Here is a 144,179-nt window from a genome sequence, read left to right as displayed (position 1 = left end):
GTAAATGACTTCTTAGGGCGCAACTGCAAGGGTCATATGCCGCCGGACATCAAGGTAAAAGATGTAGAAAAAAAGTGCATATTCAAAGTAAGGTTAATACCCGTTAGGAGAAATAAAACACAGAAAATATCAAAAGAGTAGTTTATAATATATCAATTACTTATGAAAGCGGAAGGAGGCCCGCCTCCTGAAGAAAACCAAAAACATCAGTATAATAGTTAGAGGCTCCACCAAGCATCGAGGACAGACAGTAGACATCATCTGCCTCCTTATGCCAATGGAGGAATCTCTGAAGTAGGTTCCCCAGACTCGGACACTCGACCAGCAAATGGCGGACAGTAAGGGTAACAAGGCAATCATCGCAGTACGGTTGAATCTCACAACTCATCAGGAACCCATGTGGAAGTCAAGAGTGCCCAGTGCGAAGCCTAGCAATAGCCACCTCCAATCGCCAAGGCATGGAGGGGAGAAGTCTTGGCACAACCACTCTCTGAAAGATTTCTTTTAGTTTATTATGAGCAACACCATCCCAGTGTGTCTGCCAAAACGTACAAATTGTACTGCAAGTAAGCAGGAAGCAGGCAGTCGGTAGTCGGTTGGGGGCTGTTGAGAAGATGCAGCTTTACCTAATGTATCTGCCCTCTTGTTGCCCACCACACCAACATGTGAGGGAACCCAACAGATGTCCATATGACGGCCACGATGGTCAAGAAGAAAAAGCCCTTTGAAGATTGATAAAACCAATGGATGGGATATATTAAAAGACTCCAGTGCAGAAAGAGCAATACAGGAGTCACTAAAAAAAAAAAAAAAAGAGCGGGGGAGAGTAAAAATGATTTTGAGAGAATATAAAATCGCAGTCAGTTCCACTGTATATACTGAAGAAATTTCAGGAAGGCTACTGCCTCTACTAAAGGAAGAGAAGACAACACAAAAACCTACTCCAGTATCAGTCATAGACCCGTCCGTATAGACGAAGACATAACCCTCATGAGTGGAGTCTTGTTCTAAAAAGAGAGAGAGGGATACCTGATAAGGAAGTGAGCCCTTTTTACTGACAACGTACCTACAAAATGTCATAAGAGGGAGTAGTCAAATACCCACCCTTGGGATCGGATGAGGACAAATTGCCAGTCTCAGAACAGAAAGGGCTAACATAACAGACCGGACCCTGTAACGAAAGGGCTTCAGCAAACTAGGACGGGTTTCATAAACAGAAGATAGAGAATCTTGAGAGATGATGGAACAAGAAATTGAGTCCAGAATGTGGTGAAGACAATACCGACACATCATCATCAATGACTGGCATGCAAATCCAAGGGGAGTACACCAGCATCTACCAACAAACTTGAAATCGGGGATGATCTGAATGTCCCTATTACCAGATGTACACCAGCATGAAGCACAGAACTTAATAACTGGTGATGGGCATCTGTTGCAGAGGAGTACATCTCACACCCATATTCAACTTTAGGAAGAATAAGCGACCTATGCAAGAGGAGGAGGGTCTGATGATAAGCACTTCAAGATGTATGAGCCAAAATTCTCAAAAGACTCAAAGCTTTTAAGACAAGCTGCTCTAACAGAACGAATATGAGGAACCCAGGTTAGTCGTCTATCAAACAGAAGACCCAGATATCATGTCTCTTCCACACAGGATATTCTCCGACCATAGAGATGCAAGTCAGGGTCTGGGTGAACTCCCTGAAGATGAAAAAAATGCATAGCCACTGTCTTTGTTAAAGAAAAACAGAAACCTAGAAACCCTGCCCTGTCAGAATTCTGTTAAGAGCCCGGTGGAACTTCCTCCCTATCTGAGACATTTTAGATGCGGTGAAGAAAATTAAGAGGTCAACAACATATAATGAGTCTCGCATACAATCAGGAAGTACACTGATTATGCTGTTGACGGCCACAGCAAAGAAAATAACACTAAGGATACCCCCTTGCAGTACTCCATCTTCCAGTGCACGGCCATTAGCAAGCACTCTCCCACTCGGACCCTTAAATAACGATTAGATAAAAACTGCTGAATAATAATAAGCAAGCGCCCACTAAGACCAAATTACTGAAGACCAATTAAATTGCCATGATGCCAGGCAGTGTGATATGCCTTCTCCAGATTGAAAAAGACTGTGGCCTGGTGTTGGTTAGTGGAGAAAGCCTCACACAAAGAAAAATCCAAGGACACTTGTGCATCAGAAGTAGATCGCAATTTTTGAAAACCATACTGGGCAGGCGATAAGAAGTCACTTCTCCCCAAAAACCACACAAGCCTAATACTGATCATCTTTTCCAGAACTATTCATATGGATGAAGTCAGAGAAATGGGTAGATAATTCATCACCTGTAGGTGGTCCTTACCTGGTTTAGGGATGGCGATAACCACAGCAACACTCCCAACAACCCAGAAACTCCTCAGAACACCAGGTCTTAATAAATAATGAAGGCAAGAACAAAAAGGACTCATTAGATAGGTGAGGATATCATCACAACCAGGAGAGGAATCATGGCACTGCGACAAAGTCGCCTGGAGTTCAGAAACAGAGAATGGAACATTGTTGGACTCTCCCTCAGAAGGACAAAACTGAGACCACGAGACTCTGGGCACCTACGGTGGCAATCTGAAGGCATATCTGTATCCTTCTGTGACACACTGGCAAAATGATCGACAAGAAACTCTGCAACAGTGAAAGGACCAACCACAGTTCCACGTGCTGCAGATAAAACAGGAGGGGAGGGAACAGTAAATATTCCTGAAATTTTCTTTACCAGGTTGCAAACCAGAGTGATGGAAATCCTTAAACTGATGGAGGAAACACAGCCCTCCCAGGATGAACGCCTGACCTCCTTTGACTCATTAACTGCTCTATACAGCCTGGACTGTTGCAAGTGCGACTGCTTAGTACAGCCCTGGCTGCGCAGGTGAATTTCGAATATAGTGCCATGGTGACCAAGGCCGACCCATGCATGTTTCAGCCTTCAAAACCGAAACCGAAACCGAAACCGAATAAGAAAACGAAAACCATACATTTCAATAGGGAATGAAACACCTTGATGTTCATCCATGGCTTTACCAAGGTAAATATTGAGCTAATATTTCATTACTATATACTTTGGCATGTGTTTGCTCAATTCCTAAGACAAAATTTGGCCATTGGGAAATTTCATTTTTACCCCTATGTCTGCGCATCACGGACACCTCCAAAAAATCGCCATGCACAGTTAACGGGTTAAAACCTGCTTCATATGAGCTCGTGCCCTCTGATACGCCATCAAATACTGAGGATCCCCACCGTGACGATGAAGTCGAGAGAAAGTGACTCGTGTTGCTTTCACTGTGGAACTGCACTCAAAGTTCCACCAAGGAACAGGATATTTAGAAAATTGACCCCTCATTCTTGGAACAGATATAAGGGCTGCTGAGTGCAACACGTCAGTGAAAAATGACACTGCCTCAATAAGACAGCCAAACTCATTGACGGAAAGGGAAGTGGAACTTAATTCCCTGAAATGTGGCCAGCCAGCCTCATCCAGAAGCCAGCGAGGAAGACGTGGCTGAGGTCAATCTACACTAGCAGTTAAGAGTAAGGGAAAATACTCGCTGCCATAAAAGTCTTGCAACACATCCCAGTTATAATCTAAAACAGCATCAGCTGAGCATAAGGACAAATCTACTGCAGTAAAAGTTCCAGTCTGGCCTTGGAAATAAGTCATTATATCAGAGATGAAAATGCTCAAGCCCTCATCTTCCACTAAAGAGGCCAGCATGACAACCCGAGAGTTGGCTGCACTGTTTCTCCATAGTGGATGGTGATCATTCACATCTCCTAGTAGGAGAAAGAGACAAGGAAGGCCACGAATAAGGCGTTCCAGATCCGCGCTTCAACAGTAGCCCTAGGAGGAAGATAAAGACTGCAAACTGTATACTGCCAATGTAAAAACATCCAGAATGGAGATGTCCAGGTGACTGTATGGAATATCCTGTCGAGGGAAGATAGCAGCATCTCCATGACGACCTTGGCCCGGCACAGGTTCAGAATAAAAGGCATGGTAGCCAGAAGGACCAGCAGAAACAGCTTCACCTACCATGGTCTCCTGGATGCACATGCACAGAGAAGTAAATTGAGAAATAAGATGGCACAGTTCCTCATAGTTAGCACCTAAACCACGACAGCTACACTGGATGATAGAACCCACAGTGGAGGGATGATGATTAAGTGCAGAACTGTACACCCGACAAGCGAGCGGGTTTGGATTGACACTTAGGAAAGCCCTTCGGGGGAGCCTGCTCAGCACCAGAAACCCCCACCCTCTGTCAAACATCCGAAGGCAAACGTGAGGACGAGAAATTAAGGTTTACAACTCTCCTTCTTGGAGTGGGCATTCCAGTTTGTTTGGAAAGCGGCTTGGGGGCCACCTTTGGAGATGCAGGATGGCCAGTGCCCCCACCAGAAGTCTCAAAAGTGGAAGTAGAGTTCACAGGACTTGAATCATTTGAGGAGGCCATTCTATGCTTCAGATCTGAAGCACCAACGAGCTGTCCAAACACATCCCCAGATGGGGACCGGACCAGAGGTGAACCATCAGCTTCAGCTGTCACCTGACTAGATTCCTCAGCCTGCTGGGCAGAGGAAACAGGAGAAGTGCCGACACAAGGTTCGACAGCAGAGACCTTAGGTGGCCAGATTTCATGCTCAGAGGACTCTGACGAACAATGGTGATGTGTGCCAGTTACAGATGAAGCCTCAGGAATACTGGGTAAGACGGGAGAAGGAGTCCGGTGAATGTGGACTTCTGCCACCACCACAGAAGTGTGCAAGCCGTCAGCCACCATAATGGGGGAGGAAACAGTCGGAGTAGTGGTCGGGCAAACATCATTCTCACAAACAGAACTAACCATGGGTACAGCATGCTGCAAACCAAGAGTTGAAGGAGTGGGTACTGATGGTAGGTTACTAAATGGGGTGAAGAGTTTTTATGTAAATAGTAGAGTGTGTGTATGAATGGGAAATGCTGTGAGCGATTGGCTTCCTGTGAGAGTGGGGCTGCGACAGGGATGTGTGATGTCGCCTTGGTTGTTTAATATTTATATGGATGGCCTTGTAAGGGAGGTGAATGCAAGAGTTTTAGGTGGAGGTCTGAGTCTGGTGAATGTTGATGGTGAAGAGTGGAATCTGAAGCAGCTGCTGTTTGCAGATGATACTGCACTGGTGGCTGATTCAAAGGAGACAATGAGACAGCTGGTAGAGGAGTTTGGAAGGGTTGTGAAAGGAGGAAATTGAAAGTAAATGAAAATAAGAGTAAACTGGTGAAGTGTACTAGGTTGGTAGATGGTAGGGGGATGAATATAGTTTTGAAGGGTGAGTTGCTTGAGGAGGTAGAGTGTTTTAAATATTTACTGTCACATGTTGCTGTGGATAGAAGAATAGATGCAGAAGTGAAGTTTAGAACGAATGAAGTAGGAAAGGTGCTAGGAGGAATGAAAAAGGTGTTTAGATGTCGTTCGCTTAGAATAGATGTAAAGAGAAGGCTGTATGATGGTGTTGTGGTACAGACTGCGTTATATCGGGCTGAAACATGGAATGTGGGTGTAGCAGAGAGGAAAAATTTGAATGTAATGGAGATGAGGTGTCTGAGGAGTATGTGTGGAGTGATGGGTATGGATCAAGTGCGAAATGATGAAGTGCAAAGGAGAACTGGAGTTGTTTGGGAGATGGCTAATAGAGTTGAGCTGAGGGTGCTGTGATGGTTTGGCCATATGGAGAGCATGGATAATGAGCAATTGGTGAAAAAGATAACTAGATCTGGTATGAGAGGTGTAAGGCTGAGAGGGAGACCACGAATAGGATGGATGGACAGTGTGAAGAGAGCGCTGGATGTGAGAGGGATGTCTATTGAGCAAACAAGAGTGGCTGTGCATGACAGAAATAAATGGAGAGAAATTGTGAATGAATAAATGATGATGCAGCCCTGAGGGGATATTCTCCCGCATTTGGTCTGATCAGCTAGTCAGGTCAGGTGCGGGTTAGGGGATGGGTTTATTATGATGTGGTAGGGGTAAACCAGCTCTGCTGTCGGGCCCTGCTGCGGATGGCAGTGATTGCACTGCACAGTTGACCTTTGTGGGGTGTGATGCGGTGAGGATCTGTCCCTTCTCTCCTTTGGGGCTAAGATGCGAATGAATGTGTTTGAATGGATGAAATGGGGAGTGTGCCGTCCTGTCTCGGGTACCTCCTTCTCCTTGAGGGAAGCAGCCTAGGTATATATATACGGACTTGGTAATATAGGGTACTATGAGTTAGTCCATATACAAGTGCTTGTGGGCCCTTCAGGCCTCTCGTACTTGCTTCTGTGGAGGGCTCTCGCTTTTATGTGCTGTTCTAGTGTAACAATGTCACTTGGATTTTTTGCAGCTAACCAATTGATCGTGTTATTTGCAGCTTAAGGAATGGAATCTAGATTTATTTTAGTTCTAACTCTGGGCGAAAAATTCTGCAGAGATCCTATGCCGGGCTTCGGGAGCAGCGTTTTTTTTGGTCAAAATGTGATCACTCATTAAATATAGTAAAAGTTTTTCAATCGTGATGGAACCAAGTTTTATCTCATCAGCGAATTTTTTGCTATTTTTGTGCCAATTTTGGTGTGATTTGAATGTGTAGTTTCGGCTGCCCAAAATACACACACACGCAAACAGACACACGGCTATGCTATAGTATATTAGATATATGAACTCGGCATTTTTGGACAGTATAGGTTTGTCCTATATATACTGGACGGCACAGAACTGGTTAAGTGGTACTTGTAACTTTGGTAATGGTATATCCCCTGACTCTAAAAGGTAAATAACTTTAGACCATACTGGGTTCTGTCTTTGTGCCTATGAGATTTTTTCATTCTTGGGGATTGTTTCCTCATTGTTCGGGGAATGACTCCCGTAGACTAATCACTGTGATATTCGTTGATGGATTTCGTGATAAGGCATCTGCTGCCAAATTTACCATTCCTGTTATGTTGTGAATATTTACATTGTAATTCTGGACTGCACATTTCCATCGTGCTTTTCTCCTAGAGAGGAGTTTTTCTTGAAACATGCCAAAGAAAGCCTTATGATCAGTACAGAGGTGAATTTCGTAACCATATATTAGATAACGAACTTTTTGTAGTGCAAATATTACTGCTGGAGCTAAGTCTGTGCTAGAATCTTTTTTTTTTTTTCTGCTCTTTGTGTTTGTCTTCTGGCAAATGAAATTGGCTGGTATTTTTGACATTTATCTCCTTCCATCAGTACAGCAACTAAGCCTTTAAGAGGGGAATCTGTACAAATTATTAATGGTTCATTTAAGTTTGGATATGTCAAGCAAGGTGCACATGTATGTTTATCTTTGAAATTGTTAAATGCGAATTTTTGCTCCTTTCCCCACTGCAATACAGCTTGTTTTTGCCAGTAAGTGGAATAATGGCTCGGCTATATTGGCAAATCTTTGTATAAAAGAAAAAATCCTACTAGTCCTAAAAATTGTCGTACTTCATCCACATTTGTTGGTTTAGGGAAATCACTATTTTTATTTTTTCGTCTGACGTGTGGATACCTTCTCCATTAAGCCTATGGCTAAGAAATTAAATCTTTAAAGCAAAATTTACATTTAGCTTAATTTTTAATCCAGCATTGGCTACCTTGTTTAGAAGCTGGTCTATTTTCTGTAAACTCTCATCTGTTGTTTTTGTTGCAATTATAATGTTAGCCAGATAAACAAAAATGCCATCACCTACTATGCCTGATAAAACAATATTCAGTAATCATTGGAAGGTGCCTGGAGCTGTACAAAGCCCCATTGGCATCCTTCGGTACTGAAAATGACTTTTGTAGAAAATGATGTGATGTTTGGTAATACCCAGTGAGTAAGTCGACCGTTGAAAAGACATTTAACAACGGGATGGGGAAACGTTCTGGAGTGATTTCATGATTTAGTTTGTGATAATCAATGGCTGTCTGTATTTCCCCGTTTTGCTTTGATACAAAGAAAAGTGGTGCTTTCCATGGGGACACTGAAGGTTCAGTGATATTCAAAGTTAACACTTCATCTACATATTGTCTAGCTAATGCACACTGCAAATGTGCAACTCTATACGCTGGCATGTAAATAGGTTGGGTGTCTTGCCTTACATAAATCTGGTGTTGTATTAAATTGGTAGGCTACAACCTAAGTTTTCACTGGGTAGTGCGACTGTCTGTCAATGTTTCTCGTAAGTTATTCTGTATCTCAAAATATTCTGAGTGAATCAAATGATCTTTTATGCTTTCTCTGTCTGACGATTTTACTTTGCTTGATGCTCCCAACTACTGTCACTTCACGTATAGGAGCTTGATAAGTAGTCAGATTGCATATACAAGTTTCCTTTTTGCTCTGCACATCCCCATTCGTCAGATTCATTAGGAAGGTATTAAATTCTCCTCTGCTATTTATGATTTATCCAACATGAAGCATTTTCCATTGAGAGTCTTTTTACTTTACAAGATTCTTCTAATATAATAACATTACTGTTCTGCAACTTACTCTTAACCCGTCATGTCTCGAGGTTTTCCGCACCTCCGACATCCCCCAGTCGCGAGGTATTATCGAAAAAATTTTTTTTGGCTAAAACCTTCACTTTTGGTGAGAAACATCGAAAATTCATAGAGAAATCACTCACCTGAGGTTTAAAATACCCAATCCAGGTAGGAGTTCCTCCTTACCTGACTGGGTTTTTTAACAGGCTGGCACCAAAGAAAACGAGTTCTATGGGAGGGTAACTATTTTATCCACTCATAAACGGTATTTATTTATTTACTTGGTACGAATGTATATGTAGTATGAGAGTATATTGGTTTTCAAGCAGTAATAAAGGCATTATAAGCATTGTTTCACTCACTAACGAATCACCATACCTGACCTTTTTTTGCCACATTACCTGATCATTATTTCTGGCTGTTTCTTCTTCTAATGCTATATAAACATTGTCCTCCACATTGTCATCGATTGGGGAATCACTCTGGCCCTGAATATCTTTACTAGCCAGGTCACTGGTAACAGGTCCTTTGCCAAGACAATGGCATGAGGGGGGGGAGGGGGGAGGTTATGCGGTGTAAGGCATTGTCCCTGCTTGGCATCTTGTAGAGGAATAAAGGAAGGTGTCCCGTGTATACATACGAAAAATCATGCGCGAAAATTGAAAATAGTGCAAATTAGGGGCCTTGCAATTGCACGACGTACTGGTATGTCGCCGGGACTGGCAAATGCAAATCGTTGCAACGTACCCATACGTCGACGGGACGGGGCGGGTTAATTGTGACTTTCATTGATTTTCGTGGTAAATTTGTGTTGCAGTTAATGCTAGCTGGGTGAGTGAGTGAGTCATGGTTGGGTTGTGGGTACATGGGTGGGTGACATGACCTTGGAGAGATGTGATAGCCTGGGACTGAGTGACCGTTTAGTATGGCATATTGTTATGTCCCCAATCCACCATGCCACAGGCTCCAACAGCAGTGATACAGTATAGGAATGACATTGCCCAGTGACTTGTTCTTCCTATTTTCAGCATTTCGGTGTGCAACAAGACCAGCTGAAGCATTGTAAATAAACACTGGCTTCTTAAGTTGACTGTCTTAATGTTCCAAATCATTACACTTTATGACTTCCAACTTCACTATTTTCACAAGCACCGAAGATATACAAACTGCAATAACACTTCACTGTTTGCAAACAACACTGCACTATTTTCACAAGTACCGAAAATATTCAAAATATGCTAACAGCACTGAACTGACACATAATTACACTCAAATTGAACTGAAAACCTACTGAACTTGCTCTAGTCTCATTCCCATCCTTATATAAGCTTCCTATACAGTATTCTAGAGTGAGTTACACTTTTCCACATTTCTCGTGCATTCCTGAAGGGGGCAATGGTTACAACAGTTATCAACTCGGAGACATCCATAACATGCCAGAGTCTTCGTACAGTGAATAACACTCTAAATTATTTAACCCCTTAACCCTGGGCTTGTGGGTCGGACGCTCACCATCCCAACCTGGGATAATCAGCGGTTTTTGCCCCGTTTTCACAAATTTGCCTCCCCCCCAAAAAAAAAAAACTATAATACTTAACCTAGAGTCAAACACGAAACAGGAGATGAAAGCAGAAACCTTTGGCTATGCCATGACGTTATCAATAAACTGATAGGTAGGTAATCAACAATGGGGGTAGGAGGGGAAAACAAGCAACCAAAATCATCACTTCTCCTGCCTGGACGTACCATGCTCCTCATGATTCTTCCTTATTCCTTGTTTACAGTGAATTCAGACAAATAAGCAAAAACCTATCTATCTATATCTATATACCTAGGCTGCTTCCCCCAAGGAAAGGGAGGTAGCCCCATTTACTCATCCATGCAAACACAGTCATTCGCATCTTAGCCCCAAAGGGGAGAAGGGACAGATCCTCACCGCATCACACCACACAAGGCTCAACTGCGCAGTGCAATCAGTGACATCTGCAGCAGGGCCCAACAGCAGAGCTGGTTTACCCCTCCCACATCATAATAGACCCTTCCCCTTACCGGCACATGACCTGATTAGCTGATCAGACCAAATGCGGGAGAATATCCCCTCAGGACTGCGTCATCTTTTTATTCATTCACAATTTCTCTTCATTTATTTCTGTCACGCACAGCCACTCTTGCTTGCTCAACAGACATCCCTCTCGCATCCAGCGCTCTCTAAACACTGCCCATCCATCCTATTCATGGTCTCCCTCTCAGCCTTACACCTCTCACATCAGATCTAGTTATCTTTTTCACCAGTCGCTCATTATCCATTCTCTCCATATGCCCAACCCATCGCAACACCCTCAGCTCAACTCTGTCAGCCATCTCCTGAACAACTCCAGTTCTCCTTCGCACTTCATCATTTCGCACTTGATCCATACGCGTCACTCCAAACATACTCCTCAGACACCTCATCTCCATTACATTCAAACTTTTCCTCTGTTACACCCATATTCCATGTTTCAGCCCCATATAACGCAGTCAGTACCACAACACCCTCATACAGCCTTCTCTTTTCATCCATTCTAAGCGAACGACATCTAAACACCTTTTTCATTCATCCCAGCACCTTACCTACTTTATTTATTCTAAACATCACTTCTGCATCTATTCATCCATCCACAGCAACATGTGACCCTAAATATTTAAAACACTCTACCTCCTCAAGCAACTCACCATTCAAAACTATATTCGTCCCCCTACCATCTACCAACGTAGTACACTTCATTACTTTACTCTTATTCTCATTTACTTTCAGTTTCCTCCATTTACACACTCTTCCAAACTCCTCTTCCAACTGTCTCAATCTCTCCTCTGAATCAGCCACCAGTGCAGTATCATCTGCAAACAGCAGCTGCTTCAGATTCCACTCTCCACCATCAACATTCACCAGACTCAGACCTCCACCTAAAACTCTTGCATTCACCTCCCTTACAACTCCATCCATATAAATATTAAACAACCAAGGCGACATCACACATCCCTGTCGCAGCCCCACTCTCACGGAAAACCAATCACTCACAGCATTTCCCACTCTTACACACGCTCTACTATTTACACAAAAATTTTTTACCCCTTTTAGTAACCTACCATCAAGTCAATACAATCTTACAACAGTCCACAAAGCCTCCCTATCAATTCTATTGTACGCTTTCTCTAAATCCATGAATGCCCAAAACACATCCTTGCCTTTTGCTAAATACTTTTCACACACTTGTCTCACAGCGAACACCTGATCCACGCATCACCTCCCTCTCCTAAAGCCACACTGCTCATCACCAATCACTCCCTCTGTACCCTCTCAAACTCTCATAATTAACACTCTACCATACACCTTACCTACAACACTCAACAGACTTCTACCCCTAAAGCTAGTACATTCATACTTATCACCCTTGCCTTTATACAATGGGACCACAGAAGCACTTGCCAAGTCAATTGGCACCATACCTTTCACTAAGCACACATTCAACAATCTTACTAAGTAGCCAACAATAGTCACTCCATCACCCTTCAGGCATTCCACAGCACACCCATCCATAATTGCAGCTTTCCCTGTTTTCATCTCCTTTACTGCCTTCTCCACTTCCTCCTTCGTGATCAAAGAATCATTGAACTCTTCCAACACATTTATTCCTTGCACCCTTCCATCTGCCACAATCTCAGCCACCCTTTCCTCCTCTACATTTAATAATCTTTCAAAATACTCTGCCCATCTCTTCCTTACTGCATCCATCTCAATTAACATCCTTCCATCCTCTGCTTTTACTCGCTCTTCCTTGCTAGACTCTCCCTTTCGCACCCTTTTAACCTCCTTCCAGAACATTTTCTTTTTCTGGTGAAAATTTTCAGTCAGCCGCCTACCCCACCTCTCCTCTGCTGCCACTTTAGCATCATGCACAGCCCTTCTCGCCCTATTCCTCTTTTCCTTATACCTCTCATATAACACCTCATCCTTCCTTTGCAGCCACACTTCATATGCACGTCTCTTCTCAGCCACAGCCATGCATACTTCCTTGCATCACCATTCACTTCCTTTCTTATACCACCACCCACCCGTCTAACACCACACACCTCCTCTGCATGCCCCATCACAGCACTCTGAAACAACTGCCATTCCTCCTCCACACTGCCATTTTCCTGATCTTTCACTGCATTCGGCTCATCTTTCAATTTCTTCTGATACTCTATAATTTTTTCTCTTTTATCCGACTCACTCATTTTCAAAACCTCCCTGCCACACCTAACCCTCTCAGCTCTCACCCATCACTTACCTACGCTTAACTTTCCCTCCACCAGGTAGTGGTCAGACATACCTCCACCCTCCCCTCTCAGAACTCTCACATCCAACAATCTTCCTATCATATTCCTAGACACAACCACATAGTCCATCAATGCTTTATCCACAACCATTCCACCCTCCTGTCTCACCCATGTATACTTATAAATATCTTTCTTCTCGGACAGCTTATTTCCAATCACAATCTCTCGCTCAACACACATCCCTATCATTCGTTCCCCATTTTCATTTTCTCCAGGCACACCATGCATACCAGCTACACCTTCAAATGCTACATTTCCCACTCTAGCATTCAGATCTCCCATCATTACCACTTTCACGTTCGCTCCAAAACTCTGCAGACACTCATCAACATCATTCCAGAAAGACTCCCTCTCTTCTTCATCCCTTTCACTACCAGGCCCATATGCATTCACAAACGTCCACAACTCACGTTTAAATTTCGCTTTCACCCACATCAGTCTCGATGACACCTCCTTCCATTCAATCACACACTGCTGTACTTCCGGACTCACTAACAAGGCCACACCTTCTCTTGCCCTTCCTCTATCAACACCTGACAATCTTCCATTCACACTTCCAAACATAGACTCACCCTTCCCTTTCATCTTCGTTTCACTCAAAGCTAACACATCGAACTTTCTTCTCACAAATATACTGTATATATATATATATATATATATATATATATATATATATATATATATATATATATATATATATATATATATATATATATATATATATATTGTTACATCTGCAGTTCCAACACTGCCACAGGCTCCAACAGCAGTAGCACAGTATTGGAAGGACGTTGCCCAGTGAGTTGTTCTTCCTATGGTCAGCATTTAGGTGTACAGTACACAAGATAAGCTGAGGCGGAAAAAAAAAAAAAAAAAAACTGGCTATGTGGTAATTCACAGATTATGAATTAACGTAATCTTTTTCCATTCACTGGTGTTTCGGATCATCCTCCTAAACTGTTGCTTGGCTATGTATAATGGCTGTTCACACCTTGCTGTTGTTTCTTGCTGAATAAAGCCTTACATTCAAGAGGCTAGATAAGTTTCTTATTTCACCACAAATTATTCAGCCAAAATTTTTTATCACGTGTGAACATTGCCAGTGATGGAGAAGTTTTTAAGACCAGATCGTTTTGAAGGCTCTCGAGAGACAACGCCTGCAGAGTGGAATCATTGGTTTTGCACCTTTAACAATTTCTTGGGTAGTTTTAGTAGCGACTCTGATCCTAACAGGCTTAAGCTACTTGTCAGTCACGTCTCACCTTCAGTTTTCAACCACATCTCCGACTGCAAGACTTATGATGAAGCCATCGACGTACTGAAGACTATGTACGTGAAGCCTACAAATGAAATCTTCGTGAGGCATCAGTTATCCACCAGAAAGCAGACAAGTGATGAATCTGTCAACCAGTTTCTCCACTCCTTCAAGTTGTTGTCAAAAGATTGTCAGTTATCCACCAGAAAACAGGCAAGTGATGAATCTGTCAACCAGTTTCTCCACTCCTTCAAGTTGTCAAAAGATTATGGATTTAAAGCTGTGAAGGCCGACACGTACTGGACACGCATGAGGCTATCCGTGACGCTTTTATATCTGGTCTTGGTTCTCCTGTTATACGCCAACGTCTATTGGAGAAAGACACTCTCACTCTACATGAAGCTGTGCAGCTTGCGCGAAGCTTGGATTCGGCTCAACGGAATGCAGAAATGTAGAGTTGCAAGCAGATGACTCGAGGCCACCTAGTCCACCAACATGTTGGTGTTTTATCCGGCAACAGTGGTAGCTGTAAACTTGGCCGAGATTCAGTCAGCTGTCCGGGCAAAACAAACCCAATGATAATTTGTCATTGTGCAGTTCTAACTGGTCTCCAATCAATATCATGCAAGTAAACGTATTATACTGATAATGATTAACGTGTCATCCACGTGGTAGATATATTTATAAGCATAGTATTACAACACTGGCATCCAAATAGTGCTGTGTTCATTCATGTGAGACGCACGGGTGTCGGTAGTGATTTGTTCGACTATCTTCGTGAACCAAACAACCTTTACCAGTTTTCAAGAGATATGCCGTTGGGTTATCGGCTTCCCCGCAACCTAGCATTATCATCACAAAAAACACCGTCATATCAGTCATCCCTCACCGTTAACCTCACTTTCGTCGACCTCTGACTCCAAAGCAGGTGGGACAGTTAAAGGTTCACACCACAGTGGGCGGAACAAGGGGAGGGGGGTGTGCGAGTGATATGGAGGGTGGTGGGTGAGGAAGGGTGGGAAGAGGTGGGACGTGTGATGGGAGGGGGGTGAGGGGGCAAGTGGTTGGCAGCGGTATTTAACGTATATGAGATTAGAGGTTGTAATAGGTTTGTTTTGACAGAGAAAACCAATGTTTCTTTAATATTCGAGTGATAAAGTCGAACGATTACTCTCTATAAATGTGTATCATCATGAACGGGTCAACTAGTTCTACCCCTCATACGTGACGTCACGTGGTGCCTACGTCACAAACCAAGGTGGCGATGGAGCTGCACTCTCGCGATACCTGTGCGTCTCACATGAATGAACACAGCACTATTTGAATGCCAGTGTTGTAATACTATGGTTATAAATATATCTACCACGTGTATGACACGTTAATCATTATCAGTATAATACGTTTACTTGCATGATATTGATTGGAGACCAGTTAGAACAGCACATTGGCAAATTATCACTGGGTTTGTTTCGCCAGGACAGCAGACTGAATCTCGGTCAAGTTCACAGCTACCATTGTTGCCAGATAAAATACCAACATCTTGGTGGACTAGGTGGCCTCGAGTCATCTGCTCGCAACTGTACGTCACTCCTGTCAACCATGGGATCTCTTCCTCCGCCACCGAGAGGACTCACACTGTTGTTTCTACATCTTGTGTTAGATCCGAGCATGAGGATACTGCAACACTACAACCAACCATGGATATATATATGTCTGCTGTTGTCACCAGGGCTGTATGTTACTTCTGTGGCAACTCTAACCACCCTCGACCTTACTGTCCAGCTCGAAAGGTATTTTGCAGTAAGTGCGACAAGGGGGGACACGTCACTAAGGTGTGTAAATCACGAGTGACGGCTAAACAGTGCAACAGTGCTTTAACGGCTGTTTTGGCAGCCGCTTCATCGCAAGCAACCCGAAGATCTGAAAATATGTCTTCTAGCAACCCTACTAGCTTCCCTAAGCCTTCAACTGCCACTACTGACTCTGCCGTTCTGCCTGGATTTTCGACTGCCACAGCTGCTACATGTGATGCTTCCAAAGGTGCTCCTGAGGCTGCCCCTACTTCTGCATCTCATAATGTGGTTGATCCTCCTCATCATGCCACTACAGATGTAATGGTGAATAATGTTAATATGACTGCACTTGTTGACAGTGGTAGTACATCTAGTTTCTTGCATCCCAGTGTCACTAAACAATTAGGTATACATGTAGCAACCTCCCACGAAAATATTATCTTGGCTTCTTCAGATGTCAACTAATTTGGGACATTGTTTAGTAGACTTGAAGGTATGGAGCAATAATTACCCCCTGTTTAAATTTTCTGTTCTTCCTCAGTAATGTGCTAAAGTAATTTTAGGCCAAGATTTCATGGAGATGCACAAATCCTTGGAATTTGACTTGCATGGGCCAAGGCCGAAACTTACGGTATGTGGAGTTGCTACCTTGTCTATTGACCCTCCTTCTCTATGTCGTAACTTAACTGCCGACTATAAACCTATTTCTATCCCCACTCGCAGGTTCAGTAAGTCTGATGAAGCGTTTATCAGAGAGGAAGGTAGGGCTTTACTAAAAGATGGAGTAACTGAAGAGTCAGTCCCCATGGCGAGCCCAAGTCTTGGTAACTAAGGATGAAAGACATAAGTGTCGCATGGTTGTAGATTACTCCAGGACCATTAATCACTTTACACAGCTTGATGCTTACCCCTTTCCTTACATTCTCGAGTTGGTACACTCCCTTGCTAAGCACAAAGTGTTCAACAAACTAGACCTGAAGAGTGCCTATTACCAAATCCCTCTCAGGGACGACGAAAAATTATACACAGCTTTTCAAGCTGATGGAAAACTATATCACTATAATAGGGTCCCTTTTGGTTTGGCTAACTCTATTGCTGTCTTTCAACATGTGATTAATTCCATTATATCTGACAATATCCTTGAATCTACTTATGCATCCATTGATGATGTCTTAATCTGTGGATCTCAACAAGAGGATCATGACCGTAATCTTGACAATTTCAGGAATGTTGCTTCAAAGTATAATCTTACCTTGAATGAGGATAAATATCAGTATGGCCTAAAGGAAATAAATTATATTGGTTGCCTTATTTCAGGTGAATCTCTTAGTTCTGATCCTGAACACCTTAGACTTCTCATGGAATTGCCTGTCCCCTGTGATACTGCCTCCATGAAACGTACTCTCGGTCTCCTGTCATACTACTCTCAGTGGATCCCTAACTATTCAAAACTTAATCAACCTCTCTTGAGCTCTCAGACATTCCCTTTGAATATCATAGCGGTGCAGAGCTTCAAAAACATGAAAACAAGTAATTTGCAACTCTGGCTGCGTATGATGAGAATTTGCCCTTGCAAGTTGAAACTGACGCTTCTGCTACCTCTGTGGCTGCTACAGTGTTGCCACACTTTTTGGTGGGAATTATCGTACCGGCTCTTCAAAATTATCGTTTTTTCGTTGGCATTATCGTACACTATTAAAATCATTTTTATGGTGTTTAATAATCTGAAGTATTTTAAGATTGTCGCCGATACCTTGGTGTATTTACTGAAAACTTACCCATTACAATTATCTTCATCAATATCGTAATTTTGTAAGATACTGGTGTTGACTTTGGTGTATATTTATCACTTTATTTTGTATCAGAATTAGGGCATACCATGAAAATCTCATAATTATAGTAATATAATCATATCCATTACAAAAAATAATGTTACAAGAAATGCCCTTTGTGCCACTCTAGAAAATCAATCTTACTAGCAGCAGAATGCGGTCCATAGAACTTTAATAGATAACTCTTAGAAATGTGCTTCCTCTTGCAGATGATAACTCATCAAGACCATAGGAGAAGTATTTTCAGTGATCACCATTACATTAGCCCTTAAGATCACTCATCTGTCAAACTGTGGAACAATTGTACATGATTAGCTATGCGTGCCACAAAATTTACTACCATGCTAGATTTCAACCCAGAATTATCGTGCAAACCGTACAATAAAAGAAATTATCGTACGTGTGGCAACACTGGGCTGCTACACTATCTCAGTTAGGGAAACCTGTGGCTTTCTTTTCTAGGAATTTAACACCTTCTGAAAGGATTCAACCAGCAATAGAGAGGGAGGCTACTTCCATTACTGAAGCAGTGCGCAAGTGGAGATTGTTTCTCATTGGCAGAAGGTTCACCATAGTAACTGATGAACAGGCTGTGTCTTTCATGTTCAGTATGAAACACTCGCCTAAAATAAATAATGATAATATAATGATATGGTGCTTAGAACTCTCGGAGTACCTGTTTGACATTCATTACCGTCCTGGTCCTGACAATGTTCTCTGTGACACTCTGTGTCGTGCCTGTTTCATTGCTTCTGTCTCTTCACCCGCTGCTCTTGAGGATATACATGCCTCACTTTGCCATCTAGGAATCACTAGATTGTACCACTTCATAAAGACAAAGAATTTACCTTATTCTTTAGATGATGTGAAGAGGGTATGTTCCCAGTGTGCTGTATGTTCCGAGTTGAAACCTTAATTCTTTAAGCCACCTAAAGCTACTCTTTCATGCTATGCACCCTCATGATAGAATTTCAGTTGATTTCATTGGTCCTAAGGCTTCTTCTACTCGTAATATGTATCTCTTAGTAGCCATTGATGAATATTCTAGATTTCCATTTGCCTTTCCATGTCCAGACATGACTTCTCAAAGCGTAATATCATGTTTTCAAAAATTATTCTCTTTATTCGGGTGCCCTTCCTCGATCCACTCAAACCAGGGGCCTCAATTCATGTGTATAGAAGTTTGTAATTTTCTGATGAAGCATGGAGTTGTTTTGACACATTCTACCCCTTATCACCCCCAGGGGAATGCACAGTGTGAGAGGGAAAATGGAACCATATAGAAAACTGTGCAATTAGCCCTAAAAACTCATAAACTTAACGACTCTCAATGGGAGCTTGTACTAGATCATTTACTTCATTCTCTTAGGTCACTCCTTTGCACAGCTACTAATCAGACTCCCCATGATAGATTGTTCTCTTTCCCCAAGAAATCGTATAATGGTTATTCTCTTCCATCATGGCTGACTTCTCCTGTACAGGTATTTCTACGCAAATATGTCTGTAACTCTAAACCTGACCCACTGGTAGAGCCCGTTGATCTCATAAGCGCCACTCCTCACTACACCAAGATTCGTTACCATGACGAGAGGGAATCCACAGTCTCCACAAGTGACCTTCCACCATCCCCCAAGGACCTGAGTTCTCTCTTGTCACCAGAGACCCCTCCTGCCGACATAATAGCGGATCTTGGCACTGGTGACTCCCGCACCTCCTCACCTGTCGCTCATCAACCAGAGCATAGTGAACCTGACACTCCTGAAGTGAACCTTCCCGAAGAACAGCAGACTCTTCGTCGCTCGACTAGGATTAGGTAACCTGTAGATAGGTTAAACTAATAATGAAGTAATAGGTTTGAGAATTGTATTTAATAAACCAGTAGATGGGATAACGTATTTAAGTACTAGGTTTCTATTGATTATATTGTAAGATTTTATATACTTAATTCCATGCTAAATTTTATTGAACAAAGGATGAATCTGGTAATTCATAGATTATGAATTAACGTTTTCTTGTTCCATTCACTGGTGTTTCGGATCATCCTCCGAAACTGTTGTTTGGCTGTGTATATTGGCTGAGGGTCAGTTAGTTACTGGCTATCTCTCTGTTCACACCTTGCTGTTGTTTCTTGCCGAATAAACCCTTACGTTCAAGAGGCTAGAAAAGTTTCTTATTTCACCACAGGCTTCCTAAAGTTCACTGTCTTTATTTTCCAGTTAATTCCACTTACTGCCTTCCAACTTCACCACTATTATCACAAGCACTGGAGCTATACACAATGCTTGACAACACTTCATTGTTTTTCACAAGCACCAATAATATACACACTCCACTGACACTGCATTATACTCAAACTAAACTAAAAACCGAATGAACTTGAAATATTCTCTTCCTCATCCTTACATAAGCTTGCAATTGTTCGAGAATGATCTACTTCTCCACACTTCTGGTGTGTTCCTGGGAAAGAGAGAGCACAGTTACCAACTCGGAGACAAACCAAAACATACCATTTTTATTTACATTACATAACACTCTAAATCATTTACCAGACAAACTAAATTTCAGTTACATAATTTAACAAGTAATCATATAAATAAAACAATATAGAGAAAAATAACATAAAATTAATGCATAACCTACGAAATAACTATGCTCACAAACAGCAGGCAAACTGGCAACTCTGACTCATACCGGAGCTAGCTACCATAAACATCGGAAAACATTGACATGCTTATCAAGCACCTAACTGGCAAATCCCGCTTCATAACACTACCCCTCCCTAGTTCTTTGTCATCCCAACAAAACTACACAGTATATACAAACATAAACCTTAATCCTCATGATACATCTAACTATACACAAAATAATCCTTCAACATAACAGGTCTTATTCTGTGCCACTTCCAAAGACGTCCTTGCTCCTCCACACAGTCCACTCCTCCTGGAAGGTCTTGGTCCTCTTCTGGATGCACTTCTTCTCCTGGGAAACTGTCACCATCCTCTTGCACTTCAGCTCCTATGCCTTCTTCAACATCCTCGGCTGCAGGAGAGCACGATTCTTCGGAGACTCCCCAGCAGTACTGTCCTGGCCCATGGTACTGCCATAGATGTTTCACGTGAACCACCTTTGGGCGAGACTTCCTGCCTCCCCGAATCTTATATGTTACGTCTGATAGGCGGTCCAACACAGTGTAAGGCCAGTCCCATGGTCTCTGCAGCTTAGGTGACTGTCCCATGTTTCACTGAGGATTGTATAACCAAACTTGGTCACCATCCCTGAAGCTCACCTCACTTCCCTTGGCATCATACTTGCACTTCATCACCTCTCCTGAAAACTTAAGGTTCCTCGCACTTGATGATGTACCTTAGCCAGTCTTTCCTGAAGATGCTTCGCATAGGTGCAGGAGTCTGTAGGCAGCTCTTCACCAGGTGATCTTCCCATTAACAAGTCAACGGGTGAACGTTTCATTTACTCAGGACTTATCTTGGAAAGATCATATTACATCACTTGTAAAATCAACTTCCAAGAGATTACGTGTGCTAAGCCGACTCTGTTCCTTCTTTTCCCCTGCACAATTGTTGACTCTATACTGGGTTTTTTTCTGCCCCTGTGTGGAGTACAACTCTCATGTGTGGGGAGGATCCCCACATACAGCTCTTCTCAATAGGGTGGAGTCAAAGGCTTTTTGTCTCCTTTACTCTTCTCCTCTTACTGACTCCCTTCAACCTCTGTCTCCTCGCTGCACTGTTGCATCTTTATCTCTTTTCTGACGCTACTTCAGTGGTCACTGCTTCTCTGAACTGTCTGCATGCATTCCTCCACCTCTACAAGGGCGCTTAGCAGTCATCTAGCAGCAAACTCTATTCCCTTTTCTATCCAACTCTCTAATGCAAGAGTTATCCGTTACTCCCAGTCCTTCAATTATGCAACAGGTCAACTCTGGAACTGTCTCCCTCTTTCTGTATTTCCTACTTCCTATGATCTCCAGTCTTTCAAAAGCAGCGTGTCCAGACATCTTGAAATGATCGGATTTTGAATCAGGCTCTCTCTTGTATTTTGTTTTTCTCTTGGAAGGAACAATAACTGTGGGCTTGCGGCCTCTGGTTCCTTCTTCCTCACATTTAAAAAAAAAAAAAAGTAACTCATGGCCCAACATCAGTTTTGCAGGGGTGTAGCTTGTAGACTCATGGAATGCAGACCGATATGCCACCAGCAATACAGGTAATTTCTGGTCCCATTCTGTTTGCCCATCAATGCAGTACATGGCCAGTTCTTGTCCCAGGGTCCAATTGAATTTCTCCACCACCCAATCTGACTGTGGCCTTAGTGAGATCGGCCTGGTGTTCTTGATCCCCAGTAACTTGCAGCATTCACAGAACACAGCAGACTCGAAGTTTCTACCCTGGTCTGAATATAGCTCTTGTGGCATCCCAAAACGACAGAAGAACTGGTGAACCAACAACTGAGCAACAGGAGCAGCCTCTTGATCGGGGATGGCGTAGGCTTCTGGTCACTTTGTGAAATAGTTCATGGCAACACATATATACCGGTTTCCTCTTTCAGTGAGTGGTAGAGGTCCAGCAATGTCCACTGCAACTCTTTCCATCGGTGCACCCACTTGATACAGCTGGAGAGGGGTGCAACCACAATTTTAGGTCCCTTCTTGGCACAACACACATCACTGACCCAAAACCCCTCTTCAACATCCTTCCACATGCCAATCCAGTAGAACCTCTGTCACAGCCGGCTTAGAGTTTTCTTCACTCCCAGGTTCCCACTAGTGATTTGGTTATGGGACTCATCCAAGATCTCAGACGTCATCTTCTTTGGAACCACCAGTTGCCAATACTTGCTGAGGCCGTCGAGTGTCTCCTATTGATGCTCCAGTAGTCCGTTGTTCAAACTAAGACGGTCTCACTGACTACAGTAGCTATTGGTCGTGGGGCTTAAACTGGAAACTTCTTTCCAAGATGATCACAGTGTACTCCGCTTCAGCCAGTCTAGCACTGGTCGTAAATTTGCATCCTCCATCTGAATCTTCTTCAGGTCTTCTGCATCTGACGCTGACCCTGTCACAACTGTACAGGGACATTTCTTGCCAAGATTCCCATTCCTTCTGCACTTGCTGTCCGTTCTTCTGTCTTCTCTCACACTATTCATCAAGGCTCTCCTGCATTTCTACAATGGTGCGGCTTCTTGGGAAAATTGCTGGTTTTTGCCTCTCATCACCAGCCTTCACTAATTTACCCTCATCCTTCTCAATTTCCACCATCACTAACTCAAGAGTTGCCATTGATCGCCAGCTAGTTCAATATGGAAGTCGGGCTACTCATGCAGAGACCACAGAAATCACATACCTTTAAAATCTCTCCCGTGATATTTAATGATATACCATACGTATGTTCTTCATGACATTATTCTTTAGTAGTTATACTAATTTCCTAGATATGCTTTAATGCGATAAATGCATGAAAATGTTACTATAGCCACGGTGAAAGCATACCGGGTGTGACATCATTCATCACATATTTACAAGTCTCTAGCTGCACATTTTGTTTGAAACCCATATAATTTAGCTTTCTAAAAGAACAATGCTTCATCTCCAAAATGCTGAAGAATATCTACAAAGCTTTTCATATGAAAATTATACAATGTTTAAAGCCGAAATCGTGCAGAGAAGAGACCGCAGGCCAAAATCCAATGATGCCGAGAGCTCCAAAATACCGTACAAAAACTCAAAACAACACACCCTGAACAGAGTATGCCTCTAGACTTCAGGAAATACTTCAATTTAGGCACTGTCCATTTTCCTCTGCAACGGTTTTCCATGATCTTTGTACAGCAGGGCAGTAGACACATGTGAGTTTTTTATTGTTTATAATCGTAACGTACGATCTTCAGCCATGTCGTGCTAATATTTCTTAATGAAGAATCATTACATGTTTCTCATAACACTGTTTATTTTGTTTTGATTGACACATACATGAAATGAATGTAAAATAAAGCTTATCGATATTTAAGGACGGAAAGAATAATAACCGTCCCCAAACCGAGATGGTAGACTCACCCCACCATTTCTTTATTTTCCTTGACTATAATACAGCCTTTCTTCCTTGTAGCAGTGACTAAAATAATGTTGTTATAATTTCTCCCTTCCTTTTAATAACACAGAGGGCACATAAAATAAACGGAGTTTAGTAGACCGACTTTGATGTCGAAAATTAAATAGTCTGGTGAAAAGTGGCAGTTTTTCCTTGGTTGGTGACATCAGGAATTGGACATTCGTAGCTGAAGTGTCCCACCTCACCACATGTCCAACACCCATTTGTTACCAATCATCGGTTTCCTTGAACTGTTCCATTCTTGCTTCTTCGTCGATTTGTAACAATCCACCTTCTTGAGTCCCTCTTCCCACAGAACCAGCAACCTCCTCTGATCTCCTCCTGTTCTATCTTCCACCTGTTGCAGTCCACTTTCTGATGTCCTGGCTTTTCACAGTACCAGCACCTTCCTTCAAAATGTTCCACTTCCCATACCTGCACCTTTCTTGCCTTGTTTCCTGCACTATGACCTGTTTGAAAAGTGACTGTACTGGACCTGACATAGGACTCACTCTAGAGCCCTGGCTAGTGCTTCTTGCATGCTTCTTGATTGTGCCTGCTTCATTTGCACTTTAACCCGAGACGTCCCATCGACGTATGGGTATGTTGCAACATTTTGCATTTGCCAGTCCCATCGACGTACTGGTACGTTTTGCAATTGCAAGGTCCATAATTTGCACTATTTTCAATTTTCGCTCGTTATTTTTTGTACATATACACGGGACACCTTCCTCTATTCCTCTACAAAATGCCAAGCAGGGACAATGCCTTACACCGCATCACCTCCCCCCCCCCCGCACGCCATTGTCTGGGCAATTCACCTGTTACCAGTGACCTGGCCAATAAAGACATTCAGGGCCAGAGTGATTCTCCAATCGATGACAATGTGGAGGACAAAGTTTACATAGCTTTAGAGGAAGAAACAGTTAGAAATGATGATCAGGTAATGTGGCAAAAGAAGGTCAAGAATGGTGATGAGTTAGTGAGTGAAACAATGCTTAGAATGCCTATATTACTGTTTGAAAACCAATATACTCTTATACTACATATAAATTCGTACAAAATGAATAAATAAATACCATTTAGGAGTGGTGTGGAATAGTTATCCTCCACAGAACTCGTTTTCTTTGCAGCCAGCCTGATAGAAAACCCTGTAAGGTAAGGAGGTACTTCTACCTGTATCAAGTATTTTAAACCTCAGTTGAGTGATTTCTCTATGAATTTTCAATGTTTCTCACCAAAAGCGGAGGTTTTAGCAAAAAAAAAAAAAAAAAAAAAAAAATCCAAAAATGGTCGTCACTGGGGGGTGTTTGAGGTGAGAAAGTGGTCGGGACGTGACAGGTTAAGCTCTGCATTGTCAAGAGCATCAATGAACTGGTCCCTCTGAAGAATAGTCAACAGGTTAGGCACTGCTCCAGGGCATGCCTTGTATGCCATACACTCCAGGTTATGAGCAAGCTGCTGTAGGGATTCTTCTCGAGCCAGTATATGGCTCTGAAATCTTCCTCTGTAAACCTCAGTCTGGTACATGGTCCCATATCTGCACTCCAGCACTTCTACAAGGGACTGATAACTGTTCCTCTCCATCACTGACATCTGGCCCAGAATTTCCATTGCAGCACTCTTACGTCTAGTATAAGCTGCACTGCCCTCTGCCTATCATCCCAACAATTCTGATCCACAAGTAACTCAAACTGTGCATGGTAAGCTTCCCAAGATACTCTACTATCATATTCCTGAGGTTTCTTTTTAACTGGACCCCCATTATACCCATGCACTTCACTGGTTTGGGGCCTAAAAACTGGGGCATCAAGATTAAGGCCAGGACTTAAATCTCCTAGATTCTGATTATTCAACCCTGTATTGCTACCTTTAGATGCTTGGGATCCGTCAAGATTCACCATACGCTGTCCAATCCTTTCATATGATCCTTGTAGAATAACCTGAGGCTCGGCAGTGCAACAGTTCTCTACAGCCTCCATTTTCTCACTAAGTAGCTTCACATGGCTGACTACATGCATCAACTGGCTGTTGACATGCCGTCTGCACTCCATCACTCTTTCCTCACTAATTGTCTTCATCTGGTCGTCTACATGCTGTTTACACTCCATCACTTTATTGCTTACCTCATACTTCTGCTGCTTTAGCTTGGCATCAAATTCCTTCTTAAGCTGTTGCTGTTCTTCCTTCATTTACCCCATGAATGCATCTAGCTGTCCTTGCACCCTCAGTTGTACTTCCCCCTCTTGCTCCCGTAATGCCTCTTGAAGTTGTTCATATCATTCTTTCTGTTCTTCACATTGAGCCTCTAGTTGTTCAATCTGTGCTTGCAGTTGGACACTTGGTGCATGTAATTGGACACTTAGTGCTTTTAACTGTTCTTTGAATTCTTTATTTTGTGCCTGTAATTATACTTTTTGTTCTTCACTCTGTGCCTTCAGTTGTACACTCTGTGCCTGTAATAGCTTCACAATTGTCGCCAGGGACTTTTCCTCCTTCTACCTAGCTCGATACCTTGTTTGCACACCTCCTGCTTCCATGTCAAAAGTTAGACTCATCTGCAGCACTGAAATTATCCACACTCATGACACTAGTGTTATGTCTGCATTCCCCACACTGCCACAGGCTCTAGCAGCAGTAGCACAGTATGGGAAGGACGTTGCCCAGTGAGTTGTTCTTCCTATGGTCAGCCTTTAGGTGTACAGTACGCAAGATCAGCTGAGGCAAAAATAAATACTTGCTTCTTAAAGTTTACTGTCTTTATTTTCCAAATAATTCCACTTAATGCTTTCCAACTCCACTATTTTCACAAGCACAGCAGCTATACACACCTTATTAGCTGTAATTACACTTAATGCTTGACAACACTTCACTATTTTTCACAAGCACCAATGATGTACAAACTTCAATAACACTTCACTGTTTGCCTTTGTTTTCACAAGTACCGAAAATATATACACTTCACTGACACTGCACTACACACAAACTGAACTGAAAACCGATTGAACTTGAAATATTCTCTTCCTCATCCTTATTTAAGCTTGCATTGTATGAGAATGATCTACTTCTCCACACTTCTGGTGTATTCTAGGGAGAGAGAGAGAGAGAGTAGAATTACCAACTCGGAGATAAGCAAAATATGCCAGTTTTCTTACATTACATAACACTAAATCATTTACCAGACAAACTTAATATCAGTTAAATAATTTAACAAGCTATCAGATAAATAAAACATTACAGAGAAAAATAACACAAATTTAATGCATAACTTACAAAATAACTATGCTCACAAATGGCAGGCAAACTGGCAACTCTGGCTCATACTGGAGCTACCTACCGTAAACATCGGTTAACATCTAGATGCTTATGGCAATACCGCTTCTTATATATATATATATATATATATATATATATATATATATATATATATATATATATATATATTTGGGGGTGGCGGTAGCTTCAGTCGGTAGAGAGATGGTGTGCAGTCCCACCGGACCCAGGTTCAAATCCCCGCTAGGGCAGGGAACAGTTTAAGGATTTTAACTTAGTAAAGACAGGCTTTACTTATCTACTAGAAGGCCCACCGACGTGACGTAAATATACCCTCGCTAACACCAATACACCAGTCCTGTATGAGACAGACCTCTCATGTATTCAATATGGACGGTGGGTGTTAGCACCGAAGAGGTGGCATGTGGAGGTGTATGGTATATAGGAGGACTACTGGGCCTTGGAAGCAGGTTGTGAAGCCTTTGCCCAGAGTTGGACACATTATATATATATATATATATATATATATATATATATATATATATATATATATATATATATATATATTATATATACACCATTCTATCTTACTTTTCTGTGCTGTGTACCTGCTTTATAAACTTGCGAATATATATCAGACACATTCTGATAACAATTTATTTTCTAAGAAATACCAAGTCTCTATCTGGTTTTTCACTTATTATCTATACACACAATCACTGTCCGGTATTAGTACTTGAGGACTGTGTGGTACTCCACTAAGCACAGGTAGATACAGAGTAGCAATGTAATATATGACTTACACAAACCATGTTCTAGTAAACACACAACACCTACAACCTTCCTCACTCCTCCAGTTCTCTCTCTCTCTCTCTCTCTCTCCTGCCAGAGGAGTAACCCTCGGAAAACCATAGGAATTTGCACTTTGTATATTTATTTCTTGGTCTCAGAATCGATTTAAGTATTAATGGATTAAGACAGGACTCTCTACTATACCAGTGATCCATTGTTATATCACTGTAAACGATAAATCAGCAAAACAAGGGATTACATCAGCGTTTGTTTATATTTTCGACATCAGGCAAATCTTGCTGTTATTGTCCAACGTTTTTTTTCCCTTTCTACTTGCACTTATTTTTACAGTGAAATATCTCTCCCGTTTCTTTACAGGCAAGATATATTTGTATTTTCATATGTTGTGAGTTCTCAGGAGATTATAAATTTGTTTGTGTAATGTATGACCGTGTTGTGACTTTATTGTTATATTTCAGATTGTAGTATAATTTTATCTCTCCTTCCCAGGTAATGGTTAGCTTTCCTTTCTCTGTAATTGATTGCTGATAAATAATCTGCAGGTACATTGCTAATCAGTAAGGTAGTCATTCCTGTATAGTTTTAACCCGCCCCATCCCGACCACTTTTCCATCACTGACCCCCCCAGTCCCGACCATTTTTGGAAAAAAAAATTTTTTGGCTCAAACCTCCGCTTTTAGTGAGAGACATCGAAAAATCATAGAGAAATCGCTCACCTGAGGTTTAAAATACTCGATTCAGGTAACAGTACCTCCTCACCTTACTGTGTTTTCTATCAGGCTGGCTCCAAAGAAAACGAGTTCTATGGGAATGTAACCATTCCACACCACTCATAAACGGTATTTATTTATTTATTTGGTACGAATATATATGTAGTACGAGAGTATATTGGTTTTCACACAGTAATATAGGCAATATAAGCATTGTTTCACTCATGAAACACATTAACATACCTGACCTTTTTTGGCGACATTACCTGATCATCATTTCTGACTGTTTCTTCCTATAATGCTATGTAAAGTTTGTCCTCCACATTGTCATTGATTGGGGAATCAATCTGGCCCTGAATTTCGTACCGTGGCATGACATGGCTTTACTGGCCAGGTCACTGGTAACAGGTGAATTGCTGAGACAATGGCATGCAGGGGGGGGGGAGGTCATGCTGGATAAGGCATTGTCCCTGCCTGGCATCTTGTAGAGGAAGGTGTCCCGTGTATATGTACCAAAAATCACTCGCGAAAATTGAAAATTGTGCATATTAGGGACCTTGCAATTGATTCGCGTTTAAGTATGTGAACGGGATAGGCAGTGACAAAACGTGTGGACGTTAAATCACGTCCACGGGACGCTGCGGATTAAACAGCAAGACCTCCACCAGTGAAACCTTCACCTGTAACAGTTTCATACATTGAAAATGTTTTACTAGCAGATTTTATAAAACTAACTTATTATTGGTCCAGGTGCTAATCAGCAACATTTGATTCTGTTTCTCTTATAAATTTCACAGTAACTTTGAATTTCAGAATGCCGCGGAACATCATTTGCATAGCCTGCTCCAGTAGTTTCCTGGATTCTTTTATATGGACTGTTCCTTTGTTTGCAGGATGTGCAAACTACGTCAGAGCTTAGAAGACAAGCTGACCGAGGCTATAAACAAAATTAACAGCCTGACCCATAAAGTTGATGTGCTGGAGGAGTTAATTGAAAGTAACATTGGACACACTGTGGATAATAGCCCCACTGCTTGGCCAACCGCTGTCCAGGTTGACCATCCTCCTCCTGCTGTAGTTACTTCTCCCCCATCGTACAGAATGAGTTCCAGCCAGTGCTTTTGTGAGAAAAAGGAGCATCATTCCAGTAACCACATACAACAATTTTCAGATTATCACAAAAGTAGAGGAAGAGCCCCACGAGGCACGGGTCATTGGGGACTCCATCATCCGTGGTTAGTCGGTGGAATTTTGCAGCAGGGCACCATCTAAACAAAAGCGTTTTTGTATTGCAGGTGTAGGAGTAGATGACGTAACAGAGGCTGTGGATGACATTTTTGAGAATGCGGAAAATGACAGCCTTGTTATCATTTATACAGGTACCAGTGATGTCATGCGAACCCAATCAGATGACCTGATGGAGAAGCACAGAAAGATGATCCAACGCTGCAAGGAGAAAAACATATTTTAATTTCAGGCAAACTCCCAAGGATTAATGCAGGAAATGCCTTCTTCAGTAGAGCATTTATTGTAAATAACAGAGTCAAGTCACTTTGCTTACAGGAAGGAGTTGAGTTCATCAACACTTGGAACCAAATTTACAGGCAAACACTATTTGTGAATGATGGACTGCACTTGAATGCCATTGATTCTGCCTTTCTCGGTCTTTTGCATAATGATGCCGTAAGTTTTTTCTGGAGAAAAAACAAGCATCAGGGAAGGCAAACATAGATGTCATACAATCCGATAAATCAATAAGCAATGGAATCTGCCAACATTGGAAAAGAAAATACATTAAAGCTAGTCTTGTAAATGTATGTAGTCTGCATAGTAAATTTTCTGATTTAGAGGCCCTTGTCTTTACCGAAGATTATGATGTAATTGGTATAACAGAATCGTTTTTAGATACGGAGCAGAGAGATTTTCTAGCACAGTTTATTTTACCAGGTTATCACATTTTCAGCAGTGATGAGAAGAATTGAGTAGGGTGCAGTGTGTTGTTATATATTAAATCAGAATTTCATCTAGTCGAAATTGCCAAGCCATGTATTGAAAACATTGACACTATTTATATTTAGGTTAGAAATGAATCATGTCATAAAATCACTCTTGGGTTAATTTATCGTCCACCTAGCCGGCCACTCAACATCGATAATGAAATCTTCAATCAAACTGCCGAAATATCTTGTATGCAAAGCACCGTAATATCTGGTGATTTTAATTTACCAGTTCCAAAATGGGGAGAAGCCCTATCCTCACACACAGGGTTAGACCTGTATAGAAACTTGCAGGAAAGTTCTCTGTATCAATTTGTAAATTATCTGATAAGTGGATCTAACATCCTATATTTTGTCTTAGCCACATCAGAAGATGTAGTGAGTAATGTTACTGTAGAAGAATTTAACACAAGTTATCACTGCATAGATACATTTAACATTAAATTCAGTGAAGACAGTGCTAATTGCAAGAAAGTGCCTGACTTCAAGAGAGCAAATTTTAAGAAATTAAAGGCAATTGTAGCTGCAGGTGAATGGCATCCCACTGTCGAAAATTTTAATATCAATGATGCACGGAAATTGTTTTTTACAGAATCTCTCAACATTGCAGTCAGGTTATGCATTCCAATGCGCAACAGAAGGCCTGACAAAAATTATAAACCCAAATGGTGGAACTTTGACATTAAACATTGTCTGGAAGCAAAAAACCTTGCACATAAAAATTATAATATCAAAAACTGTCAAAGTCATAAAAATGAATACAATGCCCTTTGACGAAAAGCCAAGAAATTAATTTAATGAAGTAAGAAAAACCTTGAGGTACATATTGCAAGTATCAGTAAATCAAAAACCAAAGAATTTTTCATTTACATAAGAAGCAAAAAGGTAATAACTCCAACAATCGGTCCCTTAATCACACATATAGGAGAGCACACTGATGATGAAACTATGATGGTGAATATTCTTAATACTTCCTTCGTTTAGGTATTTACAACTTAAAATGTACAAACGATTCCTGCTGTTTCCCCCATTCCTATAGAAGAGGGCATCATAATCATTGATACTACAGCTAGTGATCACAACATACTTCTTGCAATAAACTAAATAAAAGAGAATAAAACACAAAGACTGGACAAAATATCTCCATGTGTATTGAAGGAACTATAGAATGAAATATCAAGTTTTTATCTGAACTTTTTAACTTATCACTTAACCCTCCTCAGGTAGACCTCTGTCCACCCTTTCGCCTCAGGTAGACCTGGGTCTCCCAGACCCAGGTCAGAAACAAGGTCAGAAAACACACTTTTGGTTTATTTATGACAGATCCAAACATGGTATGATATTCTTCAATGTATATGGAATACAGCCATGTAAATAAACTTAATTTTTTAATTCATTATATATTTTTACAAATTAGAAAAAAAAATAAAATAAGGTCCATTTTTAAAAATTCATGGAAAAAATGCAAACAAAATCTGATTGTAACTTTGTGTGGTGCAACTGGCAGTAGCATCATGGAGCTTCATTGTGTGATGTTGGGATGCCTGAAGCTGCGACCTTACTTACACTCAGGGAACAAAAAAAAGCACACAGAAAAGGTAGACGTGGGTCTCGCAGACCTCCCCCCGTACACTGGAAACGGAGAAGAGCTCGAAATTGCCCTTTCACCCCTTATATGGGTACAACAAGTCAGGCAGCTATTGGGGGGTACAGGGTTCTCGGGTGTTTAGAAGGTAGTTTACCAAACAAACTGGGGGGGCGGATCTCAGAGACCCTGCTGTAGCTGAGCAGGGTTAAGAGCAATAAGGTGCCATCTGAATGGAAGCTTGCTAATGTAACCCCAATATTCAAAAATGGCAACAGAGCCAAACCAGAAAACTACCGCCCAATTAGTTTTACGTCGGCGGTTTGCAAATTGCTTGAAATTATTATCAGACAGAAGTTTGTGAAACCCTTAGAAACAAACAATCTCATAAAAGATTCGCAACATCATTTTCGTAATAACTGCTCTTGCCTTACGAATCTGCTGGACTTTTTCAGTGATATACTGGACATGTACGTCGAGACTAAATCTGTTGATGTGGTCAACCTCGATTTTCAAAAGGCTTTTGTGAAAGTTCCACACAAAAGACCCCTTCAGAAGCTTAAGGAACATGGTTTCAGCAGCAGTGTTCTCGGTTGGGTAGAAGATTGGCTCACCCGATGAAAGCAAAGAGTTATAATACATGGAAGAGAGTCAGACTGTATAAACATTACAAGTGGAGTGCTGCAGGGTTCAGTGTTAGGTCCTATTCTTTTCTTAATATGTGTAAATGATATTGATGAAGGATTGTGTTGTAAGATTTCAAAATTTGCTGGTGATACTAAGATAGGTAACAGAGCAGATGCAGCACTGCAAAGGCGGGCAATTCAGTGAGATCTTGATCAACTGTTTAACTGGGCCCAAGTCTGGGAAATGGATTTCAGTATAAATAAATGCAAAGAGCTAAACATTGGCAGCAAAAAAGTAAGAGCTAGATATAGCTTGATAGGGTAAACCATGAATAAGGCTTAGGAGTTATAATAACAAACAATAAATACAGTATATATATATATATATATATATATATATATATATATATATATATATATATATATATATATATATATATATATATATATATATATATAAGAGAGTATGGATCAGTGGTCTCCAGGATTGTGTGGGTAGGATTGAAAATTGGACTACAAATGTGGGCGATTCTGTGCGTGTATGCACCAACGCAAGATCGTGCAAGCAGAGTGAGGGAAGAATTCTGGACAAATGTGGAAGCATGCATGGAAAAGTTTGAAAGGAATAAGAAAGTATTTTTTACTGGAGATATGAATGGTAAAGTAGGGAATGTGAAGCTGGATAGAGTAGTTGGTGAGTGGGGTGTGCCTGCGGAGATGGATGAAAATGGCAGTGCTTTAGTGGACATTTGTGCCGGGAGGTGGTTGATGATAGCTAATACTCTCTTCAGGCACAAAATCATCCACAGGTATACATGGCGAGTGATGAGAAGGGTGGGTGGTGAACTGCATGAATGGAAGACAATGACTGATTATGTGTGTGCATGGATGAAACGATGAGAAGGTCTGTCATGGATGCAAGAGTATATAGATGTTGGGGAAGTGGACTTTCGGACCACCGCTTGGTGGTGGTCAGAATTAAAGTCCAAATAAAATGGAGAAATAGAAGGGAAGGACAGGAGTAAGTAGTACATACAAGGAGAGTGGAAAAGTTACAAGATGGTGGAAAAAAGGCAGAATATTGGAGGCAAGTGGAGGAGCAATTGGGTAAATATAGACTGGAGCAAATGGGAGACGTGGAATGTGTGTGCAAGATATTCACAAAAGAAATCTGTGCAGCATATGAGGTGGTTTGTGAGGTGAAGAGAAGACCAAATGGGTGCAGGGAACAGCATGGTGGACTGAAGTTGTAAGAGAGGCTGTGGCACAAAAGAAGAAATCATATAGTGAGTGGATGAGAAACAGAGGCATGGAAGAAGTTGAGAGGCAGAAGAGAGAGTTATATGTAGGGAGGAAGAGAGAGGTGAAAAGATTAGTAAGAGTAAGAAGAGAGCGGATGAGCAATTTAGAAGGAAATTGACTGTAAAGTGGAGGGAATGTAAGAAAATGTTCTGGAAATAGGTAAAGTTAGACAGAGTGCAAAAGAAGTTAGCTGGGGAGTGAAAGGTAAAAATGGTATATTCCTAGTTGAGAAGAGAGAAAAAGTGAGCAGATGGAGAGAACACTTTAAAGAACTGTTAAACATAGAAAATGAAAGTAATGGAAGTATAAGTGGCTGGGGAATGGCTGCGAGAAGGAGGGATGTGAGAAGAGAGGAAGAAATCAGTAGGATGGAAGTTGTGGAAGCAATGAAGAAAGTTAACATAGGGAAAGCCACAGGAATTGACGGTGTGTGTGGTGAAATGCTGAAGTACAGGGGAGAGATAGTAGCAGAATGGATATGGAAAGTGTGGAGATAGGCCTGGGAGGAAGGTAAAGTCCAGGAGGATTGGAAGTAAAGGTATAATTATTCCCCTGTACAAAGGAAAAGGGGAAAAAGAAGTGTGTGGTAATCATAGGGGCATTTGTCTTCTTAGTGTAACAGGAAGCGTATATGGTAGGATACTTATTGACAGAGTTAGGGAAATTACAGAGGAATTAGTTGGAGAAGAACAGAAAGGTTTTAGGAAAGGAAGAGGTTGTGTAGATCAAATTGTCATTCTTAGATATTTAGTGGAAAAATTTCTAGAGAAGAGAAAGAAGTTGTATGTGGCCTTCATGGATTTGGAGAAAGCATATGACAGGGTGGATGGACAAGGATTATGGAAAGTATTAAGAATATATGGAATAAATGGGAAGTTGTTGAATGCTGTGAAGAGTATGTATGAGGGTGCTAAGGCTGCAGTGCATGTGGATAGTGACCTGAGTGAATTTTTCTATTTGAAGGTTGGATTGAAACAAGGATGTGTCAAGTCTCCATGGCTGTTCAGTCTGTATATGGATGGGGTTATAAAAGAGATACAAGGTAGGGCAGTGGATGTTGGAATGGCCCTAGTGAGAGAGGGCAGTGTTTGGAAAATCCCTGTACTATTGTTTGCAGATGATACTGTGTTGTTAAATGAAGACGAATGGGAGCTGCAAGGCTTTGTGAATGAGTTTGGGAGAGTGTGTAAGAAACGGAATCTAAAGGTGAATCCAGAGAAGAGTAAAGTAATGGTATTCGAGAGAAATGAAGTCAGTGAATGTACAGTGTGACTGGATGAGGAGGAAATGGAAAATATGAGTGCGTTTAAGTACTCGGGTAGTGTGATGAGTAAGGATGGAAGTTCAGAGGATGAAGTGTTTGAGAGGGTACGGCAGGGAAGAATGGTTAGTGATTCCTTGAAAGTAGTGATAAGAAATAGGGAAGTGAGCATGGAAGTGAAAAAGCTACTGCGTGACAGTATTGTGATACCAACTCTAACGTATGGAAGTGATGCTTGGACCTTGCTAGAGGGACAGAAGTCAAGAGTGAGAGCAGTGGAAATGAGTTATTTGAGAGGAGCATGGGGAGTCACATGGAGAGACAGACTGACAAATGACGAAGTGAAGGAGCATTGTGGTGTACAGTAGTTGTGGATCTGATAGGAATCGTTAGGAGAAACACATTGAGGTGGTCTGACCACGTGGAGAGGATGGAGAGCGAGAAACTGACGAGGAGAGTGTATGTGAGTGAGGTGGAGAGGGGGGAGAGGGAGGGAGAGGCCAAGGATGAGATGGAGGAATGGAGTGGAGAGGTATATGTGAAAGGGGGGTTTGAGCTGGGAGCAGGTCAATGAAATGGCGGGGGACAGGGCGATGTGGAGGCAATTTGTTTGTGGTCACCCCTTACAGTATTAAGGCGTCTGGCAAAAGATAGATAGATAGATGGATTTGAAATCAAGCAAACAATGTACAGAAGCTTTGAAAAAAGCCAATAATTGATTGGATTCATAGGCAGAGTATTTGAATATAAATCCGATAATATCGACCTCACTTTGTATAATTTGTTAGTATGCCTGCATTTGGAGTATTGCGTTCAGTTTTGGTCACCGTATTATAAAAAGGATATGGAAAACTTGAAAGAGTGCAGCGAAGGATGACAAAGATCCTACCTACATTAAGAAATAAACCATACGAGGAACGTTTAGAAGTACTGAATCTCTTTACCCTAACTAAACGGAGGATACGAGGAGATTTAATTCAAGTATTCAAAATATTCAAATGACATGATTTCATGGCTGTTCATAAATACCTCACAGTTGATCACTGGAATTATACTTGAGGCAATGGGCATAAAATAATTGACAAACGATTCCAGTAGCATGAAGCAAAACATTTCATCTTCAATAGAATTATAAATCTATGGAGTAAACTGCCCTCCAATGTAGTAAATTGTAATACAGTACTAACCTTTAAAGATCGCCTGGATAAGTATTTCTCGTCTAACGCCCAACTTAATATGTTTACTCCAGAATAAAACACTTGTGTATGTACATTTTTAAAATTATGTTTTAAAAGTCTGGATCAATTTATTCAATGCAACTATAGTATATGCACAGACTAGGATACGCACAGATAGCCCTGAGTTAACGGTCACTACTCATACTTTCAACCTGTGATGGGCTGTGGATCACTGAGGGTCCCTGTTAGTTAAGTGACCGCTTTCGGTATTTTTTTAATGTACCAGGGGTCACTGCTTCAGGAGCTGACATGTGTGCTTGTCCCACATGGGAAAGTTCCTAGTCTCAGTGGAATCAACGGAGCAGGGGCCTGATTGACTGTTGCCTACCTTAATAGCGCCAGGCAGGGCTGCCGCACCACCCCTGAACATCCACACTGTGCACTGTGCAGTTTCCATGCTGTGTCCGCAGACGCACCGTTAAATCAACGTACCCATACATAGTGTCATGAATTGGTTATTTATTTATTTGATAATTCATTTTACTTTACTACTTTCTCTTTCAGGTTTTTCATACTGGTACAGTAGCTTATAAATAATGTATTATAGAAAATAGTTTTTCCTTTTCAGTCTTTCCTATGAAATTTCCATGTCAGTTTTTCCATGCTGCATTGTGGTTTTTCTCACTTTTTCTTGCCAGTTTTTACTGGAGGGTTTGAAGGTGGGGGTAGCCTTCTTACTTTACTATCCTTATCCTTCAGCATGTAGAGTTAGATCTCATAGTCACAGTCTGCTCGGTAACAAACAGCCTCAAAAGGACCATAAGGTCTGTTCCTGTTTGCTTTCCTTTGTACTCTCTCTCTCTCTCTCTCTCTCTCTCTCTCTCTCTCTGTCTTACACACACACACACACACACACACACACACACACACACACACACACACACACACACACACACCTGTGCTGGGATTGGAAATCCCTTTCCCCTTGTGACCTCCTTTTCCTTACCCAACATTCCTTCCCTCTCCCTAAGGACTTCCTACTTGTTTCTCTCCTTCCTTATGCCGAGATCTGTAATCCCTTGCCCCTGGACCTCACCTTCCTTACCCTACCTGCCCCACTACCCCCCACATATATATATATATATATATATATATATATATATATATATATATATATATATATATATATATATATATATCATCATCATCATCATCAGCCATAGCTAGTCCACTGCTGAACAAAGGCCTCCCCCAACCTTTTCCACGAATTCCTTGACTCTGCCAATCTTCGCCACGTTTTGCCTGCAAATTTCTCTATCTCCTCTCTCCATCTCTTGTCTGGCCTTTTTCTGCTACGCTTACACTCTCTTGGTGTCCAGTCAGTAAGCCTCTTGCTCCACCGGCCATCCCTTATTCTTGCTATATGGCCTGCCCACCTCCATTTCTGTTCCTTTATAACCCCCATAATATCTTTGACTTTTGTCTGCTCTCTCACCCAAGTTAATCTTTTCCTGTCTCTTAAACATATTCCCAACACTGACCTTTCCATTGCTCTCTGAGAATGGATTAATTTGTTTTCCATTGATTTTGTCAGTTTCCAGGTCTCACAACCATACGTCATAGCTGGAATTATGCAGTCGTTATATACTTTTCGTTTCATACAAACTGGCAAGCTACTTTTCATAATGTCTCTATGTTTACCGAAAGCTTTCCATCCAATTGTAATGCTTTTTTTTATTTCATTATCATGATCTTTCGTTAATTTTAGTACTTGTCCCAAGTAGTTGTACTCCTCAACTTCTTCAAGAATTTGATCGCTTATTCTGATGACGCTCTTTGCTGTTTGTGGATTAAACATTACTTTTGTTTTACTTCGGTTTATCTTCAGTCCTTCTTTCAGACTTTCTCTGTTCAGGTCATTTAACATTCCTTGCAATGCCTCCGCTGTTTCTGAGATTAGGGCAGTGTCATCTGCAAATCTTAAATGGTTTAGCTTTTCTCCATCAATGTTCACTCCTTTGTTTTCCCAGTCTAGCTTTCTGAAAATACTTTCTAGGCATGCTGTAAATAATTTTGGTGAAATTGTATCTCCCTGACGCATGCCCTTCTCAATCTTAATTTTTTCTTAGTCCTTATGTAATTTAACTGTAGCAGTTCCTTCTTTATACATGTTTTCGAGCAGGTTTACAGTGTTCTCATTCACTCCTTGTTCTCACAATGAATTTATAGTTGCTATGTGCTCCACTGAGTCGAAAGCCTTTTCGTAATCAACAAAACCTAAGCACAGTGGTTTATTATATTATATAGTTTTGCTAGTTAGCTGGTTCATTGTATGTAGATGATCAATGGTCGAATACCCTCTTCGGAATCCTGCCTGTTCACGAGGTTGGTTTTCCTCCAAAATTGTTGTTATTCTGTTCGTAAGGACTTTAGTGAAGAGTTTGTAAATGACTGATAATAAGCTAATTGGTCGATAGTTACTAAGATCTTTTGAGTCACCTTTTTTGTAGAGTAAAATAACTATTGCATTACACCAAGTTTTGGGAATTTTCTTCTGTTTTATGCAGTGGGTAAATAAGTGAGCAAGTCTATTTTGTACTTCTACTCCGGCATCCAAAAGTAAATCTGTTACTATTCCATCTTCTCCCGGAGCCTTCCCTCTTTTCATATTTTTAAGACAAATATTTACTTCGTCTGGTGTTATCTCAGGTAGTTCACTTGTGTCAACTGAAAAGTTAGCTATTGGTACTATTGTCTTTGATGCATACAGTTCTCTGTAAAATTCTTCAACTCTCTTCACCATCTTATCTCTGCATTTAATGATTTCACCATTTTTTTTCTTTCAGTGATGTCTTTTGTTGTTTTCCTAGTCTCATTTTGCTTCGGACCTGTTTCAGACTTTTTCCTTTTTTAATGTTTTTTTTTTTTTTCTGATCCATGTTTCTTTTTCTTTTTTCTTCTCTTTGTCTTTTCTTGATAAGCTTATTTAATTCTGCTCATTCTATTTTGTCTTTCTTTGTCTTTACTTTCCTTTCCTTTCGTTCTTTCATAAGCTCGAGTGTCTTTTCTGAGTACTTCTTGGCTTTGGTTGTATTAGGTTTTCCTTCTACCTCTGATGATTCTCTTAGCACTTTTGTTAGTCTGTCATTCAGCTCATCAATGTCACATTCAGCATTACTTAGAGCCTGAAATCTGTTCCTTATTTCCAACTGAAAGGCTGCTTTGTTTTCGTTTACTATTTCTGGGCATATCTTTTTATCTTTAATCATCTTCTTTCTTTCATTTCTGAAATTGAATCTGGGTGTGCAACCCACCATTCTTTGATCACTACCTATATTTACTTTGTTGATAACTGTGATATTTGTGATCGTGTTATTCTTATTTGCTATAATGAAGTCGATTTCATTCTTTGTTACTCCATTTGGGCTTCTCCAGGTCCACTTTCTTCCTGTTCTTTTGTGGAAGAATGTATTCATTATTCTCATGTTAAACATTTCAGCAAAATTTACAAGCATTTCTCTTCTTTCATTCCTTTCTTCCACTCCAAATTTTCCCATACATGCTTCTCCATTTTTCGAATCCCCAACTTTTGCATTGAAGTCTCCCATGAGTATAGTATATGTTGTCTTTTCTTCTTCCATAATCTGGGAGATGTCATCATAGAATGTTTCTATTTCTTCATCTGGGCTTTGAGAAGTTGGTGCATATACTTGTATGACTTTCATGGTATATTTTTTGCATAGTCTAATGACAACAAATGCTGCTCTGTCAGATGCACTACTGAATTTAACAATGTTGTTTGCAAGATTTCTGTTAATTAGAAATCCTACACCACTAACTCTTTCATTTTCCTTTCCTCTGTAGTAAAATAGGTGTTTGCTGTCTTCGAGCTGAATTACTTTTTCTTCTTTTCTGCAGATCTCACTCAAACCTACAATATCCCAACTAATGTTTTCCAGTTCAGTCATCAGGTTATCATGTTTGTAATCTTCTGCGAGGCTTCTTACATTGTATGCATAGATCTTCTTCGAATTCAGTTTGTTCAACATTCAAGAGTCTAATTATCCAACACAGTGCCTATTCACTTATGGTGGCACATTACCCATAAGCACAGGAGGCAGTGCGGTTGCTCCGACAGGCTTAGTGATGATGGAGGGTGGCAGAGGGGAGGAAGTCATGTGTCACCAACATATTGACACGTTATACCCGTGCAAAACACCAGAGATTTTTCACATTATTATTACTTGTGTATATATATATATATATATATATATATATATATATATATATATATATATATATATATATATACTATTTTCTAAGATATCTTACTGACTGTGAGGGTGGAGGGTGGCAAAGGGGAGGAAAACACCCGCAATTTTACAAAATTTGCTAGATCGACTATGGTCGTCACCCGAGGTGAAGAGCATGTTTTGCTAGTTCGACTATAGACGTCACCCGGGGTTAAGGGGTTAACATACAAACATAAACTAAATTATGGTACATAATTTAACAAGCAATTACATAAATAAAACATTTCTGAGAAAAAAACACAAATATTAAGGTACAACTTATATAACAAGTATGCTCACAATAGGAGGCTAACTGGCAACTTTGACTCATGACAGAACTAAGGTACAAGATACTGTGAGAAACTTCTAGTAAATCCTGCTTCTCAACACAATCCCCTCCCTTGTCCTTTGTCATCCCGACAAAACTACGCAATGTATACAAACATAATTCTTAATCCAAACTAAGCATGTAATTATACAAAAGGTAATCCTTCAACTTATTAGGTCTTCTCATATGCCGCTTCTGATGATCTCCCTGCTCCTCCACACGATCTTCTTCTGGAATGTCTTGGTCCTCTTCCTGATGCACTTCTTCTCTTGGGAAACTGTTACCATCCTCTTGCACTTCAACTCCTTGGATCTCCTCAACATCCTCGGCTCCTGGAGAGCACATTTCCCCAGAGAAGTCAAAGCTGTACTGTCCTGGCCCATGGTGCTGCCACAGACGATTCATGTGTACTACCTTTGGACAAGTTTTCCTGCCTCCCCGAATCCAGTACGTTACGTTTGACAGACGGTCCAACACAGTGTAAAGCCGGTCCCATGGGCTCTGCAGCCTCGGTGACTGTCCCTTCTTTCGCTGAGAATTGTATTACCAAACTTGGTCACCATCCTTGAAGTTCACCTCACTTGCCTTGGCATCATCCTTGCACTTCATCACCTCTCCTGAAAACTTGATGGTTCCTCGTACTTGACAATGTTCCTCAGCCAGCCTTTCCTGAAGGTGCTTTGCATAGCTGGAGGTGTCTGTAGGCAGCTGTTCACCAGGTGGTCTTCCCATTAACAAGTCACTGGGTAAGTGTAACTCGTGGCCTGACTTCATTTTTGCAGGGGTGTAGCCGGTAGGCTCATGGGATGCAGACCAATTATTTGCCATCAACAACGCAAGTAGTTTCTGGTCCCATTCTGTTTGCCCTACGCAGTTCTTGGCTAGTTCTTGACTTTGGGTCCAGTTGAATTTCTCCACCATCCAATCAGACTGTGGCCTTAGTGGGATCATCCTGGTCTTCTTGACCCCCGATAACTTGCAGCATTCACAGAACACAGCAGACTCGAAACTTCTACCATGGACTGAATGTAGCTCTTGTGGCATCCCAGAGCGACAGAAAAACTAGTCAACCAACATCTGAGCAGGAATCACAGCCTCTTGATCAGGGATGGCATAGGATTCTAGCCACATTGTGAAATAGTCCATGATGACCCATATATATCAGTTTCCTCTTTCAGTGAGTGGCCGAGGTCCAGCAATGTCCCCTACCACTCATTCCATCAGTGCACCCACTTAGTACAGCTGGTGAGAGGCGCAACCACGTTTCTTGGGTCCCATCTTGTCACAACACACGTCACAGGCCCAACACCACTCTTCAACATCCTTCCACATGCCAGTCTAGTAGAACCTCTGTTGCAGCCGACTTAGAGTTTTCTTCACTTCCCGGTACCCACTGGTGATCTGGACTGAGGCTCAACCAAGGTCCCAGACCTTATATTCTTCGGAACCACCAGTTGCCAATATTTGCTAATGCCATCAGGTATCTCTTACTGATGCTCCAGTAAGTCGTTGTTCGAAATAAGAAATTCCCACTGACTCCAGTAGCTCTAGGTTGCAGGGCTGAATCTAGAAACCTCTTCCCAAAATGATCGCACTTTACTTTGCTGCAACCACTCTAGCACTGGTTGTAAATCTGCATCCTACATCTGCATCTTCTTCAGGTCTTCTGCATCTGACGCTGGCCCTGTCACTGCAGTATGGCTGCGTTTCTTGCCGAAAATCTGGGACTCAGGCTGTCAGCATTGCCATGTACCTGCCCAGGATGGTGCTGTACCTCAAAATTGTGATGGTCTAGCTTCCCAATCCAGCATGCAAGTTGTCCTTTTGGATTCTTCAATGTCATCACCCACATCAGTCATGCTTGGTCTGTCCTGATGATTAAGTACGACCCATACAAGTAGGGATGGAAGTATTTAAGGCTCCTCATCACTGCCAAGAGTTGCTTATGGGTCACAAGAGTAGTTCTGCTCTGGTGGCCTGAGCTTATTGCTGTACTATGCCATTACACACTCCATGTCATCCTTCTTATTTGACAGAACTCCACCAATATCATGATCACTAGCATGACACTTCAAGATAAGCGGCTGACTCTGAACAGGGTACAGCAATATTGGAGTGCTTTCCAACGCATGCTTGAGTTCATCGTAGGTCCTCTGAGTCATTGCAGTCCATGAAAACTTTTGCCCCTTCCCCAACAGCTTGTGCAGAGGTGCAGCTATCGTTGCAAAGTCCTTGACAAAACGCCGGTACTAGACACACAAGCCCAGGAAACTCCGTAGCTCCTTCAGACAAGTTGGAACTGGCTAGTTTCCCACAGCTGCCACATTCTCTGGATCAGTACGGACGCCGCCCTTGCCTACAGTGTGTCCCAGGTACTTTGCTTCCTTCTGAAACAAGTAGCACTTCTTGGGGTTCAGCTTGAGATGTGTTGCTCAGATCCTGATGAACACCTCTGACAGCCTCTCTAATTCCAGGTCAAAAATCTATCCAAACACAATTTCATCGTCTGTGCAGGCCTTCCACTACACGATCCACAGATGCTCAACATTAGCTGGGCCATTGCATAGACCAAACTGAATCACTTTAAACTGCCATAAATCCTGCCTGTACAAAAAGGCTGTTTTCTCCTTGTCTTTCTCTTCAACCTTGACCTGATGATATCCTGCTTCCATATCCAGAGTGAAGAACCACTGGGCACCTGAAAGAGCATCCAGTGTGTCATCAGTCCTCAGCAAGGGGTATGCATCCTTCACTGTCACTTCATTCAGGGCTTGGTAATCTATACAGAACCTTACTGAACCATCCTTTTTCCTTACGAGAACCACCGCTGATGCCAAAGGAATGCTGGACTTTTCTATCACTCCTTTACTTTGGAAATTCTCCATCTCCTTCTCCATTTCATGCCGTTGGGCTGGCACCATCCTCTGTGCTGGTGTTCAATCAGGCTGTGATCCCCGTTGTCTATACAATGCTCCACCAGATCAGTGCATCTTAGGTCTAGGTCTCTGGTGGAAAAGACATCAGCTGTCTCATCTTCATCACTTGTGAGTCATCCAGGCACTGGCAACTCTTTGAAAATAGGTCTTGTAAGTACTCTGGCAGATATCCATCTTCTTTTACTAAACTCCTTTTACAGGCCTTCCTCTGGTGCCACTCAGAGTCAACCACCTAGCACAGTCCCACAATGTCTCCCTCGAGAATCTTCTGTGGCTCACGGGAGAAACTGGCCACCACAACCAGCACTTCATCTGGACCTTTTTCCACCAAAGTTCTCCCCAGCATCACTCCAGTCTTCGTCTTGCTCTGTACATGAGGCTCCACTACTCCTATACAGCCGTCAAAAGAGCCACTCATCTTGCACTGGAGCAATAGTTCTGATTTTGGGGGTATAACTGTAGTGCGGAGTTCCCTCACCTCACCACCAGAATTGGTATATCTCATTGCTGTGGCAGGAACTGACTCTCCTCGAACCTTCAACTTCATGGAGCTTAAATCCAACTGACTGTAGTCCAGGCCAATGAGGCAAGGATCCTCCATGTCGGCCATGTAGACTGGAAGCGTTGTCTTTTCCCCTGCTACTTCAGTCCGGACATCCGAGGGTCCCCTCAGTTCTGTGCAGTGCCCAGTTACACTACACAATTATTCTGATGACTCAGGCAGATACCGATGATGTAACACATCAGACCTCACAAAAGTCTACTCTGAGACCGAATCAATCGACATGGAACACTTCTTTCCGTCTATTCTTCCATCTATTCGCACACTGTCGATTGCAGTTTTCTTGCATTTTCTCGGTGGTGAGGCTAATTTGGAAAAGCCGGCTGATGGTTGCCCCTTAACACCCGCCTCCAATAGTTTTCCACTCCTTTCTGATTTTCTGCAGCCTTCTTCATATCCTTCTTTCTCTTCTTCAGACATTCAAATTTCTCTTCTTCAGACAGTCAAAACTGAAGTGTCACACCTCATTACATGTCCAACACACTTTTGTTACAATTGAAGATGTCCTTGCACTGCTCTGTTCTTGCTGCTTCTTCCATTTGTAACAATCCTTTTTCTTGTGTCCCGGATTCCCGCAGAACCAGCAATCTCCTCCAATCTTTTCATGTTCCCGCTTCCACTTGTAGCAGTCTTCTTTTCTATGTCCTGGCTTTTCACAGTACCAGCAACTACCTTCAAATGTTTCTGCTTCATGTAGCTGCCCCTTTCTGACCTTGAATCCTTCACCATGACCAGCGTGAAAAGTGGACGTACTGTACCTGAAGTAGAACTCAAATTCTAGAGTCCTGGTTAGTGCTTCTTGCATGCTTCTGGATTGTGCCTGCTTCACTTGCACTTTTAACTCTGGACTATCAAGAGCATCGATGAACTGGTCCCTCAGAAGAATAGCCAACAGGTTAGGTGCTGATCCAGGGTATGCCTTGTATGCCCTATTCTCCAGGTCATGAGCAAGCTGCTGTAGGGATTCTCCTCGAGCCCATACATGGCTCCGGCATCTTGCTGTGTAAAGTTCAGTTTGGTACATGGTTCCATATCTGCACTCCAGCACTTCTACTAGGGACTGATAACTGTTCCTCTCCATCACTGACATCTGGCCCAAAATTTTCATTGTCGTATCCTTAAGGCTAGTAGCAAGCTGCACTGCCCTTTGCCTATCATCCCAACCATTCTGATTGGCAAGTAACACAAACTTTTTTTTTTTATGTGAGGAAGAAGGAACCAATGGCCGCGAGGCCACAAAATTTCTCCTTCCAAGAGAAAAACAAAATACAAGAGAGAGCCAAATTCAAGATTCGGTCATTTCGAGATGCCTGGACACATTGTGTTTGAAAGTCTGGAGGTCATAGGAAGCAGGAAATACAGACAGAGGGAGACAGTTACAGAGTTGACCTGTTGCATAAATGACGGACTGGGAGTAACGGTTAACTCTTGCATTAGAGAGTTGGACAGAAAAGGGATGAAAGTTTGCTGCTAGACGGGTGCTACGCACCCGTCGTAGAGGTGGAGGAATGCATGCAGACAGTTCAGAGGAGCAGTGACCATTGAAGTAGCGATAGAAAAGAAATATAGATGCAACAGAGCGGTGAAGAGACAGAGGTTGAAGGGAGTCGGTAAGAGGAGGAGAGTTAATGAGACGAAAAGCCTATTGACTGTGCACGGTAAGCTTCCCAAGATATTCTACTATCAAATTCCTGAGGTCTCTTTTTACTTGGACCCCCATTATAGCCATGCACTTCGTTCGTTGGTTTGGGGCCTAAAAACTAGGGCATCATAATTAAGTCCAGGATATAAATCTCCTACATTCTGATTCTTCAACCATGCAATGTTACCTTTAGGTGCTTGGGATCTGTCAAGATTCACCATACTCTGCCCATTCTTTTCATGTGCTCCCTGTACACTAACCTGAGGGTCAGCAGTGCAATATTTCTTTACAACCTCAGTTCTCTCACTAATCATCTTCAGCTTGTTGTCTACATGCTGTCTGCACTCCATTACAATTGCCAAACTAATTGTCTTCAACTGGTTGTCTACATGCTTCAGCTGGTTGTCTAGATGCTGTCTGAACTCCATTACGTTATTGCTTTCCTCACACTTCTGCTGCTGTAGCTCAGCATATACTTCTTCCTTCAGCTGTCGCTGCTCATCCTTCATTTCCCCCATGAAAACATCTAGCTGTCCTTGCATCCTCATTTGTAATTCCCTCTGTTGCTTCTGTAATGCATCTTGCAGAGGTTCATATTGTTCTTTCTGTTCTTTGTCCTGTGACTGTAATAACTGTTCTTTGAGTTCTTTCTGTCCTTCGTTCTGTGCCTGTAATTATTTTTTGAGTTCTTTCTGTCCTTCATTCTGAGCCTGTAATTGTTCTTTTAGTTCTTTCTGTCCTTCTTTCTGTGCCTGTAATAGCACACTTTGAGCTGGTAATTGTTCTTTGAGTTCTTTCTGTCTTTTGTTCTGTGTCTGTAGTTGTACACTTTGGGCCTGTAATAGCTTCACAATTGTTGACAGGGACATTTCCTAGTCTTGCCCAGCTCGGGACCTTGTCTGCACAGCCCCTTGCTCCCTGTCGAAGATTTGACTCATTGCAGCACTGAATCCACACTCTTGACACCATTGTTACGTCACCACCCCACACTGCCACAGGCTTCAACAGCAGTAGTACAGACTAGGAAGGACATTGCCCAGTGAGTTGCTATTCCTATGGTCAACTTTTCAGTGTGCAACAAGACCAACTGAAACACTGTAAATAAACACTGGCTTCTTAAGTTCACTGCCTTTATTTTCCAAATAATTACACTTAATACCTTCCAACTTCACTATTTTCGCAAGCACCGAAAATACACAAACTGCAGTAACACTTTACTGTTTGCCAACAACACTTCACTATTTTCACAAGTACAGGAAATATACAAACTTCACTAACTGCACTGCACTGCACTGACACTGAACTACAGTCAAACTGAACTGAAAACCGACTGAACTTGGTCTAGTCTCTTCCCTATCCTTTTATAAGCTTCCTATATTCTACAGTGTTGTACACTTTTTCCACATTTTTCATGCATTCCCAAAGGGGGCAACGGTTGCAACAGTTACCAACTTGGAGACATCCAAAACATGCCAGAGTTTTCGTACCCTGCATAACATTCTAAATTATTTAACATACGGTACAAACTTAAATTACGGTACATAATTTGACAAGCAACCACATAAAAAAAAATTGAGAAAACAATTCAAAAATTAAGGTACAGCTTACAAAATAACTAGTCACAATAGCAGGCTAACTAGCAACTTTGACCCAAAACGGAACTACGGTACGAGAAACAGTGAGAAACATATAGTAAATCCTGCTTCTCAACAGTATTGTAAGACAGATCATTGTTTCTCGTGTGTCTAATTGCTCTGTTATTCTGGATTTTCGATAATTGTTCGGTGTAGTATCTGGAGAAGTTTTCTCTACGAACTCATTATCGAATACAATTCCACTGTTATTGGCATCAGCAAAATATTTTCTTCTCCCATTGTACGTAAGCCAATGAGCATATCAGTATACAGTATGATTTAATGGATAAATTTTTTACTATGTAGAATATAATAGTGATTGTTTTGGTGGTCTTTGTCAATGTGATGTATAACACAATCATACCTCTAACTGGTATTACCATCTACAATGTATAAATCTAAGTTTGATTCCTCATGAATGTTACCGTTTCTTCTATTTCTAAAAATTCTTTCTAATTCATCTTGTGTTTTTAGACTGAGAGGTGAGCCTGAATAAAAAATAATGAAATCTTTTCATCTTCACAGACAGCAGAACGAAAATGCTTTCATTTCCAAAATAATTCTTATGTTTATTCTTTCATTATTTAGTTGTTTTATATATTGTCATGTTTTGTTCTGGTACAACCTTACCCCAACTTGTAGACATATATTAAATTCTCTACTGTTTTACAATCTGAGGTCCATTGACCAACAGCTTTTTGTTGCCTACAGTAGGGTTGAAACCCTTTTGATTAGTCTCTGTCCTCATAATTTATTATTTAACATTCAGATCTTGTGTGGCCTGGATTTGCTACCTATCCATCTAAAGTCCGACGCCCTAATCCCGCAAAGGATGGCCACAGACAAAACGCCTCCAAGTCACTGTCACCCACCATTTAATTGTCCTACCCCCAGCTCACTCCCTCTCCCTCATATACCTCTCAACTCTATTCCTCCACCTCATCCTCGGTCTTCCCCTCCCTCCCTCCACTTCACCTATATACACCCAGTTAGTCAGTCTTTCATTCTCCACTCTCTCCACATGTCCAAACCACCTCAGTGTATTTCTCCTAATTTTCTCAATCGCATCCTCATCTAGCCCACAACATTCTTTCATTCGTCAACCTGTCCCTCCATGTCACTTCACATGCCCCTTTCATGTAACTCACTTCCACTGCTCTCACTCTTCACTTGTTCCCCTCTAGTAAGATCCATGCTGTGCTTCCATGCGTCAGGGTAGGGATCACAATACTATCATGCAGTGACTTAACTTCCATACTCAACTCTCTATTTCTCATTACCACTTTCAGTGAACCAACAACCTTCCTTCTCTGTACCCTTTCAAGCACTTCATCCCCAAAACTTTCATCCTTACTCGTCACACTACCCAAGAACTTGAATGCACTCACACTCTCCATATCCTCACCAACCAACCTCATTGTACATTCTGTGACTTCATTCCTCTCGAACACAATAACTTTACTCTTGTTTAAATTAACTTTCAGATTTGCACAGTAGTAAAAATGCCTATCTCACGAGTTTGACCTACGAGGTGATGCAACATAGTTTGGCCTTTCTGTAACACGTTGCCTATTAGGGCTATGCCCATTTTTTCTGAGCCTGCCTGTTGCGCGTGTGTAAATTCTTGAGTTCATTTGATAACTTGACTGTTTGTTTGTTTGTACTCTGATCGAGATTGTCTTTGGTCTTTGCTTGGACTAGATTTATTTATTCCTGCAACAGTCTCTGGCAATTTCATCCCTGTCTTATTGCCTTGTGATATATCAGTCAAACTGGCTTTGTTGCATTTCAGCTCCACTTCGTATGGAAAATTTAGTAAGAATATTCCTGGATTATATGGTATTGTTTCTGCGATTATTAACACTCAGACAATTTACATAATACTGCTATGTACCCACTGATGTGAACAACACACATTGGTGACAAATTGCCATCAGCTTCAACCCAGTCTGAGGTTAGTATGCTAGCTAACATGCTTCTCGTCATGGTGGAAACGTCTGCCGTTATTTCACCCAAATCTGAGTTAGACTGTGTTTGCTTCAATAAGTCTACAACTAAATGTAATTCTGTGGCTATACCAACCAGAAAATTCCTTCTTCCAGAGGACTTCCTGAGGAATTCTGTCTTAAACTCAGCAGATGTTTGAGCTCTTAAAAGCTTGTTTGACTTAAGCAAAGTGCCAGCTGGGCAACGTTCTTGATTTTTTCTAGCTGAAAATAACATCAATTTTTTCCTTATCATTTGTAATGTTTCTTCTAACGAAAATTTGCTGACATTTATCTATCACTGTGTGGATATCCAATCTATCTTTCTCAGTACCTGAAAATATTGTGAGATTTTTGCCCTCATGATATACATAGATTGATACCGAATTAGTACAGAAATTTTGTGGAGGAGGTAATGCACTGGTAGTAGGTTTGTCTATTTTCACTTGAATTTCCTTGCAATTGCCATTTTAAGCTAATTCATATGTTTTTCTTGATCTGTATACTACATGATTCAGGTTAACGTGATCATAATAAGTATTTATGAGTGTTCTAAAATCCTCACTGTTCCTATCTGACCACTCTGACCAATCATCATTACTCACTTCAGAGTAAATTTCATTTGTTTGTTGTCGTTTATCTTGTCTTTCTGGTGAGTTTTGTTTTTCTGCTTGTTCATGTTTCTCTAATTGTGTTGGGTTATTTGCGTCTTCAAGCTCGTTTGCTGATTCTAGTAACTGTGTAGAACTACTAAGTATTGCTAAATCTGATTCTTCTGGCACTATATTTGGTGGGCTTTTGAATATAATGCTACTTAGTAAATCGCATTTTACATCTCTATTGATTTCACCCTAAAGTAAAATTATTTATCATTCCGTCGATATGAAAGTTATATGACTGGGATATATAAATAAATGATTATATATATATATATATATATATATATATATATATATATATATATATATATATATATATATATATATATGTTTGTGAGAAGAAAGTTGGATGTGTTAGCTTTGAGTGAAACGAAGATGAAAGGGAAGGGGGAATATATGTTTGGAAGTGTGAATGGAAGATTGTCAGGTGTTGATAGAGGAAGGGCAAGAGAAGGTGTGGCCTTGTTAGTGAGTCCGGAAGTGCAGCAGTGTGTGATTGAATGGAAGGAGGTGTCATCGAGACTGATGTGGGTGAAAGCGAAATTTGAACGTGAGTTGTGGGTGTTTGTGAGTGCATATGGACCTGGTAGTGAAAGGGATGAACAAGAGAGGGAGTCTTTCTGGAATGATGTTGATGAGTGTCTGCAGAGTTTTGGAGCGAATGTGAATGTGGTAATGATGGGAGATCTGAATGCTAGAGTGGGAAATGTAGCAGTTGAAGGCGTAGTTGGTATGCATGGTGTGCCTGGAAGAAATGAAAATGGGGAACGAATGATAGCGATGTGTGTTGAGCGAGAGATGGTGATTGGGAATACGCTGTTTGAGAAGAAAGATATTTATAAGTATACATGGGTGAGACAGGAGGGTGGAAGGGTTGTTGATAGAGCCTTGATGGACTATGTGGTTGTGTCTAGGAATGTAATAGGAAGATTGTTGGATGTGAGAGTTCTGAGAGGGGAGGGTGGAGGTATGTCTGACCACTACCTGGTGGAGGGAAAGTTAAGAGTAGGTAAGAGATGGGTGAGAGCTAGGAGGGTTAGGTGTGGCAGGGAGGTTTTGAAAGTGAGTGAGTTGGATAAAAGAGAGAAAAAGATAGAGTATCAGGAGAAATGGAAAGATGAGTGGAACGCAGTGAAAGATCAGGGAAAATGGCAGCGTGGAGGAGGAATGGCAGTTGTTTAAGAGTGCTGTGGTGGGGCATGCAGAAGAGGTGTGTGGTGTGAGACGTGTGGGTGGTGGTGTAAGAAAAGGAAGTGAATGGTGGTGTGAGGAAGTAAGTATGGCTGTGGCTGAGAAGAGACGTGCATATGAAGTGTGGCTGCAGAGGAAGGATGAGATGTCATATGAAAGGTATAAGGAAAAGAGGAATAGAGCGAGAAGGGCTGTGCGTGATGCTAAAGTGGCAGCAGATGAGAGGTGGGGTAGGCGGCTGACAGAGAATTTTCAACAGAATAAGAAAATGTTTTGGAAGGAGGTGAAAAGGGTGCGAAAGGGAGAGTCTGGGAAGGAAGAACGAGTAAAAGCAGAGGATGGAAGGATGTTAATTGAGATGGATGCAGTAAGGAAGAGATGGGCAGAGTATTTTGAAAGATTGTTAAATGTAGAGGAGGAAAACGTGGCTGAGATTGTGGCAGATAGAAGGGTGCAAGGAATAAATGTGTTGGGAGAGTTGAATGATTCTTTGATCACGAAGGAGGAAGTGGAGAAGGCAGTAAAGGAGATGAAAACAGGGAAAGCTGCAGGTATGGATGGGTGTGCTGTGGAATGCCTGAAGGGTGGTGGAGTGACTATTGTTGACTGGTTAGTAAGATTGTTGAATGTGTGCTTTGAGAAAGGTATGGTGCCAATTGACTGGGCAAGTGCTTGTGTGGTCCCGTTGTATAAAGGCAAGGGTGATAAGTATGAATGTACTAGCTTTAGGGTATAAGTCTGTTGAGTGTTGTAGGTAAAATGTATGGTAGAGTGTTAATTATGAGAGTTAGAGAGGGTACAGAGGGAGTGATTAGTGATGAGCAGTGTGGCTTTAGGAGAGGGAGGGGATGCGTTGATCAGGTGTTTGCTGTGAGACAAGTGTGTGAAAAGTATTTAGCGAAAGGCAAGGATGTGTTTTGGGCATTTATGGATTTAGAGAAAGCGTATGATAGAATTGATAGGGAGGCTTTGTGGACTGTTTTAAGATTGTATGGACTTGATGGTAGGTTACTAAAAGGGGTGAAAAGTTTTTATGTAAATAGTAGAGCGTGTGTAAGAGTGGGAAATGCTGTGAGTGATTGGTTTCCCGTGAGAGTGGGGCTGCGACAGGGATGTGTGATGTCGCCTTGGTTGTTTAATATTTACATGGATGGTGTTGTAAGGGAGGTGAATGCAAGAGTTTTAGGTGGTCTGAGTCTGGTAAATGTTGATGGAGGAGGGTGGAATCTGAAGCAACTGCTGTTTGCAGATGATACTGCATTGGTGACCGATTCAGAGGAGAAATTGAGACAGTTGGTAGAGGAGTTTGGAAGGGTGTGTGAAAGGAGGAAATTGAAAGTAAATGAGAATAAGAGTAAAGTGATGAAGTGTACGAGGTTGATAGATGGTAGGGGGATGAATATAGTTTTGAATGGTGAGTTGCTTGAGGAGGTAGATTGTTTTAAATATCTAGGGTCACATGTTGCTGTGGATGGAAGAATAGATGCAGAAGTGAAGTTTAGAATAAATGAAGTAGGAAAGGTGCTGGGAGGAATGAAAAAGTGTTTAAATGTCGTTCGCTTAGAATGGATGTAAAGAGAAGGCTGTATGAGGGTGTTGTGGTACCGACTGCGTTATATGGGGCTGAAACATGGAATATGGGTGTAGCAGAGAGGAAAAGTTTGAATGTAATGGAGATGAGATGTCTGAGGAGTATGTGTGGAGGGACGCGTATGGATCGAGTGCGAAATGATGAAGTGCGAAGGAGAACTGGAGTTGTTCGGGAGATGGCTGGTAGAGTTGAGCAGAGGGTGTTGCAATGGTTTGGGCATATGGAGAGAATGGATAATGAGCGATTGGTGAAAAAGATAACTAGATCTGATGTGAGAGGTGTAAGACTGAGAGGAAGACCACGAATAGGATGGATGGACAGTGTGAAGAGAGCGCTGGATGCGAGAGGGATGTCTGTTGAGCAAGGAAGAGTGGCTGTGCGTGACAGAAATAAATGGAGAGAAATTGTGAATGAATAAGTGATGACGCAGCCCTGAGGGGATATTCTCCCGCATTTGGTCTGATCAGCTAGTCAGGTCAGGTGCGGGTAAGGGGATGGGTCTGTTATGATGTGGCAGGGGTAAACCAGTTCTGCTGTCGGGCCCTGCTGTGGATGTCACTGCTTGCATTGCGCAGTTGACCCTTGTGCGGTGTGATGCGGTGAGGATCTGTCCGTTCTCCCCTTTGGGGCTAAGATGCGAATGAATGTGTTTGAATGGATGAGTAAATGGAGAGTGTGTCGTCCTGTCTCGGCTACCTCCCTTTCCTTGGGGGAAGCAGCCTAGGTATATAGATAGATAGATAGATAGATATATATATAAAATCATCAGCATCAGCATCAACATCAGCCAATCCTACGTTCCCCCATGAGGAGCGTAGAGCCCGGGAAGAGGCAAGTTGGTCCTGACATTTAAGATGAGAGTGACCAGGCTCACTCATCCCTGAGTGGCATTATGTGAGCAATAAACCCCAATCACCCCTTGGATATAAACCTTCACCGACTCAATCCGATTGGAGCGCCGTAATTACCCACTATACCACAAGGTGCCAAAAGTTGGTTATATAGTTACCACCCAACATAGTAAAAGGTTTCCTGGTGTACAGGAAACCATTAGGCTTGTCACTCAGTGTAGAGTCACCCACAGGCAGAAGGAATAGGAAAGAATAAAGGAAAGAAAAATAGAAGAAGAAGTGTAAGGTCACCCGTAGGCAGAATGAAAAGGAAAGAATGAAGGAAAGAAAGATAGAAGAGGATGGAAGGAAAGAAGGATGGAGGAGAGGAAAGGGCAGACACCCAAAAACAACACTACATCGAGTGAATGGATATATACACGCGGGTATAAGGGTGTTTCACAGGGCATGGGTATATAATGAATGTTGCGAAACACATAACCCTCATTGATGCCTGTGTTTGTTTAGATGTAAAAATGTGCCTGAACAAGAAATGATACGATATCATTTAGTGGTCCCTCAAACTGACATTTTGTTTAGTCTGTAATGAGCACAGAGCCAGGAAGTTGTCAGTGTGCATTGCAATGGATGCTCAAAGGTTTTCCAGAGTGTGATTGGTTGGATAGCCAAGTGAAGAAATTTTAAGCTGCCGTTTGCCAACAAAACTCCAAGTTGGACAGCGAAGTGCAGACATTTTAGGTTGCCATTTGCCAACAAAACTGCAGGTTTTAAAGTAACTGAAGTATCATCAAACACAGCCAAAGGTGGGCTGAACCAAATGTCTGAATCGCTGCCTGGACACCATATTTCCATCCTGGCACAGAGCCAGGATTCTTACTACGAGGCGAGACAATGCTCTTCACAAGATGGAAGCACTCTTGGTGTGGTACGATGAACTGGTTAGAAACCTCAGGAGACTACAAGAATCATTCCTTGTACAAGAAGAGATATTCCAGTCAGAGCTGAAGTACGAGGTTTTTTATATCAGCCACAGCAATGCCCTCACGGGGATCAAGAATGAAGAGGACAAACTCTTCTACCACAGCCAACAGGAGGACCCGACAGAGAGTACAGTAGCATGGTGGGAGTGGATGCAAAACTGCACAAGAACGAAATCAGGAAGAGGAAGCAACACGGGAAGAGTGAGCATAGAAGGAGAAAGGAAGGGGAGCAAGTGAAGAAGGCCACTGAACATGCCATTAGCGATGCAGGAAACTGGACTTCTTCGGCCACGGATTTAGAGAATGATGATCCTAGTTTTAAAACAGTCATTTTCTCATGTTTGCCTGCTTCCAAGCGTTCGAAGAATCAGATATAAAAGGAAGTCTCCATTGCATTTTATCGAATGAACTTGTCACATCGGGAGGCAGCAATGTCTTATGCCATCATAATGAAATCACTGGGTCGCGACTTGTCAGAACCATCTATTTCTCCATCCATGATGTACTGGGCATGCCGATCTCTCAGAAAGCATGTCGCGGAGGCTTACCAAGAAGAAAGTTTATGTGTAGGAGAACCAATGGTTTTGCATTCAGATTGGAAGATCCTCCAAGATATTACAGGTGAAGGAACAGTAGATTGAAATGCCGTCTTGGTATCTGCCAATGGCCAGGAGAAAATTCTCGGAGTCCCAAAAGTTGATGCAGGTACTGGATCTGAGATTGCGCATGTGTGTGGCGATTTACTGAGAGAACATAGTCTAGAAAGAAAGATCGTTGGTCATTCTTTTGACACCCCAGCATGTAACAATGGTCTTCTGGTCGGCGCATGAGCAAAGATTGAAGACGTCCTGTCCCGAAAGTTGCTCCATCTAGCATGCAGACATCATATTTATGAAATTGTGCTTGCTTGTGTGTTTAAGGCGGAAGTGGGCTGTCTTCGGGAAGAGATATCGTAATTTTTAAGTGATCTGAGATGCACTACAATCATATTGATTGCTCTGTTGTAACTACTGTGCTGGAGACTCCAGACAGTAATGTTGTTCACATAATATTGGCAGTGCTCTGTGAAGAAACTGTTCAAGTCGTACAGGAGTCACTTCTAACAAACCAGCCAAACATAGCCTAGGAAGAAGGATTGTTGGTCACTCTTTTGACACCACAGCATGTAACGCTGGACTTCTGGCCAGTGCCTGAGCAAAGATTGAAGATGTTCTCTCTCGAAAGTTGCTCTATCTAGCAAGCAGACATAATATTTATGAAATCGTGCTTGCTTGTGTGTTTGAGGTGGAAATGGGGCTGTATTCGGGACAAGATATCGCGATTTTTATGCAATCTCAGGAGCACTACAATCATACTGATCATTCCATTGTAACTACTGCGCTGGACACTCCAGACAACAATGTTGTTTGTACAACTTTGGCAGCACTCTATGAACAAACTGTTCAAATCATACAGGAGTCACTCCTAACAAACCAGCCATGTGATGACTATAAGGAGATTTTACAGCTGGCTCTCCTCTTTCCAGGGGTAATGTCTGTTGAACTGGCTCCAGTTCGAAATTGGGAGCCTGCCACCGGGCCAGGTGGATGGAAAGTGCTATCTGCATTCTCAGAATTTTTTTCTTTTTCAAGATCAGTTCAACATGATGCCAACTGAACTCAAAGACATCATCAACATCTGTCTCTTTGTTGTCCTGCTGTAACCAAGGCTTGGGCTCGTGTAGCAATTGCTTAGTTAGCTCCTAGTGTGGATCTGGAGTTTCTGCAGAATCTGGAAGTGCTTGAAGAAGAAGGCACTCTGTGACTGAATGAAGCAGGGGACCACAGCATTTAAATGCCACCTTTAGTATCTATTGGCCACCCTTGTTGGACTAGCTTTTTTCGATAGAGGGCTAAAATCAGAGGACCTTAAAAGTATGTGTGACGGTCTTAAGAAGCCGGGCTCAAAGAAGGAAATGCAGCTCCTCAAGAAGAAGGGTCTGGATTCTTTCAAGGACAAGAGACTTTCTTACAGCAGAGACCAGGGATCTCTTCATGGCAATGGATATTGATTCATCCTTCCTGAAGAAGCCCCTAGTGGCTTGGAAAGATGACGCTAATTTCGAACTCAGCCTGAAACGTGTCTCATGCCTGGCAGTTGTCAACAACTGCACAGAAAGGGGGATTGTGCTGGCTGCAAAGTTCGACTCTGCAGTTACTACAAATGAAGAACACTAGCAATACCTCCTGAAGGCTGTGTTCAAGCACTGAAAGATGATTGAGAAGAAGATGAATGCAGAAATGTTAGAATGAAAAGAAATCTAAATCATGTCTTAGTATAAGTGTTTTTGTTTACAAGTGAAATAACTACTTAATCTGTGGTACCCCTAAATATTGATATACAGTCTTTAGTTTTTGTGTATGTTTTTCGTTCATGTAAGTGAATGTAACAGTTAATGACGATAAAGATTATCTTTATTACTACTTTTGCAAAACACCCTAAAATATATACTGAGCATATATATATATATATATATATATATATATATATATATATACTGGTTAGTAAATTATGATGACTTTACTGCACTATTGAAAAATATGTCAAAGTTAGTACATCATTGTAGGTGCATATACGTAAGTTAGGTATAATTTATGACTAACCCATGGTGTCCAGGTGTCATGTGTACATGACAGCCCGGGGACGTGTGGGTGGCACATATACATGATCTAGTGTTTCGCAGCATTGAATATTCTGCAGGTTACTTTCACCAGAGGCAGCCACTGGTAACCCTGCTGCATACATCAGGGTCATGCTTCAGTTACCTGCCCACCTCTGTAATGGATAAACCTATGTAAAATGTTTTCCCTGTGTTTGGATCCTTGGCTGAGTGCCCACAGCCTCCAACTTGAACACCGATAAAGTTCAGAGGCCAGAAAAGGAAAGGCCTCAGTGATAGTTTGATACGGAGAGACCTCGAGGTGACATTATTGCCAGTCGTGAGTGGAGAAAGTGACTCTTCCTCTGAGGAGAGCGATCGGCATCATGATTATCAATATTTATGTGTCTGATGAGGAGGGTGGATCACTTGAGTCTTCCACTGTGAGCCCATTGTTTTCCCCTGTACATTCATCTGCCATTTCTGATGACAGGAATTGTTCAAAGGATATTGTTGATCTTGAAGAGGGGAATATTGGCATGGAAGAGGAGATGGAAGAGGAGGTAGCAGTTGGAGAAGGAGAGTAGGTGGAGGATGGAGGGAGGAGGAAGCATGAATGAGCCTGCAAAACTATTCCTTCCAAGAGAAAAACAAAATACAAGAGACAGCCAAATTCAAGATCCATTCATTTCGAGATGCCTGGACACACTGCGTTTGAAAGACCGGAGATCATAGGAAGCAGGAAATACAGACAGAGGGAGACAGTTCTAGAGCTGATCTGTTGCATAAATGAAGGACTGGGAGTAACAGTTAACTCTTGCATTAGAGAGTTGGACAGAAAAAGGGTGAGAGTTTGCTGCTAGACGGGTACTACGTGCCTGTCATAGAGGTGGAGGAATGCATGCAGACAGTTCAAAGGAACAGTGACCATTGAAGTAGCGATAGAAAAGAGATAAAGATGCAACACTGCGGTGAAGAGACAGAGGTTGAAGGGAGTCAGTAAGAGGGGGAGAGTTAATGAGACGAAAAGCCTTTTACTCCATCCTATTGAGAAGAGCTGTATGTGGGGAGAATCCCCACACATGAGAGTTGTACTCTACACAGGGGCAGAGAAAACCCCAGTATAGAGTCAACAATTGTGCAGGGGTAAAGAAGGAATGGAGTCAGCTTAGCACACCCAATCTCTTGGAAGCAGATTTTACAAGAGATGTAATATGATCTTTCCAAGACAAGTCCCGAGCATATGAAACCCCAAGCATGTTCAACGATGATGCAGGATTAAGCTGAATATTATTAAACATTAGTGGGTATACCTGTGGAAGATTTTGTCGGGTTGAAAGGTGCAGAAACTGAGTCTTTGATGCATTAAAGACAACCAGATTATTTTGACCCAGTCAGAGATACGAGCCAAGTCAGACATTACGTGTGCCATAGCCTCATCCCTTGTTTGTTGAAGTAACTGCTGAGATGGACGTTGTGGGAATCGAATGGAAAGGTGAAGGGTGGAGTCATCAGCATTTGAGTGGATAGGGTTAGATGTACAGCTTAGAAGGTCATTGATGAATAAAAGGAAGAGTTGGTGATAGGACAGAGTCCTGAGGAACACCATTGTTAATAGATCTGGGAGAAGAACGATGGCCGTCTACAACAGCGGCTATAGAAAGACCAGAAAGAAAGCTAGAGATGAAGGCACAGATAGAAGGATAGAAACCGTAAGAGGGTAGTTTGGAAATTAAAGATTTACGCCAGACTCGATCAAAAGCCTTTGAGATGACAAGTGGAATAGCAAAGCTTTCACCAAAATCCCGAAAGGATGATGGCCAGGAGTCTGAAAGGTAGGTGAGAAGATCTTCTTTGAAGCGTCCCTGACGGAACCCATACTGACAATCAGAAAGAAGGTTGTGATAGGAAAGACGCTTTAAATTTTTTCTATTAAGAATGGACGTGAAAACTTTAGAAATACAGGATGTTAAAGCAATTGGACGATAGTTAGAGGGTTGGGAATGGTCACCCTTCTTTGGGACTGGCTGAATGAGGGCAAACTTCCAGCAAGAAGGAAAGGTACAAGTTGACATACAAAGGTGAAAGAGTTTGCCTAGGCAGGGTGTAAGCACAGAAACACAGTTCTTGAGAACAACAGGAGGGACCCCATCACGCCCGTATGCCTTATTAGTATTGAGGCCTGTTATGGCAGAAAATACATCAGCTGAAGAAATTTTAATGTTAGCCATGAGGAAGTCAGAGAGGGGAAGTGATGGAGGAACAGCACTGGAATCGTCTAAGGTGGAATTGGAGGAGAAAGTCTGAGCAAAGAGATCTGGTTTATCAGTAGAAGAAATAGCTACAGAGCCATCAGAGTAGAAAAGAGGAGGGAAGGATGAGGTAAAGTTCTTAGAAAGGTTTTTGGCAAGGTTCCAGAAGGAGCGGGAAGAATTCTAGTTAGAGTTGTGCACATTTTGTACGGATGAAATTATTTTTAACAGAGCGAAGAACAGACTTAGCACGATTCCGGGCAGAAATGTATAAAAGATGTGATTCAGGGGTGGGTTGGCTCAGGTACCTTTTATAGGCCCTCTCCTTGTTGCGGACAGCATTAGAACAAGCGTGATTAAACCAAGGCTTTCGTGCATTAGTCATAGGATATGAGAAAGGAATGTATGCTTCCATGCCCGTAATGCGCAAGGCACACCCAGATGGATCTCAGCCATGGAAGCAATACTCATTCCAGGAAAAATCAAAGAAGTACTGCCTGAGGGCCTCCCAATCCGCAGCTCCAAAATGCCACAGACGACGTTTCTTTGGAGGGTCCGCAGGCTGTACCGGAGCGATAGGACAGGTTAAGGTGATAAGGTTGTGATTGCAGGAACCCAACAGAGAGGAAAAGATTAACAGTGTAAGCAGAAGGATTAGTTGTAAGGAAGAGGTCGAGTATGTTGGAGCTCTCTCCAAGGCGGTCAGGGATACGGGTAGGGTGCTGTACAAGCTGCTCTAGGTCATTAAGGATAAAAAAGTGTAGGCTTGTTCACCACGTGGGTCAGTGAAAAGAGAGGAGAGCCAAAGGTGGTAGTGAACATCAAAATCTCCAAGAATGGAGATTACAGAGAAAGGAGAATTGGATAGAATGTGTTCCATCATAGAAGTTAGATAGTCAAAGAATTTTTGATAGTCAGTAGAATTAGGAGATAAGTAAACAGCACAGATATATTTAGTCAGAGAATGACAGGAAAGCCGAAGTCAGAGTGTAGAAAATTCAGAAGAATCAAGTTCAGGAACATGAGAGCATGATAAGTTGTTGCATATATATATATACACAACAGCCACCTTTGACTTTGAAATGAATATAGAGAAAGTAGGAGGATACAGAAAAAGGTCTGCTGTCAGTCGCCTCAGACAGCTGAGTCTCAGTTAGAAAAAGAAGGTGAGGTTTAGAGAAGGAGAGGTGGTGCTCAACAGAGCGAAAGTTAGAGGATAGGCCACGAATGTTGCAGAAATGAAGAGAAGAGAGTCAGACAGTGGTTCCAGGCATATTGAGTTGTCACCGGGAGAGGGGCTGAAGGTGGGGGCATTTATGGTCCCACCCCCTGGGGGCTCCGAGGCTACATAATTCGATGCCCTTTAAAAAAAAATTGAAAAGGAAGTGTGGTGTGTACTGTGCATGCAGTTTGGTCTTGATAGTTAGAGAAGCTTGTATGGGAGAGCATGGTGGCCTGCTCTCTATGTTACTGAGGCACTGAAAAAGTTCAGCAAAGGGGGATGGTCGGGACCTAGTCCCTAGGGCTGATGAAACGGGAGCTCCAGCTCTCCCTGTCATCAGCTTTCCATCCACCTTGGGAGTACTGCCCTGCTCGACTGGTGCTACAGTCTACTCTTACAATAATACATAAATCCAACAATTCCACTGGATGATAGTACCCATAGTGGAGGGATGATGATTAAGTGCGGGACTGTATCCTTCTGACAAGCTAGCAGGTTTGGATTGATTCTTAGGAAGGCCATTGTGAAGGAATTGCCCAGCACCAGGAACCTGCACTGTGTCAAATATCCATAGAGAAACTTGAGGATGAGGAAAAGGAAAGTCTTACAACACTCTTCTTTTGAGGTGGAACAACACTTGGCTTAGAACCGTTATGGTGCACAGTATGCCGCCCAGCTGAAGGTAACCTGGAGGAAGAAGAAGAGGGCTGGACAATGGTCCTCCGTGGTGGAGCAAGAGATGGCTTGGCAGGGGAACAGCTGGCTCCCCTAGCTGGAGTAGAGCAGGCAGTGCTACCATGAGAAGGAGCACAATCGCTAACACACTCTATATTACTGGAGCCTTGAGAGGGCAAGGTCTCATGCAGCTGGCCAGGCGTATCAACAATATGGGTACCACCACTCTCAGGTGGTGGCTGGGCCATCAACGAAACACCATTCTCAACCTGCACTTGCCCCGACCCCGGAGCATTCCAAGTAGTGGGCTCCACAGCAGAGAATGTTGGTAGCAGTGCATCTATCTCCCAGCACTCTGAGGAGCCACAGTGATGCCTACAATACACTGGAGGGATGTTGTGAGTTTTGGATGTGTCAAAGCAGGGTGTAGTGTGAAGACAGACATTTGCCACAGGAGGTTCTGGGATGAGGGAGAGGCTCCCAGATACAGGAAGCACCACCCCAAAGGGGACACCCCTTGAGACAGGAGGCACCTCCCTAGAGGAAGCACAGCTACTTTCAAGTTGCACCACCTCAGTGGAACCCCCCAACTGAGAAGCCCGTGAAATCGAACCCCGAGAAGTCAATGGAATATTGTGTGATGGCAGAGGCACCTGCCGGGTAGCTTCAGGGCAAGGTGAGACAATAGAAAAGGTAATCCCAGGGGAAATGAACCTCTCCCTTACCCTGACCTTTGCCTCAGAAAAGGAAATTTTCTCCTTCGCATGGAGAGAAACAGTTTCATACTCATACTTGTGCACATCACAATCCCTTGAGGAGGCCACATGCACTCCTCCACAGTTCAAACATTTAGAGGGTTGAGAACAATCACCCATACCACACGAAACACCACCACAATATCCACAGACCTCAGGAAAGTCAGACGCTTCCCTCCAGCAAGAATGGAGAACACGACCAAACCTTTGACAGAAATAGCACCTTCTAGGTCGGGGATCATAAGCTTTAACATTAAGCTTCCACCATGCAGCACTGACAACCTTTGGCAAAATAAGGCACTCAAACGTCAAGATAAAAGTGGGCGTTTGTGTTAAAACCCCATCAACTTCCTGATACTGTATTGTTAAGCGAAGACAAAGGGGAGCTGCGAGGCTTGGTGGATGAATTTGTGAGAGTGTGTAAGGAATGGAATCTAAAGGTGAATGTAGGGAAGAGTAAAGTTATGGTCTTCGAGAGAAGTGAAGTCAGTGAATGTACAGTGAGGCTGGATGAGGAGGAAATGGAATATGTGAGTATGCTTAAGTACTTGGGTAGTGTGATAAGTAAGGATGGAAGTTTGGAGGGTCAAGTACTTGAAAGGGTGCAGCAAGGAAGAAAGGTTGCTGGTTCCTTGAAAGAAGTGATGAGAAACAGGGAAGTGAGCATGACAGTACTGTGATACTAACTCTAACATATGGAAGTGAAGCTTGCACCTTGTTGGAGGGGCACAAATCAAGAGTGAGAGCGGTAGAAATGAGTTATCTGAGAGGAGCATGTAGAGTCACATGGAGAGACAGGCTGACAAGTGAGGATGTAAAAGAGCATTGTGGTGTGGATGTGGATGTCATAGGAAGCATTAGGAGCTAGACATTGAGGTGGTTTGGCCATGTGGAGAGGATGGAGGGTGAGAGACTGATGAGGAGAGTGTATGTTAGTGAGGTGGAGAGGGAGAGAGGGTGGGGGAGGTCAAGGATGAGATGGAGGGATGGAGTGGAGAGGCATATGAGGGAGGGGGTGTGAGCTGGGAGCAGGGCAGTGAAATGGCGGGGGACAGGGCGACGTGGAGGCAATTTGTTTGTGGCCACCTCATATGGGATTAAGGCATCTGACAATAGATAGATCGATAGATAAAGAAGATCCTTCATAATTCTCTGTACTGCTACAATTCCCTGAGAAGCCAGCCCCTCTAAGAGGGAAGAATCAGAAGAAGAGGCCAAATCACGAGAATACACAACCCCATGGGACTGATTTAAGGCCAAGTGACGAGAGGCAGACACTGCGTTACCGGCGACCATATTAAGGGACTGGATGTGTGAACTCTCTTCATTCCTGGCCTCTAGCAACAGAGAACCATTGCTCTGCAAGGAGACCTTGGGAGTAAATCCACATACTGTAAATATACTATTGTGAATCTAAAAACAGTTCAGGTTCTGGAAGGAAGTACCATCAGCCATTTCAAGTACTATGTATATTGTATAAGAATGCTTCACAAAGACGCCAGGTAACAGCTCGATAGAAGGGACATCTGGGTTCACGATTTTGGCAGATGACCTGTAAAGGGTCGCCACCCAGAGAGTGACCAGGTGATGGCAACTCGTGCGGCTTGTCACCGACCACACGAGTGGTTAAGCAAATGTTTAACCAGCCCCGTGCCAGTGCCATTTTAAAACTGTCTGACAAAATGCTGCAGGCAATGCCAGTGCCATTTTAAAACGGTCTAAAATAAAAATCTTCACTGTGACTGCATTTTTCAAGATTCGTGTGTAAAAATCGGCAAGCATGTAAGGTAACTGTTCCTCTACCATCCCCCAGGCTGTCAGGGCCATACACTCACTCACTGCCCCCTTCACACTCACTCTGCCTCACTCTGCCTGTGTGCCTCACCCAGTGCTATACATAGTGATGGCATTTGGTAAATATTTTCATGTAAGTGTAAGCTGTAAATATTTTCTTGTAAGTGTAAGGACCATTTAGTGAAGTCAAGTTGTAAATACCTTCTTGTAAGTGCCAGGACTCTACGTAATGAAGTCAGGTTGTACCTATCTTCAAGTGAGTGTAAGATAATGCATTCACAGTGAGAAAGACATGCAAATTGTGATGGATGCTGAAGTAATAAGTGATCAGAAAAGTGTACTGAACATTGCTATGCCTTCCCAGCATAAATACCCGAGTATACCTTACGTAGAAAACGGCTTTCTCTCACGTACGTGGTGAGCATGAGAGAGTGGCTATACCTGTACACAAGTATGCAAGACTCAATAAAACTCATTTCCGAGCCTCAGTGAGCATTTTAATGGCAAAATTCGTTGTTTCCATATCAAAATCAATTATTTTAGCCAAAAAAAAAAAAAGTCAAAAAATAGCAGGCACTGGGGTGACCCATAGGGCTAAAAATAGCTGGCATGCGGTGTTAATGTATCTATATGTACATTTCTGACATGTAAAATGGCACCAGGAGCCAAGGGAAATCACTTAGCAGGAAGTGAGGGGACTAAGTGCACTCTGATGGGAGTGGGGTACCTCATCCCCAGAGGGTGACCTGAAAAGGACACCCCGTGATGCAAAAGTTCATTCATACCAGTGCAAAGACCTCCTTCCCCAACACCCCCCAGCCCAGACACCTAACCAACCAACTGAAGACAGCATCAAGGCGACCCCTCTGGGGGGCGGCACTGATGACCAATACTGGTATCCTACATTTTGGGTAGCGCTTAGTCAGACCCCTCACCCATAACCTTACCTGCATGGGAGACCCTGCCAGATGTCATTACATCCATGGACAGGCTTGTGGGATCACAGGGGCACACAAGCCCCCCCCCCCCACGACTAGGTGGTTCCTCATGGGGGGGGTGTTCAAGTGCAGAGTTGAAAGTCATTGATATATGATGTTTTTGTATATAGAATCATATAGCTGCAATATAGGTAGTTGGACATCGTAGTTAAGTAGGCAGTTGTAGTTGTTTGTACTCTAAACTGTACAGATGTGTCATAGAAACTTGTAATAATCATCTTTTTCAGTGTTGCCTCTTCTTCTTCACTGTACCACTTTTCTTCTATCTTCATTTACCACTGTTGTTTACTGCTGTTGTTTACCACTGTTGTTTAATGCTGTTGTTTACCACTGTTGTTTAATTCTGTTATTTACCACTGCCACCAGTATCAATACTGTTACGTTCCCGTCCCGCATTGCCACAGGTTCCAACAGCAGTTGTTCAGTATAGGAAGGACGTTGCCCAGTGAGCTGTTCTTCCTATGGTCAGCCTTTTGGTGTACAGCACACAAAATCAGCTGAGGTGAAAATAAACATCAGCTTCTCAAGTTCGTTGTCCTTATTTTCCAAGTAATTACATTTAATACTTTCCAACGTCACTATTATCACAAGCATCGAAGACACATAAACTGCAATAACACTTGACTGATTTCGAACAACACTTCACTATGTTTACAAGTAACGGAGATAATCTTCACTAACTGCACTGACAATGATCTACACTCAAACTGAACTGAAAACCGACTGAAACCGCTCTTGTCTCTTTTCCATCCTTATATAAGCTTGCATGTTCTAAAATGATGTACAGACGTCGGAATAAGTTCGTTTCCTTTTCCGTGGACGAAGGTGTTTGTAACACTGCTTGGTGGAGAGGTATCCCCTCCTCCTCCCTTCCTCATAGTCCCACACTCCCATCCAACCCCCCAACTTTTCTCTCCTGCCCGATAACCCCTCCCGGTACCCTCCATACTCTGGCTCACAGCCAGCTAGGGATTGCTGTACTTCAAGCACCTATCTAATTACGTTTAATCCGAACAACTAATAAAGAAATAGTACAATATATATCATAAACCAAGTTAGGAAAAGGTTTACTACACTGTGTGTGTGTGTGTGTGTGTGTGTGTGTGTGTGAGAGAGAGAGAGAGAGAGAGAGAGAGAGAGAGAGAGAGAGAGAGAGAGAGAGAGAGAGAGTTAAAATACAGGGAGCGACAGGCGGGGAGTGAGAGCGAGTGGAAATATGAGAAATGAGAGGGCAGTTACGGAGAAAATAAAAAGGGGAGAGGCAAGGAGAGAACAACGAGCATTAAGAAAAGAGACAGAGAGTGAGAAGAAGAGACAGTGAGAGGTGAAATGAGATACAAACATTGCGAAAGTAAAAGAGAAAAGGGAGATGTGAATAGAACGGGAGACAGGGAAGTAGAGACAAAAAGGGAGACAGCTGAGAGAAAATGGGAATGGAACAAACATAGAAATAGGGATAGCAAAAACAGAAAGTGGGAAAGAGAGCTACGGAATGGAATACTGAGAACGATAATGAGAAAAATTAGAAAAGAAGGCAAAGGTAACAGGGAAGAGGGAGAAAGTGTGTTATTCTGGCAAGGACGCAGGGGAAGAACTAAGCAGGATAAGATGAAAACATTGAGGCTGGGTAGAACGAATGATATTCGAGTAAAAAGGGAGGAAGAGAATTAGAGAAATTAGAGAAACTTGGGGAGAGAAGGTAGAGATTAAGGGTGCGAAGAAAATAGGTTAATTTTTAGGGCAAGAAAGAGGAGGGGGATGTTAAGAAGGGAAGACAAGGGGAGGGAGAGGGAGGGAGGAAGGGAAGGAAAGACAGTGGGAAGAGGGGAATGAAAGAAGAGATTTCGGGTAACAGGGAGAGACGGAGAGAGGAGAGAGAAAAAGAAGCATGCAGTTATTACTGGGGAAAGAAAGTAGTGAAGGAAATGGGTTAAGTATAAGTAAAGAAATACGGAGAGAGTAATGGAGAAAAAAAGGTAACACATGTGACATGAAAAAGTAAGACAAAGCTGTGACACAGGGAGGGAGAAAGAAGAGTGAGGTAAGGAGGGAGTGACAGAGGGGGAGAGAGACGAATAAAAGGAAAGCGAGAGGGAGGAAGGCAGAGACTGAACAGATACCCATAAAAGAAAGGGGAAGGAGGGAAAAAGAAACTGGGGATGAGACGAAGGATCCAGAGAGAGAGAGGGGGGGGGGGAGTACACAGACAGGCACAGACAGATAGGTCGATAAATATTAAGAAAGTGTAGGTTTGTGTGTGTGTGTGTGTGTGTGTGTGTGTGTGTGTGTGTGTGTGTGTGTGTGTGTTGTGTGCGCACGCGCGTGCCTGCTTCCGTCTCTGTGTCACTTCTATAACACTTCCATTTTTTCACCTGCGTGTTTTCCTCTTCTCGGCTTCAGTTTCTCCTCACTCACTTTTCTTATCAGTATTTCTCCTAATTGTTCTTACCATTCCAAGTCTCTTTCTCTCTCTCTCTCTCTCTCTCTCTCTCTCTCTCTCTCTCTGGGAATAAAGAAATTGTTCTCACAGTCTACAATTATCTCCTTAATACGGCCACTTCCTGAGTTGGTGTGGAATTTTTGTCGCCTGAAAAATATATACGTCGACTTAAAAAGAGTTAAGGAGACTAATGTGTCAGGTTCGCCTGAGGGCTGTGGGACTTTTTTAGTAGAAACTCGTAGACTACGAGGTCAGCTCATGAAAGTGTTTAACATCTGAATGGGTTTCACAATCATTACATAGAATGTTGCTTACTCTTAACACGGACTCAGCACACAACCATGGTTGGAAGCTGTAAATGAATACATTTACCAGCAGATTTACGTGAAAACTTTTTCACTTGCAAGATCTGCTCCACATGGAACTGACTCAACATGGACGTTGTTAACACTACAGTAGAGAAGTTAAGAGATTCATCGGCAGAATCTTACACTAGAATAAATGTGAATTGGATATTCATTCCCAGACAAACAAGATGTATCTCCACGGTATGGGCTGCATAGTCATTTAGATCCCAACTTTTCCTTGTAATTCCTGTGTGTGTGTATGTGTGTGTGTGTGTGTGTGTGTGTGTGTGTGTGTGTGTGTGTGTGTGTGTGTGTGTGTGTGTGTGTGTGTGCATGTAAAAGATGTGTCTACTATCGCAACATGTAATCACAACAGATTTATTCTCTCTCTCTCTCTCTCTCTCTCTGTAAAGGAGGTGTCTACTACCTCAACATTTAGGCCTAATCACAACAGATTTATTCTCTCTCTCTCTCTCTCTCTCTCTCTGTAAAGGAGGTGTCTACTACCTCAACATTTAGGCCTAATCACAACAGATTTATTCTCTCTCTCTCTCTCTCTCTCTCTCTCTCTCTCTCTCTCTCTCTCTCTCTCTCTCTCTCTCTCTCTCTCAGTGTAGTAAACCTTCTCCTAACTTGTTTATGATATATACTGTATTATTTCTTTATTAGTTATTCGGACTAAACGTAATTAGATTGGTGCTTGAAGTACAGAAACCCCTAGCTGGCTGTGAACGAGAGTATGGAGGGTACCGGGTGGGGTTATGGGGGAGGATGGAAAAGTGGGGGGGGGGTTGGGTGGGAGTGGGGGACTATGAGGAAGGGAGGAGGAGGGGATACCTCTCCACTGAGCAGTGTTACAACACGGAAAAGAAAACGAACTTATTCCAACGTCTGTACATTCAAAGAGAAGCAACAGTTGCCAACTCGGAGATATCTAAAATATCCAGTGTTTGCTTACACTACATAGCAGTCTAAATTATTTAGCATTCAAACTAGATAAGATTACATAATGTAACAAAGACAAAAAAATTATAAAGAAAACGAGCACAAATAATTCGTGTACAACGTACAAAATAACTGTGATCACAAAAAGCAGGCTAACTGGCAACTCTGACTCATAACAGAAGTATGGAATTACAAGAAACATCAGGAATTTTCTAGTACTACCTAACTGGCAAATCCCACTTCTCAACACTACCCCCTCCCTAGCGCTTTTGCCATCCCATCATAACTACATAATGTATACAAACATAAACCTTAATACTAATGAAACATCTAACTATAGAGATAATAATTCTCCAACTTATCATGTCATCTCGTATGCCACTTATGACAACGTCCCTGCTCCTCCGCACAGTCCACTCCTCCTAGAAAGTCTTGATCCTCTTCCTGATGCACTTCTTCCTCTAGGAAACTGTCACCATCCTCTTGTACTTCAGCTCCTTGGTCCTTCACAACATCCTCGGCTGCTGAAGAGCACGATTCCTCAGAGACGTCCCAGCTGTACTGTCCTGGCCCATGGTACTGCCACAGGCAGTTCACATGTACCATCTTTGGGTGAGACTCCCTGCCTCCCTCAATCTGGTATGTAACATCTGATAAGCAATCCAAAACAGTGTCAGACCCATCCTTGCTTCGGTGACTGTCCCTTCTTTTGGTGCGGATTGTATAACCAGACTTGGTCACCTTCCTTGAAGCTCGCCTCATTGTCCTTGGCATCATACTTGCACTTCATCGCCTCTCCTGAAAATTTAAGGGCTCCTCGCACTTGATGATGTACCTTAGCCAGCCTTTCCTGAAGATGCTTCACATAACTGGACATGTCTGTATGTTGGCCTTCACCAGATGGTCTTCTCATTAATAAGTCATTGGGTAAGTGCAACTCGCCGCCCAACATCAGTTTTGCTTGTGTGTAGCAGGTAGACTTATGGGATACTGACAAATATGCCATCAACAACGCATGATATTTCTGGTCCATTCCATTTGTCCCTCTATGCAGTACTTGGCCAGTTCTTGTCCCAGGGTCCAGTTGAATTTCACCATCCGATCTGACTGTGGCCTTAGTGGAGTTGTCCTGGTCCTCTTGATCCCTAGTTACTTGCAGCACTCACGGAACACAGCAGACTCAAAGTTTCTTTCTTGGTCTTAATGTAGCTCTTGTGGCATCGGAAAGCAACAGAAAAAGTGTTCAACCAACACCTGAGCAACAGTCGCAGCCTCTTCATCGGACATAACATAGGATTCTGGCCACTGTGAAGTAGTCCATGATGACACATATACAGGTATACCGGTTTCCTCTTTCAGTGGGTTGCAGAGATCCAGCAATGTCAACTGTGACTCTTTTCATTGGTGCACTCAGTTGGTACACCTGAAGAGGAGCACAACCACATTTCTTGGGTCCTTTCTTGGCACAACTCACATCACAGGCCCAACACCACTCTTCAACATCCTTCAGCATGCATATCCAGTAGAACCTCTGTTGCAGCCAGCTTAGAGTCTTCTTCACTCCCAGGTGCGCACTAGTGATCTGGTTATGAGACTCGTCCAAGATCCCAGACCTCATTTTCTTCAGAACCACCAGTTGCTAGTACTTGCTGAGGCCATTGGGTGTCTCCCACTGATGCTCCAGAAGCCCTTTGTTCAAATGAAGAAGGTCTCACTGACTCCAGTAGCTCTTGGTCACAGGGCTGACTCTAGAATCCTCTTCCCAAGATGATCGCATTGTACTCCACTGCAGCCACTCTAGCACTGGTTCTAAATCTGCATCCTCCATCTGCATCTTCTTCAAGTCTTCTACATCTGATGCTGGCCTTGTCACTAGAGTACAGCTGCATTTCTTGCTACGGTCTTCTTTTTTACTTCACTGCTGGCACTAGGTGACAAGCCCGATGACTTAGGCTGTCAGCATTGCCATGTACCCACCCAGGACGGTGCTGGACCTCATAATAGTGCTAGTCCAGCTTCCTGACCCAGCGTGTCAGTTGTCCTTCTGGATTCTTTAACGTTTGCAGCAACTTCATTGCTGCATGGTCTGTCCTGATGATGAGGTAGGATCATACAAGTAAGGATGGAAGAAATCATGGCTCTTCGTCACTCCCAAGAGCTCCTTACAGGTCACACAGTAGTTCTGCTCTGGTAAGCTGAGCTTCTTACTATAGTACGCCACCACATACTCCTTGTCATCCTTCTTCTTCAACAGGACTCCACCTATTCCATGGTCACTAGTGTCATAGTCCAAGATAAATGGCTGACTCTGATAAGGGTACGGCAATACTGGAGCACTGGCCAATGCATGTTTAAGTTCGTTGAAGACTTTCTGAGACAGTGAAGTCCACACAAACTTCTGCTTCTTCCCCATCAGCCTGTGAAGAGTTGCAGCTAATGTTGCAAAGTCCTTGACAAAACGCCACTAGTACATACACAAGCCCAGGAAACTCTGTACATCTTCCAAACAAGTTGGAACTGGCCAGTTTTCCACAGCTGCCACGTCTCTGGGTCAGTATGGACACTGCTCCTGCCTACAAGGTGTCCCAGGTGCTTCATTTCCTTCTGAAATAAGTAGCACTTCTTGGGGTTCAGATTGAGATGCGCTGCTCGGATCCTGTTCAACACCTACAGCTTTTATAATTCATCAGCCAGTGCAGGCATTCAAGTACGTGATATATGGGATGCTCAAAAGTAGCTGCAGAATTGCATAGGCCAAATGGCATCACTTTAAACTGCCATATACCCTGCCCATATGAAAAGTCTGTTTTCTGTCCTTCCCTGCAACCTTGACCTGATGATTTCCTACTAGTATGTCCAGGGTGGAGAACCACTTGGCATCTGACAGAGCATCCAAGGTGTCGTCAACTCCTTGCAAGGGATATGCATCCTTCACTCTCACATCATTCAGGGGCCGATCATCTATGCAGCACCAAACTGAGCCATCCTTCTTCCTTACCAGAACCACTGTTGATGCTCAAGGACTGCTGGACGTTTCTATCACTCCTTGACTTTGGAGATTCTCCATCACCTTCTCCATTTCTAACCGTAGGGCTGGCGCCATCCTCCATGCTGGCTGTTTAATTGGACAGTAATCCCCGGTGAATAGACTATGCTCAGCCAGATAAGTGCACCTCAGGCCTAGGTCTCTGGTGGAGAAGACATCAGCAAACTTCATCAGTAGTTGCATCAACTTCAGCACTTGTGAGCCATCCAAGCATTGGCAACTCCTTGAAAATAGGTCTTGTAAGTGGTCTGGCAGGTACACGTCTTCCTTGACTACGCACCTTTTGCAGGCCTTCCTCTGATGCCACTCATGGTCCACCACCTGGCACAGTCCCACAATTTCTCACTCACTGATCTGTGGCCCAAGGGAGATATCAGCCACCACAACTGGCACTTCACCTGCACCTGTTTTCACCAAAGTTCTCCCCACCATCATTCCAGCCCTCGCCTTGAACCATAAATCAGGCTCCATTACCCCTAGACAGCTGTCAAAAGAGCCAAACACTTTGCACGGGAGCAATAATTCTGATTTGGGGGGAACAGCTGTAGTGCAGAGCACCCTCACCTGACCACTACAATTGATATATCTCACTACTGTGACAGGAACAGACTTTCCTCCAACCTTCAACTTCATGGAGCAAAAGTCTAGCTCACATCCAAAGGACATCAGATAGTCCAGACGAGGAAGGCAAGGGTCCTCCATGTTAGCCACGAAGAGTGGAAGCATGGCCATTTGTCCTGCCACTTCCATCCAGACCTCCAGGAGCCCCCCTCAGTTTTGTGTAGTAATGCCACACAATTTTTCTGATGACTCAGGCAGTCAGTGATGACATAACATGTCAGGCCTCACAAAAGTCTGCTCTGAGGCCGAATCAATCTACAGGGAACACTTATCTCTGTCTATTTTTTCATCTGTTTGCAAACTGTCAATTGCAATTAAATTCTCTTGCATTTTCTCGGTGGTGGGGCTACTTGGGAAAAGCTGGCTGATGGTTTCCCCTTAACACCAGCATCCACTAGTTTTCTGTTTCTTTCTGGTCCCCTGCAGCCTTCTTCTTATCCTCCTTTTTCTTCTTCAGATGCTGAGACTGAAGTGTCCCAGCTCACTACATGCCCAGCATGCTTTTGTTAGAACTGTAGATTTCTTTGCACTGCTCTTTTCTTGCTTGCTCTTCCATTTGTAACAATCATCCTGTGTCTCAGCTACCCACAAAACGAGCAACCTCCTTCGGTCTTCTCCTGTTCTATCTTCCACTTGTAGCAGGGTCTCTCAGTGGGCCATCATGCACGGATTCCGTTTCTCCCCAACAAAGACGGTGGCCTTGCATTTCTGCCATTTGAGAGGTGTACACCCAGACTCAGACCTCCAGTTATATGGCCACAGGGTGCGATGTGTGGACAAGACAAGGTTTCTTGGTCTTGTTTTTGACAGGAGACTGACGTGGATACCACATATCCGTTTCCTACGACTATCATGCCTCCATGCCCTGTATCTCTTACAGACTTTATCTCACTTGTCTTGGGGAGCTGACAGAACCATCCTGCTCTGCCTTTACCATGCCTTTGTCAGGAGCAAATTGGACTATGGGTGTGTGGTGTACTCTCTGCTACTGAGGCAAGGCTGTGGCCACTAAATTCGGTCCATCATGGTGGGATATGTCTGTCAACTGGGGCTTTCTGATCTTCCCCGATCAACACTCTATTGGTTGATGCAAACGAACCACCATTGGATCTCCGCCGGCAGTCCTTAATGGTGCAGTGTTGGCACTGCCTTCACTGTCTTCCAGCCTCGCTGAGTTGTAAGGCTATCTCTGAGGTCACTCTTCTCTCTTTTTATAACACCCACCCTCGCTATCCCCACCTGTTTGGATACAGAGCGAGGGCTGCCATGGGGGAATTGGGTATTCAGCCCTCCCCTGTTTGCCCTATGTGTGTCCCCCGAGTGGCTCCCTGACTTCTCCCAGAGGTACAACCATGCGATTACTTTCTTGAAAGGAAGACCTCCCTTTCCTCACAGGCAGCTTTGTCCTGTTTTTTTTAGAACATGCCTCTTCTCACAGTGACTCCATTCCTGTATATACTGATGGTTCTAAATCCCGTGTGGGGACAGGTTTTCGTGTCATTTTTCATGATTTTAGCCGTGGTGGAAGTCTCCCTCCTTTTGAATCAGTTTTTACTGCTGAAATTACTGCCATATTAGTTGCAGTTGAATTGATTTTTAGAGTTCCACCAGCTTCTTTTACTATTTTTAGTGACTCAGCCAGTGCCCTGCCAGCATTGTCTCGTGGCTTCACATCACATCCCCTAGTCTTGTCTGTCTTGGAGTGGCTGTATTTATTACATAGGCGAGGATACTCTATACAACTGTGTTGGGTCCCTGCACATGTGGGGGTCGTGGGCAATTAGTGTGCCAACTCTTTTGCGAGAGCAGCTGCCTCTCGTGTCCCATCTGAGGATTTATGTACAGCTGCTGTGGAGGCTGTTTGTTTTTGCTGGTAGAGGAGGTGGGATGCAGTAGGGGCGAACAAACTCTGCAGCATTTGTTGGAACCTAGGTGATGGAGGGTATGTGGGACTTTCCTGACAATGGGAAACAGCATTGGCCCATCTCCAGATTGTCCACAGTAGGCTGACTCATGGTATTTTAATGGAGAGGGCGTCCCCTTCCTATTGTGATGATTGTCTGGTTCCTTTGACTGTGTGGCATCATCTTGTGGAATGCCCCAGTCTTGAGGATCTTTGTAGGCAGTAACTTTCCGGCTGCCGAGCTGCCAATGGATCGTACCTTCTCCTCGGTGCTTGGTGATGAGGTTTGTGCTATGGGAGGAGGCACCTTCTCCTTCATGTTGAGCTCTGGCCTTCTCCACAAGCTGTAGGGCTTTACCAAATATTAGGTTTGTGTTTCAATGATAATGTTCTCATTTAACCTCAATCTTTCCACCACTTTTTAGTTTTGGTTGTTTTTTATACTCTTGGTTGTTTTATACATTTTTTTCCCCTTGCCTTTTATGGTTTATATATATATATTGACCTTCTTTTAATGTTTGTGTTCAGCGGTAGATGACCTCTGCTGTTTTGTCACATCTTCATTCATTCATTCATTCCACTTGTAGCAGTTCTCTTTCCTTTGTCCTGGTTTTTCACAGTACCAGCAACTTCCTTCAAATTTTTCTGCTTCTCATACCTGCCCCTTTCTTGTCGTGAATCCTGCACTACAACGTGCCTGAAAAGTGGACGTACTGGACCTGACGTAGGACTCAAACTCTAGAGTCCTGGCTAGTGCTTCTTGCATGCTTCTGGGTTGTGTCTGCTTCACTTTCACCTTTCACACTGCACTGTCCAGAACATCGATGAACTGGTCCCTCAGACGAGTAGCCAACAGGTTAGGCGCTGCTCCAGGGTACACCTTGTATGCCATACTCTCCAGGTCATCAGCAACCTGCTGTAGGGATTTGCCTCGAGCCCATACACGGGTTCGGCATCGTGCTTTTTAAACTTCAGTCTAGTACTTGATCCCATATCTGCACTCCAGAACTTCTGCTAAGGACTGATAACTGTTCCTCTTTATCACTGACATATGGCCTAGAATTTCCATTCCGGCACCCTTCTGGTTAGTAGCATGCTGCACTGCCCTCTGCCTATCATCCCAACCATTTTGATCAGCAAGTTGCTCAAACTGTGCTCGGTAAGCTTCCCATGATATTTTACCATTAAATTCCTGAGGTTTCTTTTTAATTGGACCCCAACTATAGCCTTGCACTTCACTGGTTTGGGGCCTAAAAACTGGGGCATCATAATTAAGTCCAAGACTTAAAACTTCTGCTTTCCGATTATTCAAACCTTTAACCTGCCCCATCCCGACGTTTTCTGGGCAGTGGTACGCCCCAGTCATGACATTTTTGGACCTTTTTTTTTTAGGCTCAAACGTTCGCTTTTGGTGAGAAACATCGAAAATTCATAGAGAAATCGTTCACCTGAGGTTTAAAATACTCGATCCAGGTACGAGTACCTCCTTACCTGACTGGGTTTTCTAACAGGATGGCACCAAAGAAAACGAGTTCTATGGGAGGGTAACTTTTTTATCCACTCATAAACAGTATTTATTTATTTACTTGGTACGAATTTATATGTAGTACGAGAGTATATTGGTTTTCAAACAGTAATATAGGCATTATAAGCATTGTTTCACTCACTAACTCATCACCATTCATGACCTTTTTTTCCCACATTACCTGATCATCATTTCTGACTGCTTCTTCCTCTAAAGCTTGTAAACTTTGTCCTCCACATTGTCATCGATTGGGGAATCACTCAGGCCCTGAATGTCTTTATTGGCCAGGTCACTGGTAACAGGTGAATTGCCGAGACAATGGCGTGCAGGGGGAGGGAGAGGTTATGTGGTGTAAGGCATTGTCCCACCTTGGCATCTTGTAGAGGAATAGAGGAAGGTGTCCCGTGTATACGTGCTAAAACTCACTCGCGAAATCACTAGCGAAAATTGAAAATTGTGCAAATTAGGGACTTTGCAATGTTGCTGCATTAATTTACGTCTCCGGGATATGAGTGCACATCATGTGAGGACGTGAATTCACGTCTCCGGGACGGGGCGGATTAAGGCTACCTTTAGATGCCTAGGATTAATCAACATCCACCATACAGTGTCTGTTTTATTCATATGCTCCCTGTTTGCTAACGTGAGGCTCAGCAGTGCAATACTTCTTTTCAGCCTCAATTCTCTCACAAAATATCTTCAAATGGCTGTCTACATGGTTGAACTGGTCATCTACATGCTGTCTGCACTCCATCACATTATTGCTTACCTCATACTTCTGCTGCTCTAACCTGACATCTACTTCCTCCTAAAGCTGTTGCTGTTCTTCCTTCATATCCCGCATGAGCACATCTAGCTCTCCTTGCATCCTCAGTGGTAATTCCCTATGTAGCTGCCTCCAGTGCAGTAACATCTGCAAACAGCAGCTGCTGTTTGCAGATGATACCGCACTGGTGGCTGATTCAGAGGAGAGATTGCGACAGTTGGTAGAGGACTTTGCAAGGGTGTGTGAAAGGAGGAAATTGAAAGTAAATGAGAATAAGAGTAAAGTGATGAAGTGTACGAGGTTGGTAGATGGTAGGATGATGAATAGTTTTGAATGGTGAGTTGCTTGAGGAGGTAAGAGTTTTTTAAGTATTTAGGGTCACATGTTGCTGTGGATGGAATAATAGATGCAGAAGTGACGTTTAAAATGAAATAAGTAGGAAAGGTGCTGGGAGGAATGAAAAAAGTGTTTAGATGCTGTTCGCTTAGTATGGATGTAAAAAGGTTTTAAGAGGGTGTTGTGGTACCGACTGCATTATATGGGGCTGAAACATGGAATATGGGTGTAGCAGAGAGAAAAAGTTTGCATGTAATGGATATGAGGTGTCTGAGGAGTATGTGTGGAGTGACACGTATGAATCGAGTGAGAAATGATGAAGTCCAAAGGAGAACTGGAGTTGTTCAGGAGATGGCTGATCGAGTTGAGCAGATCTGATGTGAGAGGTGTAAGGCTGAGAGGAAGACCATGAATAGGATGGATGGACAGTGTGAAGAGAGTGTTGGATGCGAGAGGGATGTCTGTTGAGCAAGGAAGAGTGGCTGTGCATGATGGAAATGGAGAGAAATTGTGAATGAATAAATGATGGCGCAGCCCCGAGGGGGCATTCTCCTGCATTTGTCTGATCAGTAGATCAGGTCGGGTGTGGGTAAGGGGATGGGTCTATTATGATGTGGCAGGGGTAAACCAGCTCTGCTGCCAGGCCCTGCAGCGGATGTCACTGATTGTGCTGCACAGTTGACCCTCATATGGTGTGGTGCAGGGAGGATCTGTCCCTTCTCCCCTTTGGGGCCAAGATGTTTGAGTGGATGAGTAAATTGGGAGTGTGTCGTCCTGTCTCGGCTACCTCCCTTTCCTTGGGGGAAGCAGCCTAGGTATATAGATAGATAGACATTGTGTCTCTAGTTGTTCACACTACACTTGCACTTGTTCTTTGAGTTCTTTCTGTCCTTCATTCTGTGATTGTAACTGTTCTTTGAGTTCTTTCTGTCCTTCATTCTGTGATTGTAACTGTTCTTTGAGTTCTTTCTGTCCTTCATTCTGTGATTGTAATTGTTCTTTGAGTTCTTTCTGTCCTTCATTCTGTGCCTGTAGTCATTCATTCTGTGCTTGTAGTTGGATACTTTGTGCTTTCAATATCTACATGATTGCAGCCAATGACACCTCGTCCTCCTGGCCGGCTCGGGATCTTGTCTGCACACTCCCTTGTTCCATGTCGGAGATTTTACTCACTGCAGCACTTTCTAAAAATCCACACTCCTGACACCAGTGTTTCATCCCCACCCCACACTACCACGTGCTCCATCAGCACTAGTTCAGCATAGGAAGAACATTGTCCAGTGAATTGTTTTTCCTATGGTCAGCCTTTCGATATACAGCACACAAGATCAGCTGAGGCAAAAAGAAACAATGGCTTCTTCAGTTCACTCTCTTTATTTTCCAAGTAATTACACTTAATGCTTTCCAATTTCACTTCACTATTTTCACAAGCACGGAAGATACACAGACTGCAATAACACTTTCTTGTTTACCAACAACACTTCACTATTTTCACAGGTAATGGAAATAATTTTCACTAACTGCGTTGACACTGATCTACATTCTAACTGAACTGAAAACTGACTAAAAACTGCTCTAGTCTCTTCCCCATCCTTAAATAAGCTTCCATTGTTCTAAAATGATCTACATTCTAGGAGAAGCAACAGTTGCCAGTTCTGAGATATCCAAATTATCCAGAGTTTTCTTACACTGCATAGCACTCTAAAGTCTTTAGCATACAAACTAAGACATGATTCTATCTATCTATCTATAGCCCGACGCCCTAATCCTGCAAGGGGTGGCCTCAGACAAAATGCCTCTAAGTCGCTCTGTCACCCACCATTTTCCTACCCTCCCCCCAACTCACTCCCCCCTCCCTCATATACCTCTCAACTCCATCCCTTCACCTCATCCTCGGTCTTCCCCTCCCTCTCCCTCCCTCCACCTCACTTACATACACCTTCTTAGTCAGTCTTTCATTCTCCATTCTCTCCACACGTCCAAACCACCTGAGTGTATTTCTCCAAATCTTCTCAACTACATCCACTTTCTCCCCAGAACGTTCCTTCATTTCTTCATTCATCAACCTGTCCCTCCATATCACTCCACATGCTCCTCTCAAGTAACTCATTTCCACTTCTCTCACTCTTGACTTGTTCCCCTCTAGTAAGGTCCATGCCTCGCTTCCATACATCAGGGTAGGGATCACAATACTATTATGCAGTGACTTCTTAACTTCCAGACTCACCTCCCTATTTCTCATCACTGCTTTCAGTGAAACAACAACCTTCCTTCCCTGGTGTACCCTTTCAAGCACTTCATCCCTAAAAGTTCCATCTTTACTCATCACAGTACCCAAGTACTTGAATGCACTCACATTCTCCGTATCGTCACCATCCAACCTCACTGTGCATTCTGTGACTACATTCCTCTCAAACACCATAACTACTCTTGTTTACATTAACTTTAAGATTCCTCTTCCTACACACTCTCCTAAATTCATTCACCAAACTTGAAATCCCATTCATCTTCACTCAACAGTACTGTATCATCAGCAGACAGCAACACCGGAATCTTCCACATCTCACCCTCATTCATTAGAGCTATCCCCCACATCCACTGCCCTACTTTACACCTCCTTTACAACCCCATCCATGTATATATTAAACAACCATGGAGACATCACACAACCCTGTTTCAGTCCCACAGTGAGATAAAAAAACTCACTCAGCTCACCATCCACTCGCACCATAGCCCTAGCTCCTTCATACATACTCTTCACAGCACTCAACAATTTCCTCTCTACTCCATATATTCTTAATACCTTCCACATACCTTGCCTATCTATTCTGTCATAAGCCTTCTCTAAGTCCATGAAGGCAGCATACACTTTCTCTTTTCTAAATACTTCTCCACTAAACATCTTAGAACAAATATCTTATCTACACACCCTCTTCCCTTCCTAAATCCCCCTTGTTCTTCTCAAACTAGCTCCTCCGTTATAATCCTGACCCTATCAGTGAGTATTCTATCATATATTTTACCAGTCACACTAAGAAGGTAAATACCTCTATGGTTACCACATACTTCTCTGTCCCCTTTTCCTTTTTATAAAGGACCAATTGTACCTGACTTCCAATCCTCTGGAACTCTTCCTTCTTCCCAAGCCAATCTACACAACTTCCATATCCACTCCACTACAATCTCACCTCCATACTTCAGCGTTTCACCACACACTCCATCAATTCCTGAGGCCTTTCCCATCTTGATCTTCTTCACTACTTCCACTACTTCCGCCCTATTAATCTCTTCCTCCCTTCTCTCACTTCTTCTTCTCCCAGCCATTCCCCAACCACTTATACTCGTGCTGCTGTCACTCTCTATATTCAACTAATCCTCAAAGTGCTCCTTCCATCTCCTCAATTTCCCCTCTTCTCCACCTACAATCTGTTCTTCCTCTCTTTGACTCCCCTACTATTTCCCCTTTCACACTACCTTATTTTCTTTACCTCCTTCCAAAACAATTTCTTCCCCTTCCATTTATCACTCCGATTCCTCTCAGACTCTTCATCCACTTTCTTCTTCCTCTCCTTCACCAATCTCTTCACCTCCCTTCTCTTGCTTACATATCCCTCTCTCTTCTCTCTCTCGTGTTCTCCCCTACCTCTACTCGCTAGCCATTCACTATATACCTTCTTCTTTTGTTCCACAGCTCGTTTCACCTCATCATTCCACCATGCTGTCCCATGCTGTCCCTTGCACACCCCTGCATCTCCTCCTTACTCCACAAACCACCTCACATGCTGCACCTGTCTTTTCCGTGAATATCTTACATAAGTCTTGCACCCATTCCATCTGCTCTAACTCATACCTTCCCAGTCGTTCTTCCACTATGCTCTTATATTCTGCCATTTTCTCATTATCTAGCAACTTCTCCACTATTCTCACAGGAGCTGTTTCCTCCTGCCTTCCCCTTCGTCTCCTCATCCACTTTCCTTGCAGCCTTACCTTGGCCATCACTGTGTGATGGTCTGAGATTCCATATCCCCACCCTCTCCACACTCTTGCATCCAACACTTGTCTTCTCATTCGTTCATCCACACATACGTAGTCTTTCACTGCCTTTCGTTTCACAATTTCACCATCCATCTACCTCATGACTCTCCATGTATACCTGTGGATCATCTTATGCCGAAAGTAGGTGTTGGCTATTGCCAACCCCTTACCAGCACAGATGTCCACCAAAGCACTACCATTCCCATCTACTTCAGCTGGCACACCCCAGTGACCAACCACTCTGTCCACTCTTACATTCCCCACTTTGCCATTCATGTCTCCAAAAAAAAACAATCTCTTTCTCCTCTCAAACTTGTCCATAATGATTCTACACTTGCCCATAATGCTTCTACACTTGCCCAAAACTCATCTTTCACTCTTGCCACTCGGTCCTCTGTTGGCACATACGCACATACAATCGCCCACGCTTGTATACCTACTTTCATCCTCGCCCACACACTCCCTGCACCCACTGTTCCATACTCTCTTATATTCTCCTTCCACTTCTTGCTTATCATCAGACATACTCCCTCACTTGCCCTCTCATTCTCATTAACTCCCGCACATATTCCTAAACCATATTCCCATTCTTTCATCCTTTCACCTGCCATTTAGTTTCAGTCAGTCCACATATATCCACTCTTGCATCCTCAGGCACCTGAACAATCTCTCTTTTTTTCACTTCATCATTCACTCCTCTCACATTCCATGTCCCCACTTCAGAATGTCCTTTGTCCGTTCCTTAGTTACATCTCTTGTAAAATCTGCTTCCAAGCGATTGGGTGTGCTTAGCCGACTCCGCTCTTTCTTTACCCCTGCACAATTGTTGACTCTATACAGGGTTTTTTTCCGCCCCTGTGTGGAGTACAACTCTCATGTGTGGGGAGGCTTCCCACATACAGCTCTTCTCAATAGGGTGGAGTCAAAGGCTTTTCGTCTCATTAACTCTCCTCCTCTTACTGACTCCCTTCAACCTCTGTCTCTTCGCCGCACTGTTGCATCTTTATCTCTTTTCTATCGCTACTTTAATGGTCACTGCTCCTCTGAACTGTCTGCTTGCATTCCTCCACCTCTACGACGGGCGCGTAGCACCGGTCTGGCAGCAAACTCTCATCCCTTTTCTGTCCAACTCTCTAATGCAAGAGTTAACCATTACTCTCAGTCTTTCATTTATGTAACAGGTCAACTCTGGAACTGTCTCCCTCTGCCTGTATTTCCTGCTGCCTATGATCTCCAGTCTTTCAAACGCAGTGTGTCCAGGCATCTCAAAATGATCGGATCTTGAATTTGGCTCTCTATTGTATTTTGTTTTTCTCTTGGAGGGAACTGTTACTGCGGGCTCATGGCCTTTGGTTTCTTCTTCCTCGCATAAAAAAAATATATATATATGGTCCGTCCTGGTCTGAGGCACTTTATTCGATTGTTTAGTTTGTTCTTTTTACGTGGTGGGGCACTAACCAACCACAACCCTTTTAGTCGCCTTATACGACAAGCAGGGATACTCGGGGAGTATTCTTGAAACCCCCCTACCCCCAGGGGGGGGGGGTTAACTGGCTACTCTGACTAGTAACGGAAGTATGGAATTGAGAAATATCGGGAATTCTCTAGCACTACCTAACTGGTAAATCCCGCTTCTCAACGATATAGTTAGGTAGGGAGATATGTAGGTAGCCAGGTACGAGTATATTGGTGAGAACCAGTATCGATGATATGTATGATGTGAGGAATCATGCCACCAATCTAAAGCCGTGAGGCATTGGATACCTCGTTGTGGGTTTGTTTATTTTCTCTGTCTCTCCTGCATCTCTGTCTGTCTTGTATTGTGGGCTAGTGATAGATACTTTGGGATTATTGTACTTTATTGTGACACAGTTATCGTTGTGCTGAACAAAGTAACATTACATAACGGCTAACCTCCTGCACAACCCTCTCTCCTTAGCTTCCTTCAGTCTTCTATTGTTCTCTCTGGCTCTGACTTCTATACCTGACTTCCAGCAATATATACTGCTTGGTGGGGATGTGTGTAATGTCTAGCACTTTTCCACCACATGGGCTAACCAGCTTTCATCAGTTACCTCATGTGTTTCCTGCATAATGGATTTCTCTATCATCTGGAAAATGTTTGCCATACGTTCGGTTTGCATTGTGGTTAGTGGATGTGTATGTCTCCACCTAAGGACTAGACATTGCTAGTGGTTCCCATTGTGCTATGAGATAAGCTCTAATGCCTATAATTATTACACGTCTGTAACTATTACAAATGACGTACTAATGCCTATACCACACTCTGTCAAAAGCTTTAGAGATATCAAGGGCTACTGCATGAGTTTCTCCATGCTGGTCAATTGACTGATGGATGGTATGAGTTAAGAGAGTGAGTATATCAACAGTGGCTATGTCAAGGCAAAAACCATACTGTCTATCACTAACAATTAAAAGTTGTTGGATTCATGATGTTTAACCATGTGGTCATCAGATGCAATCTCAAATACTTTACCAAGAGATGACGGGGTAGCAATTGGTCTGTAATCAGAGGGGTCAGAGGAAATTCCTTTCTTTGAAATTGCGTGGATATTGGCTTCTTTCGAAGAAGTAGGGAATGAAGAAGCACGTACGGATAGTCTGAATAATTTAGCCAGAACAGGAGCAAGTTTTAGGGAACACTTTTTCAAAACAACTGGAGGAATTCCTTGTGGACCTGGAACATAGTAAATTGTCTAGGATGGATTTTACGTGTCTAGTCAGTATTTTAAGTGAAGCAATTTCGGGAGAGTCAAGTTCTAGTGCAGGGTCGTTCTGTCTGTCTTCCTCTGAGGTAGAATTTCTGGCAATGTACTGGCACGAATGTTCGTGTCAGTAATTTTATAGTATTACCATCTGGAGATTTTAGTGGGGGAATGGGTGATGTTAAAGTTCTTATTGAAACAATTGAGGTTTGACCAGAGTATTCTTTTGTCATTGAGATTGTTTAATAATTTCGATGCTTGGTTTGGAGTTGATTTAGCGAGATTTATTACTGCTTTTGCATGGGTTCTAGCAATTTTAATTGACTAAAGGATTCAAATATTTTTATTTTAAGTAAGAGTTATTTGCTAAGGACTGTAGGGTTGTAGCTCTGGCACAGTAGCTGTCAAACCATTTTGGGGAGTTAGATCTTTTACTGAACTGTAGACTGGGTTCCATACCATCTAGTATTAAGTCATTGTTGTGGGACACGGTTGAATTGATGTCACTGGTGAGGAAAGGCTGCCATGGAATATCATTAAGATAATTTCTAAATCCATCCCAATATGCCCCATCAAAGTGCCTGCTGGTCACTCTGACAGGTTCAGAATGGGATGGTTTGGGGGAACTGACTAATGAGGCTTTGATGAGATTGTGGTCGAAGCATCCAAGTTGTGACGGTACTTTTATCCTGTACTGATCTGGATTATTTGTCAGGAATAGGTCCAAGAGCTAGGCGTTACGGTTATGATTAACTGGTATCCTGGTTCGTTGTTTTACCATTTTTATGATACTGAATGATTCAGCGGACAGCTCGCATTCCAATCCAGTATCATCAGTCCTGGCAGAATGCAATAATCATTCTACATTATGGACATGAAGATCATCCAAAACGGTAATTTGAGGGGTAAGGGTGAGGTTAAGGTTAGGCAACTGTGTGGGTATGGAGTCAAATATGCTGGATTCTGAAGAAGCATTGGGGAAGCGATAAACTATACAGATATATTTGGTAATGTTTAGATAATTTAGTTTATATAGTGAATAATCAAAATTAGCTGAAATGAAATTAAAAATAATGTCAACTGCAAATATAGATTTGATATATCAACAAATGTCACCCTTGTTACGGAAGTCTGTGGGGAGATGTTAACCAGGAAATCAAAATGAGAATGTCAGTAAAGGAAGAGATTTAGGGTTCTGTGAGGAACAGGGCTAGAAAGGTTATTGATTGGAGGAAAAAGGGAATGGCATTCAGATTGGTACTAAGACCACAGATATAAGTGAACTATAAGGCCGAATCTGTATTTTAGCATGGACAGTGGTTGCAACAACCACTGTCGGTACAGTCGCTTGATTGCTACCAGGAGGACCCTGTGCCACCAGCCCAACCCTGCCGGTGAAGGTAGACGATAACGCTAGTTTGGGGGATGTGAAACGAGATATAACGTGGTTTTGCGTTGTGTACTATAGAATTGACTGCTTGTGTGCTTTAACTTTGATAAGGATATTTTGTAACTGAAGGGTGAGGTAGGTGTTGGAGAGGAACCGCTTCATGCTGTGGCACCGACATAGTGAGGTGGGTGTGCTGCTCGGTCAAACAAATGTCACTTCACTCTCTTCCTGTCCCCAGCAAGATGGATGATAGACTGCTGAAATTGGTTAACTTGAGCCTGACGTGCAGCAGAGTCACGTTTCATTTGAACCTAGGGCTACAACAACAGCAGCTACTACTCTTGCTACTACACAATTTCTACTACTACAACTACTACTACTGCTGGTGCTGCTACAGGGATGAGACAGGGAATGTGAATATTGAATCGAGCTGATTGTGCAGTAAATACTATGCTGGGATGTGTGAGGTGTGCATGATGCTGTGTGGCGCAGTGTAGTGTGGTTTAATGTAGTGGGGTAAAATGGTGTGTTTATGAAAGTTGGTGTATTGTGTGGTGTGGGTTTGGGGATGGTGTTTTGATGTGGTATAGTACAAAATATTTCAGTGAACTGCACTGTCGTACTGTTGTCGTGTGTGTGTGTGTATGTGTGTGTGTGTGTGTGTGTGTGTGTGTGTGTGTGTGTATGTGTGTGTGTGCTGCAGTACGCAGTTTTTTTTTTTTTGTCTCGAAATGTATTGTAATGCGTGCTATAGTGTTGCGTAGTGTGGTGTTGTGTGATGTGTTTTGTTATGACTTGCGTACTATTCTTTACAAGTAAACACACATAACACAAATCATAGCCTGGTGTAGAATATTGTTTGTAGCGTGGTGTTATATAATGTACTGTAGTGTAGCTTGGTGTAGTGCATTGTTGAGTGTTATATGTGTCGATATGTGGTACTGAACTTTTGGTGTAATATGTTACTTTTATGCCGAAAAAAGACCCTTCCAAAAATGTCAAACAAGATAAAGCTAAATACAAATCTGTGTCAAACAATCTAAAGATACATGAACATAATTCTGACACAGTAAAGAGTTAGACTAACATAAGTTGATTGGGTGAGTGATGAACAGGGTGGTTTTACGCAGTGGTAGAGGATCTGTTCATTAATTTGATGTGGGCGATGATGAAAACAGTGGATAAAGCATGTGAGAAGGAATGGAAAATACTTATGGAATTTATGGGTCAGATGAGGGATGGCAGGTTAAACTGAGTGGAAGTATGGAGTAAATGGTTCAAAAGAAGGGACAACATGTCAAAAAGAATGGAAACATGGAAGGAGGTATGTTCTGTATGTATGTATGAATGGCAAGGATGGTTTAGAATAAGAGAAAACAGGTTAGACAGAATATACAGTGCGGAATGAAAACTGCTCGATGTATCATTGAAAGAAATAACGACTTTTAATGGCTTATTCTCGCTACATCTAGACAATTTCATCCAATTTAAGAAAGGCCTCTAATTGAAGAAGTTAATGAAGGCTATATCTAACCCTTCTAACTCGAAGAGTTTTTCTGAGACAGAATTAAATAGACTGGAGTGGCATCGATAAAATATGGATGACGGCACTGAATTGATGAGGTTAAAAGTTATTCACGTGGCAGCGAAGCCTTTGTAAATATTATTTTTGGTATGTATCGTACATGAATTCCTGTAAAATATGGTACTGTAAACATGTATTTTTAAACAAACATTTCTTGCTACAGAATCTTGCCGTACTGGTGGTGGTGTGGTGTTGATGGCAGCCGCTTTGGGAAGATTTTGGCTTAGCCTGTGGGTGTCCTGCCTTATGGTTCATGCCCCACTGCCCCGATGCTGTGGTATGTTGTTCGCTTGTAATTAATTACGCTCAGTACCATCACACATCGGATGTAATATAATATGCAAAAACTGTGTTGCAGCGCCTTGGAGTATTAAAAAGGAATAATAATACCCATATCGAGAGAGTCAGGGACCTGCCATAGCCGTTTTATGCAAATGCAAGTAAAATTCTTCTGCTCCTTTAAAGCCTTGTACAAGGTCACCAAAAAGAAGGAAATGGCATTATTGTTACATCTCACTAAAATATCGTGACATGAAAAAGGAGACAAAGTATTACACGAAATTAAGAACCTAAATAGGCAGAACATTTACCATCCCTTGAGCATAAAAGTATAAGTTAATAATTGCAAATGGTAAGAGCAATTTAATATGGTAGGTTTTCTGTACAGATGTGGAATATATTTATCTCGGGCAATGGTGTGTAACAATATGTAGAATGCAACTCATTTTCTAATACATAATAATTGCTCTTAAAAACTGATTTATGTTAAGTTAGTGCTTTCCTTGTACTGTTAGTTTTGGTAAGCATCCAAATACACTTTCCCATAAAACGGAGGAGGTTATAAGGATAAAAAACATTAACAGACATTATAAAAACACCGGGACACTATCAGACTTCCACTGAAATGAACTAGCGTCTGTTCACCCATCTTTAAAGTTTGAACTTCAAAAATTCATGGCAACACCTTACTTGCTGAACGAATCACACAAATATAAGCTTCGTAATGCGTTGTAGGCTATGAAGAGTTGTACGCACTTCTCCCACTCTGCTGGTCGATGTTTCGTGTGTTGCGGGGACGGCTTCTTCGGTGTTATCACTGTCTATAGTGCATAGGTTATTCATTCCCTACTTCCACCGTTAGACCCATGACCACACCGACAAACTGAGCCGTCCATGCAATACATAAGATACATCCAGGTGAGTTCTACTGGAACGTTATTTACGGATCACCCTACGCAGGCTACTAAACTATGCAATTTCGTGATATTCATTTGTTCTGGTACCGGACAGGGACGCCTTCACGTGGTGGCACCGATATAGCTGAGCGACCCCGCCTGCCACGTTGTAAAAACGTTACTCATCCCTCGCTATCCCTTGAGAGGAAGAGGTGAACTGCAGGAGGACAACTTAAGCCTGAAGTCAACTGGGGTCACGTCTCACATGAATCTGGGGCAGGAACTACTATACCGCTATTACTACCATTACAGTAGTTTTTCTTCTACAACAACAACAATAACAACAACAATAACAACAACAAAAACTACTACTACTACTACTATTACTACTACTACTACTACTACTACTACTACTACTACTGTCACTATTACAACAACAATTACTACTATTACTACCATTATTACAACAACAACCACAACAACGACAGTTACAATTATACTACAGCTACTACTACAGCTGCTACTTCTACTGCTACTACTATTACGCTTGTTCCAGACCTGAGCCAATCTGCGGGTGACCTCCATGTTGCACTGGACGCCATGTTGGCCACACAGTCATGCAGTCGCTCCTCCGTGTTTGTGCTGACAGATGGCTCGTACTGGACCTCCCTCGTGTCCAGGGTTAGTATTATTTATCTACTATTCCCTCTTTTTTATATCCTGGAATCTGGGCATAGGCTTAACAGTCCCTTAGGCCCAGCAGTCCTCCGATATACCTTACACCTCCACATGACACCACTTCGGCACTAACACCCCCCGTTCATTCTGATCATACAAGGGTTCAAAATAAGTGTGCAGTGATCACAAATTGTGCAGTGATCAATCTGATTTCCGAATTGATCAATCAGATTTTGTGTAGTGAAGAAATTGATTATGTGCAGTCAAAAATTCTTGTTTGGGTAAATGGAAAACGTTTGGCAATATAGCCTACCCAGAATTTCTATAGTTGTCTCGCAAATTATTTACAAAGAGATAGCATTAAGTTTAATTTTATTATTTAAGCTTTTTTATTTTATGAAAGAAAAAAAAAAGGTCTTCCTAAGTTTCCTGCTTTTTAATTTTTTCTTGGCGATTTTGGCAATCTCAGGACAGGAAATGGGGTCGGGGAGTCTCACAGACCAGTGTATCTAGCAGTCTTGCTGCGCCCGATCTTGGATCCCAAAAAACAATAAGGACTGTGGAGAAATATACTGTATATATTCTAAACCCTGCCTAATTCACTTTGCTTCTCTTTCTCATCCAGTATCCTAACTTTACTTTTTCTGTTAAACTTGGGTAAGGGTGAGAGCAGGATTTATGTTTTGAAATATGATGATTTTTATTTTTTTTGCAAAGTAATAACTGTAATTTTTCCATTGGTTAAAACAGAAAATTTCAAGAACAGCGTTCATTCCAGGTATTTTCGAACACAGTTTCTCAAATTATTTACTTGTACATATTTCTACATTCATTAGCCTCCATTTATTTCAAAATCAAGTTTATGCAAAATGTGTAAGACTAGTTTTTTTTTTTTTATTAACATATGTTTAGCTAATATTTTCATCATCATCATCATTGCCAGACGCCATGTATCCCAAACGGGGTGGCCAAGGGCTTAGAGTTAATTGTTTTACAGGGAGGGGCACTAATCCTCCACAAACCCCACTTTACACGTAGGGATGCCAACAGCATCTGGTGTTCCCAGGCGATCACCCATCCAAGTACTAACCAGACCCAATGTTGCTTAACTTCGCTGATCGAACGGGAAGTGGTAGCTAATATTTTACTTATTTATATTTAATCTTATTACTAAATATATTTGGTATGCAAAACTCAAAATTGTAATACTGCTAAATATTTATATATATATATATATATATATATATATATATATATATATATATATATATATATATATATATAGATAATCATCATCCGGACCTCCATTCCCACCCAAGGGCAGGGTGAGGAGTAGCAATGTCCAGACAGCCCAAATTTGCCCAATCCAATGGGCCATGCTTCCCTTCACTCATCATTCAAGCCCCCGGAATCCTGGCTCTATCCGATATGCCAACAACATTCACCACATTCTCTAGCTTCACACAAACCTATCCGATTGAGTCAATCCAGATGCTGCCACATTAAAAAAGGCTACCCAAAATCCCTGATCATGCATTTCTCCTCACAACATTATTCCAGCCAGCTTGATCTCTCGTCAGTTCCCTAGCCTTACCGACTTCCAAACCTCTCTTCCTCACACACTCATTCACCATATCTTGCCACCTTCTCCTTGGCCTACCTCGCCTCCTCCCTCCTTCAAATTCGCTCAAATATTCCTTTTCCACCACTCTATTGTTATCTGTTCTCTCCACATGACCATACCACCTCACTACACTCTCTTTGATTCTGGTGTACACCGACTTTCTTACTCCACATCTATCACGAATCATTATTTTATCTTATCCACCCTCTATACTCGACATACATTCCTCAGGAGCGCCATCTCCACTGCTCTTACTCTAGACTTCTCATTTTCATGCTACACCATAGTCTCTCATCCGTGTGTTAAAGTTGGCACTAACACTCCCTCATGTAAGTCTCGCGCAGCGGTAACTCTCAAGCCTCTGTTTCTTATCAAGGCCTTCATTGCACGAGCTACTTTTCTTCCTTCTGTCACTCTATTCTCAACTGCTTTTGCACATTTTACTCTCTTTTCTATCACTGTACCCAAGTATTTGAACTCTCTCACCAATTCCAGTCTCTCTCCATTCTCTATAACATCACACTGGGAATCACCTTCTCTCTCAATAACCATCACTTTACTTTTTTCTACATTTCCTCTCAAGGCACGATGCTCACAGACATCAGCAAAACTCTGCACTAGCCTACCAAGGTCTTGTCCCGTACTTGCAAGCAGAACTACAGTACATCATTAGCATTCAACAAATTTGAGATATTCCATCCATCACCATTCATTACCAACGCCGTCCCTCTCTCCATTACTCGTTTTTTCACTTTTCTCATCACCCCATCCATATATATATATATATATATATATATATTGTTACGGAACAGAGAGAGAGAGAGATAATGAACACTTCAAATGAGAATACTAAAATCACTATTGTCCCATAAAGTTCCAGGTTCAAAACAAAAGAGTTAGGTAAAATTACAAGTTAAAGTTTAATGCTCAAACTAACAACTAAACATTCAGGACTCATAAGGATAATGTAATGGCAAAACAGGTTACATATATGGTTAACTGCAATAGCCTCTATTAACATGAACTTAGTAAGAACAAATTTATCTAAGTCAGCCCTGATAAAATGAGAAAACCTGATAATGCTCAGTTGAATAAGATATAATATTATCACACATACAAAACACTACTCACACTGGCTGACAGTGAAAACTTTATATGAATCATAAAAACCTTACCAGGCCTGCGAATTAATGCCTGAGGCTAGCAGTACAAGAATAAATGTAATAAAACTTATACTCAAATTACACAGCAGCTAGATGGTTTGAGACTTCCTGAGCACACTCAAAGATAATAATATACTATACAGGGGAGGACAGATGTGAACAAAATGAGGAGTAGATCTAAGTGGCCATTAATGCAGAGACTGAGCTCATTATATAGGGGCCAGCAGAGCTTGATTCAACTTGCAAGAAGGACGCGGAAATGAAGGCACAGGGGAGGAAGAGTTGACAGTCCTGCTCTGAACAACAGAAAGAACGACTTACTCTATTATAAGGGGAGAAGGGGGAGTGAGGTAGAACACGCAAGCCTGGTCACTACGGAAGCCACGAGGCGAATCGTGATCAAACATGCAGCATACTGTACATTAGAATTATACAAAGGAAGATGATAATCATAGGCTATGTAACACCTTCCCACAAAGAAAAAGAAATTTACAAAGGAAATTTCTTATTACTCTAAAACAATATGTCTAAAGTCTAGATAAGCAATCTGCAGTAACATTTTCTTTCCCTTTGACATGTTGTATGTCTAATGAATACTCCTGAAGAAGTAGACTCCATCTTATCAATCTCTGATTTTTATCTTTAAACTTACTAAGGAATTTCAGTGGGTTATGATCGGTATAAATGACTATGGGGTCAAAACCAGAACATAAATAAAATGAAAAATGCTGTAAACCCAAAATCAAGGCCAAAAGCTCTTTTTCAATAGTTGAGTAGTTCTTTTGAGGTGGAGTGAACTTCTTACTGTAATAAGATACAGGGTGTTCAATACCCTGATCATCCTCTTGCAGCAAAACAGCCCCAGCTCCTGTATCACTTGCGTCAACAGCCATCTTAAAAGGCTTAGCAAAATTTGGAGTAGCGAGCACTGGCTGACTTAATAGGATAGCTTTAAGTTTACTGAAAAAGGATTCACAGTTATCGGTCCAGACAAATTTAACCCCCTTTTTCAGTAGGTCTGTAAGTGGTGATACAAGAATTGATAAGTTAAGAACAAATCTCCTGTAATAACCTACCATTCCCAAAAATCTTTGTAGCTCTTTCCTACTTTTAGGTCTGGGAAGAACACTTATAACCTGAACCTTAGCTCCTGGTGGTGCAACGTGTCCATCACCAATTACGTACCCAAGGTACTGAACTTTAGGTTGACCAAACTCACATTTTGATAAATTAGCTACAAGAATAGCTTGAACCAAACGCTCAAGAAATTTACTGACATGGCTTAGGTGATCTTTTCAGTTGTCACTGAAGATTAATACATCATCAATATAAACAACACACCCTGCCAAACCCTCTGTTACAACATTCATGAGCTTCTGAAAAGTGGCTGGTGCATTCTTCATACCATATGGCATTACAGAACATGCAAAAGTCTTTCCTAGTGTTACAAAACATGAGATCTCCCTAGCACGTTCGGTCATAGGTACTTACCAGTATCCCTTTAACAAATCAAACTTACTTATGTACCTAGCCTTTCCGATCTTGTCTATGCAATCTTCCACGCGAGGGAGAGGGTAAGTGTCTGTTTTGGTTATCTGATTAACACGTCTGTAGTCGATGCAAAGCCGCTGTGACCCACCTGGCTTAGGGACTAGAGTGACAGGAGAACTCCACTCGCTCTGACAGGGCTCAATCATCTTGTGGTCCAACAGGTAGCCAAGCTCCTTCTGGATGAGAGGAACTTTCACTGGGTTCACACAGTAAGGAGGCAGTTTAATTGGCTTTGCATCTCCAACATCGACATCATGCATCAACACAGTGGTTCTTCCTGGAGTGGCACGGAACACTTGCGGGTACTCCTGTAGTAATGCCGAAAACTCCTGCCTTTCCTCGGGAGCTAGATGAGAAAGCTTAGTCTGGAGATCATTCATGATATCAGGATTCTTCCCCACAGTATCACTCAGGCTCATACTGCATGGGAGAGCTTCACTTGCAGACTCGGGTGGAACAGAAACAGTGCAGACTGGGTTATTTTCATCCTGCCTGTGATATGACTTTAGCATGTTGATGTGACATAGTTGCTTGTTCTTTCTACGATCTGGTGTGCCGATGACATAGTTGACATCACTGAGTTTCTTCTCCACGAAACAAGGACCACTAAACTTGGCTTGAAGAGGTTGCCCATGCACCGGTAGCAGAATCAAAACCTGATCTCCTGGCTGAAAGTGGCGTAACCTGGACTTCTTATCATACCAAGTCTTCATCTTCTTCTGAGCTGCTCCTAAATTCTCTCTCGCCAGCTGTAAAGCAGTGGACAGCCGTTCTTTGAACTTCATCACATACTCCAGCAGGTTGATGTCATCTTCCTCCGAGAGCCAGCATTCCTTGAGTAGCTTAAGGGGTCGTCTTACATCATGGCCAAACAGTAGTTCAAAGGGTGAGAAGCCCAGTGATTCATTTGGAGATTCTCTTGCGGCAAATACAACGAATGGAAGACCTTTATCCCAGTCTTTCTGATGTTCCAAACAGTATTTCCTGAGCATCGATTTGAGTGTTTGATGATATCTCTCCAACGCTCCTTGGGTCTGGGGATGGTAAGCTGAAGACGTGATCTGGGTGATGCCCAACTCTTTCAGAGACTGCTTGAAAACATTTGACATGAAATTACTTCCCCGGTCTGACTGTACCTCCTTGGGCAGACCAAACTTTGTGAAGAACCCTAGCATTTCCTTAACCACGTTCTTTGCTGAGATATTTCTAAGTGGAATGGCTTCAGGATAACGAGTAGCCATATCAATCAGGGTCAACACATAAGAAAATCCTGAAGAAGTCTTAGGAAGAGGGCCCACAATATCCACCAACACACGGGTGAATGGCGCCTCAAAAGGAGGAATGGGAACTAGAGGTGCAACCTTTTCAGTCTGATTACACTTCCCCACAACTTGACAGGTGTGACAAGACTTACAATACCAGGAAACATCTCTGAAGATACCTGGCCAGTAGAAGTGTTTCAAAATACGTGCCACAGTCTTCCTTACTCAAAGGTGTCCTGCCAAATTGGAATCATGAGCCACTCTAATGATATCCTGCCTACAAACACGAGGGATGACAACTTGATGTACAACCTCCCATTTACAGTCAGCTGATGCTGTTGGGGGTCTCCACTTCCTCATAAGTACTCCTGACTTTATATAATAACAAGTAGAAGCACCAGCTGACTCTTCCTCACTGCAAGCAGAGTTAGCTAGACCTTTCAACTCAGGGTCAGCAACCTGCAACTCAACCAACTCTTGACGAGACAAATTATCAACACTACGGGGTACTGCCTCATCTGGTGAGTGGTCCATTTAGCAAGAAAAGTGTCAGCTAGGATAACATCATCATCATCATTATCCTCTAAGTCACCAGTAACTTTAGACTTAGCCCTAGTGACAGCACATGCAGAAAACACATCAGGGACATCACAATTCTGGGTCGCAGTCACTGGTTCACTAGACAACTGAGGAGCTGGACACACTTGACTTCCACCAATATCATTTCCAAGTATGAAAGTTACACCTGACATTGGGAGTGTCTCAACCAACCCAACCATAACGAAACCATTAACAAAACCAGACTATAAATTCACTCTGCACAAAGGGACAGAGAAGTAATTATTCCCTACACCTTGTAAGATTATAGTTTCATCAGAGGAATTAATATTAGAGCCTAGAACACTGGTCAGCATAGGGGATTGGCAAGCACCTGTATCATGATGTATTTTAACTGATTTCCTGTCATTATTGTCCAGAGGACTGATAAAACCATCAGACGGGAAATTAGCACATGAACTCTTGAGAGTGTCACCCACGTTACTCCTCAAAAGAGGAGCTTCATCATGAGAATTTAATATACCCCTCAAAGCAGGTTCAGTTAACTCGGTTAAAGAATTCTGGGAACCAATTGACTGAATATTTAAAGACTCCTTTTTGTTCACATCACGCTGTTTCCTGAAACATTTCTCCGTAGTATGACCAAGCTTACTACAATAAGTACATTTACTTTTCTGAAATCTAGAGGTGAAGCTGGTATTTGCTTCCTGAGAAACATCATCTTTATTCTCTTTCCTGTTACCTGTACTCTGAGTAGAGGCAATGTACTTACTCTCAGCTTTCCTTTTTTCTTTAGAATATCTCTTGTGAGTGAGAACATATTCATCAGCTAAAACTGCAGCATCAGACACATTATCTATTCTTTTCTCATTAAGATATAGGCTTACATCTTTATTAATACACCTTTTGAAGTCCTCCAGCAAAATCATCTGCTTAAATTTATCAAAATCAGATTTTACATTCTTAGAATTTAACCACTGCTCTAACAGATCTTCTTTGATTTTTGCATACTCAACATGGGATTGCTTATCTTGCTTATTAGTTGTCCTAAATTTTACTCTATAGGCTTCAGGAACAAGCTCATAGGCCTTAAGAATCAAGCTCTTAACTACATCATAATTATCAGATTGATCCTGAGGCAAAGATGCATAAGTTACTTGAGCTTTACCGGTGAGAACACTCTGTAGGAGTACTGGCCAATACTTTTTGGGCCAATTAAAACCTGTAGCTACCCTCTCAAACAACTGAAAATACTTTGTTAAATCAGATTCATTAAAAGGAGGGACAAGTTTAACATTTTTAGCCACATCAAAATCATCAGAGCTAGATGATTCAGTTCCACCTTGTTTCATGCGGTACTCATGGTCTGCCTGAATCCTAGCAAGTTCAATTTGTGCCTGAGCCTGTGCCTGTGCCTCCTGAATACGAGCCTGAGACTCAGCCTCCTTAGCATTGGCCTGAAACTCAGCCTCCTTAGCATTGGCCTGAAACTCAGCCTCCTTAGCACGAGCCTGAAACTCAGCCTCCTTAGTACGAGCCTCCTGCAGGGCTAGCTGTAACTTAGCTATTTCAATCTGCGTTTGCTTATCTGGAGGAGTTACATTAAACAAGCTTTTATTAATCATGTCAACAATTTGATCTTTAGAATGATGAGAGCGAACAGCAATTCCCAGTTGTTGAGAAACAAGCTTAAGTTCATTCTTTGTTCTGTTTTCTACATCACACACTGTTTGCACATTTGACAAAAAATCTTTGGCTTCATCAAGAGTAGTAATAGTAGACATCATGAATAAATCACAGTCACAAAATATCAAGCATTATCCTTATGATAATATCCTGAATATCCTGATAAGAAGTTGCCAAATTTATGTTACGGAACAGAGAGAGATAATGAACACTTCAAGTGAGAATACTAAAATCGCTACTGTCCCGCCAAGTTCCAGGTTCAAAACAAAAGAGTTAGGTAAAATTACAAGTTAAAGTTTAATGCTCAAACTAACAACTAAACATTCAGGACTCATAAGGATAATGTAATGGCAAAACAGGTTACATATATGGTTAACTGCAATAGCCTCTATTAACATGAAGCAAGAACAAATTTATCTAAGTCAGCCCCGATAAAATGAGAAAACCGGATAATACTCAGTTAAAATAAGATATAATATTATCAAAGATACAAAACACTACTCACACTGGCTGACATTAAAAACTTTACATGAATCACAAAAACCTTACCAGGCCTGCGAATTAACGCCTCAGGCTAACAGTACAAGAAAAAATGTAATAACACTTATACTCAAATTACACAGCAGCTAGATGGTTGGAGACTTCCTGAGCACTCACAGAGATAAAAATATACTATACAGGGGAGGACAGAGATGTGAACAAAATGAGAAGTATATTTAAGTGGCCATTAATGCAGAGACTGAGCTCATTATATAGGGCCCGGCAGAGCTTGATTCAACTTGCAAGAAGGACGCAGAAATGAAGGCACAGGGGAGGAAGAATTGACAGTCCTGCTCTGAACAACAGAAAGAACGACTTACTCTACTATAAGGGGGAGAAGGGAGAGCGAGGTAGAACACGCAAGCCTGGTCACTATGGAAGCCACGAGGCGAATCGTGATCAAACATGCAGCATACTGTACGTTAGAATTATACAAAGGATGATGAAAATCATAGGCTATGTAACAATATATATATATATATATATATATATATATATATATATATATATATATATATATATATATATATATATATATATATATATATATATATATATATATACTGACCAGCCATGAGGAAATTACACAACCTTGTCGCACACCTACACCGATCATGAACCATTCACTTAGATTCCCATTAACCCTTACACATGCTTCGCTACCATCACAAAAACTCTTGACAGCACCTAGCAGCTTACAATGTACACCATACATGTGCAAAACTTTCCACAATCCCTTTCTGTCTACTTTGTCGTATGCTTTTTCCAGGTCCATGAATGCCATAAACACCTTATGGTCTTTCTCACAAGCCTTCTCTGTCATCTGTCTCACTGCAAATATTTTATCCACACATCCCCTGCTTCTCCTAAAGCCACCCTGTTCATCACGCACTAGGATTTCTGATATCTCTCTTGCTTTATAATAATTCTTCTATATACTTTCCCTACCACACTCAATAAACTTATGCCACGATAATTCTTGCACTCACTTCGCTCACCTTTATTTTTGTACAGGGGTACAATCACAGCCTTTTTCCACTCTGCAGGCACAGTTTCACTCATCCATGCATTCTTACATATTTCCAACAAGCACTTTTTTTTCCACTCTGTCCACTACACTTAAGCATCTCTGCATACACCTCATCAACCCCAGCTGCTTTTTCATTTTTCAGTCACATCACAGCACTCTTCACCTGTGCAAGTGTCACATCTCCTGGTACTGCATTCCTTCTCTGCACACTCCCAAAACCAATCATGTTTACAGTTGCTCTGCTCTTTCTGTTCTCATTCATCAGGCTTTCAAAATATTCTTTCCCTCTGGTCCTTACTATATTTCCATGGGTTAATAATCTACCACCTGCGTCCTCCACACGATCACATTTCTTTCTGATTTCACTTCTACATTTCCACACCCCATTCCAGAATAATTTCCTATTTTCAGAGTAATTCGCATTCATTTTTCTTCTCAGATTATCATTTACCTCCTCCTTTTTCGTCTTTACTAGTCTCTTTACGTGCTTCTTCCTCTCAATATACTCATTTCTTATTTCAACTTAACCTCTATCCTGTAACCACTTCAGCCACGTCCTCTCTTCCTTCACCTCTCTCTTAATCTCCTCATCCCACCATGCCGTACCTTTCTCCATTGTTGTTACTCTTGCCGCACCACACACAACTTAAGCATTCTTAACTAACCAATCCCTGCATTCATTCCACAGGCAGTCCAAATCAATTTCATTCCAGTTCACTGACTCTAACTCTCTGTACTTTGGTCCTGTAATCATCTGCCATTTCTTTGATCCTCAGCTTCTCAACTTTCAGTCTTTTTCCCTGACTGCTCCTCTCTCTCTTGATTCACCTCACTCCTCTCAGCTTGATCTTGCATATCACAGTCATATGATCTGACAGACCTCCACATCGTCCTCTCACAGCCCTAGTGTCAGCAACCATTCCCATCATCGACCTCTCTACGAGCACGTAATCAATCAGGCTTCGCTCAACACGATCCCCGTTTCCTCTATACCGTGTATAATTATGTGCATCTTTGTACCTGAAATATGAGTTACAAATGCACAGCCTCCTCTCCTGACATATATCCTTTAGTCACGTCCAATTATCTTTTTCTCCAGGTTCTCCATAACAACCCATTATGTCATCCACAGGACAAGTGCCTACTCTTCCATTCATATCCCCCATCACAATCACTTTATAGCTCCTGGGCATTTCTCACAGTACTTCACCCAGCTCATCCCAAAACCTGTCTTTCCGTCACTCTTGTCCTCTCATGGAGCATATGCTACAATTACTGCCACTTTCACCTTCTCAGACTTGAACTTGACATACATACATCTCGAGCTGAAATATTTGTAGTCTCTCATTCCACTCTGCTACACCTCATTCATCAACAAAGCAACTCCTTCCTTACATCTTTCTCGCCCATTAATTCCCGATCTTACACATTTCACACCCTCCCACTCCTCCACTTTGCACCCTTTCAACTTCACTTCACACAATGCCATCACAGCATATCTCGCACTCTTGAACACATTCACCACTACCACCCTCTTGCACTCCTTATTCACACCTCTCACATTCAACATGACCACGCTAGTCTGCCCATTTGGTTGGGGCCCCGGGCAGGGATTGGACTCTCCGAGGCTCTCTGAAACGACTGCCATGATTAAATGATTTTGGATAGGGGAATGTGGGGGACACTTAACCCCGCCAGAAACCCCGGTTATATGGTTACCACCAAGCGTAGTAAATAGTTTCCTGGGTAAAGGAAACCATTTTGCTTGTCACTCAGTGTAGAACTCATATGGTATCACTCTACACTGAGTGAGTGGATGATGGGCACCCCTAACCACCATTGTGTATATATATATATATATATATATATATATATATATATATATATATATATATATATATATATATATATATATATATATATATATATTTGTCTCCGACTCTGGGCATAGGCTTCACAACCTGCTCTCAAGGCCCAGTAGTCCTCCATACTCGTACCATACACCTCTCTACATGTCACCACTTCGGTGCTATGACCCACCGTCTATATTGAATACATGCTAGGGCTGTCTCATACAGGACTGGTGTATTTGTTTTAGCGGGAGTATTTTGAGACATGTCGGCGGGTCTTCTGGTAGATCAGCAAAGTCTGATTTCATGAAATTCAAACCCCTAAACTGTTCCCTGCCCCAACGGGGATTTGAACGTGGGTCCGGTAGGACTGCAGGCCACTGCTGTACCGATTGAGCCACCATATATATATATATATATATATATATATATATATATATATATATATATATATATATATATATATATATATATATATATATATATAAATATAATGGATCACAAAATTTTGCTTTAGATGTGCAGTGATCACATTTCCCTATTCTATGCTCTCGAACACATTCTAGGGCTGTCGCATGACTGGTGTATTGATATTAGTGGGGGTGTTTTTATGACATGTCAGCTGTCCTTGGGTAGATTAGGAAATTCTACCTCACTGAGATTCAAATGATTTAAACTGTTCCCTGCCCTAGACAGCATTAAAACCCGCGTCCAATGGAACCGTACACCACATCTCTACTGACTCGTCCTAAAATTATCATGTATCTATGAAGAATGCTGACTTGTAAAAACTGATTAGCATAGAACGATGCCTGTCACAAAAAAGTGCGGTGGGGAGGTTAGAGTCATAGTAGCCTGTTTCTGCCACTGATATGCGTGACATAAGCTGCAAAAGGACGAAAATCTAGGCCAAGTTTTAGTAAAAAAAAAGTAATCAATCTTTCTTGTCAATCCAGTGTGCATGGAGAAATAGCAGGGCAGAAGGAAACGGTATATCTTATTGCAGGATGAAGAACTGATAGAGAGATTTCATATACAGACACAGAATGAGAAAATTAGTACGGAATGGTTGACCACTACTAGTCTTGTCTAATTAAAAATGATAAAGCAGAAGGAAACAGTTTAGCTTTTACTGGGAGATGAAGGACTGATGGGGAGATTTTAGAAGCAAAAGCAGAGAAGGAAATGCTGTATGGCATGGTTGATTAGCGGAGAAGGAATTTTTGTATGGCATGATTGATTACCTCGTCCGAACAGAGTTCGATGAGGTATTGTTTTTGGTGGAATTCTGTATGTATGTTTGTTTGTTAGCAGTATTACCGAAAAAAGGCTGAATGAAATTACATGAAACTTTTTTTTTAAGATATGTGGGAACTGGTACCCACAGTAAGTGATTAAATTTTAGAGGTAATGGGAGCCCCCATAAACTGGAAAAAGATGCAAACTCTCGCCAGATAACGTGAAGTGCAAAAGTGGGATCAACTTGAATTACTCTCTGTTATACAAGTTTTATGATACTTTACTGAAAATAGGATATTTTTTGATTTATCTACATATAATACTGGACAAAAAATGGCTTCTTTATCAAAATATAAAAGAAACGGAAGGTTGCGTCCATCTCAGTTTAGGGACAGCCTACATACGAGCATTATGTTGCCAAGTATTGATCACCGTCGTGTTTTTCAGTGACGAATGTACATTTGTATGGAAAAAATGGTAAATGGGTATAACGAAATTGTATCTTACATAGCAAATGGAGGAAATATGGTACTTAAACAATCGAAGATCGTATGAACTCACTGCGCTCATATGGAGGCGCTTTCTCATGGGCACATGGAGTACTTTGTGTACCTGCCGCCAGGGGCCCAGGGTGGCGCTGATGATGTGTATACACCACACTCGATGCTCACCCCTTTTGAAATCAGGCGATAAATCCGGGAAATATAGTGCCGTGGTCGACTGCGCAGCAAAAATATATGTGGAAAAATAGATTGTAGCAGAAATGACATGTTTTCTCAAAGCAAGAGGAATACCATACTGATCTCGGTCACGTAAGATTTCGGGAGTACAGTTCTTACTATTACTAAGTGTACAGTATAATGGATAGAATCATGTCAGGATTTGCCCAATGAAACAATACGATCTTTGGAAACTGTATGATAAATTTTTCCAACAACTGAGATTCATAACACTTGATGAAAATGTGCTGAATGCAAAAACACACAATAAGCTTTCTTGGCTTTTAGTAAACTCTGTGGAGAACTTTTCAGAGTAAATCTCGTTTAGAGCATCAGTAACACATCTAAGATGAAAATAATACTGGTATAATGCTTTATGCACGAGTAATAATCCCGATAGGATTTTTTTTTAAGGAAGGTACACCTCCAGACAGAAATTCGTGATACAGGGTAATCTGCCACCAGAGGTCAGGTTAATTGCACACGTCTACCCCCCCTAACTCCCTCTCCTTACCCCCACCAAAACACTGATTTGTCAGGCTGATGGATGGGAAATATGAAGCTTCGCTCATTCTCATGTCTTCCCGCATGTAATGTTACTTTCATTTATCTTACTATTAGTTGTATTATCAAGTGCATAGAACCATCTCCAGTTCCATGAGAAGTGATTATATCGAAGTTTTAGCAGATTTCAGTACAATGACCTCAATGTATAGAGCCTGGTTTCCAAATAGTTATCCAACGTGTTCTAAGCGATAGACTAAAATCCAAGTAGCAGTTAAAAGTTATATGGCCAGATAAGTCCCTCTCTTGCCTTTTCATGTGGACAGCCACATATATACACTCACCTACTTATCCACTCACCTACTTATCCACCTATTCACTCAACCCATCCAACACAACCCACCGACCTCACCCCTGCCACCCACCTAGCCCATCGATCCCTGCTATCCACCCTGCTTACCCACGAATGCCACACGCGAAGTTCACCCAACAATGCCATTCAACTAATTTACTCATTTACTTCTCCACCCTAAACATCCCCCAGCCACCCAATCCAACCACCCACTTAGATCATCCCGACCACGCAATCGTCTTAGCCACCCTGGCGACCAACGGTGCCCACTCACCCTGGCGACTCACTTTGCCCACACATCCCGACAGCCTATCTTGCCCACCGACCCCGACCACCCACCCTCACCACTCACAAATTCCACCCACCCTTCCCACTCACGAATTCCACCCAGCCTGGTCACCCAACAATGCCATCTATCTCATCCATCCACACAACCCTCCCACCTCTCCCTGAACACACCCCACCCACCTCACCCTGCCCATCCACCCATCCTGTCCACCCACTCCTCCCACCGACCCACCCGCCCATCCACTCTTCTTCCCCAACTCCATTCACTACGCCACCCCATTCACTCATTTGAACCCGACTGATCCATCAAACTCATCTTATCCAAACCTAACTTACCGACCCCTCCCCGACCACCCACACATCCAGCCACCTACCCACCCAGCCCACCAAACGCATCCACTCACTAACCCAATTACCCCTACAACCCACCCAAAACCACTCCACACACCACACCCAACAGCTGTCCCCCCCCCCCTTCTCCACCATTATCACTGTCCACCCACCCTGGCGATGCACCGAACTACCTCACCCACCAGCTCAACCTCAACAACTCCCCCCAGCCAGCTGACTAACACACACACACACACACACACACACACACACACACACACACACACACACACACACACACACACACACACACACACACACACACACACACACAGAAAACATGCATAAACAGACAGACAGACAGACAGACAGACACACACACACACACACACACACACACACACACACACACAGCCTCTGTCATATACAGAGAGAGAGAGAGAGAGAGAGAGAGAGAGAGAGAGAGAGAGAGAGACTGACTCAGTAAGACACAAACAAAACACGCATAAACACACACACACACACACACACACACACACACACACACACACACACACACACACAGATACATGCACACACAAACATTGTTCCCCTATTCAAGAAAGGAAATAAACAGAATCCACTCAACTATAGACCAGTATCTCTGACCAGTGTTGTATGCAAGGTACTAGAAAAATTAATGAGAAAAATTTAGGTAAACCAACTGCAGTAAAACAATATGATAACAGAAAGACAGTTCGGTTTCAGAAAAGGATAATCAGTGTTTCAAATCTATTAATCTACTATAACAGAGTTGCAGAAACACTACGAAAAAGAGAAGGATGAGTGGACGGTATCAATTTTGATATTAAGGATGCATGTGACGGAATACCGCACCAAAGACTTCTTTGGAAGCTGTACCATCAAGGAGGAATCCAAGGTAATCTGTTCTGTTGGATTCAGGATTTTCTCAGAAAAGGGAAATGAGAACAGTACTAAGGGATAATTACTCATCATTGAGGGAAGTGACTAGCAGAGTTCCAGAGGGCTTATTGATGGCACCAATTATGTTTTTAGTATATACCAATGATATAGGCTAGACAGGATCATTGGAATGAGATGCTATCTAAATATGTTTGCTGATGAGCAAAAATACAAAGCAGAATTACAGACTTTTGCAGAGAGCTACAAGAAGAATTAAACAAGCTTCATAAATGGAGCAATAGATGGCAAATGGAAATCAGTGTGGACAAAATGCCATGTAATTAAATTTGGTAAAAGTGGAAAAGGACCAAATCGGGATTATAAGATAGGAAGCTACACATATCAGAAAAGAAGAAGGATCTAAGAGTGATTATCAATAGTAGACTTGTTCTCCGGCAGACCACATAAATGAGAAGGTACGAAACATGCACACACTGCTTGCTAATATGAGAATAGCATTCACATTTAAAAATGAAGGCATGCCGAGAAAAATAATTACCTCGTTCATCAGACCAACCCTCTAATTTGCATCAGTGGTCTGGAATCCTCATCTAAAAAAATTCATAGATATGATTGAAAAAGTACAATGGGCTGCCACAAGATGGGTACCAAGCTTAAAGGATCTAAGCTATGAAGAAAGACTAGAAAAACTGAACCTCCCAATACTACAAGAGAGAAGGAAGAGGAAACATGATGACGCTATATAAATACATCTCGGGGAGAGAAAGAATAGACATCAGTGAGTATATAACCTATGGGGAAGCATCAGAAAGAGGACACTAAAAAAAAAAAAAAAAAAAATACATAAAAAAAAGAGGTGAGAAAGACGTAAGGAAATTCAGTTTCCCGAATAGGGCAATTAATCAGAGGAATGCTCTACCGAATGAAATAATGCGTGCCAAAACTATTCATAAATTTAAGGATATGTATGATAGTAATGGTTAATACACATGACAGTACGAGCTTGACTCATTCCTTTAAAAATACAATTAGGTAAGAACAATTAGGGAAGAACAGATATATGCACACACACACACACACACACACACACACACACACACACACACACACACACACAGATGCGGAAGGGTGGGAAAGGACGGAGGGAGGATTTGGGGACGGTGAGTGGGACGGATGAAAGTGGAAGTGTTTAGTACTGTTCTAATAGCAGCTTGCACAGTACATTGACTCATACCTCCGATACAAACTCCTTAATTCAGCTATATTATGGATGTATATCCATTTGGATTCCATGATATGCCATCCAACAGGCAATAGTTTTAATGAGCGAAAATTTGGTAAAATATGAAATATCATAATTATGCTAGTTTCAACATTACATGCTGTTCATACTGTTCAATGATTATACAGTCAACCATCAAACAATCTTCCTCGGGAATAAACAGCCAGTGAGGATGATTTGTGAGTGAAGTTATTGTGAACTACTCTCTCCCTGTGTGTGTGTGTGTGTGTGTGTGTGTGTGTGTGTGTGTGTGTGTGTGTGTGTGTGTGTGTGTGTGTGTGTGTGTGTGTGTGTGTGTGTGTGTGTGTTTATGCGTGTTTTGTATCTCTTAGGGCAAGTCCACACGTGCTCTCGAACATATATTGGCAACACGGCAGGCAACATGTTCGGGAACATGTTTGCAGCAGTATTTGGACATATGTATGCAAACATGTTTCAGTGCAGCTTCGAACTCTTGCAGGAGAGGCGATGGGATAAGAGAATCCATACCAGGCAGTTGAGACTTCATCATGATGTTGCCAACGTGACCTGGACGCTGCTGTTCCCAACAAGTATACAGCGTGATCGTTACTGTGTTGCTTACATGTTGTAAGCACTTGCTCGAGCACAGATGTGGGCTCGCCCTTACTGTGTCAGTCTGTGTGTGTGTGTGTGTGTGTGTGTGTGTGTGTGTGTGTGTGTGTGTGTGTGTGTGTGTGTGTATGTATGTTTTCTTACCTAATTGTTCTTACCTAATTGTAACTTTACAGGAATGAGCCAAGCTCGTACTGTCCCGTGTCTTAAACCATATTTATCTTACATATCCTTAAATTTGTGAATTGTTTTGGCACACACTATTTCATTTGGTAGTGCATTCCATTGATCAATTGCTCTGTTTGGGAAACTGCAAAAAACTGCATAAACAGAGAGGTGATAAAGACGTAAGGAAATTCAGTGTCCTCTTGCTGATGCTTCCCCATATGTTAAGTAATCATTTATGTCTATTTTCTCCTTCCCTGATATGCATTTATATAGCATTATCATGTCACCTCTTTTCCTTCTCTCTTGTAGTGTTGGTAGATTCTGTTTATTTAGTCTTTCTTCGCAGCTTAGATCCCTTAAGCTTGGTATCCATCTTGTAGCGGCCCTTTGAACTTTTTCAATCTTGTTTATGTGTTTTTTGAGATGAGGACTCCAGACTATTGTTCCATACTCCAGGATTGGTCTAATGAATGATGTTATTATTCTTCTTAGCATGTCTTCATTTATGTATGTGAATGCTATTCTCATATTTGCAAGCAGTGTATACATGTTCCGTACCTTCTCGCTGTTGTGGTCAGCTGCAGATAGTCTGTTATTGATAATCACACCTAGGTCCTTCTCTCTTTCTGATGTGTATAAGGTTTTATTTCCTAACGTATAATCCCAATCAGGTCTTTTTCCACTTTTACCAAACTTGATTACATGACGCTTATCCACATTGAATTCCATTTGCCATATATTACTCCATTCATGAAGTTTATTTAATTCTTCTTGTAGCTCTTTACAAGAGTCTGTGTTAGTAATTCTCCTTCGTATTTTTGCATCATCTGCAAACATATTCAGATAGCTTTCATTTCCAGTGTTACTGTTTATATCATTTATATACACTAAAAACATGATTGGTGCCAGCACTGAACCCTGTGGTACTCCACTAGTCACTTCTTTCCATGATGAGTAGTTTCCCCTTAGTACTGTTCTCATTTCTCTTTTTATGAGAAAATCTTGCATCCAACAAAACAGTTTGCCTCGAATTCCTCCTTGATGGTACAGTTTCCATAAAAGTCTTTGGTGTGGTACTGTGTCAGATACTTTCTTGAAATCTAAATAGATACTGTCCACCCATCCTTCTCTTTCCTGTATTGTGTTTGTTACTCTGTCATAGTAGCTCAACAGATTAGTAACACATGATTTTCCTTTTCTGAAACCAAACTGTCTTTCTGTTATCATACTGTGTTCTTCTAGATGATTTACCCAAGCTTTTCTTATAAGCTTTTCTAATACCTTGCTTACAACAATGGTCAGTGATACTGGTCGGTAGTTGAGTGGATTTTGTCTATTTCCTTTCTTGAATAAGGGGACAATATTTGCTTTCTTCCAAATATCAGATAGTTTACCTTGACTCAAGGATTTCTTGAAAATTAATAATAATGGTTTACTTTGCACATTCTCGTAGTACCCAACATGAAATTTCATCAGGACCACTTGCTTTTCCTCTGTCTAATTTACTAAACTCCTCCTGTATTACTTTTTCTGATATTTGTATATCTGGTAGTATGTGTGGACATGCATGTTCCACATAGACCCTCTCAAAATTTTTTTCTTCGGTAAAAATTAATTGGAAATTCTTATTTAGTGCTTCACAAATATCTTTCTCTTGTGTATAGGTGATTCCCTCGTCCGTAATGGATTGTATTATATCTTTTACTTTGGTTTTGCTTCTGATGTAGCTGAAAAATTGCTTTGGTTGATCACTATTTTTATTTATTATATCCTCCTCAAACTGTTTTTGGGCTTCCCTCCTTATTCTTGTATAATCGTTTCTTGCCTGTTTGTGATTATACGCCCTTTCACAATTGTGTCTTCTGTATCTATTCCACAACAAATCTCTTCTTTCTTTTGATTTTTTACATTCTGTATTGAACCATTTCTGTATTTTCTTATCTGCCTCTTTGTGCTGTGGGATGTACTTCTGGACTCCTATTTCATAAAATTCACAGAATTTTTTATATACACCATTCAAATCTTGTCCTCTAAGCTCATTTTCCCAATCAGTTTCTAAGAAATACTTCTTTAGGTCTTGATAATTTCCCTTTTTATAGTTTAGGCTCTTTTTGTAACTTTCATTGCTGTTAACTATGTCATATGCTATCATGAAGTTGTAGTTTAGAACTGCATGATCGCTTTTGCCTAGTGGAGGGTGATATATTAAACTGTCAATATCATTTTCTTGCCTAGTAAATATTAGATCTAGCATTGAAGGTACATCGAGTTCTCTTTTTCTGGTGGTTTCCCTCACATGTTGCGTTAGGAAAAACTCTTGCACGAGATCTAGGAGCTTTTGGTCCCAACAGCTTTCTTGGCTAGTTATATCTAGAGTATTCCAATTTATATTTGTATTAAAATCTCCAGTTTGTATAATTCTTTCCGATTTCTCTTCCATTTTATGTAGTAATGATCTTAAACTCTGAATTGTACTCTCTGCCAGGTCCTCATATTCGTTTCTTTCCCATGTGTTTGATCTGGGTGGCATGTACAAATTGGCTACAATTACTTTCCCTTCAGATCTGTTGATCTCTACTGCAATCAGTTCTACTTGTGATGGTATATCTAGTTTTATTTTATTGAGTTTTAGATTTTTCTTAGTTAATGTTATAATTCCTCCTCCTTTTTTTTAATTTCTGTCTCTTCTCCATATATTGTATTCCACTAAATTTAGTATGTCCTTGGATATCCTTGGTGTTAATTATGTTTCAGTTAGGCATATTATATGTGGTTCATTTTCTCTGACATAATCATTCATCTCTAGTAATTTAGATACCATTCCATCCACATTTGAGTACATCAACTTTATCATCTTGTTTATATACTTGTCATGACATGGTTCTACTGCCTTCCTCCTTTTTATTCCCTCTTGTTTGTGTACCACTTTCGTACCTGCAATCCTATTACTTTGTAAAAAAAAATGTGTTCCTCTCCTCTTCTGATCTTCCCTCATTTTTTGTTTTTGCTTCCTCCCTCTTCTCTTTTAGTAATTCCAGTTCCTCTTGTGTTAGGCATCTTTTTATCCACACATTTTTGAACTCTTTTTCCATAAGATTCTTTGCATTTTTTAGTATCTCCTCCACAGTGTTTACACTCTGGAAAGTTACTTTGAAAGATCTTGTGTTGTTTTTCTCGTATTTCCCAATCCTTTTGTGTTCCTCTATATCTTTACTACAGATCTCCTCTGATACTTCTTTCATTAAGCTCATTACATTTGCCATCTCCTTTTTGTCTCTTGTGATCTTGTTTTTTACTTCTTCCTCTTCTATACCAGTGATTACTATAAATTTGTTGATATCTACTGAATCTCTGACTAACTTTGGGTTGTTTTGGATTATTCTTTTCACTTCCTTTTTAATGCTGTGTGTGTGTGTGTATGTGTGTGTGTGTGTGTGTGTGTGTGTGTGTGTGTGTGTGTGTGTGTGTGTGTGTGTGTGTGTGTGTGTGTGTGTGTGTGTGTGTGTGAGAGAGAGAGAGAGAGAGAGAGTCAGTTGGTTGGGTGGGTGGAGTTGATGAGGTTGAGTTGGTGGGTGTGGTAGTTCGGTGTATCGCCAGGGTTGGTGGACAGTGGTAATGGTGGAGAGTGGGGAGGAGGGACAGTTGTTGAGTGTGGTGTGTGGAGTGGTTTTGGGTGGATTGCTGGGGTAATTGGGTTAGTGAGTTGATGCGTTTGGTGGGCTGGGTGGGTAGGTGGCTGGATGTGTGGGTAGTCGGAGAGGGGTCGGTTAGTTAGATTTGGATAAGATGAGTTTGATGGATAAGTCGGGTTCAAGTGGGTGAATGGGGTGGCGGGGTGAATGGGGTTGGGCAGGAAGGGTGGATGGGCGGGTGGGTCGGTGGGAGGAGTGGGTGGACAGGATGGGTTGATGGGCAGGGTGAGGTGGGTGGGGTGTGTTCAGGGAGAGGTGGGAGGGTTGTTTGGATGGATGAGATGGATGGCATTGTTGGGTGACCAGGGTGGGTGGAATTCGTGAGTGAGAAGGGTGGGTGGAATTTGTGAGTGGTGAGGGTGGGTGGTAGGGGTCGGTGGGCAAGATAGGCTGTCGGGATGTGTGGGCAAAGTGAGTCGCCAGGGTGAGTGGGCATCGTTGGTCGCCAGGGTGGGTGAGACGATTGCATGGTCGGGATGATCTAAGTGGGTGGTTGGGTTGGGTGGCTGGATGGGTTCAGGGTGGAGAAGTGAATGAGTAAGTGAGTTGAGTGGCATTGTTGGGTAAGCTTCGCATGTGGCATTCCTGGGTTACCAGGGTGGATAGAAGGGATCAGTGGGCTGGGTGGGTGGCAGGGGTGAGGTCGGTGGGTAGGTGGATAAGTAGGTGAGTGTATATGTGGCTGCCCACATGACAAGGCAAGAGAGGGACTTATCTGGCCATCATAACTTTTAGCTGTTACTTGGATTTTAGTCTAGCGCTTCTAACACGTTGGATAACTATTTGGAAACCAGACTCTATACATTAAGGTCACTGTATTGAAATCTGCTAAAACTTCGATATAATCACTTCTCATGGAACTGGAGATGGATCTTTGCACTTGATAATACACCAAATAGTAGAATAAATAAAAGCAACATTACATGCGGCACGGCGTGCGTGAGAATGAACGAAGCTTCATATTTCGATCCATCCGCCTAATTCATCAGAGCTCTGGTGAGGGTAAAGAGGGGGAGTTAGGGGAAGTAGACGTGTGCGATTAACCTGACCTGTAGTGGCAGATTACCCTGTATCACGAATTTCTGTCCGGAGGTGTACACCAACTATGAACAGGAAGTGACCCCATGCTATTTAGTGATCGGGCGAACACTGGCAACTTTCAAGAGTTTGTGGGGGCTCCTATTGGGTCACCTTGAAAGGTCAAAATCAAGGTCACGAATTTTCAAAGGGCAATAACTTGAAAACGATTGAAGATAAAGATAGTTAATATTTTAAACATACATAAACTTGTAATATGGGCTTTCATTTGGAACCAAGACTTTGACCTCAAATTAAATGAAAGGTCAAACTCAAGGTCACGGATATTCAGGGGTTTATAACTCAAAACTCTTTGAAGATAGACATATTTACCAAAACCAAGATATAGGATGTCTCATCTGGGTTTTCATTTGGCAGCATGACCTTTGACCTTGAATGACCCTGAAAGGTCAAATGCAAGATCATGGATTTTCAAAGAAGTTAACTTGAGAACAGCTGTGCCATTACCTTAGATTTTAATTGTGTATTGACAATAAATGACATAAACGAGTCAGTATTTAACAGCAATAAAATATCTGCTGCACAGCTCAGGCTGTGGTGGCCGTGCATCACCCTAAACAACTCTACCTCTACACAATCTTACGCATGGCGCTACGCAAAGACGGAGAGAGAGAGTTTTTTTCATTTCACCAGATGATGCTCTGGATGTTTATCTTTAAGTTTATAATAAACAAAAACATTTTTTCATTTTTTCACTACTCCTCTACGTAAACATACGCATGGCCCTAAGCAAAGACAGAGAGAGAGAGAGAGAGAGAGAGAGAGATTTTCACCAGATGATGCCCTTCATGTTTATCTTCAATTTTATAAAAACAAAAACTAAAAAAATTTCTTCATTTTTTGCGCACCATGGGGTGAAAAAAAAAAATAAAAAAAGATAATTGCACAACTCATGGGTTAAGAAAAAAGAGGTAAATATTACAGCCACACCCAAAATCAAGTACTTCTTGATAGTATGTTCTTTTTATTTCATTCATAAAATTATGTACAATATCAACTTGAAAGATTTCACTAAAGTCCTCCTAAAACATCCTGTGAGCATTCGTTGCATACATTTTGGGATGTAGAGGGAAAAAAATCACTTGTAACAGTAATTTAGTTGAGGTAATTACCCGTCCAAGCGCCGGAGGGACTGTAGGCCCAGAAAATGTTAAAACAAGTATGGGTAAAAAAAAAAAAAAATCATTTTTTTAACAATACTCTTCAAATTCAACATATTGCGTGAAACCAAAACCTACATGTGCATCTTTCAAATCTCCATCCTATAACATGCCTCATTACATCATGGGGGTTACCCCTCCAGTTATCGGTAGGGGAGTCAGTGTCATGTGGGTTTGGCCTAAAAGTTCGAATGGGCTTGAAATCGTCAATTTTCACCCGATTTATTCCATATTTGATATGTGACATCTTTAGAAATACTGTTATGCTTATAAGTCAACACTAAAATGACTGCCGGGGACAGGTTTACAGTGCCTTGGCACCGTTTCTTGTTTGGGGCTAAGTTACGTGAAGTGGACTGCTGTCACGTATCTTTGCTCAAACATACTGATGTAAATTTTCATTGCCAAGAACGTCTGTAAGTATTTTATTCTGTCTTTATACCTTTTCATTCAGGTGTTCGATGATTAGTCGTCTCATTCTTGTTTTCATTATTAATTTTTCTTCATTTATATATATATATATATATATATATATATATATATATATATATATATATAAAGAGGGAACTGCTACAGTTAAATTTCATAAGGACTCAGAAAAATTAAGACTGAGAAGGGCGTGCGTCAGGGAGATACAATTTCACCAAAATTATTTACACCAAGCCTAGAAAGTATTTTCAGAAAGCTAGACTGGGAAAACAAAGGAGTGAACGTAGATGGAAAAAAGCTAAACCATTTAAGATTTGCAGATGAGATTGTCCTAATCTCTGAAACAGCGGAGGCATTGCTAGAAATGTTAAATGACCTGAACAGTGAAAGTCTGAAACTAGAGCTAAAGATGAACCGGAGTAAAACTAAAGTAATGTTTAATCCACAAACACCGAAGAGCGTCATCAGAATAAGCGATGAAATTCTTGAAGAAGTTGAGGAGTACAACTACTTGGGACAAATACTAAAATTAACGAAAGATCATGATAGCGAAATAAAAAGACGCATTACAATTCGATGGAAAGCTTTCGGTATACATAGAGACATTATGAAAAGTAGCTTGCCAGTTTGTATGAAATGAAAAGTATATAACGAATGTATAATTCCAGCTATGACGTATGGTTGTGAGACCTGGAAACATACAAAATCAATGGAAAATAAAGTAATCCGTTCTCAGAGAGCAATGGAAAGTTCAGTGTTGGGAATATGTTTAAGAGACAGAAAAAGATCAACTTGGGTGAGAGAGCAGACTAAAATCAAAGATATTATAGAAGTTATAAAAGAACAGAAATGGAGGTGGGCAGGCCATATAGCAAGAATAAGGGATAACCGATTGAGCAAGAGGCTGACTGACTGGACACCAAGAGATTGTAAGGGTAGCAGAAAAAGGCCAGACAGGAGATGGAGAGATGAGATAGAGAAATTTGCAGGGAAAACGTGGCAAAGATTGGCTCAGTCAAGGAATTCGTGGAAAAGGTTGGGGGAGGCCTTTGTTCAGCAGTGGACTAGTTATGGCTGCTGCTGCTGCTCCTGATATATATATATATATATATATATATATATATATATATATATATTGCCATCTCTTCATCATGAATACTAAGCTGGAACAAGAGTTTAACATTCGAATATGGTGCTAGTCACAAAGAGATGCATTGGAAAGGATATAGAGCCCTAGTATTGGCCTATTCTGCGACTGACCTGCAAGGTATAAGCTCCAAAAGGACGAAAATCAGGGCCAAATAAGAGTTAAAAGGGAAAAACAAACAGCCCCACTAGAATGTATCCAAGGTATGGTTCTCAGAGTAGCAGGCAGGATAGAAGAGGAGGACATGGCTAATAATGTATTCCACTGGTACAGGATCTGCCTCAGCTGCGAGCACCCTGGGGACTGGCAGTTTTTGAGAGCAAGATTCACGGCCATGACGACAACACGACTCGGAAACATCTTATCCAGACAGTTAGTGAAGCTCAGAGGGTAGGTTGTGTGATATTGTAGTAAAAGTAGATCTACGCACATAATCTTACATGTAGTGTTGTTAAAATGGAGACATATTACTTATTACTTAAAGTAATTTGCTTTCTGTAATAGACGGATCACAGTTTTTAGCTTTCTTTTCCTTAGTCTTTTTTTTTACACCATTCATTAAGCGGGTTATAAGTAAATAAATAAATAAATAAATATATATATATATATATATATATATATATATATATATATATATATATATATATATATATATATATATATATATATATGTGTGTGTGTGTGTGTGTGTGTGTGTGTGTGTATATTTAAGTGTCTGACTCTGAGCAAAGGATTCAGGGCCTATTTCTCGGGGACATTGACCTATCCCAAGGCCCAGTAGTCCTCCTACACCTCCACATGTCACCACTTCGGCACTAACACCTACCATCCATACTGAATACATGCTAGGGCTGTCTTATATAGGACTGCTGTATTGGTATCAGCGGGGGTATTTTTACGACATGTCAGCGGGTAATCTTTAAACTGTTCCCTACCCCAGCCGGGATTCGATCCTAGGCCCCTTAGGACCGCAGGCCGCCGCTCTTCCGGTATATATATATATATATATATATATATATATATATATATATATATATATATATATATATATATATATATATATATATATATATATATATATATATATATATATATATATATATATATATATATATAAGGTGTTGTGGTAGGTGGGCGCGCTCACCATCCACTCATTCGATGTAGTGCAGCTCTCGGGTGTCTGCCCTTTCCTATCCTCCATCCTTCATTCCTTCCATCCTCTTCTGTCTTTCCTTCATTCTTTCCCTGTCCTTCTGCCTACGGATGACTTTACACTCCCTCTTCTGTCTTTCTTTCCTTCATTCTTTCCTCTTCCTTCTGCCTATGGGTGACTCTACACTGAGTGACAAGCCAAATGGTTTCCTGTACACCAGGAAACCATTTACTACGCTGGGTGGTAACCATATAATAAAATTTTGGCGCCTGGTGGTTTAGTGGGTAATTATTGTGCTCCGTTCGGATTGAGCCGGTGAAGGTTTATATTCAAGGGATGGTTGGGGTTTATTGCTAATGTAATGCCACTCAGGGATGAGTGAGGTTGGTCACTCTCATCTTAAATGTCAGGACCAACTGCCTAGCCCCGGGCTCCTACGCTCCTCATGGGGCAACGTAGGATTGGATGATGGATGGATGGATGGATATTAAGGAGTTCAGAAAAATCGAACCTTCAGGAACTTGAAGGGCCAAGTGCTTATTGAGTTCCACTACTGGTGGGAACTACACCATACTTTGCATTTTTTCTTTGGCCTTCTCAAACCCATGCCTCATTTCAACGCGAGTTGCAATGCAAGTGGTAACTCCCGCCTTGATCGCAGCAGGGCTTGACGTGGGGGAACTCATGTTGTCTGTCAGATCTCTCCACTCTGTTTGATAGGAATCAAGGACTGACATCGTTGAAATGATCAAAAAAGAATTCCAGCCACAAACATCATTGATTCTCCATTCCGATGGAAAACACTTGCCCAACATCGATTATAGCAGCCGCATTGATCGCCTGGCGATTGATGTTACAGAGATTGGTACAGAGATGATCCTGGTGATCCCTAAGATCCCTGGAGAGTGAGTACTAAGGACTCTAATTGAGTGGCAGGAAGTGAAGCCCTGCATTGCAGGGTTCTGTTTTGATACTACAGCATATAACACAGTTCCACAACGGAGCTTGCTTTGTTATTGAAAGAGGTCTCCAAGTCCCTCTGTTATTCTTGGCATGCAGACACCACGTGTATGAACTAATCGTTGCAGGTATCTTTGACCTCTTTTTCTCTTCTTCTGGTCCTGAAAATAATTTCTTCAGTCGGTTCAAAGAGTTCTGGAACAAAATTGGCACAGATTCCTTCGATCCCCACGATGATGACCTAGATAAAAAATCTCAGTTGCGGACTGCCAACAGAGCCAAAGACATTGAACACTTCATACTCAGCCACATGGATTGTGCGCAACCCCGTGATCACTACCTTAAGTTCCTCAAGTGGTCATTGGCTTTCTTCTGCAAGCCAACATGGATGGCCTTCCACCGTCCAGGTGCCTATCACAGATCACGCTGGATGGCCAAAGACCTTTACTGCCTCAAGATCTTCCTTTTTCAGAAATGAACTGAACGATGTAGCCTCCTTCCCTTTCACATGGCATCAAAAGGAGTGCATCAAATGCATCTGTGTCTTCCTTGTCACCATCTATGTAATGCACTGGTTTGAAGCCCCAAATGCTGTCGACGCTCCAATCAATGACCTCAGTCTCCTGAAGAAGATTGAAGAATTCAAAGAGGTGGATCCCACTGTAGCAAAGAACGCATTGGACAAAGTCAGAAGCCACCTCTGGTACCTCAGTGAGGACCTGGCTACACTAGCCATGTATTCTGACAAAGTCTCTGCTGAGGAAACTCAGGAAATGCTGAAAAATATGACCACAGGACTGCCAAGGAAGAAGGGTCTGCGCCGTTTGAACATGAAGACAGCTGATAAGGCACAAGATCTGAAAATCTCTAAGTTTGTCATCCATAAGTCGAAAAACCTCTTTCAATGTTTGAAGCTGGATACTCCGACAAGCATCAATGACCTCTGCCCCCTTCCCGATGTCATGGCCCACCTCAAAGTGGTCAGTGACGCTTCCGAGCGGGCAGTCAAACTGGCAATGGACTACAACAGTGATCTGACGAAGAATGAAGAAGAATGACAGCTGATCTTCCATGTGGTGTAGCACCGCAGAGCCCTCTACGTCTCATCAAAAAAATACCACATGTAATAAACTGATTATGCTTGTTGTATAGTTCAAATATATTGTTTCTTTTTGTACCACGTTGATTATTGTTACCTTTCTCACCATACCCTTCACGTACTCAGATCAGTTAGATTTACAAAATACAGGGGTAGTGAGGCACGAGTTTGCATTGATAAAAAACATACATTTTTGCATGAATGCTTTCTTTGTAAAGTGGAATCGATTGCATACCTTGCCCACCTAAATATCCATTATTTTTTTCTCCCCTGTAAGTGCTGAACACCCTAATACACACACACACACACACACACACACACACACACACACACATATATATATATATATATATATATATATATATATATATATATATATATATATATATATATATATATATATATATATGGTAGATGGGGCGCTTATCGTCCACTCACTCGATGTAGTGCTCCTGGTGGGTGTTTGCCCTTTCCTCTCCTTCATCTTTCTATCCTTCCATCCTCTTCTGTCTTTCTTTCCTTCATTCTTTCCTTGTCCTTCTGCCTACGGGTAACTTTACACTCCCTCTTCTGTAATTCTTTCCTTCATTCTTTCCTCTTCCTTCTGGTGTGGGTGACTCTACACTGACTGACAAGCCAAATGGTTTCCTGTACACCAGGAAACCATGTACTACGCTGGGTGGTAACCATATAACCAGATTTTAGCACCTGGTGATTTACCGGGTAATTATTGCGCTCCAGTCGGATTCAGCCGGTGAAGGTTTATTTTCAAGGGATGGTTGGGGTTGATTTTTTTTTTTTTTATGTGTCCGATTCTGGGCATAGGCTTCACAGCCTGCACTCAAGGCCCAGTAGTCCTCCTACATACCATGCAACTCTACATGTCACCACTTCGGCGTTAACACCCACCGTCCATAGTGAATACATGCTAGGGCTGTCTCATACAGGACTGATGTATTGGTATTAACGGGGGTATTTTTACGACATGTCGGCTGGTCTTCTGGTAGATCGGTAAAGTCTGCTTTTATGAAATTCAAATCCTTAAACTGTTCCCTGCCCCAGCGGGGATTTGAACCTGGGTCCGGTAGGACTGCAGGCCACCTCTCTACCGATTGAGCCACCGCCGCTCATTTAATGTCACTCAGGGATGAGTTAGGCTGGTCACTCTCATCTTAAATGTCAGGCAATGTAGGATTGGATTATATATATATATATATATATATATATATATATATATATATATATATATATATATATATATATATATATTGCAATTGGAAGTTGCTACCTGTGTGTATGCCACTGGTTTTACATTTTTTAATGACAATGGATTGTGTAATACAGTCTTCTTATAATGTACAGTTGCAGACTCACATAATCACTGGGTGATATTGTTCAGTATAGTACCATTGGCGTATGCCTCTAGATCTGCATGCCTAAAATCCCCTGTATTCATTAGCATAAAACTCTTACTATTACCTGCCAGTATATCTTAAGCATTATTAAATCCTCCGGTATCAGTGTATATACATGATTGCTTATTCTTATCCACTTAATACAGAAGAATAAAAACAAAAATTCCTTCCCGAGGACTTACGATTTCCTTCATATAGCCTTCAGACCTCATAACTAGGGGAAAATTTGCCATCATGTCTATTGTGATGTGACAGGTATATTTCATTAAGGAAAATAATTTAATAGTCATTCTACATTACTTTTCACATAACGTTCAGTCATAGTTAAAGAAAATTCACCGCTACAAAATGAAGAAGCAATATGAATTGAGATTTTCTATCGAGGAGCAGGAAATAAAATTTATCATCCGAGCACTGCATAAAGTTTATGGTAGGATACTTACTGACAGAGTTAGGGGAACAACTGAAGAATTAGTTGGAGAAGAACGGGAATGCATCAGGAGGTAAAAAGATGTATACATCATATATTCATCCTAATGTGTTTAGTGGAAAAGTTTCTAGAGAAGGGAAAGATATTACATGCTACCTTCACGGATTTGGAGAAAGCATAAGACAGAGTGGATAGACAATACATGTGGAAATTTTTAAAAATATATGGAGTAAATTGGAAGCTACTGAATGCCGAGAAGATTATGTATGAAGGTGCTACAGTAGGGCTGCAGTGCGTGCGGATGGTGAACTGAGATAATTTATTTGTCTGAATGTTGGATTGAAACTGGGATGTGTCATGTCTCCATGGTTGTGCAACCTGTATATAGATGGAGTTATAAATGAGAAACAAGGTAATGCAGTTGATGATGAAGTAGCCCAAATGAAAGAAGGCAGAGTTTCGAAACTTCCTGTTCTGTTGTTTGTAGGTGATACTTTATAATGTGAAGACGAAAGGGAACTGGATTATTGACCGAGTGCTTGAGCATAATAAAAATCTGGTGGCGCAACTGCCAGGGTCAGATGCCACCAGACAACAAGGTAAAAGACATCGGAAAAACAAACGTCTGTCTATTGCCAGACTCCTTAATCCCGTAAGGGGTGGCCATAAACAAATCGCCTCCATGTCACCCTGTCCCCCGCCATTTCATTCCCCTACTCCCGGCTCACAGCCCCCTCTTTCATATACCTCTCCACCCCATCTCTCCATCTCATCCTTGGCCTCCCCCTCCCTCTCCCCCTCTCCACCTCACTCACATACACTCTCCTCGTCAGTCTTTCACTCTCCATCCTCTCCACATAGGCAAACCACCTCAGTGAGTTTCTCCTAACGCTTCCTATCACATCCAAATCACAATGCTTCTTCATTTTCTCATTTGTCAGTCTGTCTCTCCATGTGACTCCACATGCTCCTCTCAAATAACTCATTTCCACTGCTCTCACTCTTGACTTTTGTCCCTCTAACAAAATCTAAGCTTCATTCCATACGCAAGAGTTGGTATCACAATACTGTCATGTAGTAACTTTTTCACTTCCATGCTCATTTTCTTGTTTCTTATCACTGCTTTAAAGGAACCGGCAACCTTTCTTCCTTGTTGTACCATTTCAAGCACTTCACCCTCTAAACTTCTATCCTTACTAGTCATACTACCCAAGTTCTAAACGCACTCACATTTTCCATTTCCTCCTCATCCAAGCTCACTGTACATTCAGTGACTTCACTTCTCTCGAAAACCAAAACTTTACTCTTCTCTACATTCATCTTTAGATTCCGTTTTTTTACACACTCTCCCAAACTCCCCTTTTGCATTTTTTTTCTTCAAAGGAACTGTTTTGCGGGCTCAGCCTTTGGTTCTTTCTTTCTCGCATTAAAAAAAATCCACGAAGCCTTACAGCTCCGCTTTGTGTTCACTTAACAACACGGTATCATCTGCAAACAACAGTACAAGGAGTTTCCAAACACTGCCCTCTCTCATTAGGGCCACTCCAACATCCACTGCCCTACCTTGTATCACTTTTATAACCCCACCCATATACAGACTGAACAACGATGGAGACATGACACATCCCTGTTTCAATCCAACCTTCAAATAGAAAACTTCACTCAGTTCAATATACACACACACTGCAGCCTTAACACCCTTATACATACTCTTTACGGCTTTCAAAAACTTACCATCTTACTCTATATATTCTTAATACTTTCCAAAATCCTTGTCTATCTACCCTGTCATATGCTTTCTCCAAAACCATGAAGGCCACATACAACTTCTTTCCCTTCTCTAGAAACTTTTCTCCTAAAGATCTAAGAATGAATATCCGATCTACACACCCTCTTCCTTTCCTAAATCCTCCCTGTTCTTCTCTAACTAATTCCTCTGATATTTCCCTAACTTTGTCAATAACCATCCTGCCATATCTAACATACTATAGCACTAGCCATGTGTGTGTGTGTGTGTGTGTGTGTGTGTGTGTGTGTGTGTGTGTGTGTGTGTGTGTATTTTGGGCAGCAGAAACTACACATTCAGATCGCACGAAAATTGACACAAATATCGCAAAAATTCGCTGATGTGAAAAAAAAACTTGGTGCCATCACGATTGAAAAACTTTTACTATATTTATTGAGCAATCACATTTTCACTAAAAAAAACGTCGCTCTCGGCGCCCGGCATAGGATCTCCATAGAATTTTTTGCCCATAGCTACAGCAGCGCAAGAGCCCTGTGCACCAGCAAGTGTGAGTGGCCTTAAGGGCCAACGAGCACTTGTACTTTTCCTAATACACTAATAAGACAAATGTCTGTATGATTACCACACACTCCTTCCCATTTTCTATTGTACAGGGATTAATTATACCTGACTTCCAATCCTCTGGGACTCTACCTTCCTCCCAGGCCAATCTGCACATCTTCCACATCCATTCTACGACTATCTCTCCCCCATGATTCAGAATTTCACCACACACTCCCTCAATTACTGGGGCTTTCCCCGTTTTGACTTTCTTCATTGCTTCCACAAATTCCATCCTACTGATTTCTTCCTGTCTTCTCACTTCCCTCCTTCTCCAAGCCATTCCCCAGCCACTTATACTTGCATTACTTTCATTTTCTATGTTCAATATTTCCTTAAAGCGTTCTCTCTATCTGCCCACTTTTTCTCCCTTCTCCACTGGAAATTTTCATTTTAATCTTTCACTCCCCTACAAACTTCTTTGGCAGACTCATTAACTCTCTTTACCTCTTTCCAGAACATTTTCTTAAATACCCTCCACTTTACACTGAAATTCCTTCCAAATTCTTCATCAACTCTCTTCTCACTCTCTTTTACTAATCTTTTCACGTCTCTCTTCCTCTGAACATGTACCTCTCCAAATCTCAACTTCTTCCACATCCCTGTTTCTCATCCACTCACTATATGCTTTCTTCTCTTGTGCCACAGCCCCTCTCACCTCTTCAGTCCACCATGCTGTTCCCGCACCGCCTTACGTCCTCTCGTCACCCCACACACCACCTCCCATGCTGCACAGATTTCTTTTGTGAATATCTTGCACACATCTTCCACTTCCCCCATTTGCTCCAATCCTTATTTACCCAATGCCTCCTCCACTTCCCTCTTATATTTTCTGCCTTTTTTCCATCCTCTTGTAAACTTTTTACTCTCCTTGTAAGAACTACTTCCTCCTCTCCTTCCCTTCTTCTATTTCTCCATTACACACCTTCTCATCCTTTCATCCACACACACACACATAATCAATCATGGCCTTCTGTTCATTCGGTTCACCACCTACCCTTCTCATCACTCGCCACATATATCCATGAATCATTTTGTGCTGAAGAGGGTATTGGCTATCTGCAACCCCCTCCCGGCACAAATGTCCACTAAAGCTCTGCCATTCTCATCCATCTCTGGAGGCACACCCCACTCACCAACTACTTTATCCACCTTCACATTCCTTACTCTTCCATTCATATCTCCAATCTAAAACACTCTCTCATTCCTTTCAAACTTTTCTATGCATGATTCCACAATTATCCAGAAGTCTTTTCTCACTCTGCTTGCACGATCTTGCGTTGGTCCATACATGCACGCAATCACCCACATCTGTAGTCCAACTTTCAATTTTACCCACACAATCCTTAAGCCAACTGATCCATACTCTCTTATATTCTCCTTTCATCTGTTACTCACAGCAATACACACTCCTTCTTTTGCCCTCTCATTCTCCCCTACTCTTGCGCATATACCCCATCCATACTCCTATTCTCCCACACTCTCACCTGGCCATTTAGGTTCAGTTAATCTACATACATCCACTTTTGCACCCTCATGCACCTGGACAATCTCTCTTTCCTTCAACTCATCATTTGCACCTCTTACATTCCATGTAGCTATCCGTACCATGTCCTTTGTTCGGTCGTTAGTCATCACCTTTAGGTCGGTTCTGGTCCGAGGCTTGTTGTTCGTATTTTTAGGTAGTTGTTTGCCGGATAGGGGCACTAACCCTCTGCCAACCCACTTGTTGTCACGTAGGGAACACGTGATGGTTGGTTGTTAGGTTACCACCGAGCACTGTAAATGGTTTCCTGGTTTACAGGAAATCATTTGACTTGCCACTCAGTGTAGAGCTACCCTAAAAACGGAGTATCACGACACTAAGTTAATACCAGTTAATAGAAATAAAACATTGAAAACAACAAAGAATTGTTTATAAAATATCAGTTACTCATAAAAGTGGAAGGAGGCCCTTCTGAAGAAAACTAAAAACATCAGTAAAATCGCCAGAGGCTCCACTAAGCATCGATGACAGAGTAGACACCATCTGTTCCCTTATGCCTATGTAGGAATCTCTGATGTAGGTCCACCAGACTTTGGCCAGCAAGTCATGGACAGTAAGGGGAACAAGGCAATCATCACATTACAGTTGAGTCCCACCAGTTATCAGAAACCCATGTATAATCCGAGAGTGCCAAGTGTGAAGCCTGGCAAGAACCACCTCCAATCGCCAAGACATGGAGGGGAGAACCCTTGGCACAACAACTTTGTGAAAGATCTCTTTTAGCTTATTATGAGCAACACCATCCCAGTGCCTCTACCAACAAGTATGAATCGCATACTGCAAGTAATGTGTTACATCAGAAGCAGGGAACAGGTAGTCGGTTGGGGGCTGTTGAAATGACATAGCTTTAGCTAATATATCTGCCCTCTCATTGCCGACTACACGAACTTGCAAGGGAACCTAACAGAATCCACATGACGGCCACGACAGCCAAGTAGAGAAGAACACTTTAAAATTTATATAACCAATGAATGGGATGCATTAACTCGTGGATTGCGCAATTACCTTTTTTATCCCATCCCGTGGTGTGTAAAAAATAAAGGAAAAAAGTTTTGGTTTTTACTTTTTGTTTATTATCAACTTGAAAAACTTGAAGATAATCATCCAGGGCATCATCTGGTGAAAAAGAAGATAATTTCTCTCCATCTTTGCATAGGGCCATGTTTAAGTTTACACAGGGGAGTGGTGAAAAAAAAAAAAAAAAATATTTGTTCTTGTTTATTATAAACTTAAAGATAAACATCCAGGGCATCATCTGGTGAAAAGAAACAAAAATCTCTCTGTCTTTGCATAGCGCCATGCATAAGTTTGCATAGGGGTGGAGTAGCTAGCAGTGATGCACCGCCAGCAAAGCCTGAGCTTTGGCTCGCAATGGGATGTTTCCCAGCCTGAGCTGTGGCTTGCAATCCATGAGTTAAAAGACTCCAGCACAGACAGAGCACTATAGGAGTCACTGAAAATCAGAAAAACAGATTGAGAGAGTAAACATGATTTTGAGAGCAAATAAAATCGCAGTAAATTCCCCCATATACACAGAAGAATATACCAAGAAGGCTACCACCATTATCAACCCAAGGCGTCCCATTGACATATGGATACGTCACCACATTCTATTACGGTGACACCCCATGATGTATCCATACGTTTAGCAATTGCGAGGTCAGTCACTTGCACATTTTTCAAGTTTCACAGGTGATTTTTGGTAGGCATATGTGGGAGACTTACCTCTACCCAACACTAAGCGGGGATAATGCCTGACCCCACCTGAACCCCCCTCCCTCCCCTCACGCCATTTTCTTGGCAATTCACCTGTTAGCAGTGACCTGGCCAGTAAAGACATATCGCACCGCGGTCTCTCCAATGACGAAATTCAAGGCAAAAGTGATTCCTGAGGTGGAAGACAAGGAAGAATCAAGCCAGTGCAACAAACAAGCAGAAGTGATGAGGAGGTAATGTTGTAAAGGAAGATGCCATATGTTGATGTGTTTGGTGAGTGAACAACGCTTATATTGCCTATACTGTAGGGTGACTCCAGTGAAATCTAGGGCACGCTGTTGTAACTTTATTGATGACATTTCAACCTGCAAAACTCACACCAATACTGAAATGTTCACAATACCCTAAACACCGAACTAGCTTCCCAGTACCCTGAACTATGTGACCCAATACCAGTTAATAAAGACTATTTCAGATCATCTCTCACATATCATATCCTGGATCAATATACCAACAATATGCCTCACTGGAACATAACAAAGTATCATTCGTAAGAATACATACAAAAATTTATACATGCTGCATGACTATCACACACATAATGTAACTACTGAGAAGAAAACTGTACAGTTGTATAATACAGCACACTGCAGTAAACATAAACAAGTCATTAACTTACACGGTACCTCCCGCCACTGGAGACCCATCAAGAGGGATCACTCATAGCACCAAATTTGTTCATCCTACAGTACAAGTCCTGAATCCATATGCACAGGCTCTGGTTTCTACTCATAAATCACCAGCCCAGAGCAGCTGGCTTCCACGTCACAACCATGGCTGCCTTGCTAGAACTAGCCTACTGTGTTTCCCTAGTCATGAGGTTACCTCCCCAGATCTTACTTCTTAATACTAAAACAATCCCATTACACAAAAACAAATTACATACAAAAGTAACTCAGATATAGGTAACACAATGTTTATATAATATTATCTAAATGAAATAACATATTAAAATGTTACTAAAGAAACAGAAAACCTCCCGAACAGGATACACTGCACTAATTCTGCATATCATCTCTGACGATACACTCCCAAGCCCAACTTAAGTCATTTTCTCTACTGGCAGCAACACAATCAACTTATGCACGGACCTCTTTACACAAATATCTTCTTGGCCATTATAGGTACTTCCTGGTCTTTGAATTTTATAACGTACAGTAACATCTCTTATTCTCCCATCTCTACTCGGCTCTACCGATTTTATCTGGGCAAGTTTCCATTTTCCTCTCTCCACATCTTTGTCCTTGAGAAGAACTATGTCACCAGGACGAAAATTTCTTTGACTCACGTGCCACTTTTGTCTTACAATTAAGGTTGGAAAATAATTTCGCTGCCATTTCTTCCAGAAACTATTGACAATACGATCCATGAACTCTAGCCTACCTTTGGTACTATTGTGTCCCACCTTTGCCATGCCAGTTGGCACTTTACCACTAGCCCTACCCAACAAATCATTCGGACATAAATAAGAGCCCATCTCAACATCAGCACCAGGTTTCATGCCAATCGGCCTCTCATTCAAAGATTTGCCACTTTGAATAATACAGTTTGCAGTTCTCCAAAAGTCAGTTTAGAATCTCCAATTGCAATGGCGACAGCTCGCTTAACTGATCTAATTAAAGCTTCACTACAACCATTTTGCCATTGAGCCTCTGCAGACTTATTAAATACCCAAGTGGTACCTTTATCAGCACTTGATTCCATGATCTTTGATAAATACCAGTTCTGCCTCATGACTTTCAGTTCCTTACTCGCAGCTACCAACTGGGTACCCGAATCTGAATGTATTGTTTGAGGATATCCTCTACTTGACACAAATCGCTTAACAGCAGTCAGAAAGCTATGTGTGTTGTAACTGTCAGCTAAGTCTAGGTACACTGCGCAGGTAACAAGTGAAAATGATACCATACGCTTTACCAACAGTCCTCCGTTTTACAGTGTCTTTGCTAGCATGAGGTCCAAACAAGTCCAACGAAGTGTGATGAAACGGTGGAGCAGGATTTAGTCTTTCGGAACTAATTTGGCCCATGCTCTGACCAACAGTCATTGCTTCTAACCTTTTACAGATGACACACTGACTCTTCACTGCCTTAATCAATCGTCGGGCACCAGGGACCCAGAATTTACTTTGCAGCTTTGCTAAAGTACACTCTACTCCTCCATGATCTGTCCCATGCAGATGTTGTATATACAACTTGACAATCTGACTCTTGGATGGCATGAGAATAAAGGAATCCTGATTCCAGTTTTCTTTAAGCCACTGAGACATTCTTTCACCAACAATGATTATACCTTCACTGTCAATTCTGGTTCCTAGTCTCCGATATGCCCTTTTTCCAATCTGGTTGTAAGGTTTTCTGCTCTGTGCGAATGAAATATGTCTCTGCTTCCTTAAGCTTATCAGGAGTTGGTTGATACAATGCAGCCTTGAAAGATTTAGCTCTAACCGCTCCAATCACTTGCGCCATAACCCTCAAAAGCCTTTTATAACTACTGTACCTGTCTATCCTTATGAGTTAAGTATTATGGTCTAGATCTCTTCTGGACACACGTCATAACAACACTTACTCTATCTGGCAACTCTTCATTGTAGGATTTACTAATTGGCCACTTACAGATTGGATATGAAAGGAAATCTGGTCCTCTCTACCACTCAGAATTGCACCATAGATAATTAGGATGACACGGTCGAGTAGCAAGGTCAGCTGGAGTTTCCGCTGTTCTAACCCACCACCAATCACCTGGATCTGTTTTAGCCTGTATTTCTCCAACTCTATTTGCTACGAAGGTGCCAAACCCGTAAGACCCTCTTTATATCTGCGCTCTAACTATAGATGAATCAACTATGTGTATGACAGACGGAAACCTCCAGTCACACTCCTTCTCAGTTAGGATATGGAATCGGCATGACAACACTGCACCACACGGTTCCAAGCGAGGTATTGTCAGTTGTTTGACCGGGGCTATCCTGTTCTTAGCCATAATCAAGCATGACTCAAAACACCCGTTGGCCAACTCCCATCTCACATATGCACAGGCACCATATGCCAGAGAACTACCATCTGAGAAAATTACAAGCATGAGATTTCCAACAGCATTATCAGGTTTGACACATCTAGCAAATGATAAATCCTCCAGTTTATACATCTCATTAAAGAAATTACTTCATTTATCCTTCAACCTATCTGGCATTGCATCACCTCATCCATACACAGTCCCCATGCTATTTTTGCTCGTTACAGCCTCCCTCATTAACAATTTTGGAGTTAACGTGAAGGGGACAATCAACCCCAACGGATCATACACCGCTGCTACCTGACTCAGCACCATTCTCTTGGTCAAAAACCCATGGTAGTCTGCTCTTTAAATCTGACTTGTTCAAATAAGGACCTTCACGAATGTTCCTAATCCTTTTAGAAAAATTCAGCTTGACCTTGTAAACAAGCTTATCCTCTGTAGGATCCCAGTTCAAGCCAAGAACGTTTTCTTCACGACTGTCCAATATATTCAAAACTTCATCCATTACCTTATTGCCTGACATAATCCAGTGTATAATTTTGAAACCGCCCTCACACAGAACTAGATTAATGTCATTCATTAGCTTTTTAGTTTTGGGAACATCCTCACAGCTATGTACAATATCATCCACATATGAGTTCCTACTTACAATGTTCTTTACCTTAGGAAATTTTGTTTCACACATTTCAGCGGCTTTCCTCAGAGCTGTCATGGCAATCACACCACTAGGTCGGTCGCCGAATGCCACTGTTGTTAGAACATAATGATCAGGAGACCTCTTGACATCCATTTTACGCCAGGGAAACCTATGGGTGTGCTGCTCTAACAATCCCAGCTTTACAGAGTTGTACAACTTTGAGATGTCTCCAGTTAATTCAATTTTTTCCTGGGGGAATCTTATTAGAATCCCAACTAGGCTATTTAAAACATCCGGCCCGTATAGGAGGCTGGGGAGTTGAACACTATGCGGACCGGAGTTGAACTCGAGCTAGGTTTCAGAACCTCATGATGATGAATATAATGTAGAGGTCCCTCATTGTCGTTCAACTCCTTCATTGATAACCTTTTGGCCACATTTCTATTTACCATATCCTGAATTTGGTCATCATACATCTTATAATACTCTGATCCCAATTTCTCAAGTCTTCTTTCAGTTGATTTCATTCTAACAATCGCAGGAGTTACATTATTAGGCAGTTCTTCAGGTTCTCTAATCCATGGATATTTGGCACTCTAACACTTCCATTCTGGGTTATAATTCAGTCCTTCACTTATCATCGCCAACTCCCTCTCCTACTTAATACTGTAATTCTTATCCCCTAGTGCGCATGAGCCACATTTACACCCACCACAATTAGGGACACAGTAAGTATCTAGACCTTCATTTTCAAAGCATCTTTCCAGATTCAATTTCAGACTTAATGTATCTTCCACACTTATGTCATTTGGTTTTACTGTACTAGCAATATGAATCACAGTGACATTAAACCTAGTCTCCTTTTCTGACTCAAATTTGATCTTTGGATGTGATCCACGAATGCAGTAACCAAACATATTCTGCATAAGTTGTAAGTTTCCCACGGATGCTGTAACTTGAGGCATTAAGCTACACCAGTCCGTACCTACCAACAAATCAATATCACCCTCTGGCCTATGTAAGTCATCAACTGTAATGTCTTCAAACAATTCTGCTACCTTACTCAAATCCACCTTACAAATAGCTCAGGTTATATCTTCGATCCCATAGGCAGTTATATGCCAAACTTTACCCTCCAAGTCAGTTATGGGAATAACATACACCTTACTCTGTAACCGCTCTGTCATTCTTCCCAACTTAGTAACTGACAAACTAACATCTTTGCCTTTCAAACCCAATCTGGAAGCTGTAGCAAATTTCACAAGAGGTTTGTCACTTCCTGGATCCCACGAAGTGTTCAGAGGCAAGTTACTACTACCAGCACATAGTTTACTTATTAAAAGTGCCTTTTCTCTTATCTTTAATTCAAATTTCACAGACAATGCTCTGTAAAACAAGAGTCCATCAACCTAGTCATCGTGAAGTAAGGGGTGGTGATACTTGCCACACCTCTGATCCTCAGTGGTTACCATGTTACAGGTTCTCCTTAACTGACACCTTTTCAACACATGATATCCCTTAAGACAGTTGAAATATACACGGTTTCGCTTGACTGCCTCAACTTTATCAGCATTACTCATGTCTTTAAATTCTTTACAATTGTATGTATTATGTGTGTTAGAATCATGTAGCCAGCACCTAATTCTCTGAGACTGAGAAGTTTCCTGATCAGTTCTACTCTTTACCAAGTCCGATATAGCTTATGTTAAATGAGTTAAACATTGCCTCAGTTCAGTTTGGTCTTCCTGAAGTTTCTGAACAGATACAATTACATCATCTATTCCTCTTTCATAATTTACATCACTGATAGCATTGTGACACAGTGATTTATTGCCTGTCGTGCTTGATCTTACACTTGAATCCATATACTCCAACACCCTCTTTTCTCTTAGCAAGAACTCCATCAATCTCTCAAATAGATCTCCAGTATTTCTGTGTTTCTCAGACCAAATAATCCATTCACGCTTTTATATTCCGAGCATTATTTTCTCCACAAAACTCACCATGTTTGCCGTATTAATTTCTCCTTCTAAACCCATTCTTTTCAAATCCAAGCAACACCTCTCAGTTTTCTCCACCACTTTCAAAAAACCCTTATTATCCCCTTCACTAACAAACTTAATCGATTTCAAATCACAGATCACAGCCTCTACTAATTTTCAGCTGTTTCCAAACTTCTCATCCAGCCTCTCAAACATTTTGTCATAATCATTTTCTACACCCTTCACTGAGCTCAGTGCTATCCCACTGAGACAGGATCTTAATGCATATGGATCTTTATCAAAAATACTTTCCATTAACTTCTTATAATCTTTAAAGTTGGAATACTTCCTTATCTCACCACTGTACTCTGGAGGTTGAAGACATTTCACCTTTACTCTTTTATCCTTGTCACCAGACTCCTTTTCTCCACCTTTCACTTTAATTAATTTTCTATGTTTACACAACACTTGAAACTTTGTCCTTGCTAGCTCATCAATGTAGTTCTCAGCTTCCACAATAACACATTTTTCTTTACCACCTTTCAAAAGCAGTGATACATATTCATCGTGACACTTTTAAACTCTCGAGTAAGCATCACATACCTCCATACACACGTCAGCTAACACATCATCGACTTCCTCTTGACTGGCTGTGTCTTTAAAAAGATTACACTTTCTAATAAAATTCCTCTTGGCCAACGTGCGGGCTTCCCTGGGTAGCTGTAACTCCTTTTCAACATCCATCTCGAAGCTGTGTTGAAATGTAGGGTGACTCCAGTGAAATATGGAGCAGGCTGTTGTAACTTTATTGATGACGTTTGAACCCGCAAAACTCACACCAATACTGAAATGTTCACAATACCCTAAACACCGAACTAGCTTCCCAGTACCCTGAACTAAGTGACCCAATACCAGTTAATAAAGCCTATTTCAGATCATCTCTCACATATCCTATCCTGGATCAATATACCAACAATATGCCTCACTGCAATATAACAAAGTATCATTCGTAAGAATACATACAATAATTTATACATGCTGCATGACTATCACACACGTAAGGTAACTACTGAGAAGAAATCTGTACAGTTGTATAATACAGCACACTGCAGTAAACATAAACAGGTCATTAACTTACATGGTACCTCCCGCCACTGGAGACCCATCAAAATACTGGATCACTCATAGCACCAAATTTGTTCATCCTACAGTACAAGTCCTGAATTCATATGCACAAGCGCTGGTTTCTACTCAGAAATCACCAGCCCAGAGCAACCGGCTTCCACGTCACAACCACGGCTGCCTGACTAGAACTAGCTTACTGTGTTTCCCTAGTCATGAGGTTACCTCCCAAGATCGTACTTCTTAATACTAAAACAATCCCATTACACAAAAACAAATTACATACAAAAGTAAATCAGATATAGGTAACTATCTGTCTATCTATATACCTAGGCTGCTTCCCCCAAGGAAAGGGAGGTAGCCAAGACAGGACAACACACTCCCCATTTACTCATCCATTCAAACACATTCATTCGCATCTTAGCCCCAAGGGGAGAACGGACAGATCCTCACCGCACCACACAGCACAAGGGTCAACTGCACAATGCAATCAGTGACATCCGCAGCAGGCCCCGACAGCAGAGCTGGTTTACCCCTGCCACATCATAACAGACCCATCCTCTTGCCCGCACCTGACTTGACTAGCTGATCAGACCAAATGCGGGAGAATATCCCCTCAGGGCTGCATCATCACTTATTCATTCACAATTTCTCTCCATTTATATCTGTCACGCACAGCCACTCTTCCTTGCTCAACAGACATCCCTCTCACATCCAGGGCTCTCTTCACACTGTCCATCCATCCTATTCATGGTCTTTCTCTCAGCCTTACACCTCTCACATCAGATCTAGTTATCTTTTTCACCAATCGCTCATTATCCATTCTCTCCATATGCCCAACACAATGTTTATATAATATTATTTAATGAAATAACATATTAAAATTTGTTACTAAAGAAACAGAAAACCTTCCGAACAGATTACACTGCACTAATTCTGCATGTCGTCTCTGATGATACATATACTATTGTGTGAAAACCAATATGCTCTTGTACTACATATTAATTTGTATCAAATAAATAAATATTTACAATAATGAGTGGTTTGGAATAGTTACCCCTCCCAAGAAAACGTCTTCTGTGGAGCCTGGCCTGAGAGAACACGGTACAAAGGTGAGGGTACTGTTCCCTGTATTTGTATTTCTAAACTCACCTGAGCACTTTCGCTCCGAACTTTCAATGTTTCTCTCAAAAGCGGAGGTTTTAGAAAAAATAAATAAATAAATAAAATAACTGCCAGGATTGGTGGGGGGGGGGGCATTGGTGAAAAATCTGCCGGGATGTGGTGCATTAAAGAAAGGGAAGACAACACCAAAGCCCACTCCAGTATCAGTCTTAAACTCGTCATTATAGATCGGGGACAGAAGCCTCATGAGTGGAGACATGTTCTAAAAAGAGACACAGGGACACTTGAGAGGGAAGTGAGCCCTTTTTACACACAACGGGATTTAAAAATGTCACACATGGAAGTTACTAAAAACCCACCCTTGGGATCCAATGTGGACAAACTGTCAGTCTCGGAACACAGATGGCTAATGTACAGATCGGACCCTGTAACCAAAGGGCGTCAAGAAACTAGGACAGGTTTCATAAACAGAAGATTGAGAATCCTGGAAGATGATGGCACAAGAAATTCTGGAATGCAGTGAAGACGATACCAACACCTCATCATCAACGACTGGCGATGCAAGTCCAAGGGAAGTACACCATCATCCACCAACAAACTTGACATCAGGAATGACTTGAATGCCCCGGTTGCCAGCCATGCCCTCCAATACACCATCAAATATTGAGGATCCCCACGGCGATGACGAAGTCGAGAGGTGACTCGTTTGGCTATCACTGTTGAACTGCATAATTCCACCAAGGAACCGGACGTTTAGGAAACTGACCCCTCATTCTTGTAATAAAGAACAGGGCTGTGAAGTGCAACACGTCAGTGAAATAAGACACCACCCCAGTAAGACAGCCAAGATCACTGAAAGAAAGGGCAATGGAACTTAATTCCCTGAAAAGTGGCCAGTCAGCCTTATCTAGAAGCCAGCAAGGAAGACGAGGCTGAGGCCCATTCGCACTAGCAGTTATGAGTAATGGAAAATGGTCACTGCCATAAAGGTCTGGCAACACATCCTAGATAAAATCTAAAACAGCATGAGCTGAAGATAAGGACAAATCAATGGCAGTAAAAGTCCCAGTCTAGCTATGGAAATAAGTCATTGGAGTTTAAAATGCCCAACTCCTCATATTCCACTAAAGAGACCAGCATAACACCCGGACGCGACGGTTGGCTTCACTGTTACCCTGTAGTGGATTGTGACCATTCATATATCCTAATAACAGAAAGGGAGAAGGAAGGCTATGAATCAGGCATCACCCCCCACCCCCGTTACAAGTAGGCTTGGCGAATGAGCTTGGGTGGGTATAAGAAACTAAATTTAAAGGTGAATATAAGGGAGAGTAAAGTTGTGGTCTTCGAAAGAAATGAAGTCACTGAATCCATAGTTTTTTATGCAAGGAAGAAGGAACTAAAGGCCAGAAGCCTGCAAGATTGTTCCCTCCAAGCAAAAACTAAAACAAGATAACAGGGAGCCGTATCCAAGATCAGTTCATTTCGAGATGCTAGGACACACTGCATTTAAATGACGGGCAGTAGGAAATACAGAAAGAGGGAGATTGATTGTAGCAGAAACTGCCGGCACAACTTGCAGGGTCATATGCCACCGGACAACAAGCTTAAAGACGTAGCAAATAAATAGTGCATATTCAAAATAAAGTTAATTACTATTACTAGAAATAAAACACTGAAAATAATATAAGAATAGTTAAAAGAAATTATCAATTACTTATAAAAGTGGAAGGAGGCCCGCTTCCTGAATAAAACTAAAAACATCAGTAAAATCGCTATAGGCTCCACCAAGCATTGAGGCGAGACAGTAGGCACAATCTGCCCCTCTATGCTTGTGGAGGAATCTGTGACGCAAGTCCTCCAAACTTGGACACTCGACCAGCAAGTGACGGACAGTAAGCGAAACAAGGCAATCATCACAGTACGGTTGAGTCTCACCACTCATCAGGAACCCATGTTTAAGCTGAGAATGCCCAATGCGAAGCCTAGCAAGAGCCACCTCCAATCGCCGAGGCATAGAAGGGAGAAGCCTTGGCACAACCACTCTCTGAAAGACCTCTTTCAGCTTATTATAAGCGACACCATCCCAGTGTCTCTCCCAACACGTATGAATTCCGTACCGCAAGTAAGGTGTTACATCAGAAGCAGGTAGCAGACACTCAGTTGGGGGCTGTTGGGAAGCCGCAGCCTTGGCCAATGCGTCTGCCTTCTCATTGCCCATCGCACCAACATGTGCGGGAATCCAACAAAAATCCACCCTTTTCCCCCGACGACAAATGAGGAACAGCCACTCCAAGATAGCTAAAACTATAGGATTGGAAGAGTTAAAAGAGTCCAGGGCCAAAAGCGCCCCTTACGAGTTGCTAAAAGTAATAAAATAATTGTCAGGGTGAACAAGCACCAACTTCAGGGCTAAAATGATAGCTGACAACTCTCCGGTAAAAACTGAGGCAACCAAAGGAAGACTACCTCCACGGCTAAAATTGGGAAATACCACTCCAAAACCAACACCAGATGCGGATTTAGAGCCATCAGTATACACAGGTACAGAACCATCATGACTAGAAGATTGTTCTAAAAATAACTGTAAAAGAATCTGAGGAGTGACAGAATCCTTTGAGCCTGCAAAAGACCTGCAGAAAGTTACCTTGGGCAATATCCATGGCGCAACCCTTGGGATTCAAACAGGACTGACAGGTACTGCTGACAAACCAAACTCCTCCATAATATTCCAAACCCTATAGCCAAATGGGCAAAGCATGCGAGGGTATCTACAATAATACAAAAAACAAGACTGTTTCATCACACACTCACAGACAAGTGAGTCTGGAAATCGACGAATCCAGAGCCAGCACCGTGCTGCAACAGTCTGATGCAGTAGATCTAAGGGAGGCACACCAGCTTCCACCAACAAGCTGGGAATTGGAGATGACCAAAAAGCCCCAGTTGTGAGAGGAAGACCAGCATGATAGACATCATCTAGAGTTTTTAATCTGGACTCTGTGGCAGAGGAGTATACCTCACAGCCATTTGACAGCTTGGAGGTTACAAAAACCTGAAACAAATGCAAGCATCCTCCAATCAGCACCCCGAGAGGTATGGGACAGAACCCTCAATAGATTGAGAGCCTTCATACATGATGTTTTAAGATTTACCAAGTGTAAATCCCATGTCAAACGGCAGTCAAACGTCAGGCCCAAGAATTTCGCCTCTGCCACACAACAGTCTCCTGCCACTAAGCTGGAGATCAGGGTCCGTGTGTACCCTTCTCATCCTACAGAAGTGCGTAGCCACAGTTTTAGAAGTGGAAAAACGAAAGCCCTTGGAAGTGGCCCAGGCAGAAATCTTGTCCAAGGCAAGTTGCATACGCCGCTCAATAACAGACATGTGGGAGCCAGAAAACCATATAGCTAAGTCATCCACATAAAGGGATGAGGATACCCCAGCAGGCACAGTGTCAACGATACCATTAATGGCCACTGCAAACAGGGAAACACTTAAGACACTCCCCTGTGGGACACCCTCCTGACACAGAGAGGGTAGAACCCACACGAATCCGATACACACGATAAGACAAGAAGTCTCCAAGCAACACAGGCAGACAACCACCTAAACCAAAGGCATGAAGTTGTCGGAGGATGCCATGGCGCCAGGCAGTGTCATAAGCCTTCTCAAGGTCAAAGAACACAGCCACAAGATGTTGCCAGAAGGAGGGAGACAGTCCCTGAGTCAACCTGTTGCATATATGAAGGACTGGGAGTAATGGTTAGCTTTTGCATTAGAGAGTTGGATAGAGAATGGATGAGACCTTGCTGCTAGATGAGTGCTGCACACCCTTCGTGATGATGGAGGGATGCAACAAGAAAGTTCAGAGGAAAAATGACCATTGAAGTAACCATAGAAAAGAGACAAGATGCAAGAGAGCAGCGAAGAGGCAGAGGTTGAAAGGAGCCAGGAAGAGGCAGAGAGTTAATGAGATGAAAAGCCTTTGACTCCACCTTGTTGAGAAGAGCTATGTGTGGGAAGCCTTCCCACGCGTGAGAGTTGTACTGTAAGCAGGAGTGAAGAAACCTGTGTAGAAAGTCTACAACTGTGCAGGGGTAACGAAGACACAGAATCGGCGTACCACACCTAATCTCTTGGAAGGATATTTTAGAAGAGAGGTAATATGATCTTTCCAAGATAAACCCTGAGAGAATGAAACCTGAAGTATGTTTAAAGATGATGCAGGATTGAGTTGGATGTTGTTAAAAATTAGAGGATACTCCTGTGTAGATTTTGTTGGGTTGAAAGATGTAAGAACTGAGTTTTTGATGCATTAAATAGAACAAGATTATTTTTACCCTAATCGGAGATATGAGCAAAGTCAGACATTAGGTGTGCCATGGTTTCATCTCTTGTTTGCTGAAGTAACTGCTGAGATGGGCACTCAGAGAAGCGAATGGAAAGGTTATCAGTGGAGTATCAGCATATGATTGGATAGGGTTAGATGTACAGCTTAGAGTGTCACTGATGAATAGAAGGAAGAGAGTTGGTGACAGGACAGAGCCCTGTGGAACACCATTACTGATGGCTCTATGAAACAAACAGTGGCCATCCACAACAACAGCTATAGAACGATCAGAAAGGAAGCAAGAGATGAAGGCGCGGATAGAAGGATAGAAACTATTAAGAAGGCATTTTGGATATTAAACATTTCTGCCAGACTCGATCGACAACCTTTGAGATGTCAAGTGCAGTGGCAAAGCTTTCGCCAAAGTCCCGAGAGGAAGATGACTTGGAGTCTGAAAGGCAGGTTATAAGATCGTCAGTGGAGCATCCCCGTAGGAACCCATACCAACAATCAGAAAGAAGCTTGTAGGAGGAAAAATGCTTTAATTTTTTGAGTGTTAGGAATAGATTCAAAAACTTACAGAGATACAGGGTGTTAAAGGAATTAAGCGATGGTACGTGGGCTGGGAATGGTCACTGTTCATTGGGACAGGGTGAATGAGAACAAACTTTCAGGCAGGAGGAAAGGTACAAGTTGGAAGACAAAGGTGAAAGAGTTTACCTAGGCAGTGTGGCTGGATAGTGAGGAAATGGAAACCGTGAGTGAATTTAAGTACTTGGGAAGTGTGATGAGTGGGGATGGAATTTTGGAGGATTAAGTGCTTGAAATGGTACAAGAGGGAATAAAGGTTTCTTATTCCCTGACAGCAGTAAGTGGGCATGGAAGCAGAAAATGTCGCTGCATGACAATATTGTGATCTGCACTCTAACGAATGGAAGCGAAGCTGGGTCCTGGTTGAAAGCAGACAAGTCAAGAGTGAGAGCAGTGGAAATGAGCTATCTGAGCGGAGCATTAAGAGTTACATGAAAAGAGACTGGCAAATGAAGTGAAGGGGCGTTGTGTTGTCGATGTGGATGTGATAGAAAGCGTCAGGAGAAATACATTAGGGTGGCTTGGCCATATGGAGAGGATGGTGAGAAACTAACTAGGAGTGTGTACGGAAGTGACGTGGTGGGGGGGCGAGGGAGGAGGAAACCAAAGATCGGATGGAGGGATCGAGTAGATAGGTATACTGATTAGAGAGGGAGTGTAAGTTGGAGGGAGGACAGCGAAATGGAAGGGGCCAGGACGACCTGGTGGAGATTTGTTTCTGGCCACCTCTTACGGATTAAGGCGTCTGGCTATAAATACATAGATAGATTGATAGATATTTTTGCCAACACGTTTTAACTCCCTCCTCGTCTGTCATCATGAACTTAAGCCCGTCATTCCTTCTAAAACCTAAAATTTCAAACCGGTACCAGCCCTCTATGACGTCCTGGCAGAAAGGGCACAATAGAGCAATGGTAGTTGGGTCAGCTTTACCGACTGTGACTGTATAATGCTTAGTTCTGCAAGTGGCATGAAGACATTCTAAACAAAATGGTTTCCAAGTTCAATTGGTTATGAAGTCGAAGTGAAAACGTTTAATGTTTTGAAATACACCTAAAAACCCATTCACGTACAGTGTGAAACTTGGAAGATATGAAACAGAAAATTAACAACCCTTGAAGGAGGGACTCAAGTCAAGAGTGTGAGCAGAGGAAATGAGTTATTTGAGAGGAGCCTGTGGAGTCACATGCAGAGACAGACTGACAAATGAGGATGTGAAAGAGCATTGTGGTGTGGATATGGATGTGATAGGGACCAGTAGGAGAAGCACACTGAGGTGGTTTGGGCATGTGGAGAGGACGGAGACTGAGAGACTGATGAGGAGAGTGTATGTGAGTGAGGTGGAGGGGAAGAGAGGGAGGGGAAGGCCAAGGATAAGATGGAGGGATGAAGTGGAGAGGTATATGAGAGAGGGTGTGTGTGAATTGGGAGCAGGGCTGTGAAATGGCGGGGGACAGGGTGACGTGGAGGCGATTTGTTTGTGGCCACCCCGTATGACTGATTAAAACGTCTGGCAATAGATAGACAGATAGATAACAACGTGATATCAGAAGCTCTAAACAACCTTCTTATTAAACTGGTGTCATTTACAGCTGAGAGAGGTGGTTTGGTGCATGACTGTGGTGGTGGTGAGTGACGATCCAGATTTCCTGTCCACTTTTGCCGAGTCTTCCTTCAAAACTCACCTCCTGATAATTCAGACAACGAGGCTGCTTGCCTTCACTCGCCTCCCTCTCCACCGCCTCCACACCCTTCATCACCTTCACAAGACATTCTCTCGCACTGACTCACTCATCGCCATTATCAACGATGATCTGACAAAATTCAGGTAATGCTTTTAAGCCGATATTAACCCCTCCACTACAGGGATTTTCTATGGGTGCACTATTTGAAGATTTTTTTTTTTTTTTTTTGTCTTACAGAAATCAACTTTAGCCTTCAGAAATTTCGAGTAAGTCGCACTGATTAAGAAACTGTACTGTCATTCCTCGCACAGGAATTTTCATGGTGTTTCGACATTTTTAGCACTTGCTGCTAGATTAGCTGAAACTGCCATTTCACGCGAGTTGTATTAAATTTGTTAAGTCTACACTCCTAAACTGTCAGTCAATTTATGCTGTATGTTGTGTAATTTTACAGCAGGCCATACTGGAGCCCCAAGGAGGCTTAAAATTGGGGTACAGGGGTAACTTAGCATGGAGAAAAATATAGACATGGTGGCATTGGCCTCCGAGTCTACTGTTATGGCTTCGAGACCGGGATGGCCGGAACTGCCCTTAGGAGGCCGAATTTGTGGCTAACCACCGAGGCAATTTTCAAGTTTATCTTTAGATCTTTCTCTTTTCTATTTATTTTCTGACGCAATAGCTTGAGCAAGTGTGTCCATGTTCACGTGGTGACAACGATTCCCGAGGTCGACCATTTCCGGTGAGAGCAGCGTGGCATCAGAGAGCATGCGCACATAAGAGAGAGAGAGAGAGAGAGAGAGAGAGAGACAACAGCTGCTCCCACACAGTCGTTTTGCACCAAATTTTGCACACGCCTGTGGATGCGCCAAAAAACTTTACATGCAAAAATTCATTAAACACTGGTCACTTTGATTTTTTTTTTTTTTTTTTTTTTTAAGAGGGTTAAACAGTGTCACCTCTTCTTCAACAAATGTCCGTTGCCCAGCGTCACCAGGCATGTCGTCACCGTGGCAGCCAACAGCCGTGCCGCTATCTTGATATTCCTCTCTCCAATGATGGCCACCACACCGTAAATCTACTGGTTCCCTGCCGGCTCAGGACATCCAACTTCCGAGATTCATACCTATTTCAATTTGGCTTTATTTATTTATTTTTTTTACAGTTTATGACGACTTACTTATTGTACTGACTAAAGGGTGAAACGATGGAAGTCTGACATTGCCAGTATAAAGTAAGTGGAATAGATAGGGGTATCAGGAATAATTGCGAGCGAAATGGAGTGTATGAACAATCAGTGGCGAACGCAGTGGGGGAAATTCTAATAATACGCACAGAGAAAACGCTTTACGAGTTATGAGAATTGTGGTGGCATCAGAGAGTGCGTGCGTTAGACACAGAGAGAGGGGAGTGGGCGGCCAATTAGCCACCATTCGTAACTGAGCCAATAGAGCTGGCTCACCGCCAGATTAAGGGGGGGGCCCAAGGGTCCCGGGCCCTGGGCCACCCACCAAGAGGGGGCCTCCCACCATAGCAACCTGTGTTCATTTCATTTCGTGTTTATGCATTACATATTACAGCATTGGATGAATAGTCCCCGTTCAGTATTTCCTAACTAAAAGTGTCCTATTTATATACTAGGATTTAGGTTACCAGTCTGTGGTGTATGCCACTGGGGGAGTTGGATAGGGGGCCTCCCTTCCAAGCGGGCCCCGGGCCTCCCACATGCTTAATCCAGCCGTGAGCTGGCTATCTGTGTGTGATGTGTATTGAGCACCAAAACAGTGCATGCCAACAACTTACCAGTTCATGGTGCATTACAAACACTCAGAACAGCTTGCTATGGCAAGCCTGTGTTTTGAGCACCAAATTGCTCCAAAAATGCAACAAAGGACAGCTTGCTATCACACAGAAATTTCTTGGACTGGTGGCTAATGTCTACGCCAAGGGGATTTCCTTAACCCTACGTTACTTCTGTGGGGTGTTTTGGCACCCTCAAATTTTTATAAAGCTCATATTTCCTAGGTGGCAACTTGATTAAATTTTCTCTCCGTTCCAGTACTCGCCTGATTCAGTGGGGGGAAGGAGCACGTGGAGTTGCGCGGTCCTGCCTGTGCTGTAGTGAGAGGCACACACACTTTCTTCCCCCCTGGGGTGTCCAGTCACCCCACCAGACTAACCAAGGTATATTTTCACGATTTATGAAATGTTTTTAATTTCAATGGGAAATGAATTTATGTAGATTTGTTATGGAGAATATATATCAGTCCTCTCTAATATATGTTTACAATGAATTGCTGCTCTCAGTGTATTTTATTACTCATTCAGTCATATAATTATGAGTTTAGCTAAGACGATAATGCATAATTTCTTATAACTGTTTTATAGAAACTTACTAATTGATAAAAATTATCCATCTTTTCAGGTACAAGATGAATGAAGCCGAGAGGCTAAGGATTCAAAAGATGTTGGAGGAGGCGGTTGTAAGCAGATCAGAAGATGAAGAAGTTGTAGAAGGGGATGAGTATGTTCCTGCCTCCGACACTGAAGGTGAAGATGATGTCGCAGAAGAGGATAAACATGTTCCTGACTCCGACTATTATGAATCAGAGCCAGATGATCTACCAGAGGAGCCCCCCCCCCCACAAAAAAAAAAAAAAAAAAGTGAAGGATGGATTAGGATATACAAAACAACATGGTGGAAGAAGAATGTTCCTAATTTAGTAGGTCGTACCTGCACTCACAATATTATCAAATTTAGAGCAGGGCCAAAAGGACCAGCCCTAAATTCCCATTCATTACAGACCTCTTGGCACTCTTCATCACTCTAGAAATAATTAATTTATTGGTCGAGTATACTAACTTGACAATCAATGAGAAGAAAGGGAAGTATGCTGAGCCCTACAGAACACGAGACACTGATATAATTTAAATGAAAGCATTTCTTGGCCTACTTATGTTAGCTGGTACTTATCACGCCAACAGGCTACACCTTGCTGATATATGGAAATCTGATGGTACTGGAATATATTCAGGCAATGTCACTGAATCGCTCTCTCTTTTTGTTGTGTTGTCTAAGATTTGACAGCAGAGCAATGCGCGAGGCAAGAGAGAAGGTGGATAAGCTTGCCCCAATCAGACAAATATATGAGATATTTGTAGAAAACTGTAAAACGAACTATACTCCATCAGAAACTGTGACAATAGATGAAATGCTTGTAGCCTTTAGGGGCCATTGTTCCTTCAAGCAATATATCCCCAGCAAACCAGCCAAGTTTGGCATCAAAATACATGCACTGTCTGATGCAAAAACTTTGTATCTAACATGGAGATATATGCTGGAATACAGCCAGATGGGCCATACAAGACTGACAAGAAATACAGTTCACCTCAGGCCGTGGTCACAAGCCTCATCTCTGAGATTTCAGGACCTGGCAGAAATGTAACATGTGACAGTTGGTATACTACCTTTCCACTAGTCGTATCACTACTTCACGACCACAAATTGACTTCCGTGGGGACACTCCAAAAGAACAGACGTGAGATTCCCCAGCAGCTCTTCGTGACAAAGGGTAAACCTTCTTGTGATGGTATGTTTGGATTTAGTCTCATACATACCAAAAAGTAAGAGTAAGAACAAGAAGAAAAATGTTGTACTTGTGAGCAGCATGCACAAAAATGGCAAAATAGACCCATGAACTGGTGAATATATGAAGCATGAAATCATCACTTTCTATAGTTCAATCAAACGAGGGGTTTGATGTGGTCGACATGATGGTGGGGAAGTATGACACCTCCAAAAACAGCCGTCGTTGGCCCCTAACTATGTTCTTCGCTCTCCTCAACATCGCCACAGTAAATTCGCATGCCCTATATGCTCACAACCCACAGAATAAGCTGAGGCGCCGCTAATTCATCAGGAAGTATGTCTGGTGCTTATTGAGGACAGTCTAAAGAGGAGACTGCAGACCATGCATCTCGAAAGAGATCTCAGAGCAGGAATTAGAAAACTTTTGCCCACAGCTGTCGGATGTTCAACAACCTCCCAGCCACAGTCATCACAGAGGACAAAGCGATGTACATTTTGTGCCAGGTCACAGGACCAAAAGGTGAAAACAGTGTGTAGCACTTTTGGTAAACATGTTTGCAGTGATCACAGCAAGGTGATTTTGAGTTGTACTGAGTGCCAAGTTACACTATCAAGTGGTGAATCAGAGTGATCGGAAATGGTGAGGATGTTCGGCAAAACCAATGTCTCATCCATGGCTTTGTAATGAACTGACATAGATTTTTCCTGCATTTCATTTTTGTTGGAACATTCTGTGGCTCTTCTTGATAAGTGATACATTTCTCTGTTACTGTACTGATGTGCTTTAGATAAAGTATACATCATATGTTTACGTAACAAATTTATGTTAATTATCATTACACTGACATATATGTTTAGTTATATTTGTTATTTAGGTCATAATGTGAAACAGATTGGATTGCATTTTACTTTCCCATATTGATTATCATAATACTGATAAAAAAAATAAAAAGCAACATAAAATGTATTATCCTGTGGCTGTTTACCTAATAAAAGCGTTTTGAATACGTATGTTATTTTCTTTTTTACCATTTTTATAATTTACTGAATTTTATTGTTTTAA

The sequence above is a fragment of the Coenobita brevimanus genome, chromosome 46 (assembly GCF_032717465.1).
Source record: "Coenobita brevimanus isolate Jiangsu-jjx chromosome 46, ASM3271746v2, whole genome shotgun sequence".
NCBI lineage: Eukaryota > Metazoa > Arthropoda > Malacostraca > Decapoda > Coenobitidae > Coenobita > Coenobita brevimanus.
This window is presented reverse-complemented; position numbering follows the sequence as displayed.